At 40.0% G+C, this 108,602-nt stretch overlaps 1 protein-coding gene and 1 long non-coding RNA gene across 3 annotated transcripts; one reads left to right on the forward strand and one right to left on the reverse strand.

Annotated features, from left to right (window-relative positions):
- Positions 1-488: 488 nt before the first annotated feature.
- On the reverse strand, positions 489-84,073 carry dchs1b (dachsous cadherin-related 1b). 2 transcript variants are annotated; one of them, XM_072374487.1, is made up of 29 exons: positions 84,023-84,073; positions 69,048-69,887; positions 68,742-68,939; positions 67,541-68,314; positions 20,400-20,588; positions 19,061-19,292; positions 18,440-18,676; positions 17,019-18,074; positions 16,618-16,805; positions 15,860-15,956; positions 15,567-15,724; positions 13,229-13,669; positions 12,819-13,114; positions 12,573-12,688; positions 10,564-10,803; positions 9,748-9,873; positions 9,434-9,643; positions 8,745-8,998; positions 8,458-8,664; positions 7,905-8,301; positions 7,690-7,803; positions 7,361-7,572; positions 7,113-7,264; positions 6,496-6,626; positions 6,116-6,402; positions 5,298-5,439; positions 5,024-5,195; positions 4,532-4,941; positions 489-4,434 (listed from the first exon to the last, which is right to left on the reverse strand). In XM_072374487.1, exons 2-29 carry the CDS (start codon positions 69,867-69,869, stop codon positions 2,390-2,392), a joined length of 9,903 nt encoding a protein of 3,300 aa, XP_072230588.1. In that variant the 5' UTR covers positions 69,870-69,887; positions 84,023-84,073; the 3' UTR covers positions 489-2,389. The 2 variants fall into 2 exon arrangements, with proteins under 2 accessions (XP_072230588.1, XP_072230587.1); XM_072374486.1 differs by having other exon boundaries at positions 8,745-9,001.
- LOC140279376 (uncharacterized) lies at positions 54,626-58,917 on the forward strand. Its single transcript, XR_011909332.1, has 3 exons — positions 54,626-54,804; positions 58,604-58,710; positions 58,842-58,917. It is a non-coding gene; the product is annotated as an uncharacterized lncRNA (long non-coding RNA).
- Positions 84,074-108,602: the final 24,529 nt, after the last annotated feature.

Genomic DNA, 108,602 nt, shown 5'->3' on the forward strand with positions numbered 1-108,602 from the left:
CATATGTGCAATGATTCAACAGGGCACAACTCTAAACATTTTGTAATTATTAAGTAATATCAATATTATGTGAGGTTGAAAAACCAATAGGAACTTGGCTATAGTTTAAGTTTGTCCATTACTACCAAAAGGTTAGGTTGTTGTATAACCGATATCATAACTCATGATTGAAAATTACATGGATACATGGTCTTCTTACTTTCAAATGTTCACATTGCTTTAAAACTTATTTTCTAGAATGAACCTAATAAAAATGGATGTATTGGATTAATCTACAAATTAACATAAAATGCATGTAAATCAACCGTTCATTCAGGTTGTTTTAAGGTCTGATCTGTCCCTCTTGTAACAACCATCTCACAAATGACAGCATATAACTGTGGTTATTCCAAGTTCCTATTTACAACCCAAATATTGTAACTTAAAGTACTTCTCAGTCCTTCTATTAAGGTCTCATTTGAATTCTGGAAAAAATAGTCTGACTCCAGTTTGTCAAAAGAGATCAGTAGGAATTTATTATTTGCTTTGAATACATGTACAGCTCCCTTTTTGGGCCATAACTTCATTGATCAGTCACTGATATCGAACTTAAAATCGAGGCTTTTCTTCACATAACTGTTTTGTGAAGCATTAGGACAACAGCCCAAGAAGATTTTGTGCTAGAGTTTAGCTCATGGCATGAGTAGCTTTTAGCTAAACCAGCGCCATCTTTGCGCAAAGTGACTTGCTGGGGTAAGGTGAACAAAGAACATTTCATTTCTTGAAAACAAGAGGACATTCTATCACTGCACCTACTCTGAATGATTAAAAACAGGCCAGTATGATAAATGCATATGAAAGAATGACAAGGATGCTCGCAGATCCCTTTGGCTGACAAAATCGGAGTGAGAGAAAAGGTGCAGATGAGTGAAAAAAGGTGGAACCTGAAAATACCTCATGTGGCTAACAATACTTATTTATGAAATAAACACACAGAAATAAATTGTACAAAACTGAGACCTAACAAGTGATATAAATACTGCACTGGTTGCTAAATCATTGTACATTCATGCACTGAGGGTTTTGCGTCCCACTTGCTTGGCTCATATGTTAAATTTTTCCAACCTATGCCACTTTCATGAGAGAATCTCAGCCTCGTCATTGCATGTTGTTTCCATTAAGCTGAGATGAACCACTTCACAGTAAAAACACATTTAAGTTAATGACTGGTGTAACTGAGTTTAGGAAGCACAATCTTTGAAAGACACAGAGGTGATCAACAACTGAGTTGTCCCTGAATAACAAAGGGAATGTGCATTTATTATGCATAAGTGCACACCACAACAGAATGCTGAACCGCTGGAGCAGCAGCCTTTTATATGTTGGTGACAGATTTTTATCCAGCTGCTGTTTTGAATTCGGGATGATCAACAATTTGACAAAAAAAAAAAAAAAAATCTTAAGGTAACAACACTGCAGGTGTTCTGTTTCCTATTGTCAAATTGTGGCAGAAAGTCATATTTTCATATAAATAATGATAAAAACAAACATCTCCACTCACACACATCAGAACTGTCACAAGAGATACTTACAGTACATAGCATAGCCTGCATACATACACATATACATATATGCAAATACACAAAAACAAAAACCTCCCATGGTGGAATAATGGATCTTAAATCATAAATTCATATAAAAATATAAAAATAAAAGTAAAACCAAAAGAAGAAGAATTTGTATTGGTGAGAAAAACAATAATCTCAATCACTCTCCCACTGGGTGATGACTTGGCAATTCATTTAGTCAGAGTTTTTGTGAAAACACAGTTTGTCTGCCCGTGTACAGGCCATTTCAAAAGTAGCCACCACTGGTCTTTAATACTGAAGTGTAAAAAATGTCCACAGACACAAAGAGAGGGACAACGTCCTTAGCTCTCTGGCCAGCCAGTGAGGTAACAAGAATACTACACAATTATTTATCTACACACTAAGGGATCTCTGACTGCAGGGCATGGTGAGCGCACACTCCCATGGAGAGGTCGGTTTACCTCCTGACCCGGATCAGTTCATGGAGACCTGCGTCTCGGTGAAAACGGAAGTGTGGGCTGGTCTTGTCAGACCAAGCGGATTTCCACCTTTGTGTGTTCCTGCAACGCTGCCAACCACTGAAACAAGTAATCAAAAATATTCAAACAGGAGAAGTTTAAGTTTGTCTTTGTGGGTGTTTTTTTTTTTTGTTACAAATCATTGGTCACATGCCTGAGACAAATGTCTCTCTCTGGGCATTTATGAAACCGTCATTCTTGATGATGAAAACATTGATTTCTGAGAAAGACAGTACAACTGACGTTCAAAACAACATCAGTCTGTCTTAAAAATCCTTCCTAAAAGTTTCTGTGATATTTCAATCAAATTCTCATCTCATGATCGGGACTCTGGTCTAGTGAGGGCTCCCTGGTGCTGATCATAGACGCTGAGGGCCCTTGGTTGACTCCAAATGGGGAAACAGCTGGAGATCTTGCAGCCAATGGAGACAAAGATGGGGAGAAGCTTGGTGACATTGCTGCAGATGAAATGGATCCCTCATGACTGATAGGGGACCTGCGGAGTGAGGCCAAGTGGGGAAATGTCCTCCCAATCACAGGAACTTTTGGAGGAACTGACATGGCCCCTGGGTGGGCCACTGATGTGATGAGTGGTGGAGGGTCAATTCTAGGTTTGGGATCCATTTTGGGTTTGGGTTGGAAGGGCTGGCGAGGGTTCTGACTCTGCTGAGCAGTTTCGTCTTTCAGCCTGGCAATCTCAGTGAAGACATTAGCGAGAGGTTGGAACTGAGGGCACCAGTTCAGCAGATAATCCCAGTTATAGCTCCCACGAAGCTCCTCATCACTGGCAACAATAGCAGTGAGGGAACCATCCACTGAAGGTTTACCATCCTCAGGGAATGCGTAGTCCTTGGGAAGGGAAATGTTCAGACCACGCCCTGCTCCCAGGTAACCTCCTCCCTCATCCCTGTAGACTGGGAGCTGTCCAGAGAGCAAGGTCCCGCTAAGACTGCCTCCCAGTTTCTTTCCTTTGAACCAGGTGCTGCCCTCCAAAGCGGCAGGCTCACAAGAGATATCAGAGAGCTGGTCAGCATCCTGTTGGATTCCAGAGTCTGGTCCTCTGGCTGAGATGTGTTCCTGCATGGATGAAGTGATAGAGGCTACACGGGGGTACTCGTTAATCATCCTGATCTCATCATCTTCTGCTGCCTCAGCTGATCCTCTTCCACTGGAGTGAGAAGGATCCAAAGAGCCCCCTCTAGTGTAGGGCCCACCACCAGCCGTACCCTGTTCTCCAGCATAACCTGGCAAGGTCTGGTGGTAGATATTATCTCCTCCTGGTCCTGGGTTGCAATCATCCATTTTTTTCATGGCAGTTCCTGAGGCAACAGCTCTGTTTCCTGTATCCTGGCCCTTCTTCCTCCTGCGTGACTTGACCAGGAAAACTACGACAGCCATGACAACAAGTAATATGATAAAACCAAGAGACACAGCTATGATGCTAATAAGCAGGATGTTGACATCTGAAGCCAGGCCAAAGTTGGTGTTGGTAACATCAATGGAGATCTGGGCCATTGTAGTGCGAGATGTATCTAACGGACTGTGAGCTTTTACATCAAGGGTCATTATCCTGGTTTCCTGTTTAGCCCCGCCTGACCCACTGCTACTGCTGCCTGAACTGTCCAGTTTGAGGAAAACCACCCCGGTAGTTTTGTTTACGTCAAAATATGGGGAAGTGGAAGTAAGAGAGTAGAGAACAATACCATCCACTCCTCCATCCTCATCTTGTGCTTGGACCTGGCCAATGCTCTGGCCTTTCTTGGCTCCCTCTGGGACTTCAAATGAAAAATCAGTGGATGTGAAAAGTGGGTCATATTCATCCTCACCTGTGACAAACACCTGTACAGTCACAGTGGCTGAGTGGTTGCCGGAATCTACCGCCACTGCCACAAAATTAAAGGAGTTGATCTTCTCAAAGTCAAAGGAAATTTTGCTTCTGATTTCTCCGGAATTCTGTTCCACGGCAAAGCTTTCTTTTCCGGGCCCAGATCTCTCCACCATGTAGTATTTCAGTTGGCCAAAAACACCTGTGTCATAGTCGATGGCATGAAGGACAGTCACAGCTGAGTTTGCTGGTTGGTTTTCTCGGATACTCGCTGTCAGAGCCTCCAGAGGGAAAAATGGGTGGTTGTCGTTTACATCTTTGACCTCAACAATGACTGGAACAAGAGCGAAGTGACCCTGTCTATCTGTGGCTTGAATAATGACAGTATGTGTTGATTGGTGCTCACGATCAAGAACTCTTTGAAGCCGCAAGGCACCGGTCCACTGGTCGATGGAAAATAAATTAACCTCATCACCAGAGCTGATGGTATAATGGACTTCAGCATTGGGAGTTGAGTCTGGGTCTACCAAAAAGAAAACAAAGCAGCACAATTAATTAACTAAATGATAAAATGAGAGAGAAGAGTAAGAAACTGGGGTAAATAGAAGATATTTGCCCACCTGTAGCTGTCAGTCGTATAATCTCAGTCCCAGAGGGAGCTCCCTCACTGAGAGACACAGTATATTCTGCTCTGCTGAACAGTGGAGGGTTGTCATTCACATCAGCAATGGTTATTAATGCAGCAACATTGGAGCTCCTCTGGGGCACACCGCGGTCCGAAACCACCACTGTGAGATTGTAAAATGGCTTGGTCTCAAAATCAAGCAGTTCAGCCAACAGTAGAGTTCCGACTGTCTGAAAGCCACGCCCCTCCAGGAACCGCACGCTGCTTTCAATCTGAAATACATTTCCCTCATTCCCGTTGGCGATGGCGAAGTCGAAGCCACAGTTTTCCCGCGAGAGGTCACTGTCAAAGGCCTCAAAAGTCAGAACTGTCGACCCTGGAATGGTGTCCTCAGAAACTGTGGCCCTGCATACAGAAAATTACACGTCAAAGTGTTGTTCAGGTTAGACCCCAATACATAATAGTTCTATTTAAAACATGGACTGACCTGTACTCTGACTGATGAAAAACAGGAGCATTGTCATTGACGTCAGAGATTTGAATCTGGATTGTAGCAAGAGAGGAGAGAGATGGCGAGCCTCCATCACGAGCTTCAATGACAATGTTGACTGAAGGACGTTCAGGATCAAACTCAGCTCTGTGATTGATGAACAGGGTTCCTGGATACAGAAATAAATTCAGTCATTATACAAAAAAGTCCCTTAAACAAAGCTGGGATGCAGTTAACTTAAATATATCAGAAAGTAGCAAAGGTTATTTACCATTGTGGGGATCAACATAGAAACCCTCCTGGGTTGACGACATCACCCTGTAGGTGATCCTTCCGTTTTCTCCGGAATCCCTGTCAGTTGCTGTTACTGTGATAACTGCACTGCCAGGTGGTGTGTGCTCAGGCAGGGTAATCTGGCGTGCAAAAAAAGTATTTTAATAACATTTGAGCATCAGGGCTAAAGAAAAAAAAAAATGCCATCAACTGATCACATAAATACTGTGATATAACTCCCAAGTGCATGGTAAGAAGGTCAACAGGCAGTCCACTCACAGAGAGGAAAAACGCATTTTATAAAGCAGTTCATGTTTTTCCTTTGTGCGTGCTAATGCTGAGGTAATTTCCTGAGACGGCTTACATAGGCTCATCTCCACAACCTTTCCCCTGTTAATTTTAGGCAGTAAACTTTTATCGCCCACAAGTTGTGTGCAAGTTGGGAATATGCATGTGTGTTTTTACAGTGTGATTCAGGTGCATGAGTGCATCTGTGGAGTAAGAGTGCTGGAGCGAAACAGCTTCTGAATCAAAATTTATATTGCTATCAAACTTTTGGAGGTGTGAATATGTCAGAAATTCAAACACACATTGTGTATTTCCACAAGTGTATTCACTGGAAACTTCTATCTTAACTGGATTTATAGATTACATGACAAAACAAGGCAAGGACTACAGATGGTAATGATTGTCAGGCAACTGGTTTCTTTTTTTGGGTGGGTGGGTGGGGATTGCTATGTATGATTTATTGAGAGTACACACATGTGGTAGTATGGAAAATAACATTATATTGACTTCTTATATAGGCCAACCAACCTGATAGAGATCATGGGTGAATGCAGGTGCATTGTCATTAACATCCTCCACCACTATCGTAATGTTAGCCTCAGTATGGTGTTCGCTGTCTGTGGCTTGAACGGTCAGGGTGTACCAGGTCTTCTCCTCAAAGTCTAGAGGTCCGGTGAGTGACACGCCTCCACTGTAACGGTGAATCCCAAACTTGCCTAAGGATGTTGGGTCCAGATGCAAGGAGTAAGAGAGGGCAGGGCTGGAGTCAACGTCATTGCCTGTCACAAGGGTGATCTCTGTACCTATCAAAGTATCTGACGGAGAAGAACATTAAAAATAAACTGTCAGTTGCATTCAACATTGCATACTTTACAGCCCAACTAATTAATTTAAAACACAGTGCTTACTCTCTGGGATGCGGATCTCCTGGGGCAAGGGAATAGTGGGACTGTTGTCATTCTGGTCAACAATTATCACAGTCAGTGTGGCTGAACCGGCCAGTCGTGGACTTCCTCTATCAGTTGCAGTAACTACTAGCCTGTGGAGGGCAGATAAATTATGTCCAAACAGTCTTCCTCTGTCTTATTACATTTGAGGTTTAATCCTGATGTTGTTATCATAAGATATAAAATGATGTGCATTTCCAGAATTTCCTCACATTTGTTTCTCATTTTGTTACAAAGGCAAGATCCAAAAAGTTATGAAGATGTTTCATTATACAAGAGTCCTTCTTTTGAGTTATAGTCATGGTAGAGGAAAAGCTACATCTGGCATGCAGATTCGCATTTGCAGTAATACATATAACTTCAGCTGACTATGTCAATTTTCACTGCAGCTACACAAGCACAGTCCAGCTGAGTGAATATAAATCATGATGTATCAGGGTCAAAAATTTCCTTCCATGTATGTTTACCTTTGTGTGATTGTATTTTCATGCACACAGTTTTACAAAAAAAATCTCTAACAACTTAATTAGACAAATACACAGATGTTTTGGTTTATACAACTGTAGATTTTTCCGTACTTAGTCTGCGTAAAGATCTCACGGTCCATGATGGCTGCTGTGGTGATGCTTCCAGTCACAGGGTCAATCTTGAACAGGCCACTCATGCTTGATGACTGGATGGAGTATGTCACCTGGCCATTTTGGCCCTGATCCACATCCTCAGCCACCACCTGGGGAAAGGGGTGGCGAGTGTAAAAATGAATACAGAATCTATTTTCAAACAATTTCAGTGGATTGTATGCAATGTTATGCAAATTTGTAGGTACCTGTATGATTGGCATTTCATATCCTTGTGTTTCTTTCATGTAGGCCACATAATTCTGCAGCTGGAAGTGAGGAAGATTGTCATTGACATCCTGCAGGACCAAGTTGATAGCCATGAAAGATGTGGAGGACACAGTTTCAGCCTTCACAACTAGACGAAGTCTAGGAGCGTCTTCAAAGTCTAGTCCCTTGGAGCTCTGTACCCAGATTTCACCTGGAGGACAGACAGATGAAGGAAGATGTGATTGAAAAATGAGGCATCTCATTAACATTCTGAATTTATTTACATATTTTGAAACATGCTGCACTAAAAAGAAATTTTCAGTTTCACCTGTTGAGGAGCTGATGGTGAAAACTTGCTTTCGGTTTCCGCTAAAGAGACTATAGCTAATCCCTTTACGTGTGCCGTCTGGATATTGAGCCTGAGCCTGAGCTACAGCTGTGCCTGGAAGTTTTGAAGTAGAGAGAGTAATTTTCCTTAATGATGACAGCAGAGAAACAAATGATTCACAAAAGAAATTGTAATCACTAATAATACTGTCCAACCTTTTGCAGCGTTCTCCTGTATACTGACGTCTCTTGCATTTCTAGAGAATCGAATGCCACTGTACTCCACTTCCTTCACATAAATTACCACCACCCCCTGTGCAGACTGAGCTGGGCTACCTTGGTCCATGGCTTCCACTATCAGGGTTCTCTGAGCCTGGGTCAAATCTCCCAGTGGTTCAGTGGCCTGGATCTCCCCAGTAAGGGAGTTGATGCTAAAGCCCTTGACTGGGGTAGCAAAACGATAAAACACAGAACCGTTGGCTCCAAAATCCTTGTCCTCAGCCTTCATGGTGGCTAAAACCCGCTGGGAACGCCTGCTGGACACTTCAATGATCAATGGATCTTGGATGAAAAAGGGAGCGTTGTCATTGACATCGAGGATGGTGACTATCACCTGTAGTAAAGTGAAAGAGTTATGAAAGACATAAGGGATTACGAGCTAAAAAGACAGACATAAGAAATCAAAAAAAGCCCAACATGTAAGTCAGAAATTTAGAGCACGCCAACGTTTAGTCAGCAGTGCCCCTTCAACCCCTAAGCCTTTTTTTACCTGAGCAGAGGAGTTTCTAGGTGCAGCCGGTGAAAGATCAACAGCAAACACCTGGAAGTTGTAAGATGGCAGTTTTTCCCGGTCTAGAGGAGCCGATGTAGTGATACGACCAGTGTTCTCATCAACAGTGAATGCTCCATGAGCCTCCTGGCTGAGGATGTATAGAACTTTCCCATTAAAGCCATCATCAACGTCCTTTGCTGACACCTGGTAAAGCAAAGCATATGTCAATAAAGTGTTTGCAAAAAGTGTTTTTAATTTTTAGAATCTCTTCCATTTTTACTTGCCTCAAGAACTTGAGAGCCTTCTGCAGTGTTCTCTGACACCTCTACTGTGTAGCTACTTTTGCTAAAGACAGGGCTGTTATCGTTAACATCCAGAACTTTGACTTGCACTGTGACAGTGGCACTAAGAGACGGGCTCCCTCGGTCCACAGCCACCACCTCTAGGGTATATTCTGCCTTTGTCTCCCTGTCAAGCCTGCGTGAGGTGGACAGGGCTCCTGTGGTGGTTTGGAGTTGGAAATCTCCATCAGGGTCACCTGCTAGAAGGAGGAAGATGGTGGGAGAAAAATATTTTTTAAAAATCAGAGCAGTTCATGTGACTTAAGTTTTTAACAAAGACATTTGTGCAAACCTTGAACTGAAGTCAAAATTTTAATGTGCTCCAGAGGTAGAGAGTATACTGTGCTACTTTTAATAATACAATATCCAAAGCAAGCCTGGGGTCATAGTTTGAAGATCTAATCTGTTGTGTAAAAGGAACAGTCTGGTCAAAAGCTTGTGTCTAGGTTATATTAGTCACACTGCTGGACCTCTGCTATGTAACACAAAATCCTGGAAAACTGCAGATAAAAACACAATTGATTATAGGTGTTAACTGATGGGAAAAGCAACAAAAATAACAAATATTTAACATTTCTCAGACAACACACCAGCTATGGGGACCTACATTACCATTTAAATCCATTTCTCACCAGTAATTCTGTACTCCAGCTCTCCACCGGGACCTGAGTCAGGGTCTGTGGCCTTGAGAAAGCAAAGCTCTATAGGCACTTGGTTTTCTGGCACCTCGAGTCCATACCACAGTTTTGCAAAGACTGGAGCATTGTCATTCACATCCTGCACCTCAACTCGGACCACAGCCGTGGCAAAGTTAGGAGGCATCCCTCCATCTCTGGCATACACTAGAAAGAGACAGGAAACATTAAGCTGGCAAGGTATTGAATCCCATACAATCATTTGAACAGATGCTAGCCAGATGCTTTCCAAACAATGCATATTTTAGTACCAGTTAGTGTGTAGTGATCTTGTACTTCTGCGTCGAGTTCCTTTGTGGTAGTGATGACTCCTGTCATAGGATGAATGATGAAGCCATCCTCTGTCACACCTCCATATGTTATCTGGCCATTAGAACCTGCATTGCAGGCAAAACACACCATGAAACCGTTAATAACACCAAATATACATTGTGTAGGTAGCAAATCAAATAAAAGCTTCAGAAATATATGAAGCTGGATGACCTCTGTAACCACACACTTTCATTTGCAAGTGGTTGTGGTTTAGTTTTAAAAGATTTGGTTTCACAGAACTATAAATGTTTCTCCATTGTTCAGTTGTGTGGTCATCTGACAGCTCAGCTCTACAGCTCTCTCTTCACATACTGAAACTTATGTTTAGGGTTTTATAAATAGATATTCATCTTTTTTGTATTTCAGATATCATTCTTACATTTTGAAGAATTCTTGAGCCGATTGATTATGGCAAAAATGTGAAGATTTTCTTTCTATCTTAACAGAATAAAGAAAGTTTTTTTCTATATTTGTATCTCTGCACATTCTTCAGGGTTCTGAGATAAAAGAAATTTCAAATCCTTCTCTGGGTCCTGACTTAACCCCTAAAAACTAATCTTTTCTTTGTTTATTTAAAGTATATATTTAGATGTTATATTCTAGCTTAAATGTAACTCAACACCTTTGCCTTATTTAGTATTTTTGGATTTATGAATATGCAAATTAGTCCATCCATTTACCTCTTGACTGTACCATGTTTACCAGGTCTAAAGGCTAAAAACTGTATTTTCATCAGAGATGGTCTTTGAACCAACCTTGGTCCCGGTCAGTGGCAGATACTGTCAACACTGTGGTTCCTGGTCCTTGGTTTTCCATCACCTGGGTATCGAACTCAGCTTGCCGGAACACTGGAGCTTCATCGTTCACATCAATCACCTGCACACACAGCACCTGAGAAGTGGAAAGCTGAGGTATTCCATGATCCTCTGCCACAATTGTTAGATTGAAGATGTCTTGTTCCTCACGATCCAGGGCTTTAAGGATAGAAAGAGAGCCTGCAACAGAGACAATGAATTTAGAGTGAATGATATCTTTAAAAAAATGTCAGATTTTCTCTCAAAACTTAATTTACTATTTAGTCTTAAACTCTATGTCTAGCTATTTTTGTGACTAAGCGTGTGTTTAGATAACTTTTGAATACGTGTAATTTTCTCTTCCTCAGAGCAGCAGCATTTGTATGCCTTGAGGTCTAGTAAAAACAAGAACTTCTGCAGCTTTGTTTTATTAGATTTTCCATAGCAAGAGGAGAAATCCACTTCCTAGCAGTTTTTCAACTCTGGCACTTTTAACATTTAAATCAGTTTGCCTTTAAATCTATGAAGTACAAGCTGGTATGTGTATGTGTATTATGCAAATCATGCTAGCTCACATGGAGTCTGTGAATTAGACCTCCGCAATACAGACTCTGGCTTTAGTTACCTTTTATGTCTTTATCCCACTGTCCTGTCATCATACTACAAGGAAGGTCAGTCAAAGTGAGGGGAAACATGAAATATTTGTGTGTGTGTACCTTCCCAGTTGCGTACAAGTTTAGCTGATGTACCTAGGAGACATGTAATTTATAAATGCCACAGTACTGACTGAAGATAAGGCTTTAATAAGTCTGCAAGGTCTCACTACCTTGCCTGTTTATGCCAAAGGCAGACACACTGTAAAACATGTACTATACTATTTCATGGTCCTGCCAGCTGATTTTTACTTATACAGTATCAATAACTGGATAAAGATGATGTTACCTTTTTGCCACAGTTGAATTGTAAAACAAAAAGAGAGACAGAATTTGAATTTGCTGTGCTGCAGCTGGAAGAATTGTATGTAGGAGTCATGTAAAAGTCTGATATATTTTATCATTTTGCCTCAAGCATATATAGAATGTAGCTGTAAAAGTATGTGTATCTATTTCTTTAGTTGCTTGAGAATAGAAGAAACTTAGAAGAAACATAATCTTTCAAATCACACATAAAACCAGCAGTGAACCGAAAGTAATGTGGAGTAACAGAAAGTTGGCAGAGTAGGCATGCCATTTATAAGCAGCAATCAGTCTAATGATACCCCCCACATTAGCCAGAGATTTTGGCAACCTTCTTCACAATATACGCTAATCTGCCATTACGGCTCTTATTAACCACAAGCTTAACACCACACAGCTGAGAACCAAACCAGAAGTGAAATCAACCCATCACACACTTGACAGTAATGACGTAAAGACTTTCTTCCATCTGGAAGCTGCATTAAGTGTCTGTTTTATGAATCTTAATCCCGTCCCAGCAAGAGCCGAGCACGCCTACACTACCCAGCTCAGGCAATGAAGAGACTACAAATGAACATATATATAAAATATCAAGGGCTGTCTACATCCCTATAGCCCACATAAAGACCAGTTCCCATGAAAAAATCCGTCGAGAAAGACACACCAAAGCCTTACTGAAGTGAAATATTGCTTTATAAGGCACTGAATAATCTTTGACTAAAGATGGTTATGAGGGTTTAAGCTGTTAAGACCCTATAGATGCAACACTTAAGCGTGTATTTACGATCTTCTGGAAATCTTTGTTCATCTATGCGGCTTCTATGGGTGTGACGCAAATGATCTGTCATTCATGAAATCTCCAAATGCTTTGTTAAATCATTCAAGGCAAAAGTGCAAAAACAGAAACTGGGTGATAAATTTGACTTGATATGATGATGTGTAAAGTGGATATTTATGGTTAAATTTCGCCATTATGCTATTTTTAAGTTTGCCTTGCACTAAAGATAAACTTACCAGTGTTGGGATTCAGACTGAAGCGGCCAGCACTGTTGCCTGCCTGGATTCTGTATGCAACTCTTCCATTTTCTCCTTCATCTGCATCTCGAGCCATCACGTACAAAATTACAAACCTGCCAGTGAAGATATAATCGAAATGTGACATTACAACAAAACAACCGCTGTGTAATTAAGGTAGCCTTTAGAGGCTTCTGTGTTCCGTGGTGTGATGACTCACAGTCAAACTACTGAAATGTAACTCACCCCACAGGTTGATCCTCCATGACGCTGACTGCAGATGGAGAGCTGAAGACTGGAGCATTGTCGTTTTCGTCTGTCACAAACAGTCGAGCGGTTACTGAACCCCACCGCCTCTGCAAAGGATCCACTGCCTGGTCTGTGGCCCGCACCACAAGGTAGAGGGAGGGCGTGGACTCCCGATCTAACTTCTGTCCGAGGCTCAGGACTCCACTGGAAGGGTCGAGGGTGAGGAGGTCAGGTGTGTCAGGCCAGTAATGCTCAATGGAGTAGTGTAGTTCACTGTTGGGTCTGCTGCCATCCTATTTAAAAAGAAGCATAGAAACAAATACTAACACAAACATAGGGTGTTTTGTTGTAAACATACAGATGTTATACAATGGCACAAAGTTAGAGTGAATATTTCACTTTCCCACCTGATCCACAGCCTGGAATGTATATATGGAAGCCCCTGACTCTAAGTTCTCTGCAATAACAATGGTAACAGGGTCTTCTGAGAACTGAGGGGCATGGTCATTGCTATCCTGCACGTTGATATCCAGCTCCACCAGGTGACTGCTAGGAAACGCCTGGGAGAAGTCAGACACCTCGATGTGCAGTGTATATCTCGATCCCTTCTCATAATCCAGCTCACGCACCAGGTACACGTCGCCCTTTAGACGGTCTACCATGAAAGTCCCATCCCGGTCTGTCTCTCCCACTACCAGGTAGGTAACCTGGTCTTCCAGAATAGCTGATTCATGGTGGTCATGTGAGCGAACTGAACCGATGATCGTGCCTGGAGGAGCCCCTTCAACTGTGTTCAGGGTCATAGACAGGACACTGGGCTTAGGTATGGACCTGGAGGAGCTGAGAACCTAAGGGAAAGCAAACTAGAGTAAAAAACACATATTTTCTGAGTACTGAGTGAATTTCATCACCTAATAGTGGTGATTTAGATTGCAATCACATTGAATTTTTTACATTAAACAACCATGGATCACAGGTAAAATACACTGAAACAAACTAGAAAACCTTTCAGCGTATCATTTCAACGAAGCAAAGGAGCAAATCGTAAAGGCAAGTGCTGTTGTATGTGACTGGATCAGATTCCTTTTTGACATTCTGCAGACAGTGAAGCTATGTGTCTTTTATCCAACCCATCTCTAAACATGGCCTTGGGCTGTAGTCTGTTTCTGTTTTGTTGTCATTACTATAATAACCCTCTCAGACATTTTCATTGTAGATGAAGGCATTATGTGCAATGCTTCCAGTAAATATCTTGACACTGCGGCATTCTGGCTTTAACATGAGTCAGGGTCTGTGACCTAAACAAAAGAATGATGGGTGTGGTAGCGGGGGAAACTGTAAATACTTCACTTCAAAAAATGCACAGCAATAACCAACCTCCACATGTTTCGGTCTGGGCTAAAGGGAAACAAATATGTGCCAGAGGGGCTTCGGCCCACTGAACAGCCTCAGGGTCTTTCCTGTTCTGGGACACATCAAAGAGCTCTTAAGATAGCAAACAAATGTAGATTTGAACCATCCATACACACCCTCGAGGTACAATCGGGTTGCAACGATCTATATTTTTGTCTGTTGTCATAATAAAGGATGAACCTAAAATAAGAGGGAAGTGATGTGGATGATGTGCATAATTTAGAATGACAGACTGGTCCGCCAAAGAAAAACTGTTTCTGTTTATTATGGAGTTGCAAAGGCATTAACCGAATGCAATGAACTGAAGTTTGTGGTTTATTTAAGCTGTTGACACATATTCACAGGATGGTAGGACTACACAAGCAGACAAAGCTATTTGCTCAAACGAATATTAGCTTATCAAATTACCTCGCAGTGCAAGCAACTTTATTGCAGTATTTGTGCTTTTTAACTACTTTTCCTATTCATGCTGTCTACTACATGTACTGTAGTACTTGTGGTATACAATATCTCTGTGCCAGATTCTATCCACAGCTATGTGAAATGTTATCTCAAAATCCTTATTTTGAAATGTTACTTAAAGTGTTTGAGTGTGTCTTTGTGCGTGCATGTATATTAGTGCCTGCTACTGTGCAGTGTTGTGTGTTCCCTTTCCCTCAGTGTGATTTGATGCAGCTGGCTCTCATCAGATCTCATCTGGGAGCGTTTGATTCCAAGGTGCCTGTTTCCCCTCCGTCTAATCACACTGTCACACAAGCAGTGCACAAGCGAAATCTAAGGCAAGCACTCCTGCTGCAATTAGCATCCCTTTCCTTTCTGAAATCACATCACACAAACACACAGAGCTCCCAAGCGTCAAAGCAAGCCACCACCCTTCTTTAGCACACATTTTTTCTCCTGCTGTTGAATTCCTAATATTGTACGTTGATATGCAGGGGAGACCTTCTAACAGAAAGTTCAGAAAATTAGCTCAGTCCAGCCCGGCAGAGTCCCACAGCTCGGGGTTTTGCACCGTGGGTTTTGGTTACCCTGCTGACCTTTGGATCAGGAAACACACTCAAGATTGGATACGCGCTTTTGTTTACATAGGCATTCGTTCAACTTCCCTCCTTCTCATTTCTACCTTCTTTTCCAGCTTCATTGACAGTTACACTGTTACACTGTTCACACAAATTTAGGAAATTGCTCAGAGAAAGTAATGCAAAAAGATTGAGATAGTGTGCAGATGAGACAGTTTTAAGTGTGCTCACCAGACTGGCCTTTGGTTCCAATCATATAATACCTTAGAGGTGATTAGGAAATACATGTGAAAAATGTACAGATCATATTAACCTGTATTCGTATCTGGCAGTCAGAGGTGAGGCCTGGTGTGCCGTGGTCAGCAGCAGTCACAGTAAAGGCATACTCGGCTCGCTCCGCCCATCTCAGAGGGGAAGCGGTTCTGAGTTCACCGCTAGTGGGGTTAAGGGAGAAACGCTCCGCTCTGGAGCCTTAAAACGATGCAAGGGAGAGCCAGTCAAGAAAAAAACAAAGAAACCAGTGACATCAGTGTATGGTTACATGAATGCTATGGTGACCAGATTAATCTGTAAACATGTAACAGTAAGACGATTTCCATGACTAACCTGATAAAGTGTAGTATATGGTGCCATTCTCTCCTTCATCTGGGTCTTTAGCTGTCACTGTCCCCACCACTGTCCCAGATGGAAGCCCCTCTGTAACCTGCATTTAAAATTGTTATCATATTATTGTTTTTCTCAAACATACTACACATACATCGCATTCATAACATCTGCCCTTATACTATAAAGTGAAATTAAACTGTTTCTTCAAATTTCTATTGGTAGTTGAATAGAAGTTGACCCATAAGAGCTGGGCCATAAGTTGAAAGTTAAAACTATTTTAGAATATCACAAAAATTGAAGGTGAACCAAGCAAAAGTTTGGGCAATCAAAGAGAATGGAGCTCTCTGTGAACTTTCACCAAGGTTTCACATTTTGCCTGATAGGGTGATAGCTAAGTAGCTGCCTAGCTGAGAGTTGACACAATCGATACTCAAAAAGCAATGTTATGTTGCATCACAATGAATATTTAAGTAACTTTATAAACACTTATGTTTAGGTCAAGAAGATCACAGAGATTTTTCAGAGGGAACAAGTAGAATTGCTAAAAGAATTGCAAAACTTCTGCTTGACTATAGAAGATCTTCAGGAAAATTTAGTAAGTACACTTAAGTACACTTGAGGAATGGTACTCTGTTTGATTATGCAGGAATACCTGCACAAATATGACCTCCATTAAGGAGTCATTTTCCAACATTGTATAAGAGATTACTCAAGGTGCTAGATCACTCCTTGACTAATTTATCCCCCTCCATTCCTACCTGAAGCAGCAGCTCTCTGTCAGGCCTGACATGAGTGAAAATTGGGGCATGGTCATTTTCATCCAGCACAGTGATATGAGCAGTACCAGTGGCGCTGCGTGGAGGCGTACCCCCATCTTGCACGACCACAACCAGCTGATAGCTGGACTGCTGCTCTCTGTCCAGGGCAAGGCGGGTGCTGATCTCGCCTAAAACAAAATAGAAATTCCCAGAAGGAGAAGTTCAATGGTTTTACTGAGAGAGAGCAAATCATAATTACCTTACGTGAAATTTGATCCCAATTACAGCTGCTTACAAGTAACAATTAATTTGGTCTAACACAATTCAAATAAACAGTATCAAGTGTATAATCAAATTAAAACATAATTAAGTTATGCTGTTGTTATCATGCTTATTGTCACCTGTTTGTGAGTTGATCTGAAAGTGCTTGTCTGAGTGGAGCAGCTTGTAGGTGAGTCGAGCATTTAGTCCTGCATCTCTGTCTGTAGCAGATACCCTGCCAAAGCCTGTCCCTGCCAGCAAGTTCTCTCTGACAGCCAGGAACACCCTCTCCTGGCTCAGTCGTGGGGAATTGTCATTCTCATCAGTTACAGTCACTCTGACAGCTGCACTGCCGGTTCTCCCTGCTCCTCCGGGGCCTGACGTGGCGAGGACAGTCAGCAGGTACATATCTTTGACTTCTCGATCAAGAGAGCTCCGAACAAATAGCCAACCACTGTCTGGCATGATGCCAAATCCAGCAGCATCACCATCAGGCCTGAGGCGATAGGAAATAGGGGAGGAGGAAGAGGATGAGCTTCCACCATTTCCAGAAGCCTCTCTATTGAGAGCTCGAACCTGGAGGAAACGAGTGTTGAGTTGTGTGCTTTCCCGTAGCTCTACTCGGTAGGTGAGTGTGTCAAACTTGGGGCCATGTGCATCTTGTGCTTGGATGTGGACCACAAGTGTGAAGGTGGAGCTGAGCTGAGGTGCTCCTCCATCCTTGGCAATCACCTGAAGATCATAGCGTGGAACACTCTCATACGAGAGACTTCCAATCAGACGTATTTCCCCACTGCCACGATCAACACCAAATGTTCTCTGGCCACTGCTGCCTGCAGCCCCAGCAGAGACTAAGTCAAAGCTAAGCAGCCCATTATGACCAGAGTCCTTGTCTGTGGCCTGAATACGGTAGATTACAGTCCCCATTTTGGTGATCTCAGGCAAAAGGAGTGACTCCGATGAGGAAGGTAGGAAGGTAGGGGCGTTGTCATTTACATCTGAAATAGTTATGTGCACCCGGCTGGTTCCATAGGCTGGAGGAGAGCCGTAGCGTGCCTGGATCTCCAGGTCAAGACTGGAGCAGGTTTCGTGGTCGAGAGGAAGGGCTGTGCGAATGGTACCGGAAGCACTGTCCACTGTGAAAAAGCCATCAGGGTCTCCAGATGAGATAGAGTAGAAGATACCTTTAGATATACCTAAATGTAAAACAGGGGGAACAAAAGAGAGTTGAGAAAAAAACCCACAAATAACCAAAAACTTTAAGAAATAGATGTAATTTTACTAGATAGAGGGTAGACTTCCTTTGACATGGTTGCTATCACCAACTTGGCCACTAGATGGCAATAATTTGTTAACCTTGTTACAAGCTCTTTTAAAGAGTGTGAATATTGCATCAAGGAGCAAAGAGATAAGTGAATCCGTATGTATCCGTATCCAAGTTAGAAACAGTTACACTGCATTATACTGGTTCCCATATGAGTATTGAAAGCAAACAAAATGGCCAAGGGCAGGACAGACATAAAGATAGGAGACATTTAGTTGTGATTACAAGTTTTCTCACCTGTCTTAGTAGCAGCGCGGACCATCCCCACTGCTGTTCCCCTGAGAACATCCTCAGACACAGTGAAAAAATACTGCGCCTGTTCAAACACTGGAGATGCCACGGAGCCTCCCACTATGCTGACATTCACACGGGCATTAACAGGTGCCATCAGACCACCGCCATCCTCAGCTGATATCACCATGGAAATGACAGTGTTGGCTTTGCCATGTAGCGAGCGAGAGAGAGAAATCACTCCTGCAAAGGAAGATGGACAGAGTATACTTTGGTTTAAAATGTTAAAAAGCATTCTCACTACACTGGCTTTGAAGTCAAGAGAGCATTTGACTCAGCCTAAAACAGTACTCTAAAACAGGGATAAAAGTGTCTTGAAGCTTACAGAATATAGAAAATAACATGTGATACAACAATCTATGTTTTAACTGCTAAAGCATACAAATCTCTCTTCATCTATTAATAAATAATTTGTGGATAAAGGGAAATACTAATAAAAAAATTAGCAGATGAAGAGATATGTTACTGAGTTTTAGCATCGTAAGGAAAAATAATACACATTTTTATTAATTATAGAAATAACACAGACTCTCACACCCACACACACAGACACACACACACACACACCTGTGTCCTTGTTAAGGGTGAAGAAAGTTGAGCCCCCTCCAGGTACTGTACGGTAGATCACCCTGCCGTTTTCCCCAGCATCAGGGTCATTGGCTGTTACCTTGACAACGGAAGTTCCCGGGGCACTGTGGGTACTGAGACTGACAGTATACAGGATTGGATAGAAGGTGGGCCTGTTGTCATTGATGTCCAACACTGTGACTCTAACACGGGCTACTGAGCTCAGACCACCCTGTTAGAGAAAAGAATAAAACAATTACTTTGGTTTTCCACATTCAGATAAAAGCTAGCAGAATGTGCAAACTCATATGAGCAGGCATCAACACTAATGATATAACATTCCTTCAACCATTAGTGAAGATAAATGGGCGTTGCATTATAAGAATTGTTGTGGTATCAAAACAATCTCCCTTTTTTGACTGCACAGTATATCTCCAACGACAGCAAAAAATTTGTTTTCATCCCTTTGGAGACAAGGGACAATCCAAGACTTTTGTTATTGAACTCAGACCATAAATCTGTGTTAAACTGTGAATATGAGCGGCACTAAAAAAAAAAAAAAAGCCAGACAGATGAGTTGTCTGTTGATGACCCATTAAATATGGAGCCAATCAGCCACTTTATGCATTTGTCAGCAAAGTAAAAAATTTGTACTCATTCATTTGCGGGCTTAGTTTTATGTGACCATAAACTGGGATAGCTGAGACAAAAGGGAACAGACACTATATGGATTGAGTTGGGCATGTGGGACTGTGTGAGGAACACTTATAAATCATAACAACGGTCATGAGTTTTTATTCTATTTCAAACGCATCCATTGTGATTAATTGATACATGTATATCTGACTAATGGGATGACCCTTGAACAAAGAGTGTTTAAATGTGATTTGATACATTCTTTAAATGGTTTGTTTTCTTGCTTTTTACCTCCCTGTATTCTGTTTTCCTCTGATTGCTTTACCATGCTGTTGTTCCTCTATTTTTGAAAGCAATGGAGTTTTAAGGATGCGTTCTTCTTCAAACGTTACGACTGTCACTTTGATCAGATTCATTTCAGAGGAGCTGTGCACATCATTAATTTGCTCTCAGCATAAACATTTGATCAGAAGTATTCCATTTGAAGCAGGCAATGTGTTTGGTCATGAAGAAAACACAGTTCTACAAATACATTGTCTTTCTTGCTAGTGATCTAGCACTTACTGCGGTTGAAATTTTTGGTCTCCTTCAGGGGTCAACTTCAGTCAAAACAATTACGCTTTGATTGCAAAAAAATGCTTATTTGCTTTATTGTCAGGAAAAACATGTAGAAAATATAGCATCAAAGAAAAAATGTTCTTACGCCATCTGTTGCGGTGACAGTCAAATCAAACTGGTCCAATGCCTCGTCCCTGTCAAGAGCTGTGCTTGTGCAAAGCTGGCCAGTCTCCTTGTCAATGGTAAAGGGTGCCTGCAATATACCTCCAGAGCTTGAAGTCAGGGTGTAGGATATGGTACCAAAGGAACCACGGTCCTCATCTGTGGCTGACACCTAAGGCAAAAAAAAAAAAGAGACACAAGTTAAGACTTAGACGCTCCATCAGTGTCAAATGGCCTTTGAGACGGGATTTCAAGAAGCACAACAGCATCACACCCAGCAGGTTAGAAAATCTGCATGAAAGAAATTCTCGAAGTGTCACAGTTTTTATATATGAGCTCAGGGACTTTCTGTTATCACAATAATGTCCCGTAATACGGTAACCCCATAGGTCTGTACATCTGCTCTTGTCCAAATATCACACGCCACAGCACTACTTGTTATGACTTCCAGAGTACTATAAAACTGAGCACATGTGAGAGCGATTCCCCCTTTATAGATCACGGATATACAATTTGAAAAAAAGAGAGAGAAATCTCTTCCGTGATGTGTTTTGACAAAATGGCAAAAAGACAGGTGGTGCTGTGTAACCAAGGAAACAGAGGCAGGGAACTGCAAGGTCCTGTACAGAAGAATAAGGAATAAAAAAGAGTTTTGACAGAGGTTGAGTGTTAGGTTAAACAATAAGAAAATCTCTCAAATGACCTGGCCTTATCCTGCTGAAAAAAGCAACTTCTTCACTGAAAAATGCGTTATTTGAATGGAAACACATGTTCCTCTTAAACCTGTATATATCACTCAGCATAAATGAGGTCTCTGATGATGGGCAAGTTACTCACGCCATGTGCAGAAACGTAAACCCATACAGTGATAATGGAAAGTGTTTCTTTTTTTTTTTTAAGTGGTCTAGTGGCCTTTATTTGACAGTGGTTGGACAGGACAGGGGGCAGAGAGAGTGGGGGAAGACATGCAGCAAAGGGCCTCAGACTAGTACTCGAACCTGGGCTAAGTTACAACATTTGTAGTATTGTATCATACCTCTTTCTAATCATTATAGTATTTAAATGATTTGCAAATCACTGGACTCTACTGTACTGTATATTTACATTTTACACAAAGTATAAAAAAAGGGGAAATTCAATGGACCAGCCATTAACACATTTGGTTTAACTTGCATATATATGCCACAACAAATCTACTGAAATACTTGGAAAACACATAATACAACAAAGATTTTTCTTGCCAAAAACAAAAAGAAAATGTCCCGTGTGCTCTTGGATCATACCTCATTCTTCTGATCAGATCAGATCAGGAAGCACTGAAGGCAAGCTACATGTGTACATGTGGCTTATAACATCACTTCCTCTTTCACACAGAGCCTCTGTGAAATCTGAATTGTTAGATTTGTAATTTCACTCGAACAAACATTTCGTTTTGGTGTAATACACACTCAGTCAGAGAGTCATTTATAATGAAGGGTCTAGGAATTTAAGGAATCAATCTCTAAAATTAAGTGAAAAAAACAGTCACTAATTCTCATATGATTAATTTTTGTCTAATAATTAAAGAAATAATAAAGAAAAGAAAGTTTTAAGTCAAACTTAAGATGAACATGAATACAGTGACTGTTCGGATGTGGAACCTTGAATTATTGTTGAAGCTCATTTTTCTTTTTCTTTTGCCATATTGGCTACAATATTCTTTAGTAGTATCATTATATAAGTAGCACAAAGGTCTTCTTTTCTATAGATGCTTAATGGTGTTGATATAGTGTTTTCGACCACATCCAAAATTATGTTAAAACATTAAAAAACAAAAAAACAGCTGTAAAAGTTAACGTTTTCATCACACATCTGAACGTGCCCTGGCCCTGAACCCCACAGAGGACAGGACCACCATAACAGACATCCGGTCTGCAGTGGCCCTCCTTACATCTAACCAACACATGTCTTCAGCATTACGCATACCAATTGGCTATATACAGATAAAAACACTACCACCTTGACTCATACTGTTGTTCTTATGGAACATTAAAACAGGAACATTAGACCAGTTCCTTAAGGGTTATTAGTAGCTGTATCACCAAAACTAGACAGTTGTGTTTTTTGAGGGATCACATTGTACCTCTTCTTTTGGTCAGTGTTTACACTGGGGAGTTCTAGATCATTGCTGGGACTTGCTATGGAGTGCAGTGTTGAGACTAGCACTATCTTTTGGGATCTACACATATGTCTCAGCGTTCGCTGTATCTTCCTGACAGTCTGTGATGGATTAGCCACCTGTGGGGATGAGAACTGGATGACTGCGTACAAACTCAAACACACCCGTTTGCATAGGGGGATGACCCCATCCTTTTTCACTAAATCTAATTAAATGGATTTTAACACCCATGGCTGCCCCTTGGTCATAGGATGACTTCATCGTCACCTTTACCTTTAATGTCAGTCCCCACTAAAGAAGACCGAGAGGGATTCCGGCCTGGATAAGGAAAGAGAGGAGACATTACAGTGTTTGTTGAAAGTCTGTGGTTACACTGTGTACATGAACACACTTGGAAGTCATTTTTTAAACTGAGACTCCGATGGGAAAGGATTTGCATCGAGGCTGGGAACAAGAAGAAGAGCAGGACATCGATTCTCCACACACTCTAAACTTTTAAAACCCTACGCAGTATGGTGCAGATTCTTCATGCTGCCAAAACATGCAAGACAAACACAAGGTTATACAAGAAATCTGTGCAAATGCTCTTTCATGGAAACCATGGGAGCTATTGAAATTAAAGATGTAATCATTTGGGTTTTTCTGTGGTTTCATACTATACACAGCGGTGATGTTGTTGAACTTCAGCTGCCAAACCAGTAAATTGAAAAGAGAAATAACTAAATGAGTGACACAACAGACACAACAAACACAGAACTTCAAGACTCTAATTCATAACAGCAATGACAAAACACAACATTTGGAAATGTCGAGCAGAAGAAAATTACATCAATCTTACCTAAAATGACAAAGCATATAAGATTCTGCTTTGTGAACCTTATGTTTTGACCTTGTCAATTCATCTGAGAGCATGACACCAAAGCTCAATTTAAACTACGTAGGCCAGTAGGTTGGTTCAGATTAGATACTAAAATCTCCTCCTCCACTTTGCTTCTGTTTTCTGCATCTAGAACACAGATCTCAACTTTTAAAAAATGACAAAGTTTTGGAACCAAAAAGTTATTCTCATAATCATCCATACTCAACATGTCTTCTTAAATTTGGAAGGCCAGACCGAAGGTGTTTGCCAGAGAGGAACCCCTCCCACACTGGAGCCTGCTTTCTGATCCAGGAGCAGCAACTCAGACTCATCTCTGCATGACTATTCCTTATTGTGCTCTCCAGAGTCATCCTGTTACAGGAAACATCCAAGTACATAGCAACACAAATAAAGACGACAGTCTATGCTTTTCACCATCTAAATCTCTTGCTGTTTAGGATAGTAGATCTTGTGCTTGTCTGAAATAGTATTAGTTATACACCCAGCTGTATAAGATCAACAGCTGGGTGGTCTGGTTGTTATGAGCATTGTTGATAACTGAAAGTTTGTTTGCCTTGTTGAGGTGGATGCTCTACAGCAAGAATCTGAACCTCTGCAGCATCTTTTTACTTGCTGTTAGCATTACTTGGATGATGCAACCTTTATAGATGCAATGTGCCGCTGGAATACAAATGCATCATATGGTGGCCATTATTCCATGAAAGGACGTTTTTCATGTTGATTTTTCCTTTTTTTTATTGAAACAAAGTGAAACTAGAGGCTGCCTGGAAAGTTGTATATGTCTCACCAGTGGTTGACATTTGGAAAGTGGTTTGCTGTAATTGTATGTATACACAATTTGCAGTTAACGGGCAAAATCTTGTAAAACCGTGTAAGGGATTTCTTTGGGAGCTCTGATGGAACACCTGATGTAAGAAAATCCAAGTTTTTAGAGAAAATGATTTATGAGAAGTGAAGGCTCTCTGATTACAGTAAGATTAGCAAAAATAAAAGTAGTTCTTTGAGGCTCAGCTTTTTTGTAGAAAAACCAAAACCAATTGAAAAAAATTGAAAGTAAAACCTAACTTGGAGGAGTTTAAAAATGTTTAGGGCTATCTTAGAAAAGTTAAACCAGTTTTGACTCTGGTCTTACCCCTTTCCTTATCAGGGGTCTTTTTACCAAAAGAATGCATTTATTTGACGAAGCAAAATCTTGAAGGCCACATCTAGCTGAAGACTTCAGACTTCATGGGGACGGGGGACTCACATCCATCAAAACAGATGCATCGTTAACCTGGCTGCCACAACATAAAAAATGAGCAGCTTTGCTCCACAGAAAAAAACAGAATTTACTTCAAAATGCACTGCTACAGTTAATCACCTCCCAATCTTTAGAACTAAACTGTAAGCACAGATTGACCTGTTATGAAGTTAATTGATTCACAACTATGCAGCTGTTAAAAGACAGCCAACGCCTCACGCAGCCAGCCTGGAAAGGACAATGCGAAAAACAGTTGGGAAGAGCGTGCCGAGAATCAGAGCCAGGACTCAGGCCTGGAGCTTTTAGTCTGTAGAGACACATTCATCCCTGGCTTAGTAAGAAGAGGAATGATCACTCACTGGAGCACAAGCATAGATCCAGAGCTAATCATTTACCTGCCTCACTATTCCTCACTACTACACTCTTTTTTCAGTCTTGTTGTCTTTATGCTCCTTCTGTCACTCTCATTACCCTTCAGATAAAGGCGATGTCTCTGCGTGGGTCTGCTTAGATCTCAGCCACACACCTCATACGTTCCTGTCAAACACTCGACATACATCACCCAGGTTCATCTGTAAGGGATGTTTGATGATGCAGGGAGGGTATGCTCCTCCGAGTGGAAAATGGAGCAGATTAACAGGTTGGTCTAATTACATCACGGGTCCAAAAATGTACACTTTGTACTGCACGCATATTTTTAAACTTCAAGAAAGAAGGCATTTACATCAGCTGATGTGTTTCAGCTCTAATTTACTTATACTTCTATATTGGATTATGTTTTGTTTTTTCTTTTTGCTCTTTTCACTCCTTTCTTATTCTGTCCTTCACTCTTTCATTACATTCATGGCTTTATTCTTCTTGCCATATTCTATCATTGCTCTTTTTTTCCACTACTCTGTTCTCATCTTCTCCAGATGTGGGCGCTGGTCCAGAATAGATCCTGCTGTTCCCTGCAGTTTGTCTCTGTAAAACATTGGTTAGTGTCAGAGAGAGTCGACGTGCAGCTTCTCGGACACAGCTGCAGCTCTACTGCGGCTCAGGACTTTTATGGCTTCTCATGAAAGCAAGGCAGAGAGAGTTTTTACAGGCTTTTATAGTAAAACCAGGAAAACACAGAGTCATCCCGATCTCATCTACCTCTTCCCTTTGGATGGTGTCAGGCCTGAATATCAATGCAAATGTTATCCAACTATAAGTAAAGTATTATTCCAGTTTTCCAGTACATATAAATGAAGTTTCTTACACACACACCAGTGTAAGTTATGGTGTTCCATGGGGTTCTGGACCTATTCTGTTCTCTCTGTAAATGCTTCATTTTGGCAATATAATCAAGAAATTAAACATACACTTGCATTCTATCTAACGACTGAACCTAAAAAAACTAATGATTAACAGAAAATACAGGCTTGTCATGGAGAGATATTGGCCCGGATGGCTTGTCATTTCCTACTTTTTTGTATGGGGTAGTAACAAGGTAAATATTTTTGGTCTTGGACATCTCACCATCTAGTTACTCTGGATGGCATTATCCTTTTTTTTCATCTGGGTAAAATATCTAAATAAAGAGCAACTTGTCCATGCATTTATCACATTAAAGCTAGACTATTGAAAAAAAAAAAAAAAAGTTCAAATAATTCCCTGAATTTCCTTTCAGTTGCACCCAGAGTACTGACTGGTACTGTCAAGAGAGATATCATTTATCTTGCATAATCCTCTTTACGGTGGCTCCCTAAATCCTTCTTATCCGATACAAAGCCAATGACCAAACTCCATCCCTCCTTAAAGAATGCTGCCGTGCTTGAGTTTCCAGGGATTGTTAGCTTTCAGGTTTTTCTATGAAACCAGCTCTCACTGTGGATATAGGAAGTTTTTACATTGGCGCTCAAAACTTTTGTATTTGACAGAGCTTATAATTAGTGAGTGTGAATCTTGCGTGAGTTTATTTTGTTTGCTGTTTTTCCCTGTATTCAATTAACTCATTACCAAATAAGATGTAATTTGTTGTAAATTGTTCTGATGAACTCCATATTTTTGGATACTTTTAATTTTATTTGCATTTTACTGCTCTTTTGCAAATTGCTTTCAGCTACTGTATAAGTCTCACTCGTGTTTTTCTACAACTGTGCTTTTTTAATCTTTACACCTGTGCTTCATGTTCTGTAAACAGTAAAAGTATAAATCCATCTGGGCTGAGTTGAGCTGACTCTACAGTACAATCACTATTAAGAAAATACATTTTAAAAAATAAATCATTTTTTTCCAGAAGCAGCACTGACCATGTATGAGCATGATGACTCTGGAGCTTGTGAATGGAATCCATCCATGTTGGATAATTGGACACAGTCTGAAGTTATTTACAACAAACTGCAATAATAGTCTGGGTTAAAAGTTATAACAAGTGATGCACTGTCAGATGGAACTAAAGAATTAATTTACCTTTGTTGCTCTTTTTCCACTGATACATTCTTTTGCTCCCAAGTGAGCAGCATTCCTCAAACTAGGCATTCTCAAGTCTCCGAATGAATTTCTACTTCTCTGTTGCCAATGAGTTAAGGCACTATGGGTACAATTAAGATATATGGCAGAGAAGGAGAGAGGGGAGGGGAAGGTGGGAGATGGAACGAACAGGGGGGAAATAGTTTGGCAAAAGAACAAAAGGCCAGGCTAATGATAACATGAGACCTTGAGATGGGAATGAGGAGGACTGAGGCCTCATCTCCCTACTCGTTCAATCTCCATTCCTCCCCTGACCTCCCCTCTTCTTTTATAGTCCCTTGCCTATTTTCTGTCCTTTCTCTCGCTCGTTCTTTCAGCACCCTATTATGGCAAGTGCTTGTTGTCTTTCATGTGGAGTTCATGGCTGGAAATGATTACGCACATCAAACCACGGAAGGGAAGAGAAGAAGGGGAGGGAGGTAAAAGAGATGGAGCGAGCGAGACTGATTTCTATATTTGGAAGAAAGAATGCTAAAATCATCAATGAGCATAATAAGGGATGATGTTTACCAAAAACTCCCTGTGCCTCTTTTCCTGTCGTCCACACATTTACATTCTTGTATTTACACGGTGGCAAACATATTTGTTGATGAGCCAAAGCTAAACAGTAAACTAAGATGCAGAGTTACTGCTTCAGCCTGTGGTGGTTAACATTAACATATGGGGTGTTTGTTAGGAAGTTTATCTTTGGGCTCAATCTCATGTTAAAGGACACAAGGCATGGTTTACCTATGTTGGTTTAACAACATGATGTCACTCACTACTTAAACTCCAAGCTTTGGTTTTGAATCATCAAGAAGGGCATTGACACAAGCATGCATGATGCTTTGTACAAATAAATCAAACACAACTTTTTTTTTTTAAATAAAAAACTCAAACAAACTACAGTTAATGCAATACAGCTTTTCCTATTCTGCCTCTACCGTGTTGAACTGAAGGCAACATCAAAACAGATCAAGTCTTTAAGAAGTCAAATTTGAGTCAAGGGAAATCAAGATCTAACATCATCAAAGATTTCTTTGGGCTGTTTTGCCAAGACGAAGCATGGACTATATGGATCCTCAGAAGCCTTTACTTTACACAGATGTAGAGACAGGGATTTCTGCCATTCAAGAAGCTGGAACCCATGACTACTTGGCCTAAACCCATCAATTATCTAAAATTATTGGCAGCTATGGTTTCACATGACTACTTATCTTTCTTTTTTTCCCCCATTCTTTTTTCTCCAGTTATAAGCTTACTATGGTTTGCCTTTCAGACACATTTAGCGCAACGCTTTAGATTCAAATTATCAGCGGTGCAGTCTAAAATCTCCAGCAGAACAAGCCAGCTATGAGTCCAAGCCTATCAGAAGTAGATCTAGCTACAGGTAACCGAGTCTTTTCCAAAATCAGGTAGAATGAGAGAAATTTGACTGAATCAAAAGTTAAAAGTGTAGTCGGAGGAGATAAAACGCCACTTACAGGGATGGACAGAAAGGTAGAGGGGCACAGTGAGGGATGACATCACTTAACTGCTCTCTGAGGAATGATAGGAGACAGAGGAGATTTAGATGGTAGTGATCCTATCTTGCGCAAAGCCCGACAGTATGTCTGCTCATGTGCTCCTCTCCTGTATGTGTCAGTGTCTGCCTCTCCTCCTCCTTTAAAGGTTGTTTTTAAAGTGAATCCGCCGGGCCCTGACTGACAGCTGGCCTAATCACAGGAGAAATCAGACATATTTTTTTTACTTATTGTTAAATATTTATAGCCGTTTAAACCTGGTCTCTCGGTCTGTGGCCGAGACCTCAGCGAAACGCACTCTGGCCGGTGCGGCAGCTGCTTGCAACAGATCTGCCTATGTGTGAAATACCAGAGATTTTATTGTTGCTATCTACTAACAGGGAAGCTAATAACAGTGGCTGGCAACAGGGGAAAAGTGTGCATGTTCACCACCTACAGAGCTGTGGTCAGTCAGTGGTCATGTTCATCATAGAAGCAACTCGGCCCTCAGTAATTGACTCTTTAAAAGGGACGTTAGCACCTTTGTAAATTATCCTTGATCAGCAATCACATTCAGGAATTTTAGTGTTGCTATTACAACTGTTCTTTTTTTTTTACTGCAAAAGCAAAGCTAAAACTTCAACAAGCGAGAAAACACAATCCATGAAAGTGAAGTTTTCTCGAGGCCATCATCTGTGATTTATACCATGAGGTCTGTAATATAAAGAGAGCAGTGACTATCACTTATTGTCTCCCAGTTGTAATTTTGCTTCACAGATGAAGAAAAACAGTAATTAAGGAGAAAGAGAACACAAACATGGCCTTGATTTGGACCTGAGACAGAGGGCTGCTGTCTGAGGCTGTCTGAGGCTGTCTGAGGCTGTTGGGTTTTTGGGTGAATGAGAGGAGGAATGATGAAGAGCGAGTGGCCCACAGTTGCCTCAGGGACACCCCTCTGTGTAATTTGAAATCCTCTAACTAGCAAAAACAGAATGAAGTGTTTAAAAGGATGCATCTGTGTTTCTGCTACAGAATTTCTCCCAGAATGGAATCAGACGTGTGTTTATATTTACATTTAAGGAATTTAGGTGGTTGTTGTAATAAAAAAAACATGACAATGTGACACAGAGAGTGGAATTTAGCTTAGTCTCTTTTTTAACTGGAACCACAGGATTTAATTTAGTTTTTGATGAGTGTGCGGGACTCTAAGACCGATGTCAAACAATATATCATTGGGAGTGGGTGCTGGGAATCTGAGGGTTTGCTTCCATTGTTGGTTATTGTTTTCAATTTGTATTTCATGTTTGAGGGTATGTGAAAGAGACATAAGGGATAAAAAAAAATCTGGGCTTGTATTTTTCATGCATCTGCATTCATGTTGTACAGCCAAAAGTAAAATGTGTTGCATTAATTTTGCAAAATTCTGAAATTATAAATCACAGCCACACTTTAATTTCAGGCTCTAAATTAGGAGGGTGAGAAAACCAAATGTATTACGGTTATTTTTTTCAGTGTGCTTGCAATCCAAATTGGTCAATGTTGTAGTTTAACACTCAATCTATGTTTACATGTGCAAGTGTTTTGTGGGCAGACACAGGGAGCAGTTCTGATTATGAGTATTGATTAGTCCATCTGTGAGAGTAAAAAGTGCTGTGAAGAGGAGATCAATAGGGGCGCTCTGAATTATCCATCATGACGACAGCCTCTGAGGGAGAAGTGAACTCCCTCAGAGATCAAAGGTCTTCAATATTAGATTCTCACATCAGGAACATTTATCAAAGTGGAGATAAATGTTTGAAAAAAGTTTGTGCTTAGCTATGAATTGGCAGAAAGTTGGGTACATGTTTTTAAGAAAAACCTTGCTCCACGTTCACACACCGTATGTTTCGACAAATTTTAAATCAAATGAGCAAATGGGAAAAGTTCTGCCTTCTCGATAATATGGTTGATGTTTACTCAGGAATAGATACAAGCACTGCATTCTAAATATGCTGTATAAAAGGTTCAGGGTTGTCCCAGCTGATTGCAAAAAACACACATCAGCCACAATATTGTGTAACCCAGTCTCATTACAGCTAGTCCACAGCTATAAATGGTTTACAATACAGGCACAAATATTGTACAGGAAACATACTGAATGTTTCCTTTACTCTGTTCCCTCTACAGATATAGCTTTTAATGCAAGTTTAGATGCTAGTTTCGATTCATGAGCCCATCTAAATACGTGTTCCCATGTGATGACATCCACTTACCACATTTCTTTAGTGTTCCCCTGGCCACAAATGGTGTTAAAAAAGGGAGAAATGGATGGTGAAGGTTGCCATCCATCGACCTCAATGAAAAAGATTGCTAGTTTGGAAGTGCCTGTGCAGCACTTCCAACAGCCATGACACATTTATACTTCTCTCCCACTCTTGATTCTTTCTTCTTAACTGCACTCTCACTAGAGTATGGTCAGGGTTAGGAGTTAAAAATACATGATTAGGTTTATAACTATTGTACATGTTATCAAATACATGGTTACGTAGTTACAAAGATACACATGGTTACATCTTGCATATGTGACCATTTATAGGTCATGATTCCCCCCATATTATGTGAACACTTCCCAACAGAAATCAAGAGATACGCAGCCATCTAAAGATTTTCAACCATAATTTGTGGCATGACTATATTTTGGATTTGTGACTAAACACAATAAATGTTTAGGTGGTTACACAACCACCAAGGCTACTTGCTTTTCTCATGGCAACCGGTAGCCGAAGCTCTTACTGTCTTGTCCATTTCTAAACAATTTCCTAAAAATTGTCTTGACTGTATTGATGCACAATTTTTTTGAGACTGAAAAGCCACAAAAAAATTCCCACTGCCGCCTACTATCCACTAAAGACTCAAATCGTGGCATATAAAAATGGCTGCACTCACATGAACATTGAGGTAAGAAAAGAAAAAAAAAAGAAATCCCCAAATCATTTGTCATTGCCACAAAGAATATCTGTATCTTGTTTTTACAGTCATGCACTGGTTAGGGGAGGGGATGCTGCTGTATGTTGCCAGATGGCAGTCATCTAACTCAAAGACTTACTACATCATTTATCAATTACCATCTCTGCCCAGGGATACAATAAATCTAGCAAACTTGACTTAAAGGATTTTATTCCGACATGTTTCCATTTCAAATTAAATAACGGGTGTATGAAGTACATCTGATTGAACCCAAGTCACCCTCAGTGCAGCAGCCTTCCAGGCGGGTTGATTTTCTTTATCTAAACATTTATGTCTCAGTGTCATTATATTTCTCAATCTGTAAACCAACATGCAGCTATGTGGGAGGTTTACACTAATAAGGCGGAGTGTGTTTATCATCATAGGTAAGCTGGGCTTTATTGGGGACAGACTAAACTACTAAACTCTATCCATCCTCCAGAAACGGTGGTACAAAGAGTCAATTCTGATTTGACAATATTAGCTTCAGGGATTAAGACCATTAAAAACTGTGTATCTGTCCACATGTGTGCAGCATGTGTGTCTGTGTATGATCAAATTAATGTGAGTCTAAAAGGTCAAAGGTGAGCCAAACTTCCAGCTGCGCCTTTCTTTTCTTGGGGCCTACAGATGAGCCTCTGTGTGTGTGTTTTTGTATGTGGGTGTAACAGGTCACCCATGATGGGGCCTGAATGTGTCAGTGGCAAAGAAGGCGAAAGTGACACCTGTTATCTTTGTACAAATGGAAATCTGCTGCATGGCTGTTTGTAGGAAATCAATTTCTTTTCTTTTCTTCTTTTTTTTTTGCAAAGAAAAGGAAATTGAAGGCATTTATGATCAAGAACTAATGTGAGTTAACCTCACATTTGTTTTCATTTTTTACGAATGACAGAGTGGATTCAACCAGCTGTTTGTTTTCTCTCCCTCAGTCCCTCATCTGTGTCTGTACTTTATCCATGTCGCTCCTTTTTTCCCTTGTTCTTTCTGAGGTCAGGCAAACTCCACCTCAGGGAGGTGATAATAGTAAAAGATAGCAGAAGTACCCCTGAACTTTGAGCTAACATCTGGTGTTAGGTTTCTCTGCTAGTTGTTGAGTGCAGAAAGGCACTCAATACCAGAGAGCCCATTGTGTGTGCGTGTCTATTTTGTGCAGTTCTATTCTAGAGTCTACACAGTTAAAAAAAAATACACTGTGCATCAATACAGTCACAGCTCCCAAAAGAATAAACAAAACTAAAGCAGTATAAAACAGTTTTAAAAGAGAGTAAAAGTCAGGTTAGATTAGAGGATATCCACTGAAGGCCAATTAATCCTTTTCATATGTGTTTGCATGACGTTAACTGCATGACGTTATCTACCTAAGTCCGTAAGGGTCAGTTCAGATCCCTCTGTGAACATTTGAAGATTGTTTTGTAAGTGCTGACTGCAAATGAGCCAGGAAAACAAAAATAGTAATAATCTTTAACCTGTGTACATGCACATTCTGTTTTGAGAAGTTAGTGCATAATGGTATTCAGTTTTCTACATTTCTTTAACTCTGTGGGGTCGGAGCCTGTTTTGGTAGTTTTTTTAATAATTTGATTTTGCATTTATATACCACAAAAAAAAAAAGTTTGCCATACCCATGCTCTGTATCTTTTCTTTCTAGTTTGTAATATCAAAATCAATTGTAGTTTGTTTTTCTACGGCGCCATAATGACATCATGCGAATCTGATCACGCCGGCATGATCATAGACTTCATACCTACAAAGTCAGGTGCTGTGTTTTCTTTTGTGTTGCTTTTTAACTGTTGTTATGGCATAAAGAGGACAACAGATGTTCTTCTCTGTGCTGTTGCAATGTCACCATTTACCTCTTTAATGAGTAAAATTTGCAGTCACGAGCAAGATTGTAGGCATTTTGGTTCTACTGGAGGTCTCTTCCTGTTAAAAGGGAGTTCTCCTCTCCCCTGTCGTCCACCATACCATGCATGCTCAGGACCACCGAGTGAATCAAAGCGAAGATTCAATTAAATCTGTTGTCAACCTTGGCAAGGCCTTTTTTCCCTCTTCTTTAATAATTAACTGTCATTAACAACTATATTGAATTCAAATTTGAGAAAAAGTGACTTTATTTTAGTGGGATGAAAATAGATTTTAATTGGATTTGAGAAGTCTGATCTGAATTGACCTTTTGGCTTATAATCTGCAACAGCAGGCATGGAAATCATGAACTGGCCTTAACACGCTTGTTTGCAACTGTTTGCAACAATACAAACACATAACACAAATGTATACAGTTTAAGCAAGTAAATGGACTTGTACTTGTATAGCGCTTTTCTAGTCAAACTGACCACCGACCTTCCGATTGGTGGGCGACTGCTCTTCCTCCTGAGCTACAGCCGCCCACAAAGTACAGGTCAATGTTGACCCAAATGTAACAATTTCAGTCAATTAAAAAATTCTGCCAAAAACAGATGAACTCCATCTAAATATTCTATAAAGTAGGTTGGAAAGTAACAGAACAACATTAAAGTACAAGAAGCAGGAGAATAATCTCAAATCTAATTTTGGTCATGTTGACATCAGAATTAAGGTCTGACTGCCATCTTTGACCTGAACAACATTAATAGCCATTTAAAGAACTGTTTTAAAACATTTGACTCTTTGAGGTGAAAAATAGCTAATTTTATACACTGAAATGTCTAAAAGACATTTTTGACCTATTTGGTCATTGTTTAGAATGCATGGCCTTTACTATACCTACTAGTCCTAATTGAATTTAACTGCTGTTCATCGTAGCTCCTTGGCCTTCATACTACACTGTTGATGCCTCGGGTATGGTTGTTTCAGTACAGATGTTTGTATTCTTGAAACATGCTGGCATCTGTTAGTTATTTTTTATTCACAGGAGGATAAATCTTCACTAGCAAATAATGAAATGACATGCATGTTACTATATATGACCTTATTCTTGTTTAGTGACTGCAGTCATGTGCACCATAAGGGTCGAACAACAAGCAGCAAAGACCAGCAGCTGATAATGCAGGACCTCAGATTGCCAATGGAACTAAGTTGATTGAGGAGCTGGGAGTGACGGCCCGCTATGATAACTGGATTAGCCTCTCAATGACCTGGGCCTGAACCACAGCAAGAGTCATACATGGGTCATAGGTGGTGATCGTGCAGAGATGTGTACAGAAGTTCATCTGCCCGTGTTAATGCTCATTAGTGTCTGAGTTTATGGCAAGTTGAAACTAAACACAGTTAGCAAATTTAATGAAGAGTTGTTTAAACAATTTTAGTTCACTACAATAACCCAAAGGTCCTGAACTCCACTATGACATGTGATGTGTGTTTGCGATTTAAAAGAATACCAACGTCATTATAACAAATAAAAAGCACATCATCCCTCTCACGCATAGACACATGCACACCGTGCACTCATACTCACAAACAAAGTGCTGAACAGTCAGCTTGTAGTCAATACTGTTACCTCTTAATTAATTTTATTGATTAGGTTCATTCAGCTGAACGCTCAGGAACTAAATCCTTGTCGGTCTCCTCACACGCGGTCGGTATAACTAAATTTTGTTCAATTTACCCAGAGACACAAGAAGCCTCCATGTGCATGTGAAGAGAGGATATCAGACACTCTACGATTACAGCTTCATACACAGCCTGAGGGGTGAAAACCCATCTTATCCTTGTTAAATTAATTTCCTGACTCTGCACATGTGAAGTGAACATAAGGATGTGGTAAGATGTCTGATTCCTAAAGCACCTGTTAAATCACAGTTCATACAGGCCCTAAGCCTGATCCCCTGAATTTTGACTATGCTTAGAAGAGACAGCCAAGTTATTTTCTGGATAAAGTGTTCCGTCTAACGGATCTTTAACTACTTAAATCATCTTTGTCTCTCTTTTTGGTCTTTCTTTTTATTCGCTACTATTCAACTGCTCTCATCAGTCTTTCCAGAGGGAATTAAACTAAATTGTTCCTTTGGGTGAGTACCTTACTCCCTCATTTGTTCATCTGTTGCTCTTATTTCTATGTCAAAGAATGACTGTCCTCGCTCGCAGTAATGGCCCAGCAGATTAAAGCAAACACCTCATAAAACCCAAAAATGCACTTGATAAACCCGGTGATGTAAGGTGCCTATTAAAGTCATATTCATGTGCACATATGAAGACATATTCAGGTTTACAAACACACGTGTGTACTCTTCCCTGCCACTATCATCCCATCCGCCTCCACCAGCTCAGTCAACTGGAATTTACAAGAAAAACAGGTTGGCTATGCATAATGCAGCCCTGGAGTCAGAGATCCAGCCAACTCCTGTGGGGAGTGAATCAGGCAGGGATAAAGAAAGAGCTGGGGGGAGAGGGAGTGTGATAGAAAAAAAAGAAGAGGGTAAAGGGGGTTAAATTTCACACCTTTACATTAAATATATGCATAAATGTATCTGTCTATCTGTCTATCTATCTGGCCGATCTATTTTATATATATATATATATATATATATATATATATGTGAAATAAAACAAAGCCTTAAATCAGCTGCACCTTCAAACATCATCAGTCACTTCACTGGGAAGGACTTTCAAATCCAGCGGTTGACATCAGGCAACTTCAGTAGTTACTTCAACACAAACATGATGAACATGAGGATAGGCATAGTATAAGTCAAATTACTCTACTGTCTGAAAAAAAAAGAAAGTGCTCCACGGGCTTTCAAAGGACTGTCAAATACTTAGACAGTTACTTTATCTGAACTCTGCGAGAGTGAAAATCTTAATTGCTTGAACAGAGGGAGAGATAAACTGGAATGAAGATTAATTCTAAGCCGAGTTGTCTCCATATAGAGAGACTTTGGCTTCAAACAAAGAAATAACGAGACTGAACTGACTAATTATGGGGCTTTTTCTGTCTCAATCACTTCATCTTCTCTGTCTCTTGTATCTCTGCTGCTTTCATTCACTGTGCTGAATCATTTCTGCATTCTCTCTGACATCATTATGGCAAAGGAAAAAAAAGGAGTTAAAAAAAATGTACTGATCACTTCATCTCTCAGCCTCACAGGAAAAACCATTTCTTCACATTCCACAGTAAATGTAGAAAATCTCAGATGGGCTTCCTGTTTTTTTTTTCACTCTGGCAGGGGAGAAAACAGGAAAAGGGAGAAGCAGCAGATGCAGATGTCAACATTTACAGAGGACTCTGACCCCAGATGTTAGACATGATGAGCTGCACTTTGCTGTGTAAATCATAATGCACCCATCGTTGCTGTCCTGGATAGGGAAAAAGTAGTAGGTGTAAACAGAAGTCAGGAGTTAAAGGGATGAAAGAAAGATTACACTAATGCGCATGATACTGAGAGATGAGGTGATGATGTGCAGTGAAAGTGTGAGTATGAGTATGCATGAGGAGAGGTGCACAGGAAGGGCAGGAGGGAGCTGAATTAATGTGGTGTTGAAGAGAAATGAAACATGGGGCTAAGAAAGTCAAAAGGAACACAGGAGAACACTTTACATACTGAAAAAGGACAAGAACAGTATTTTACAGCGGCTTACATTTCTGTTTGAAATATACATAGAATAAGAGAGCCTATTCTCTGTCTCTTTAGATTTCTCTTGTCGATTTTGGCATCGTGTTCACATATACAGAAGGAGAAGATGGGTTACGAAGGCTAGAAGGTTTAGTTGAGAGTTAGAGGGGAGATTAGCTTAAAGTCACGGGGTAAACAGACCTCCAACACAGTAAGCCAAGGGGTTCAAGGTAGGAGGCACTGACTTAGATGCACTAAGCCACACAGTAATGGGAAATGATGGGGTCCCAGCTATCACATGGCTGGTCACACCAAGGCTGCCTGGGAGTGAGATGAGAGGGGGGTGGTAACATGAGGTTGGTGCAGATTATTACACAGATCAAAGCTATGTTGGACTAGATTTGGTTTTCAGAGATGAGATGTAAGATGAAGGAAGAGGTGGAGATGTAACAACATTACTCAGTATTTTAAAAAATTTAAAGCAGTCTTATTAAATCATAACCTAACTCTTTTTTATTCCCATTTTCCTACACCCGTTAACATGCAGCATTCATAATTTCTTTCAGCATGCACCTGCTATGACAGATTTGCATCCCACTGCCACCCCCTCTCCTACACCCCCCCCCCCCCCCCCCCTTAACTAAACTCCTGCCAAAAACAGCTCCTGCCAATGCTCTCCTGTCTGTTTGCTTGCCCTTTAACGTATTTACTTGACCTCCAAAAGGCATACACATGATGGTTTCCTTCTCACCCTGAACTCCCCCCACAGCTCAGATAGCACAATAGTACCTTAGCCAGCAAAGCTTTTCCTCACTGGGGGTCACATTTAGCTCTTCTCAGCACTTACAAAATAGAATGACTGGGGGATAACTGATACAACTGCAGAAGATAGAAAGTGATGGCAGTGGGATGAGATACAACAACAGACAGAATAAGACAGAGGTGGCGGGTTGAAGCAAGAGGTCCCTGTTGTCTGTATTGTCGTATTGGTTTTCTCTTTTATTACACTGTGGTGACTCTGCACAACTGCTGCCCCCCTTTTGAAGCAACTACAACACCACTGTTTACATGGACAAGGAAGCGTCCCACATGTGCACTGAAACATGCACAACAGTTTGTGTGCATCATCTGTGCATATGTGCATATATTTTGGCATCTATGTGACATGTTATCGCCGTTAAAAAGACAGGGACATCAATGTGGGTATGATGTTCCACTCAGCTGCAGGGAAATGATTCCATGTGACAAAAGGTTCCTTCTTACAGTATGAGTGAAGCATGAAAGGAGACCAGTTTCTGAGACGGAAACTTAGCAGCTGCGCTTCAACAATATAAAAACAACATGTGCCTATAAATTTCACATGTCAAACACACTGCTCCCTGAGGGGCCTGTCAAAACAAGCCTGTCAAACCCAGTTAGCAACCATCTGAAGGCACACAATGGTGCCTTACACGCAGGGGCCAACCAAAACTTCTTCCCCTTGTTGGACCATTTTTGGTCTAACAAGATGTCTCTCTTTAAACCTGCCACCCTTTCATACATCCATTTCTCTCACCTGTTTGAGCTGCCTCTTTCGATCCCTGCCACCTCAGCCTCTTCCTCATGGTCTCTCTCTGTCTACTTCTGTTGTCCTCCTCTGCTGTCTTATTGACAATTTGTCCCCAATGGCTTGAGCTTTAATGGCAATGTGTGCAATATTCTTTGCCGAGAGAGTAAAACCCAGAAAGCCTGGGTAATTGCCTTTTTAACTACTGTGATTTGTTTTCCTTTTTTCCACTAATCTTTTTCATCTATTATTTTTCATTTGACTGCAATCCATCTTCACAAGAGGATTTTAATCCTTCTGTCCAACTCAATGTTCCCACATGCTTCTGCATCTCAGGAATGTTCATTCTTTTAATGCGATTTCTTGTTTTTCAGTTTTGGTTGCAGTTTACTGTCCGTTATTTCACAGACAGGGTGTGTCTGCTTCGTCGCTGGTCACTTTTTGCTCTGTCCACACTCATTTTGGTTTTGACTGGGGAGAAGAATCCAAAAATGTTTCTATTCAAGGGTGCACTGTGTTTCCTCTGCTGCACATTTATTTGTCCATGATGGCACCACATGGCAAAAAACAGAAGTCAGGCTTTATACAAATCTGGCAAACAGGATGCGAATCAGTAACTTCATCGTATTCATCAACCTCACAGGGACACACACACAAGAGCATGTTGGTCATGTTGTGAACTCATGTGTGTAATTTAATCTAGATAAACTTTTTATGTCTCTGAACTGCAACAAGATCTAAAACTGTAAATCAGATTTTCATGTGGCGTGCAAACTGACCACAAGCGAAAACTGACTCAAACTTACCATTCCAAAATGGGAAAATATGCCACACACACACATTGTAAATAACAGATGTTAGTGACCGACATATAAAATGGCATCTGTGTTTTTTTTATACATACATGATGTTAATAAAGCTTTAAAACGTCTTAACTTTACCTTTATGAGACACAAAGCTGAACACTGGTGAGCTTGATGCCAACACTATTGCAAATAATTGCATTTAAACAAGATCTGATGCTAAAGGACAAAATAACTGCCAGAAAAAGAAAAAAAAAGCAGTCCCTATTTCTAAGGCTGTCGTTTTTTTCTATTTTATTCTATTTATTTTTCTTTATTTATCCACAGTGTTTTTAATCTTTGTTTGTCCTTTTTTGTCCTTGTGACTCTCTTCCTCCTTTTCATTGTTTCGATTCTCCAGTCAGTGCCAGCCTCCGGTCTCTTTGTTCTCCACTAGGTGTGGCCGATGACAGAAGGCTTGGGGGTGGTAACTCAGCCGTAGCTCTGACACTGCTTCACTGATTCACTGCTTTGATTCTCTTGCTAATCTCCAGCTCTCAGTGTGGTACATACTGGCACAGATCTACAAAGGCTGTGACACGCATGCACCCAGACCTGCAAACACACAAGTGTTGCAGGCAAAATATACAAAGTAATTTAGGCTCTTGCATGTACAGTAATAATAAACATAATCACAAAAACAGTGGAAATCTAGAAATCTACATAAGTGCATTTTATGTGCTAAAGAATTAAGCAAAATCTATTTCCATCAGCATAATGTATAATGAGAAGTCACGTTTGGGTTTACAACAGAACACCAGCTGCATTGCATTTTCCATCAAAGAACTGGCTCCATCATAAGATACTGTGTTAACTAACAGAGTAGTGTCAGGTTTGGAAAATAAAGAATGAGGAAAAGCTGAGTTGGGTCACACACACACCCAGACAAAGCTGATTACTTTCTTTTTTAGGCACTCATCATTGTCACTGTATCTGACTTGGCCATTTTATAACAAAGCACGGTAAAGAAACAAAAGGAGTGAACAGAAGAGCTGACTTTTCTCATTTTACATATCAAAAATACCCCTTTTTGGTGAAAATCTGAATAATGCTGTGGATGTCTGAAAAATGTGCAGCTTTTTAAAAAAAATATGAGCACAATTTGCCACAAGTGAAATTAACAAAGAAAAACATCTCTATGAAACAAAAAACCCCAAGCAAGCTATGAATCTGCCAGTAAACATAAAAAAATGTCACCTCGTGACATCCTCATTTGAAGCATTGATACTCTCATTTGCTGTTAGGCATACAGCTTCTGAACATTAAACCTACAATCACTGCAACAGCATAAGTTAAAACCTGCTTTTGCGAGGTTGAACATTCCAGTTGAAGCCCATTGTTGTAGCACTTAAATTCCAGAGAGCCTTCGTATGTTAAACTGTCCTGATCCACACCTCCACTGAAACAGCCAAATTAAACACATTTAAATTAAAAAAATTTGAGACACAATATGAGCCATTTTGGAGCAAGTTCACAGTAAACCCAAATGTCCTAACTTAAGTAAGTACCTCTGCACTAACATTATCCCAGACTATGATTACATCTGATGGGAGCTAAAATAAGCTAGATAGACATTGCTACATGGCACAACAAAATGCTTCCATCAGATAAATTCCTCAGCCTAATTAAAATGTAAGACAAAAGAAAAGCTAAGCACAGAAATAAACTATTCCAGTTTATCATGAAAGTCCCTGGGTGTAGTTCCCTTCACATCCCTTGCATAGGAGTAACTGTTGGCCGAGGTTTTGTGCGGGGTGTGTTAGTCCTGTCCTATTCAGATTTGCCAGGCATATGAGATGATTTCCCATGATTCAGCCTTACTGGCATAACTTAATTTAGCAATGATGAAGCACAGTCAAGAGGAGCATAATGGTTTTGTCATTGTTGGAATATTCCTGAATGCCAACCTTGCATGGGCTTTGAAATAAAACCGCAAGAGAGAAGCAAATTGTTAAGAGCCAGAAGATTGTTGAAGTCTTTGAGACAAAATAGATCACCAAAAACACAAACACATAGACACATAAACACTGTATATTAGTGAGCACACCACAGTTGAGCGACATGAAATTAATACGTGCAGAATGTGGTTTGGCATTGTCTGGCTGTGGTGCTTAATGTGCTGAACATAATGAGTACAAGTACATTAGTTCATGTTTTCCTAGACCTTATTATGGAATGAGAGCAAATGATTAGATTTTTTTTTTTTTTTAAATCATTTAAAGAATCAAGTTAGATTTCAACTTTTACCCTGGTCCTTGATGGTGTGTTGTGTTAGGGCTGTATTTCCAGTGTCTTGGACCGGACACTGCGATGTAAGACTGTATTAGAACTGAGACAGGAAATGATGTGATAGATCAGGAAGTTGCCTCTATTGTTAGGACTAGAAACGGAAGCTCTGCTCAAGATGATATGCTCAAGAGCTGGATGTCTACACAGAAATTGCACAAGAAAGAGCATGGCAAGATCATACGAAAGTTACATACACACGCCATCAGGTTTTCAGAACATTAAGCCAAGCTATTTTCTTCAAAGAGAAAAAAAAAACTTTCCCAAGAACTTCAATTTTTTATATACAATCTGTGTATTTGACTGATGGTACATATGAACATATCTGCTGCCAAAAATCAGAGATACTATCTGACATCCATCCAAGGTAGCTGTGGCCATTTCTGGCATGCTAGTGAAGCCATTGTAATAACTAAGGAACGGGTCTGCCGGCAAACTGGATTCCTCACTCTCTCACACGATGGGATAATCCTCAGAGGTGCACCCAGACACACAAGGTATTGTTAGGTTTTTATTCTTTTTAAAAACCTCCCGATTTAACATGATAACACTGGCAGTTTTTCTGGTCTGACTCAACAATTCCTGACATGCATTTCACACCTCTACTCTGCAGATTCAATTAAACCTTTTTGCAGCATTGCCTCAGGAGAAACACGCACATCTCTCAACCCTGGTACACACACCCCTCCTTCTCCCATCCCTCCTGCTACACATAAACCGATTGGTGACAGAGACATCTTCTGCATTGGTTTAAACGTCTAAGATCTTCTTAAACTCCTTATTAACCTCTCAAATTCTCTCACAAAGACAGAGAGACAGAAAATAGAACTGGCACATACAGCACATAGTCCTCGTGGTTTCAAGCAAGGCAGTGTTTTGCTCACTCCTTGTGTGTCTCACTGGCTCGCCTTTGCTTTAAGAGATGTAAACCTCATTATGAGCAACAACAAAAAGATTCTAGTAAAACAGAATGATTTTTACATACTGCCCAAAGCAACAGCTGTATGTGGGGGGTGCATGTGTGGGTGTGTGCCTATATCTATACTTGTGTGTGCGAATGGACAGTATATATGCATGTAGATAACTGAGCACCCAACAGTGACAGCCAGACTGTATGAGGCGTCGGGGATTAAGTATGAAAACCAATCTCGTCCAGCCATGACCAAAGCTCTGTAAGATAATAAAGAAGAAAAGCTTTGCAGACAGGGCCTGGGATGAAATGGTTCTTTCATTGGTTCATTACAGGAGCAGGCTCACTGGAAGACACATCTGGATTACTCATACAGCTGTAATCAAACTGCCAGCCATAAGTGCGAATCGTGCAGAAGGAGAACAGCAGGTTGGACGCCATTGAGAGCATTTCCATGTGCACTTTTAGTTCCTTTACATACTTTGTTCAAAAGGCATGACGTGATGTAAAACTTGTAAGGCAACAAAATGTTGATTTCAATATTTTTTGGAATAAAGGTGAGGCTCTAAGCTCTATTCCCTATATTGTTATCCAAAGAAAGTAAACCTGATGCTTGCACCCCTACTTTCCTATGAGCACCATTTTCCTATTTAACAGTAAGTTGTTGCTCTGTTAATAAGACACAGCTTCTGACTGTATGTGATACTGGTTCTGAGTTATTCATTCAACCCAAGAACATTAACGTCTGGTGATTTTCACCCATCCAATTGTGATTATATCATTGTCACTGCTGCTGCTGAGTTGTACTTTTTTAAAGTATTTTGGGGGTGGTATTTTATATTGGGTAAAATAAACGCAACATTGGTGATGGTGTTACAAAAATGTGTGTTTGTGTTTTAGGGTTAAAGAAACAAGTTTGTCTGAGATCCAGTTTAAAAACTTCCAAATCAAAATGCTTAGATTAGTTTGGGGTTTACGAATGAGCGACCGAGACACAAAACAGCTATGTTGCACGACTTTGATTTCATCAGATGATTGCCTATCCTGGTAGGACACTTGTATGTTATCAATGTATCATCAATCTCTTGAATTTGAATAAGGATCTTTAACTTTCTCGACAGGAAACATCTAAAGTATTCTTCCTAGAGTCAGCTTAGGCAACAGAACGCCTGAAAGAACTGGTTGGCATGTCTTAAGAGTTTAGGACGGAGGAAACTCTTTGAAGGCAAGGCAATTCCAGGTAATGATTTCCAGAGTCGTTAAGTTCAGAGAAATGCGCAATAATCCTGGTTCTTGGCTTGCCAGGGTTATGCACACTGTGATGGACATGAACTCTGAATAACACAGACAGAACACACAGCTCCAGAGTACAAGCATACAGGGCTGATGCTTTGATGCGTTTCTGTCTCGTTTTGGGAGGGTGGTCTTCTAACGAGCCTCTTCGATCCAGCCCATGATCAATAGGCCTGTAAATGTTTTAGCACTGGCACTACAAGCGACATGAAATATTAAAGTGTAAGAGTAAAAGAGTAAAACATGACCTTGTGGAATAAAGGAAGGTTTGTACAGAGGAGTTCGAGAGCCAGGAAACATTTTAAACTACCCTATCCGTCACTTGACTCTCGTGCTGGTGCGACAAGTGAAAATGAGACACAGCAGAGAGCCTTAAAGTCAGGCTTTTACATTGATCTTTAAGGCCAGCTTTAGAAAGTGGCATGTGTCACTGAACTGCGGCATCGCAGCTGCATGTGTGTATCCACACAACCGACCTCTCTGCTGCGGCACAATAACTGCCTTCAAAATTGTGTTTAAACACAGGGAAGCCTCTGGAAATGACCACAAATGTAGTTTTGTGTAAACCATTGTTGATATGGATGGAAAAGTGAAGAGATTCAAGTTTCCCAGCTGTCACTTCAGAGCAGAAACGCGCAACTGCAAAAAACAAACTGAAAACGATTTGTTAACATCAGCCAGCATCACAAAAGGTAAGCTTTATCTTTAATGTCTGTGACAAGGACCCTGCTCACTGAAATTACAGTTAAAGATATATTGTTGTTTTTATAAAGTCAATATGATGACCAACAAATAATTCAGCAAGAGATTTGCTCCCTGATGAAAGGATTTAAGCCATTTCTTTATCAACATCGCATCATTAAAACTCGTCTCGGTCGTTGCAGAAGTTACCTTTCCTCACAACAGAAACACACAAATCAGACTCAAGGAGATTACATATCATTTGTTTACATATAAACCATTACACACCTCAAACTCTGGCTTCCTTTTCAACAACTGTTGACATGAGATATTACCTCCAAACACTCATGTTCCACTCTCCAGCACTTACAAACACTCCACTACCCATGGGCTCCACATGATTTACTTAAATGTATATAGACCTAACGAAGTCCAACCCAAACACACTTGCTGAAAGCACAGGACATTTACTGTAACAAACGCAACCAATTGTGCAGAAGCAGAGCTGAGCTCAGGTTACCATGTGTATTAAATGACTAGTGGCATAAGTGAGTGGAGGTTGGGCCTGAATAGTCATTTTTATGACATGAGTAACAAGTTTGGCTATATTCTGTTTAGTCAGAAGTTGTTTAAAGGGAGTTGGCATCTTGCAGCTTGTTCTTGTGGCTGTAGCCATCATTTTTGTTATGAAATATCAGGTGAGCATGCTAACATCAAAACAAGGTATAAATAAAAAATTTTAAAAAAGCTTTGCAGTCAGACAAGTTATAAACAATTCCAGAGATTAATCACAAATTTGGTCAAATGTGAGTGAATGAGGACTGAGCAACCCTTTTTACTTCTGATATCCAAGCCAACATTCCACATGTTCCAATATATGGGCTTTGCAACAACCCTCTTAACCTGCATGACCCTGTGACGGCTCCCAGCAGGGGCACAGAAACTCAAGCACATGTTCGTCCTCTCAAAGAATGTGAGACCCGTTACCCAAAATGACAAAAAGGCCTGCTTTAGTTGTGAATAAACTCTAACTCTCTAGACTCTTTTCTCACCGGTGCAGCCTTTTAGTGGGTTGCACATGCAGCTTATAATTTGTCACAACCCTTGCAAACAGATAGCTCTGCAGCAAATACTGACAACTAATGAAACTACTCAAATTAGCAAGAAATAGCGCAGACAACCATGGAGATGTTTCTGGGAACACAAATAAAATGACATAGCAGACAGGGACACACTTGTTTCCTTATATTTTTTGAGTAAAGTAATTAGAATAAAAATAAAATAAAAATAAAATAATCATCATCAGTGATATGGGAAAATTATGGGAAAATTAGCAGAAAATTAGATCTTAGCATTTATGAGTCACATTATTAAAATATTAGAGTAATCACCTATTAACATTTTACCAAACCCAAAGGGAACTTGCATTGCTGCTGAATAAGTTGTATAGTATATTATTGTTATTGATAAAGTGTACGAAGTGTAGCAGAGAGAAGTGTGTTTGAAATCTTTAGAGAGTACCATGAATGAATCAGGGTGTTGTTTTTGCAGCTTGGCAACAACTTAGTTGCTGATGTCACACACACGGTACCAAGAAGGTAACATGTGAAATCCTTTGGTCAACTGTGCAGAAATGTTCCTTCTCAGTAACATATCCTGTATTTCACAATCTGTTGCTAACAAGCACTGCAATCTTTTTTTGTTATTTCCCCATCTAATGTCTTTGTCTGCCTGCACAGTTTAAAAAATGGGTAGGTGTTAGAGTTGCTCCTGAAGCCATGCCTCTGTGAAACAGATAATATTGCCTTGCCAATATTCCCATTGCATCCTTGTTGAGGCTCCAAGTTTGTCAATTGCATTTGCCATAGAACTCACATTTTCCATGAAGTTCAAGGGAAGAAATTATTTTAACTTCCACCCCCTTTCTCAACATTTCGTTCCTGCTCTGCATCCTAGGCATCTCCTCTTTTGCTTATCTGGATTTGAGTCGTATTCTAAGCATTACTTGGGCTTTGAAAAACTCAATCAACTGCTCCCACATGCAAACAACTTTTATCTTTTCTTTGTCATGATTAGGTATCATAAGAGATGTGGAAGCAGAAACCATTCCTGCTGTTCAGGAACCAAACCAGCGTAAAAAAAAAAAAAACTTTGAAAAGAAAAAAGCTTATCAGAAAATTTCAAGAGGATACAAAGAGAAACACAAACTATCCAGTTAGAAGCAGTATCCAGAACTACTGCTACTAACTATAGCAGCAAGCTCAGTGTAACGCGGCACCATTCTAGAACAATTCAAACTATTAGTAAAAATTGTCCATGATTAAACAACAATACAATCTGCAGTTGAAAGTGTTCTGTAACCAAATAATGCTGCTATCCATATGCGGCTGGCAGTGCCACAGACAGATACAGCCACAAAGACATAAAACGGCTCTTAGTAGGAAATTGGTCTGTGATTTATAGTCTGTTTCTGTATTTGCATTAGTTGTGAGTTTTTACAGCAAAATCACCTCTTTTGCAAATATTTGAAGCACAAATGCTATCAAACTGGTGGATAGGATTTGTTAATTCGCTGTGCACTGAGCTCTATTGGCCACCATGGCGGATAGTTGAAACAAAAGGGCTTTATGGTCCCATTGCATGTCATTAAATGCATAATGAGTTTACATGGCCAATATGTTCATGAAAATTATCAAGTTCATAAATCAGCGTGCAGCAAGTTTCAATCCAAGAAATGGATTGGTTTAAAAATAATAACTTTTTTCAGTAAATTGGAAAATGGTGTGACAGAGGTTTTGTCTCAAGGCTCGGGTTCTCTTTCCCTCTGCATCTTTGTGTGTACATTATGTGAGTGAGACAGGGCTGACAGATGGCTTAAGGTCCCAACTCACCACCTCGCGTGAGTAGCGGGCCTCAGACCTACCTCCTACTCCAGCCTCTGCCCGGGGCCCAGGCCTTAACCCAATCAGAGAGATGGATAAACCAGACGCACACATGTGGCTATTTACATACATCTGTTAAATCTTTCCCTTAAGGAAGAGAAGATTGAGAAAATGGGACAGGATAGACAAACAGATTGACATGAAGGGGGTAACAAAAACTATCCACTTCTGAATGTCCACTTCTTTCTTGTCCTCCTCCCTGTTCCTTCTTCTGTCCTCCAGGTCACTGCAGCATTTGATTGCAGCACATTTGAACCAGCCATTAAATTAATTTCCTCACAGCTGAGTCACCCTGGAGGCAGCCAGTATTAAACTGTATGCCAGATGGAGAATACGGCACTGCAGTGCTGAGATCACTGTTGATAATTCACTTTTTCCCACCATTCAATAAGCGAGCACTAACGCAGGGTGATAGAACATGTGGGACTGTTAGTATGGTTGCGTGTGATTCCTTCCAAGTGTGCAAGTGAAAAAGGGAAAAAAAACTAATGAAGAAATTGTAAAACTCATTAATTAGTTATTCCCTAAAAAGAGAAAAGTTTGATGTAAAAAAATTAGCCAAATTCAAATTGTGACATCAAATAATGGATGATGTGTTGAAATAAACAACAAAATAGTGAAACATTAGCCTTACGGGATCAATGCCACTGAAATAAACAGCACACTATTGATATTCAGTCAATAATCATCATCACTCCTGTTCAAGTCCTTCATCACTGAGAGATTAGGTGAGAAACTAAGCTACTGCCAACTTTACCATGAACATACAGTTTAGGAGATAAAGTGAGAAGGGGAACATGAAGGGACTGAGAAAGTGAGGTGCCTCAACATTTTAGCTGTTACTGATCAGCACACTCGAAAGTTAAAAACATTGAGATGTGAGCTCCATGATATTCTGACCTCAGGCACCCTAAGGGGAATGCTACAGAGGCTAGTATATGCAGACTCTGAGCTTCACTCCATGTATAAACACCACATTCTGAGCTGAATACTATGGTTTCAGTAATAAACTGTGTCTGGCTCACTGACCTGGTAGAAAATGACAGATTGAAGAAGAGCAAAAATAGGAAAAAGAACAGACCCCAATATGCAGTCAGAGAGTGTGCAGTATTTGGAAGTTCTCCACAGTAAATCATAGTAATAGTTCTCTTTGAAAATTCCCATAAGAGCCAACCAGCAAGGGGACACTGCTGGCCAACTTAATAGCACAGATTAAATCTCTATAGCTGGACTATAAATGGACGTCTCTCTTTCCATAGGTTTTCTATAGCCTGCATCTCACATTACCTCTGTCCTTACTTTGTGGTCTGCTAGCAAACCCACCCTGATTTTTAACTCCTAAACCCTTTATGTGCCAGTGAGCCTGAAACATTTGTTCCCAAACTGAAGACCAGACCCCTTAAGGGCCACTAAGGGTACCAAAATTATTCTAGTTTTATCACTTATACAGCTGCTAAATATGAGCAATTACAGAAACCTGAACAATGACTGATTTTACTGTGGTTGTCTTCTCTTCATCTCACTACAAAATCCAAATTTTTATTTTGATTTGTAAATAATCAAACACTTTTATTGGTGTTGTGATTCCTCTTCTTTAATGCTCATACGAATTGTAACATTAAAGACAAAATGCTTGTGAAACATTTGATTAAATATTTTAAAATACATTAAATTACTGTATTTACTTGGTTGCTGGAAAGCTCTTGCACACTGCAAGTAACAGTGGTCTCCATTGTCTGATAATATTTCAGGCAAACTACTCTACTCTCTATCTGATATAAGCATGATATCTTATAGCCTTCACCGTGCCGTCATAATGAATACAGGACAGGTTTTGGGCTCATTTGACTTGACCTGGCAGCTCCTGTATGTCAGTCAAACTTTGCTCTGCGTTCTTTCACACATTTTTTGTCGCATATTGTGGAATACGTTCAGGTTTTTCCAACATGAATATGAATTTGGATGGAAGTTGACGCTAATCCCTGAGGATTGAACTGTCAGCCATAATTCTGTCACAGGTGTTGAGATGTAAATGTACCTTTTGTCTCTCACACCTGAGAAACCCCAGTACATCTGACACAGTCATCCTGTTTTGCCCAGCCGAGCACAACCCCTGGCTTAGTGTAGGGAGGGAGAACAGGGAGAACCCTCGCTCCTCCTTAGCCATGGGTTTCCAAAAGAAAGAAAGACTGATGGATAAACCAGGCACTATGTTTGCAACTCTTGTGCATGTTTTGGATACCTGGTCCTCCATTGTTCAGAGGAGTCTATCTTGAGCTGGGGACAAACCAGACAGTCTGACTTGTGGATTTTGGGTGTCATAGTTAAGGCACTTCATAAACCAGCTGTCAGGCATTAAATGAGTGTGCATGTGTTTGTTTTAAGTGTGCACACTCCAGCCAAGGTGACCTCTGAATGAGAGCAGTTACCCAAGCTTCTGCATTAGGCTGAATGGAAATGTTATATAAAAAACAAAGTGTATAAAAGTTAGCATAAAAGGGGGTACCAAGTTAAAGCATACACGCAAAATGAGTGAATGACGAATTTATAAGGTACACAATTGCCACAGTCCTCCTCTATCTTGGCTGTTGATCTCTGGTGGATGGCCAGTCCGTACTGTGTGTGCGTGTGTGTGTGTTGGAGCGGACAATGTGCAACAGACCAGGATTAAAGGAACACTCAGCGCACTCGCTTCATGCAGATCACCAGCATTGCATTAACCTTGTATACCAAGATATTTAGGCTATGAAATCAAATGTATAGCTGAAGCTGAGCCCATTTGCCAGGCCACCTGTATGCCTGTCCATCTCGTTTTAATATATTGGTCTTCTTCTCTCTCTGTTTTATATGCAAGTGTCGGCTTTGAAAAAAAGTCAAATTTTCAACTTGAAACAGATGCGGACTCATTCACTCTATTCTTATTTTCTTCTTCACGCACTTCTCCTGGGGAAATTTTGGCATACTTGTAACCATTACCCTGGCAACTCAATGTATCTTATTTAGGATTTCAGCCAAAAGCTTTCTGGTGTATCTCATGTCTGTGCCGAAGAGTGAGAAGAAAAGCTTACACCCAAATGTGAAATCTCATTCACCCAGAAAGCTGTGCCAAAAGACGGCTTGTTCATCAAACCTGACCTTATAGAAAAAAGGGAAGACGTGAGTATAGCCCTCTAAATTACAAGGATGAAATAGCAAGGAGCTGGGGAAGGCAGATCACTTTATTACATATTAAGTCTTATTCAAGGTAGGACTGAAACTAAAAAGAGATTATGTAGAAAAAAAGGGAAAGTTAAGAAAAAAGCTTTTCTCAAAACATGAGAATTTTAGCTTTGTTTATAGAAAAAATATAACATGTGCATAAGGGACATAGATTTTTCAGAAACATTCCCATTGCCAGATTATTTTATTTGTCTGAAATTCCTTTTCAAAACACATTCTTTTAAGAACCTACATTTGAGTAGATTTTAAACTGAAGTCCTTGTTCTGTTAAATCTCTAACCAATAAAAAAAAAGCTCTGACTTCTGAGTCTTAATCATGTGTCACTGGGGCTGGGCAGCAGGGGGACATTAATTAAGCTAAATGATCCTTCCTTTACAGAACACTTTGCAGCATTTATCAAGGAACAAATAGTACTAACAGCTCCTGCTGAGTTGACATATAAGCGTGCTTTGTATGGACGTGCATGCAGCCTAGACAACCTTAAAGGCTTTGCATCCATTCCTCTATGTAAGAGAGACAGCTGGAGAACAGGCCAGACTAATGTGTAAAGTGGTGGATATGTGATTGGAGAACATGAGGTCTGCTGTGCAAATAAATATAAAAGAATAATCGCCCACAGAAAGAAAGAAAAAAGCAGAGACAGCATCCACTCTATGTTGTAGCTTTCCATTTAGGAGGGAGTATCTCCCTCCTCCTCCTCCTTTACATTTCACAGACACAGACTGGGAGGGATGTGGCTTTCTAGTGGCACTCTGGGATTAGAAACACATAAACACATACACACATGCATACAAAGGCTTGTCCTTGCATCGACATGTTCACAAATATTATACGTACTTAAATGCGCACATGAGCAAGATACTGAGGCAAGCTGTGATCGTTACCAGATGAGGGTGGTTATCAATCCAACATCACTCTGTGACACACAAAAGATTGCAGCAATTTCTCCTCATCCTCTCTTCATTCTGTGTGTGTGTGTGGATGCGCATATGTTTGAGAAAACGATTTTTTTAAGCATGTTCAAGTAGATCTGGGGGGAAGGGGGCTTGTGTCTTTAACGAATGAGGGCTAACACCACCCCACCACTTGTTTGGAACAGCTGGCAGCTGGCATATTATGTCCCATTCAAATTGGGAGACATGTTTAATTTGACAATTATGAAAACAAAAAGATCCATTTAGAGCCACTGTTAGAGGCTGTGCGCACGCTTATCAAGATCCTTTATGGAATTGAAAGAGACAGAAGGGAAGTATTGTGGATGAAGCCTAAAAAGCAGGAGTAAACCTGAACTGTCACTTTAGATAAGCACAAAGAGAAAAGAAGTTCCGAGTAAAAGTGAGAGTGAACTGAAAAAAAGCACTTTACTTTTCTACTAATTCAAACCACTAGGTTTAGGCTACTGCTGTGCCAGCCGATCTGGCTCATGCATGGAGTATTTACAGTTGTGGAAAGCAGGCGTTACCTCAGTTCACCTCTAAGCTACAACAGACCACAGGGATTTAAAGGTGATGCAAATAAACCCTGTGCACTGTGTTCCTTTACAGCTGGCCGTGTGGCATTAACTTCACATTATGCCCCACTTCAGGTGTTGGAAAAGCTAAGAGCTGACACATGCAACAAATATTATCTGTCTTGAGAATGTGCATGAACACATGCCACAAAAGGTTGTACACGTCCTAATAAAGCACAAAATAATTTGTGCACAAAGAAAACCACATAAGGTCAAAGCCTGTTTCCTAAGAGGTATATAAAAAAAAAAATTGGCATGCAGCAGTGTTGCCAGATTACAGCAAATTGTTGCGTCTCAGACAGCTGCATGTAATTCTTTGTTTCTGAATGTTAAAGTCCAAAAAGAACTGCAAATAAATCTAGAGTGACATCATTTTTCTTTTTTTTTTCTTTATGTGTGTTATATATGACCCAAAACAGCATCAATTAAACTGTGTCATTTTCATTTCTCATCCTTTAATTTGTCTTTTTTGACATGACATGAAAATGTGTCCACAAAAACCAAACTAATTGAATTTTTCTAGTATGTTTTGTTGAGGCCAACATTTCCATCACTGCTTATCAGAGGATACAGACACTAACTCCACACCCCATAATTCTTTCGATCCCCCCCTCTTTCCCTGCCTCCTCCTCTCTCTTTCTTCCCTGTGGTCCTGAGAGTCCTGTTACTATGGTTACTGCTTAATGATGGCTGCAACCCTTTGAAAACCATCATGCATCCCCCACCGCGCACATATACAACACATACAAATACAATCTGTATAAAGTAATAGCAGTCATCCTTCACACGGATGAGTGTTCATGAGATGAATGTCTGTCTGATCCTCTTTCTACCCAGTTACAATAACATGACCCCACTCTCCCCCTGACAGCAATAAAAAATACTTTTAGGTGTTAATATTAATCCACACACACACATGCAGACACACACACAGGACCCAATCTGCACTCATTCTTTTCTAGTTGCTGTGCTTTGAAAGGAAAGATGGAGACTCCTCCTAACAGGTATTATCATTGAACTAACAGCATGTAGTAGAAGATCATTTCTTGCAATCAGCAGAGAAATACTGACAGGTTGCTTAAAGGCTGAGAAGGAAATGTTTGTTTTCTCATTCCCTGTAAGTGTTAGATTACATGCATGGCAGCAGTGGCCAATACCAGTCTGCTCCACATGCAATTCCCCTCCGTACTGCTCTACTTTGTTCTTTTTTCTTTTTAATAAACATGTGCTTAATTATGTGTGCGAGGAAGGTGTGCAAGAGGGGAAAAGCCTGTTTCAAGGACACACTCAGACAGATAGAGGTGAAGCCATGCACTCAAACACTCAGACACAGTTACACACATGTGTAATGTGATGAATTGGCTTGGCTCCACCTCCCCCTTTTCTCCCTCTACATCTCTCATTGTCATGGTAACCATCAGCACCCCGGCACCTCTGCCGTCTCGTGTATTCATGCTTTTCACACTGGCTGTCCTTTTCATCACTGTTTCCAGCACCCTAGTATGTGGATAAAATCAAATTCCCTTTCAGCTTTTTATTACTAATTATTTAAGTACTTTCAGAAAAGCCTTAAATTCCTCATGTCAAACTGTGGCTCCACTGTGGTTTTTGAATATAATTATGTGTATTTGGACAAACTGGGTCTGTGTTTTGTATGCATCCCCAGAGGAAACATGTGTTAACAGGTTCTTTTTATCTTAATGGTCTGCAGTACAGTAGCCCTGATTGGCTTACTGACATAATTGTGTTTGTCTGCTGTAGCATCAGTCCATATTCAGTGGGAATGAACTGGGACTGACATATATTTTATGCCCTCTTTAACCCCATCACAATGTTATGCACAGTAAACGTGCTTTGTACTTGTGCTTAGTATATAGTGTAACCTGTAGCCTAAAGCCACGAGGCCAACATTACATATATATAGTGTCACTTTTTACAACTACTGTATTGTTCAAACAAATCTGCTCTATTTGCACACACCACAAAAAATGTCTGGGCTTTTAAGCCCCAGAAAACACAGAAACACGGAATGCATATTTCCGTCTGGTCTGTACCGTTATTAACCGTAACGTAACCGTTAGCAAACGTACATCTAGAGGTTTTAACATTTTGCATCCACTTGCGGGTGGTCTCAGAAATATGTGGAATATGAGGTGCAGGCTGCTCTATGTTGTATTGGGGTTAATGTCGCATGTAGTTAGTGGTGTTCTTACCAAATATGCCAGCTAATGCAAGTTGATTGCCTTTGCTGTCATGAATTCATCCTGGTAATACCAACAGGACTTGGATTTCACTAACAAAGCAGTAATTTTCAATTTTTGAAAATTGAAAATTAAGGATCACCCTTAAGATCCTTCAGACAAACAGTCACTGAGACTTCTCAGCATTATGTGAGCACATTTTTAGTCATTCAACTGCTAAAGGCTGTCATGATGTTGTTTTAACTTGGTAGAAATAAATAGTTTCTACAGTACATACAATCACTCACAACAAGGGCTGTTGAATCTTGAGTAACCAAGTCATAATTTGAGTTTTCAAATGTGGTTTTAGAGGCTTTGAGTATTACAAGCCAAGTGCATTCCAGCTCCATTACAATAGAGAGAGAGAGCAGATATTTCTACAGCCGATATAAACAATACTCAATACTACAACTTACAAAACAGTCTTGATGGATAAATAGAACAATAGATGAGAGGATAATTAGGGAGTGAACTCTTCCTTTAAGATTTTCCAATCAATAATCTGCAGTTAATTACTCTCACATATGCACAGGGACCATCTTAACATTATATACAATTAATCTAATTTACTTTATATGCCAAACAACAATGATTTGGATCAGCTTAGATCAGACTCATGCAATTTATGCATTGTCCACTGCATTACAGAGCAAAGTATATATAGCAATACATGTTACGCACAGATTAAGCAGTATCATCTGTTCTGCACTTCCTGTGATCTTGGTTTCTCCATCTGCGTGACTTGAAAGAACCATTCTTTAGATAAGAAACAAAGGCTTGGGAGGAGAAAATACCCTTCGATGGATTCACATTAGTCCTCGTGTCCGGTATTAGAGCGGCAGTTCTGGCACTACAAGATCCCTGCAATCAAGCAACTCCTCTGTAATTGTCCCCTGAAGCGAGGTACAAAACTGTGTATACGGTCTGCCAGCAGTGTGTGTGTGTGTGTGTGTGTGTGTGTGTGTGCGTTTACAAGCATGCATGTGTCTGTGTATTTGTGGGGAAGCATGTAGATAAATGTTTGTTTGCGTGTACACCACTTGACAGCATCAGAAATCACTTCCATGTTTCTAAATTGATAATTCCCTGGAATGAGTGTGATGCTAGCCAAAAGAGAGGCTGGGTGAGACTGGATCACTCGGTCACTCAATCAGCAGTCCACCTCTGAGATCAATTGTTTCTACAATCATGCACAAAGGCAACAACAGATTGTTAGTGTTTGCAGCACTCGAATCACCTGTGGATAGCAAGTGAAAACTTCTTAACTTCCTGATTTTGTTTTAGAAGTTTATTTGGAAGTATTCACTGAATGTGTTTTCTTAAAGGCATACTACGTTTGACATGGATCTTCTATAGCTAAGAACCAAAACAACTTTTCTCTGCATGAAAATGAACGAACAAGACATCAGACTCAATAAAAAATGCATCCCTTACCATCTTTCAACCACCCATCTGCCACCACTTTCCAAAACAGTGCTGCTCTACTGAGCCATGATGTAAGACCATTTAACTGTGGTGAGTGACAGCAGCTAGGGCATCAGATGTTGACATTTAACGATGACTGATGCAGTTCCCTGCTACTTTTCCTGCTGTAAATTCCTATTATATTTTCATAGGGAGAGAGAAACATCTTCTAGCAATGACAGCCTGTTTCTCTTTTCATTGCAGAAACCCCTCAAATCTGTGTGAGCAGAGTGCTTTTCAAACGCATCACTTCTGCTTTTATCTTTTCTGATCATTTTGGCTTCACAGCATCATCTAATTTCACTTTTAGTGCTAAATGCCGCATGATGGATATGTTATTTCAAAGCCGAGAGATTTATTCCAACTATTAGAAAGAGCTTCCCAAGCTGCACACTGCACACCGGGGTGTGTTTGGCGACAGTTAACCAATTCCAAAACCACAGAGTTGAATTTAAGCCACGTGCACGAGAAATGTTGGTTCTCCTAAATTGACATTAAATCTGACACATCCTTTCTCATGCTGTAAGTTAAATCACTTACAGCAGCAAAAAAAGAACGGGCTAAATGAGAGGATTTACCTAACCTCAGCAACACCTATCAGCCAAGCCAAACACCTGTAAAAGTAATCAGTGTGAGGTCAAAATATTATATAGCAACTACTGTTTCATGTCAGAGAGATTCATCTTAAAGTTCATCCACAACCCCAGTAAAAACACCTTATGTGCGATCTGACTTCTGTCATAGACTTTGTAAAAGGTAGACTTTGTATAGATTGCAGAAAGGGAATACAGTAAGTTGACAGGAGAGATGAAGAATGCTCTCTTGTTAATGAAGAGTTACAGTTAGGCCGGTCAAAAAAAAGAACAGACCACCATGAAGCAGCTGAAATGTGGCTTAAAGCAAAATTTTCAATTACAACATGAAGAAAATGGCTAAATTTAAGCTTTTAGACAAATAATCAAAGCTTTTATCCGGGAAATTCAATTTGAGGTTTAAGGACTTCTACATTTTTATTCAAGGAACCATCCTGACTATTCTTTGCTAACATTATTGACCAAAGCCCAATAGGCAGTTTAGAGAAGTGATGTGCAGCACTCCAAAAAGTAATGGCTTCAAAGCTCTTTGTGATAGCTGCAAATCTAAAAGGGAAAGAAAATGCACTAAGCTTTATTCCTCATGTCAGGCTGCTTTTTGAATTAATATTTTCCTTATCCTACATTAATGAGGTTCACAGAGTGCACAGGACTGCCGTACAAAAGAATCTCAAGACTGAGTCCGACGAGGGAACTTCATATATTGATGGAATAAATGTCATAATCAAATACGTTAATAAAAATTTCGTGTGTTTATTTTATTTCTTGTTCCAACATTTTTATCCCCTTCTGATCATCTCTCAGAGAACCATTAGATGTCATCACTCTTTCATTCATTTCAGTGATTTTGCCCTAACGGCTGAAGAGTTTTACAGGTCATCGAAACAAATCACAGCAGTTGCCCATGCAAACAGTAGAGTTATTTCCACTCCTGTTGTATTTCCAGCCATGTCTGACAGACCGCAGCCAGCAACCACAAACGCAACACATGCACGGAGGCTGACAGTGGAAATAAGTTTCCAACTTACTGTGGTTTTTACCCTTAAGCTTATGCTCTGGTTTCATCATGTGCTTCATGTCTTCTCTGTACATGCGTATTTTCATATTTATCTGGTACAACCCAGATCAGGAAAAGTTGCCATTCTGTGGAAAATACTAATTTAATCAATTTTTACTTTGAATTATTACACTGCAGACAATTTGAACCAAATATATTTCATGTTTTGTCTCATCAAGGGCAGCACTGTGGTGTAGTGGTTAGCACCATCCCCTAAAAACAAGAGGATTCCTGGTTTGAATCCTTGCTGAGGCCTTTCTGTGTGGAGTTTGCATGTTCTCCCTGTGCCTGCATGGGATGAACATGGTGATGGAGCGGTGACCGGTCCAGGGTGTACCCTGCCTTTAGCTCAATGGCAACCTGGAGAGCTCCCAGATTATGGTTTTGTCTCATCAACTCAATTTAATTTCTTGTTGTACAATCATTCCTGCATTTCAGGCCAATCAAATATTCCCAAAAAAAAGTTGGCTTTTTTTCCACTTTATAATGTTGCCACTTTATATTGCAAGAGTTACATGTTCTGGAAGAGTGGATATCAAGAGATTAAGCCATCAAGATGTAATTTTGTCCCATTTACAAAGTTGTAGATTGTATTCTTTACACATTGTCTTTTGGGGAAAGGTTCCCACATCAGGCAAGCTAATCCAGCACCTGTACCCTAATCGTTTGCATTGCCGTGTTAAAAACAATTCAAGGACGGGAAATATCTTGTCTTAAAGGCAGCATAATTGCATGTGTGTAAGTGTAAGTTTGTGCACTAAGGAAACCTAATTCTATCATAAATGCTTGGATTTGTTGCTGAAACAATGAGGCTTGTTGCTTTGCTCTGCTGTAGATGGTGTCCATTTCTTCAAAAAACATCTGGAATACTGATTGGTCTGACCACATGTGTTTCCACTGTTGTCTCCGAGCCCAGAGAAGTTGAGGGTGCCTCTAGACAAGGTTAGAGATGTCTTAAGAATAGTTATTTTTTGCACTGTAAAGTTTTAAGTGGCATTTATTCATCTAATTATCTATTTTTGTGCATGAAAACGTTTTCCCAAAGTAATCCCTTGCTCATGTGGTTATTTCAGCTATTGATGAATGATGGGTCTTGCTGCAATGCTGTCTGAGGGATCTGAGATCACGGGTGTTTGACTTAGGCTTAGGCCCTTGTCTTCGGAATCCTTGACTGGTTTAATAATAAGATGCACTGTAGAGGAAGAAATATTCAAATGTCTTCCATTTTTGTCTTTGATGAACATGAAACAGATCAATAGATTTCTCACACATAACTTGACAAACTGGAGATTCTCTCCCCATCTTTGCTCCTCAAAGACTCAGCCTTCTGCTAATTGTTCTTTTGTAACACATCATGATTACAATCAGCTGTTGGAATCATCTGTTTGAAAATGACATTATTATTTTTTCAACCTCTTCACTAGCTTGTGTTGTATTATATTATATTATGTAAATTAAATCAAGTTTGAAGTGACAAAACAGAAAATATGTTGGTTCCATACTGTCTGCAATGAAATACAATAAAATTAGTTAAATTCCAGCTTTTTTGTTTGCTTTATGTGCATTTTCCATACTGACCGAAGTTTCTGATTTGGAGATGTATTGTCTAATAGGATACATACGTATACATATATGTATACTATATATATATATATATATATAGTACACTGTATGTGAAGCACCACTTTTCAGCACAGCCCAGCATCACAAGAAAAGAATGAAGAAAGAGAAAGAAAAAGGCAGTAGTGGAGGTTAGCGAGGGCAGGTGAGAAGTGGTAAAAGATCTCTTGTAAAAGTTTCCACTATAGGGGAGTGGAAACTTTGTTTCACTCTTGCTGATGTTGCTCTTACTTTTAATAGACATCAACTGGTGAGAACTATCCTTATAAAAGCTTAAATCGAAAGAAAAGACAATATGAGGTGTACGCATGACAGACATGCGTCTGGGAGATGTAAAGAAAGTGAGAAAAGCGATGTGGATCACATTATATATACAATACATTTCATTGGTCACTACCACTTCTGTGACCTCATACAGGAAAGGCAAAATCAGTCAAGTTGTTTAATATCATATCTTTTGGCACCATTAATTCAACATAGATCTGGAATACTAACGTTTCCTTCTCTTTTTTTTCAACATCTCTCCACATTTGAGTTTCTAAGATGAGGAGGAAGTCAAAGAGGACAAGTCAGATGGATGATTCATTTGAGAAAACTAATATCCGTCTTTGACTCCTTAGAGGAAAATACATAAAGCAAACACAGCTGGGACGCAGACAATCACATAACAATACCAAGGCCGCTGCTAGAACACGCCCACATACAAATATTACCTTGAAGTCACGTGTGACTAGTGCAAAAAAAATCATTTCTTTACCCCACTGTAATACAAACACAGGCCTCATCCCCCACTGACTTCATATCTAAAATCTCTTTGTAAAACTGAATAAGAGAAACCGATACACTGGGAAGTAAGTACTCACTCCACCCTTCACCCTAAATCACTGACCACCTGCTGCCCCAAACTTAATAACCACTCCCAAAACGCATACAACACAGTGAGGCACAGGAAGTGTGCTAATTTACACCACCTTCCCTCAGAATGACACATAATTGAATTAGTTTGACCTAATGAGCCGCAGGGAGCCTTGGTATCACCTGTTGCTCGTGTGCAGTGCCCTTTGTGTATGTGACTTTTACTTTATATATGGTTGATTTGTGTATTCCACGCTAAAGCTTCACTGCAGAGAGGATACAAGCAGAGACAAGAGAGTGACGTATTGGATGGTCAGTCACAAAGAAGCAGGGCCTTAGGATAGCTGAATAGGACAAAGCATAAGCAGGCCAGGGAGGCTGGTATAAAGTGTTAAGAGGGAAATAAATGATGTCCATGTGTGCAGCTATTCATATATTTTTGTCTGTTTTCTGACTCATCTGCCAGCAGCTGTCTGATGTTGGTATGTTCCACTGATTATAGGAGCTATCTGGTCTGTTTACACCTCTCTTCTTCCATAGCCAGATATCTCCACAGCATGTGTCAGCAGTCCTTGGGCAGCATTAAACCCAGTATGTAGTGAAAGTGCCCCTGCAAAATCTTGTTGGAGGCAGACTTGTTTTTGCCAACATGCAAGACTGTATCACACTAAATGCAGTCAGCATTTACGTTGTAGATTTTTTTTTTTTATTATCCGCCAAAGCGCCACGTTTTAGCATGCAAGTTGATGCTCTGCGGTTATCATTTCCCATATACCAAAGTTTATAAAAATGGTAGCCAGCAAAAAAGGAAAGGTTTAGGGGCGCAATACATGAAAGCATAAGATATTATGCACATAGTTGGTGAGGATATTGAGGGCATACTTTATGATATGTATGTTTTACTTTGCTTTTGTTTTGGCTCTTCTTGTAATCTTGAATGAAACCCATGTTTTGGTGCTTATAGCTCTAGTGCCATGCTGAGCAACGGCAACAATTAGGGCAGCAAAAAGAAAGAAATATTTCCCTTAATTGATGAAACAGCCATAGGAATAAAAGCCAATGAAGCCTGAAGTAAAACCTAAGGGAACAAAAATGCAGAGCAAGATTCTCTGCAACAGATGAGATAAAGAAATGGAAGAGAAAAGAGTCAGATTGAGGGGAGTCGGAGAAAAATAGAGTACAAGAAGAAAGGCCTTCACTGCCATATGGTACAGAGTATTGGGCTTAATGAGGCATAAGGCCATCCCCTGAACAGAGGCACCAGCCAGTCAGATCACACATGAATGAACACTTTGATAGGTTTAAAAACCAGCATATGTCAACGAGCTGTGATATGGAACTAAATTACTGTTTTTGAAAAAAAATAAAAAATACCACCAAAGACCAAAAAAATGTTACAGCAAAACGAAAGCTGTCTGATAAGAGTTTGACATTAGAAGCTGATTACAACTGAAACTATTTTGACAGAGAAATATTTTCAAGATCTGTGGAAAATCTGGGCTCTGAACCGGTCACTCCATTAATGTTCCATGTTTGTACTATTAGGTTACACTGTATAGTTTCAGTCTTGGTAGATTTGGGAACACCTGTGGTTACTGAGACAACAGCAAATGTGTTTTACTTATTAGGTACTGAGAATTCAGTTTCAAAAATTACATTAACCACTTGGCGCATTGAGGTAACATTACAACATTTTGAAAAAACTGAAAATGAAAATTCAACGTGTACACTTTTGCTTGGAACGACTTTACAAAGGAAACAGTTCCTATGAAAACTGTCTGCACTACGGTTTACTTACTTCACTAAACAAGGGCTCGCCTTCCACAAAAATCCCTGTTTAACCACCACACATTAGTGTTTTTCCCTGTTGGACCCACCGCTACGTTCCCACTAGACTCTCCATTAGAACTGCATCAAAAAAATAGAACATTTCATACAGGTCTGGGATGGTTTTATAAAAATACACAGTAGAGTAAAGCAGTTGCAGTTGGAGGTGACCTATCAGCAGTTTAACCACTGAGACAAAATAACTGCCAGACTAAGCTGAATCACTGTATTCAGCAATCTAAGCACATTCACAGCCCCGCCATGCAAGAGGATCTGTTAGGCTATATTAAAGGAGTTTGTAATAAAATGTCTGAGAAAGCGGTGCTTGCTGCCTTTGTGGACCGATAATAAGCTTGGTAAATCTCAAAACGCACTGCATGCATGACAGAAGTCTTTTATACAAAAAATAAATATGTACATTGATGTAAAAATGATTTCCGTGCATGATTCCATTGCTGAAAAACCAATGAAATGTGCAACGCCTGCACGGACTCCTAATGGGTAAGACAAAACAGTCATTCAACATAAATACTAATGTTAGCATGCTGATGCTATGCAGGTGTTAACCATGGCCATTTAAGGTTAGCACGTTAAGAAACAACATCTAGTTCAAGATAAATTCAAAGATAAGGATGAAAGCAGTTCCAAATACCATTAGTTTTAAATGTGCAATGTTTAAATCTTAATAAACACATATTTACTGTGTGGAAGTTAGAACAGCAGACTAATGACCTTCTTATCAAAGAGTGAGTGATTTCTCATTTGTAATCTTAACTCGTGTGTTCTGTGTTGTGATACCTGGTTAGGAAGAGACAGTAAATCTCACTGTGACACTGACTGAACAGTCGAGGCCTCCAAAATCAGTAGGCACAATGACTGCATGACAAAAACATGTCGTGCAAATTTACCTGATACTGTATCGGTTATATCAAACTGGTGGACCAATACCACACACTGACAAGCTCAAGCGATCTCTAAAAATGGGACTAACCTCAAGGATTAAGCTAAACATTTAAAAAAATTATCCCCCCGAGTAAAATTAAAGAAAGACATTACCACTTGAGCCTTTAAAAACAAAGCCAACCGTGTCGTGTATACATTTTATAGACACAAGCCCAAAACCAGATGGATTTTCTTCATGGCATCTGAGCCTCCAGTAGCAAACAGGTGATGAATTCATAGTGAGTGATGATGGATGTTATGAAAATAGTTCGCATAGCAGACACACAATCCTGATCCCTTGTCACACACATCCTGTCAACATTGCTTGCAGCTGAAAGATGTGTGAGTTGGTGAGAAAGCTGGAGAAGGAGGCAGACAATACGTACTAAGAGAGAGTAATCTTGTCAGAACAGGACCAGCTGTTAGAAGCATGAAACAAATATTCTATCTCTCCATGTGGCTATATGTAACTGTGATGACAGCGATCACGGCAACCTAAAGGCTGCTTTCACAATTATTGATCCAAGCAAATTGAAATACACTAACAAATTAATCAAATAAAGTATAAATAAAGAAGGATAGCCTTTTTGTAGCACAGCTGCCACTCTCGAAGAACAGGCAGGGGTGGAGACATCAACTGCACAATAAATTTCATCTTCCGAGCACTTTTTTTTAAGCTTAATTTAATCTAGAGTGCACGAGTTGTGAGTCTGGGCTGGAAAAGATCATCTAAGCTCCAAGTGGAAGCTGTGGTTTGTTCTGGCTCTGGTTTCCATGGGGGTCAGATTCATCAGACACCAGCAGGAGGGTGGCTCAGTGTTAAAGAGAGCTTAAGCTGAATAACCTTCCTGCTTTCAGTGCGTCATCAGATGTCTACAGCTCTATCGATATTAGTTTAACAAATGTGATTAGTCTCACAGTCTGTATGTGTATATTTTAAGTGTGATAAGTATTTTCTTATAGAAGCTGAACAGACTGGGCAAGGGATCCCCAAATTTGGCCATCACACCCAAAGGGCTGATTACTCTGACAGACGGACGTGTTATGTTTGTCTAAGTAGTTTTGTAGGAAGTTCAGTGTGACTAACGCCACCTGTCAAAAGAGACCTGTCTCCTCCCTATGTGTTTTCGCTCCATTTCACCTTCACACCATGTGTGACTTTTTTTGAATTTCTACTAAACCAAACAACCTCCAAGATTTAATCACTGGGCAAAATGTAAGGAATAGAGTGCAGATAAAAAATATCTAACTAAATTGTTATCTGCACACTGTGTATAGGAGATAACCCCTCCGAGGCTTTCTTTCAGTGACAAATAGTTTTGTCCATAGTTCTTCCAATGATCTCAACATAAACATCATGTTTCTAATGCTGGCAAGTACTACGAGAGCTGGATCCTCTATGAGCAGCTGTGAGGCCTCATGGCAGTACTATTTTCAACTTATTCACCTCCCTTATTTCTTTTTTATTCTGAACATCACTCATTTTTCTTACACACCTATATTTCACCAACAGACATTGCAGAACTGACCTACTGTTCTATTGCAGTATCAACAAGAAATACTCCATCTCTTTGTACATCTCCCAGATGAGCACATCTGCGTGTCTGTCTGAATGATTGAGTGCCGTTTAACAGGCTTGATCAGGAAACCAAATGTTGAACATCACATGGGAGATGCATCACCTGCTGAAACTGATATCTTGGCTTCAACAGTGTATGCAAGTACACAAACACACATGAATTAAATACAGGCATGCACCTGCACATATGCACGCACAAGAGCTTTTTGCTTTGATGCCTTGTTCTTAACTACCGCAGTTAATTTCCCCTAATATTAGGATGCTTTGATTTTTTTTTTTAATTTATTGTATTTGGAATGAGTTTGCTGTATTTTTTTCATCAAAGTTTTCTCCTGCTTGTAACTCATGCATTAGTGTCTGTTTATGCAGCATTTGATCCCTGACCGGAGTGTGCATGTCTTTGCTTGTGAGATTTGCAGTGACTTCCCAGCAGCCAGGTTTTGCTCAAAGTCAGCATGTCATTGGATTTGGTAGAGACTCTGTAAATCACTGCATCTCACAGGAGATACTATGAAAAACACAGATTATCACAAAGAAAGAGAGCAGGTGATCTGAAAGAAATTATAAAACTCGATAAAAGAAACAGGCATTTATGTAGGACACACACACACACGAGAGGATTTTAACAAACTTCACATGCAAATGCAATGAACAAACACCGTTTTAAATATGGTTTCCCCTTTTCACCACCATCCACAATTCTCATCGTTCTCATGACCTTTATTTTCTCAGGTTAAGAAGCTGGTTCTGATGGATATGCATGCCATACACACACAGGCATTGCAACCTCTCATGCCTGGGAAATACTTTAAGGAAGCGGGGGAAGAGGAAAGCAGGGAAACCAAGAAATAAATAACTTCTTTGTGTCGGTGGCTACATAAACAGTACAGCACATTACAGATTACTACACTGGCCATACTGATAAGATGTTTCCTACACATAGCATATATGTGTGTATATGTAAGCAATGGCTGAGAGAGGGCAAAAGAGATGTATTGAAAAAGATGTAAAGAAAGAGAAATAAAATAAAGAATAAAAAATGCCTAAGAAAATGAGAAACATTTTTTTATTTATTTTTAAATGAAAGGAAGGAAAACCCTAACTTAGAAAACTTTGATCAATCCATGAGAAACAAACTGCATAAGTAGTGTATCCTTCATACACTTCTTTTGATACACATTTCCTTGCTTTGATATTAAACATTGGCTGATTTCCTCCATTTCTAATGTTCAACATCCAAACCAAGCCAACCAGACCAGTATGATAATACAAAATCCAAACATTGATTGCTATCTAGTATAAATATTGGTACAATTCTGAGAACAGCCTGCACTAGTCTAAACTCTCAGGAACATGACAAAAATTCAATTACATTGTCTGTTCTATATACTGCACCAACCTAACCCAGTTCTTTGATTTGTCTTTATTGAACATAAATATATCAAATGCTCCACAATTTAAAAATGAATACAGAAGAAATCTGGAAAAAGGATCCATTGGGCTATTATGTATGCTACAGTATTACTTGTGGACATGTGTGTCCTATCTGAGTAGGTAAGTCTACTACAACAATCGTGATACTGCTCTTTGTGGGGAGACTCTCCCTTCTAGAGTTTTGGTATGGCAATGACACATCCTGGAAAATGTGCCGAAATGAGAAAATAAAATTTGAGGAACACTTGATTAGAGCTGTTGCAACAGCTAGGAGGAAGGCCATAGAATTAACTTGATGGATATAAAAATTAAACTGAACAGGCTTACAATAAGAAAAATCGCTTTCTCCTTTGTATTCAATCTAAATTTCATGCCGCTACTATTAATTCCTTCGACCACAACATATATTGCTGAAAGAACGTGCCCATATTCCAGTTTCCACAAAATACAAACCACCCATCCTTAACAAATATGTGTCAAATGAACCTGCAAGAATGTGAAACACAACTGTTTATCTACCCCCATTTCAGATGACATGATATCAGTGGTCCAGATCCTTTCACTGAAGCTGCACTGGACTTTAGTTCAAGCAGCAGGGTTTCTTAAAACATGAATGAGAAATGCTTCTTTTCTTTGCATTCCTCCATTTCACGTCAGAGGGGTAAAACCAACCTGTAAAAATAGTTGGTCTAAATGGTTCATGATGCCAAGTTAAGACCTTGGTGGAAGACAAACAGCCATTCATCCTTTTTCATTTCTCAAGAGAGGTCCTCCTCATATATACGAGCTGCTGGAATTGTGATAAAAGAAAGACAGCCGAGCTAAAGTGAGATAATGCATAGATACCAAGGGCTCACTCTACTTTGCTGGATTGAATGCCATGGCAACCATATGAGGTGAGAGAAAGGACATACCAGAACAGAGTAAATCTCACAGTAGCTTCAGGAATTCAGGTAAAGTCTTAATCTTCTCTCTCTCTCTCTCTCTCTCTCGCTCTCCCTCTCTCTCTGTCTTGCTGGTTCACTTTTTATCTTACCTTTATAAATATTTTCTTTCAAAAACTGACAATGACTGACTTTAATTCTCCTCTTATAGCACAGACTTTTTGAATAACATCACAAAGTGCAAGGGTTTCCAAGTAGACTATCCTTTACTGAAACAGAACTTTGAGACTGTTTTCACTTAGGACACACCTCCAGACCGGTTTATATTGATGTATTAAACAGGCTTTTGCCAAGAAAGTAATCACAGAGGGCTTAAGTGGATGGTGCGATTGAAATGAGAGAATAAATAAAGAGATAAGACGACAAGTGAGACAGTGAATACTTGGTTTTGGCTGTATAAGTAAGACAATAGAGTTGTGGCCAACACACAGCGAGATTAAGCCTCATAAGAATTAGAAATGGCTGGTCCTCAACAAATTAAAAACAATAAGAGTGAAAAAATAGAAAATCAGAAACTAATCTGGTGGAAAGCATAGCTCTAGAGACATTTTTTTTTCTGTGTTTCTCTCACCTCTAAGAAGCAGGACCCGGCTGGTGTGTTTTCTTTGATTGAGGTATTGTAGAAGTTGTTGGAGAACACAGGTGTGTTATCATTAACATCCTGAAGCACGATGTCCACCTTCGCAGTGGATGACAAAGGCGGCCGTCCGCTATCCGTTGCAACAACAGTTACACTAGGGGCTGGCTCCGATTCAAAGTCCAGAGCAGTCGCAGTGGTAATGATCCCCGTAACTGGATCAATTGAAAACCAGTCAGAGTGAGAGTTTTTGCCCTTTAGAAGGCTATATCGCACATCCCCATTCGGGCCCTGGTCTTTGTCCCTGGCTGTTACCTGAAGAACAAATGATCCAGGATACACAACCTCTGGAATGGTTTGTCTGTAGGCCTGCTGGTCAAAATGAGGGGGGTTGTCATTGACATCAGTCACCTGAATAGTGAACGAGGACTCTGCCCTGAGGGGAGGTGTGCCAGAATCTGTGGCCATCACCCTGAGGTCGTATGAATCTCGCTCCTCTCTGTCCAAAACCTGGTCCACATATATCAGGTAAATTATGCTATCCTTGGTTGTAAGAGCAAACTTCCCATCACCTCCCTCCAATGACACATTGACATTGGCATACTCTCCATAGTCTGGATCAGTGACAGATATCCGAGCTACATACTGTCCTGGCTGGGCTCCTTCTGAGATTCTTGGAGAGCCATCCTCACTAAGAAAGATGATAGTCATGGTAGGCTGGTTGTCATTGAAGTCACGAACATGAATAGTAACAAAAGCATTCGTCACCTGGGAAAAGATGATGATACAATATTGAGTTTATTGGATACTCCATTCTATTTACGTGACATTACAAAACTGAAGTTTGAAATGTTAAAAAAAGATATTGTGGCAAGTCAGAGAACTCATTGATTAAAAACATAAAATAATCTAGCCTTTGTATTATCTTTATTATCTATTCAAAGCAGGAGAAAGCTGAAATCCTTACATAGCTAATACAACCCCCTATTACAGCTCCACCTTCTTGGCTACTTGATCACCAACATATTAACCTGAAGCATAATAGGAAGACTAGAAATACTTTGTTGAGTATTAACAGTCAATTGTAGTTTCTACCAAATAAAAGAAAAAAAACAATGTGCTAGGCTATGCTACAAGTCATTACAAAAAGCATCACACATTGGGCCTGAATGCATTGGAGCCATGATGTAATCACCTCAGGTTGGCTGGCATTATCCCTGGCCTGGACCACCAGTTCATGGACCCTCTTCAGCTCATAGTCCAGGGGTCTGTTCAGGGTGATGACCCCTGACTTTAGATCGATAACAAAGGAACGGTCAGGATCACTCTGGCGCCGGTTGATTTCATAAAGCACCAGACCATTATCACCCTCATCTTCATCTGTTGCAAACACCTGCAAAGGCAAAGCATGTCAAAAGCTAAAACAACATGGTGAAACTAAAGGTGGCAAAAATGTTTTACTTTGGGTCACCCTAAAAATATTCACTAGACATTAACTAACCTGTAGGATGCTACTTCCTTGTGGGAGACTTTCGGAGATGATAGCGTGGTATCTGCTCTGATTAAAGGCCGGTGCGTGATCATTGATGTCGGTCACTGTCACTTCCAAGGTCATGGATCCCATCCTTCTGGGTGAGCCCCCATCAAAGGCTTCTAGGACCAGAGTGTAGGATGACCGTTTTTCCCTGTCCAGCAGTCCATTGACCACCAGATCTAGATACAGCACCTTATTAGCACCCCTCTTCGTCTCAAGTCTGAATGTCTGGCCCACATTGCCCTCTCGAATAGTATAGCCTTGGGTTGTCAGCTGGTCCTTGTCTGCATCAGTCGCAGGGTCCAGGGAAAACCGTGTCCCCACTGCTGTGTGCTCAGGGATCTTAAGAGCAACTTTCTTTTTGGGGAACACTGGCTCATGATCGTTGATGTCATTGACAGTGATTGACACCTCAATAGTGGTGCCTGTCATGGTCACAGCAATGAAGCTATAGTGGTCTCTCTCCTCACGATCGAGGCGTCTTGCAGTGGTAATGATGCCAGTGGTCTCGTCAATGTGGAGGTCAGTGCCAACACCTGTGCCCTCATGGTCAGAGATGAAGTAAAGACTTGCAGTTTCACCAGGTGGCAACCCAGCACTAATGTCACCAACAATAGTCCCTGCTGGCTGCCCTTCATCCAGCTGAAGTTCCAGTGCTCCAAGAACAGCTGTTGAATGAACAAGGATGATGAAGAAATAAAAGAGCAGCTGCTGTTGGCAGAGACTTAAAAACACACAGGGGCTGCTGACCCAAGCCCTCCGTCTTGACCCTTTACTTGTTATCGACATGGCTGGGCTCTGCTATGCCTAGAAGAAAATATAAAACAGACAGAGAAAAATATTAGAGCATATTTTGAATTTCAGATATGTTGTGAGTGAATAAAGCTGTTGTGAAGTTTTTTTTAAAAACTCGTTTGAAAACATCAGAATTCATGTAGCTCTCTAAGGAAAAATTCAAAAAACAAAATGTTCTATTTTTCGTTGTTGAGCATATGTGGTTAATCCTTGCATGAACTAAAATCCAGAATTAAAATCAAAGTTGTTGCCTGATATATTTAAGCTTTTCACTTGTTACAAACATATACAAACATAAAAATAACATTTTGAAGAGAACTCTTCAGCTGGATTAGGAAGGTTTGAAAGAGCATGAAATGGAATTCAAAGTCTGTCCATGAGCCACACTGAGGACAGAACCGTAAAGTATATTATATCTCATTCACATGGTGAGAACATCTTGAAGTGTCCAAAGTATCACACACTGAAATCTGGAGAGAAAACATCAAAGACACTGAGATGGACACTTTGATGGGAATTACTTTCCCTGCGCATTTCCTTAAAAACAAATGAAGAGAGTATGTCCACAGCTGTTTCAGTAAGGGTCTTAATGGAGAAATGCAGTTGTTTAAAACTGTAAACTCAGCCTTTAGGCTATATTCTGGATATAATTGACCTAATCATGAACAGATACATATAATATGACAGTCAAAGTCCTGGATCAGACGTTCCATGTTATCAAATGTTTGGGGTGCTTGGTGGTCGAATGGTTAGACCACATACCACATTGACAATGCCCAATGATTGTTGGTTTGAATCCCAGCCATGTCGCTCTTTCCTGCATGTCATTCCCCATTCTCTCTCTTCCATTTCCCATGTCTCTCTCCTCATCCAGTCCATTTAAGGAAAAAATGCCTCCTCCCAAAAGATTTTAAGGCTTAAGTTTGCCAGGTGTGCCAGAAAACTGGAAATGCCTCATTGTATGGCACGCTGACTGAATAAAAGTTTATCACAGGAGTTTAAAGCTCACCTGACACTATGTGAGTTTCCTGGCAGCAAATTAAAGCCACCATCTGGTTCTTTGAGCAAGTTAAAACAAACACCAATAATTATTCACAAATGGCAGTTGACCCAAGTTTGACACACATACATTTTGCACACTATCGTAAAATTCTGAAAATGCAGCCATAACTGCTCTGGTAAGTTAAACTGTACAAGTCTATCTGAGCTCTCACGAGATAGATGCACAGTTTTAGCCCTTGATGAGGTCTACAAATATTTAGATTACAGTACTTTCAAAATTATGTTTACGTTTGTTCCACTCGTATTTTTAAGGCAAGATTTATGGAGCATGTAACTCTTCAAAACATCCTGCAATGAGGAAAGCCAACAAGCCCTCACATGAATCATTCATCATAGGTTCAGACCAAGAGATGCTGCTTTGAAAATGTTCTGCATTATCTGAAAATTCATATCTCAACTCTCAGAAATGCAAATTAGTCCTGCCTTATTTGGTGAAAGTTTTATCAGCATTGTAAGTATGCGATGCAGGCATTAAGCAATAGCAGACAGAGAAGAGTTGTAAGTGGTTGGTGTTGGCCCATGCTGGCCAGCCATATTCACCCTGGCAATCACTCCCATGGTGCATGTATAATCTGGACAGTTAACTTTAGGAATTTCTTCCACCTCAGGAGGAAAAGCCAGGATGCAGTCAGCTGCAGTTTTTGCACATACGTTAAACTGAAGCGTTCCCACTCATCCATATAAAAAAGACCATGAAACGGCCTTCTTTTACTGATTAACTATGAACAATAGCATTAAAGAAATTGCTAATAGATCATTTAAGTTAAGCTCAGTTGTAGGGGCATTGTCACAGTATCAATCATCATAATAGTGACACATGTAGACATGCTGAAATATTTTGTCTTTGAGCTGAATTCACTTTTTTCAGTGTTGCTTGTCAATGCTAAAACAAATGTCTTTAGTCCACAGCCAATGATTCTGTTGAGTATGAAAAGATATTACTGATGTTAGATTTACAAAGCTCCTTTGCATTTGTGCACAAAAAAAAGACTTTTTTTGTGCACAAATGACACAATTCAAAATCGAAATACAATTTCAAATCTCATGAATCCTCCAGATATCATCCGCTTCACCAGTCTTTCTACTGACCCTGACCTCCTGCGGTAGTTTATGAGGCCTCCGAGGAGGAAAGATTAATAAAGGCTATCGCTCCACTGGGACAGGGAGAGGGACACTGATACTGGCCCCCCTGATGCGGTCACTGACCTCTACATCTGGTCCAGACGGCTGCTCTGGACAGTTGCTGCACTCCTACACAAAGAGGGAAGGCAAATCTAAGACTGAGCACAAGTCTGCAAGGAACACACACATCCTTGGTTTGTTGAACTTTCTGTGTGTCAAAAGCACCCTTCGCTGTCTGAGTGCAAAGGGCTGTGTGTCTTGAACAAGAGTGGGAAGAAAAGAGAGACGCCAAAAGAAGATCTCTGAGAGACAGTTAAGGGTGTGATGTTGAAGACTCTCTAGTCCACTGCTGAAAGGGAAGCTCAAAGTCTGGGCTTGTGCCTTTTGAGACCCAACGCTGATGAAATGAACCCGTAGTACTGTACAATAATATATCCACTGAGAAATAGAAAGAGAGAAAAGAAAAGAAAGCACAGAAATGGAAAAAGTGTATGTAGGACACAATAGAAAAAGTCACATTCATACAGGAGTGATTTCAGTTTGCTTTGGCTTGACAGCCTTATTGTCTTTAGGGACCATTGAGCTTTGAAGGCAAAACGTTTATAAGAAAAATAAACTCTGAAAGGGTGTATTCCAAAGTGTGTGCGTACAGACACTTTGTGTGTTTTCACATGCTCTCTCCCCCTCAATGCATCAGATGAGTGTCAATGAAAGGTTATATTGATGAAATGATCGCATGGCTGCAATCTGTCATTGTCAATGAGCAGTTTGTCCATGACATCATCTCCCCTTTGACGTGTGCTGTAATACACTTGTGTTTACTCTGGAAAACATGAACTGATGAGGAATGAAAGGAGCAAGGTCTAAAATATAACTCATTCTGAAAGAATACTGGCTTAAAGAGATGGTAAGTGGAGTAAAAGATAACCACTTGATTCACTCCCTCTAGTGGCACTCTTTATAACCTTCTGCCAATTATGATAACTAATCTCTACAGTAGTTTGTATGAATTTAGGAATTTTCATTTCATCTAAGAAAATGTTTTAACCCAATGGTTATGTTATGTTATGGGTTTTGTGTGACCATGACATGCACATGCAAACTGTGACATCATCTCTGTGCGACCACACTGACTGACGGGGCCGACCCCAGAGGGCTCCATGCAGTCTCAGCCACATTATATCTGGCATGGCTCCCCCATAATCTGTCTCGGCTGTGTAGATCGCTCAAAGCCTCAAATACATTCTGCACTCTTAAGCTCTCTTGCTAAATAATAGAAAACCATGGTGTTTTCTATATGTAAACATTTAAAACAGTGCAGCATGCATATGAAGATGTGTGTGAGCGAGTTTATGCTGTCAAATCTCATCGGTGAGGAACAGTTTCATCTTCCTTTCCTTTGAATGCTTACTCCTCCTCCTTCTCCCTCCCTCTGTTGGTCCCCTCTAATGGATTCAGCAGATTTGGTTGGGCACGCCACAGCTACCCACAGCCAAACTAAACAGGACCCGAAGTCACAAAGTCCAAAGTAGAAGATGGCCACCTCGTACCACCTCTATCTTCCATCAAAGCCATGTGCTTTGAAGGAACAGCCCAGGTTTGCATTCAGTTAGTTCATCGGCGGTTGAGTGCTCAGAAACATTTGGCAGAAACTCACTTAGTCCTGAAACTGCTTCTGTGTCACCCAGAACAAACATTGGCCAGACCTCAATTGACAGCAAAGTCAGACAGCCGACAAATTAAAGGGAAAAAGTTTTTCATGTCAAAAGCCAAAATATGCCATCAACAGATTGATGTTGGAATATTCACATCTTGCAGCAGCTTCTTTGCAATCTTTACATGTGTGAGTCATGTACAGGGTTACGGTACGATTTTGCTGTTGTTTCAGAGCCATTTAATAGTAAGAAAATCTGAAAATCTGTTTCTAGTCAAGTATACAATTAAATTTGAAATGACTAAGAATTTGTGAGGTTGTGGTGAAAAAGGCAGCAGAGGTCCAGAGAGGTTAAAAAGAAGCTTTGTCAGAGGAGCGATGGAAAGATGAGACTGGTGGGGGACGGAGGAGGGCTTTATATCTCAGTTTTCATGCTGTTTGGGTTATGTGTGTACTTGTGATCCCCATCTACTCTTCAGTTGCCTTTCCCTTGATATCTGGATTTAGACATCCCCTTTTCTACCCCAGCTGTCACTGTTAGCCTGTGTGTGCGTGTGTGTGTGTGTGTGTGTGTGTGTGTGCGTGTGTGTGTGTGTGCGTGTGTGCTGTCTGTGTATATTTGACTCACCATCTATGTACATATACATGTGTTTCCTCTAATTAAGATTCTACTCTAAAGGTGGATATCAGTTTCAATTTATTTCCACAGCCGGCTTAATCAAAACAGAAAAAACCTCCAATAATTCCAAAGCAGCACCAGCCTCTCAGACAACCAGCCAACTGCTGTCTGAAAATATGCACACGCATTTAAATATACATGCATGTGCTGCACTAAACATAATTAATAATAACACTGGAGTGAGTTCATGACCGTGTCATACAACTGAGGTACTTCACCTGAGGGAAGCAGACAACCGGAAACACAACCTATTTGGTTCGTGGAGGCTGGTGGAATCTAAGAAAGTATGTTTGGATGAATTATGATAAAGAGAAAAAAGTTCCACCTTGTAGTTGAAACGGTGGATATGGCACTGAGTAACAACTCATTCAGCCACCAATTTACTTAGAGAATGAGAAAGCAAAAGAAGTTGCTTAACCTGATGAGAAGTTCATCTCTACTAGCTAATTATTATTTGTTTTTAACATCACTATATGTACCATTTATCGCTTTCTCAGAGTTTCTTGCTACGAAATTCCTACCATCTAACTCACAGGTATATCAGTGATTAACTCTGATGTCAAGGAAGCCATTGTTACATTTTCCAGTTTACCTCAACTTTGTGAAAGCTTTTGTTTTTGTTTTCCTTCTGTCTGTGAAATGATGTTCTGGTGTTTCGTTTTATTACTTGTTTCCTACATAAATGTCCATGTCAGTGACATCACTAAAGCTGCAGAATCTGCTTTGGTCAGAGTGAGTGCAACCCTCTCTGCCAGCAGCATACTGAAACCAAAAGCGCGCAGTATGTTTTTTTCTTTTGTCGGTTTTATTATATTTTGAACAACAGAATGGAATATGAGGTTAACACTGTGTGCTTGTGAACTAGTTTTTGGAATAAGTACTTGGAATTTGGTTCCATTTTGTGTAAAATCATGCGTTGAAAAGCTTGACGAAGAGGTGACTTGTTGTGTAAGTTTTATGTTATTCTTAGCCAGCCATTGATTGTACAATGTATCTACACTCATTTTGGGCTAAACATTCTTTAATTTTAGCAGATGTTAGCAGTAGATCTTTAAGTGGGGTGGGATCTTTGTGATTTGGGCCTGCTTCCCACTGATGCTATCAGATCCCATCTGGACAGTTAGGAGGCTGGGTGAGTACCTTAGACTCTTTGTAATGTTCTTTAAGCCCTTCGTAAACAGTTTTTAAAGGGCCTGCTCCTGTCCTGCTTGGCGAGGCTGCTACTTTGTGAGAGTGCTGGACTGAGACTGCTATACAAGGTGGATGTGACTGGTCTGAAAAAATGTTATGGTAGGTGGTGAACTGTCAAAGAACATTCACAAATGCCATGATGCAGGTTTTCGGAGCAAAACATCACATTTTAACAAGATGGGTAGCAACAAGTGTTACTCACTTTACCTGTCAATGATTTTAGAGTTGTGGTTATACATAACCATTTCCTAGTGCAGCACTATGTAAAATCGCGACTGACTGAGGTTATCAAGTCACTCGCAATTCACCACCCTGCTGCAAGATTGCGTCTCTCTGCAAAAACTTGACTTCATGGGGAGGAGAAAACGACAGCAGAAAAGTCTGAAGCTCTGTAGCAGCAGGTTGACAATTCAAAGCTGGCGTGATGACTCAGATTTGTTTATGTATTCTCAGAGAGGCTGCCACGCAGGAATCCAGACGCACACATTTACAAACTGCTCCAGGTCCCCTGCCACAAAACGTCCTAGATTTTACAAGCCGATAGGCCAGAGTGAGAGAGAGCTGTTGAAGAGAGATGGTGGAAGCAGACGAAGACTCAAAACTAGAATATAGAGCTTCACTTCATATCATATCACCATTGACACTCAGATGTGTGCAGTCATTGTAAAATTGCAAAACGTGTAATACCAACTGAGGCAAATTAACCTAAACCTGTGATTCTGCAACTTTTTTGCTGCGTGATACAGTGGACTCTTGATATTGTTCTCATTTCCATGACTAATCTACAAGATAATTCTGTCTGATACAACATAACTTACTCAGGTTTAAGGGTTTCTGGATACAAAGTAATCATTTTTAAAACTTTAAATACAAAGCTTCTTGCAGGAGACAATTACTGGGAGAGGAAAGACCCACATCTGGTCTTTGTTCATGCAGGCGGCTACGATCAATGATCAAAGAATATGTGACCTCTAGTGGCCGTGAGAGCAACTGCATGTGTAGGACCTGTGGTTGTGTTGTAAAAAGTATTTCCCCCTAACTATACTTTTTTTTTTTTTTTTTTTCAAATCGTGCTCAAGTTGTTTTTATTTCCAACCCTGAACACATGATCCTAGCTTTTAAATTTAACCATAAAGTGACAACATCTTGTAACGACATCTTGTAGCGACATCTTGTTACGACGTATAACCCAAGTGACCAGGAAAACAGCAGCCAAGAGGGTTATGGTCATGTTTAAACCATAACCATGATTGTCCTCTAACCTTTACCAATCAATGTTATTCCCTAAATACACGCAGAGGGTAACAACAGTGTTAGTGCATTATCAACGTAAGATGGTCTTGTTCTCACTTCACACAAAGGCCCATGGTTAAAAGCATTGTGCCTTGCTGCTCCATCTATCCCCACTCCTTCTTCCTTAAAAGGGCCGTTCGGCATATTACATGAAAAACTTAAAAATGATGTTGTCTCTAATGTGGAAACACTCACATGACACATATTTTCTTCTGTCCCTTGTATGGGCAGTACTTTATAGGACGCCATTATGGGTCATATTGGGGGTATGAACAAATTACTTATATGTACGTTTCAGTTGGAGGACTTGTTGAATTATCTGTAAATGGAGCTTTACATTCAGTTCCCACAGGCTGAAAGAAATTAAATCATAGCCAAACTCCTGAAGCGAGGAACAATAGTAGTGAATACTTAGACAGAGGCACAGGGGGATTCTTGTCAAACTGTAAAGCTTTTTTTTTTCTCTCTTAAAAAAATTCATTAATAAATAAATATTAGGTTTATTTCTGTGTAATTCCAAATAAACTTGTTGAAGTCTCTTTGTGTATGTATTTTACTTTGTGCTGCAACATAGTTACAGAAAAAAAAGAAAATGTCCCGTTTTTTTTTACAAAACCACACAGCCCTAGTGGAAATTGCAGAGGAAAATAGATTCTGAATAAGGTTTATTTTAAAAAAATTGCAACAGTGTAAGAATAAGAAACTCGAAGCGGTCAAACATAGTCAGCATGAGTGTACAAATGCATTCTGTCACGCACACACATAAATAACGCACCCTCTGAACCATCTGTGTTGCAACAGAGCAAGTGAAAACACAGCTGGATGTGCTTCACCTACCTCTTAACCTTCAAGGCCAGACTGTCAAGTGAAAGTACTGTGATGTACGGTGAGTGCTCCTCTGATAAATACATGTGTGGTCATCGTTTTTATTTTAAGCAAAATATTGATTCAATATCAATAATGAGACAATAAAGAATATATAAAAGGTAGGAGCTAAGCAGACTGAATAAAAAAAAAAAAAAACAGGTTGCTGTGGGGAGACATTCATGAAGGTGAAGCAGCAGCTGCCATCAAACATCACTCATCGCCCCTCCCCATCAGAGCACGCTTAATATCCCACAAGGGCAAAGCTATTGAGCCGAACCATGCCCATAGTGGATCAGGCAAATGGCTTCTCTATTCACGATTTTAAATTGAGTTATATCTGTGATGGAAACAACAGCCATGTCCTCTGCAGAGAAAAACAGAGCACTGACTGGAAGCAATTAAACATCAGGAAATATTCTTAGTGTTGAATGTGGAAGACATTAAAATGTACAATCAGCTACTTAATTACTTCACTTGGTTCCATTCTGTTCTAAAACGAGTACAGTTATGTTTGCATTTTGGAATTTGTTATAATCAATTTTTGTGCTTGAGCATATACAACTCACACACACACACAATTGTTAGAGGATCACATTTACTTATATTCACTCCCTGGAGGCTTATCCTAACCTTAAATGCCTAACCCAAACCTTTACCCCAACCTTCACCCAATCACGAGTCTTAGCTCAGAAATTACTATTAAAACTTCAGCCATCTAGTTTTCTGTTAGGGACACGAGTCACTGTATGTGTCAGTAGCAACACACTTTTGTCCTACCTCCCAACCCGAGCGATGAACACGTTGAAACACATGAACACAGTATTACTGTAGAGGAACAATAAGTTAATGAGCTAAAGGAAAAATTCAAAGACAAAACATCCAGCTGATAGCCATAACAGGGTTCGGGAGAAGGGAAACCATAGATCCATCTTGAAACTTCAACACACTAAGTCACAGACGTATCCAAGCAAACAAGTTAATCTCCTTCTGCATTCCATCTAATGAAATAATCAGTGACATGGCCCAACAGCAAGCCAGGCACCGAGTTGTATCGGGTCATGTTATTGTTTCAGAAAACACATAAATATTAATTAAAGTGATAAGTGTTGTTGAAGAGTTTGCCAGCTGGTTAATTGTTAGGGTGAAAAAAGGTCAGTAACATCATAAGAGAAATTCTATAGGCTTCATTTCACAGGGAGAAACCTTGGTTCTTCTTTTGGCTGACAGATCTAGGAATCTATCAAAAGTTGCAATTACTCATCTCCAACTCAGAAAACTGGACAGTGACTTGGCTTATTAGTTATCAAATTCTCCATCAACTCTTAAGCTAGTGGCGCGCCGACAGCTGTTCTCTAAGAAAATGCCTTTGTATCATGTTACTCCATTACATTTCTTGTGGTAAGTCTGAAAATCAAGCCTGCCGGTCTTTGTTTTACACATCAGCTAATGATGACTAAATGAAAACGTGATGCAAAAAAGGGATATAAAGGCTAAAAAGATCAATTTGTTGGGCACAATACTAAGAAAAAAACTAAATGAGAAAACTGTTTTTGATAGGCCCAAAGGTTGCTGCTGTCAAAATCAAAGTTAGCAAGAAACCAAACACTTCTCTAACTATTCTTTTCTGCTCCTCTCCGCCCCCACATTCAGTCCCTGAGCCCCTTAACTTGCACAACACGATGCTTTACCTGAGCAATGCAGCTCTCAGCTCTGTGCAAGCGTTTGAAGTTACCAGAAGCTCGGATCATCTCACTCACTTCATTAAAACACATGAGACGCTGCACAGACAGGCCCTTCTCCTCTTCCCTCTGCTCAGCCCACTTCCCTTAGTGCTTAGGAAATATTAATCCATCCAACACTCGGATGGGCCGAAGTTACCACATTTCAATAATCTTTGTTTAGACAGAGCCATTTCTGTATCTCTCTTTTCATGTGAAAATGTTAATATTTTAATTCAGATACACATAGAGGGAAGAAGCCACATATCTGTGCTGATTGTCTCCTAAATGAGAAAATAAAATAAAAGATCTGGGTCGAAACATCTCTGCTAGTATCGAAAGAAGCAAGCTCGCATACAGTGTGGAGATTACTGCCATAGATGGGCACAAGATTATTCAACATAAATTAAGGGAGAAATGACAGGATATAGACTTATTGTCTTTTTTTAAAGTTGTACATCAACCAAGTTTTAGTATTGGACTGCTGGTTGAAAAAAAGTCTATAGGAGAGACATTTTTCACTGTTATCAGTCTTCTGTGAGTCATGAAACTAACCAACCATAATTAATAATGGAAAGGCCATTAGCTGCAGCTCTAAAGAGATATCTCCATAAACTAAGGCCACACACAGAAACTCCAACTGTGACAACTAGAAACCCAGAAGTCAGATTACCCAGCTTTCCTTTGGCACTGAGAAGCCCTTGTCACAGTTCCAACTCATGGTGCAGGAGCACAGGATAGAGAAACTTGACACAACACCAAGATTTTAATCATGAGCAAGTCTGACGTTACAGTGACAAATCTGGATAAACGTTTGCTGTCAAATTTTAAAAAGTAGCAAGCTGAGGCATCTGATACCTGTGTTTTGGAAGGGCAGTGGAAAAACTGGGTACTCGCTGACAGCGCCTACAGCGCAGCCCTGTACAGATGTAGTCCCTTTAATTGGTCCACTGTCTGTAATCTGTCTTATTCAGCACATCATTAGACTAAAAGGATGTCTTCTGGCTAGACGAAGACCATAAATAAAGATGTTACGTCATAGTTTGGCCTCAGAACAAGCAAAAATGGAATAGCAGCATCTCAAAGTCCTAGCTAGTCAATCACTCTGTGTCCAATAGGAGAGCCCAGTGATTTCCTTCAATTCGTAGAGTCGGTCATACTGTAATATCTTCTAAAGGTCCACAGATGAATGGGCTTTCATACCATACAAAGGAGGGTATACAATCTTTATTTCCCAAAGCATTTTCAGAAGATTTGTTCCGGTCTAAGCTAAAAAATTAGGCATGACATTGGATGATTAAGTGCCAAGATTTAATAAAGTTTACTAGTTTCTATAAAACCTAATTATATAATGCAAAGTGTGATTTTTTTACTTCACGATTTAAACTTTATTTTTCAAAGTTGTACCAGCAAGAATATCTTTGTTTTTTGCTAAAGCTACAAAGAGCAAGACACTGAAACCTAAGTCATATCGTGGATCTCTAATTTCATTGTGATCTTGGCTGCCACTTTTCCTGTCACAGACGCAATAACAAGACTGAGGTTTTAGGATGTTGTAATTAATTGTCACGATTGCAATCACAGCAAGATGGCAGATGTCATGACTGTGGCTGCCATGGCAACCAACATCCCCCCCCAAGGGAGTAGAGTAAAATAATTGTGGTGCAATCTGCGAAGGGGTTTTCCTTATCAATGGGAATCTCATTTTCTAAGTCTACTAGTTAAGCCATCCTGTGGATGGATGATGCCAACAGAAAGTGATTTTCCAGGAGACTAAACATCATAGGATTGTTACTTCCTCACACAATGCTGCAGCTAAACACGGGTTATGGTTGACATGCTGTCAGATAAATTCAAATGGCAATGAATGCCCTCTTATTGAGTCTTTGGCTTATGTTATGTCTAAGATGGTGGCTGAGAGGTAAATAAAAACACCAACACAGACTTCGGGCATCAGCAACATGCATGAGTGAAAGATGGAGGGTAAATATTTCCACTAGCTACTTGGGGAGCCAGGGTGAAGGGAAACAATCTTTTTTTTGTTTATGTTTATGTTTTTTTTTTTCTAGCTGTCATCTGCCACCCATTTGGCATTCGCCATTGTGCCGAATGGCTGAAAGTCTGTGTTATACTTATATGATTGAGAGGAAATTATATCAGTCTTTTATTTCTAAAGATGACATTAGCATAAGTAGGGTTTGGTGTAAGGATTTGTGTTGGGAAAGCGTCAGTGTAAGGAAAATAATACAGAGGTAATGTTAGACATGTGGCGACTCTGTGTGTAGGCTTGTATGTGTGTGCGTAAGGGATGTAGAAAGAGAGAGGGGAAGTCTCTGAGTCACTTTCCGATATTTGTACTCAGACACTGATTTCCCATGCCCAAAACAAAACTCAGGGGGAAAAAACTGTTCTGGAATACAATTAGAAAGATTTTCGTGTGAGCTCCAACACTTGGATAAAAAGATGCTCCGTCTCTTTTTTTCAATCGTTGGCAACACTCTCAAGATGAGCTGAGACAGATATCACAGGAAAACCTTCATTTGTAACAGTTCCTTATGCAAAACTTTACATGTAAGTCGTGTTCTACATAAACAATCCTGACTTTGCGAGAAAGGGGCTTAAAGGATAAAACCTGAAATACTGAAAATGACAGATTTTTCTTTTATGTGGGTTTTGTGGCATCCATAACAGTACACAACATAAGAGTTATTTCAGTGTCAAAGTGGGTGGCAAATGTGTAATTTGATTACAGTGTGTATCTCTAGAGTTTAAAGTAAACTCTCAAGATTGCTGGAAAATTACAAAAGTATAAAACCTCAACTTGGACATCCCCTGAAGTAATGCCATTAGAATAAACATAAAAATATTCTTAAAGACTGTGGATGAATGTGTTACATTTCATTTTGTGACATGACAAAATTGAGGACAGTGATTCAAGTTTAAGATTTCATGATTCAAGTAATCTAATAAGTTGCAGAAATCAAGTCAAGACCGATACCATGCCGTTGCCATTATGCACCCAATGCACTCCCAAACTGCAACATTAAGTCATTCAGCATATGCTGCTGTCAAAAAAGTGTGTGTTTACAGCTTGGCCCTGGTGAGAATCAAGCCCCTGACCCTGTCTGACTCCATATCATACTCACTCATTCAGCTACACGGAACAACATGAAGTGCAAGGTAAACATCAGACTGTTTACTCTGTAGATAGTCTCTAAAAAGACGTGAGACAGAACCAAATGAGCTGCCCTCTCTACCTTGATAGTCTTGATACAAATAACTTTAAGGATAGAGGGAAGGACATTTACATCCAAAGCCCTTCTACAAAAAGACTGAATGTAAATTAATGAAACTATCTTTTGCATGAAAGTAAGCAGCCAAGGTGTACATCTTAGCTGCCAAACTAACAAGTAAATTGCAGCTGATGTGAGTAATCATAAGTTAATTGTGCAAACAGAGGTTCTACTCAGTGGTAGCGACACCAACTAAATGTCCATATGGTTCATGTTAGAAAAAGCACTGCCACACGCCTCATCACTCTACAAGAAACCAAACTCTGTCTGGTTTTATGTAGACCAGAGGCTGACGCTGAGGCCAGTGTACTGCAGAGCTGGAGCACATGGGGACATGTAAGAGAATAGTATAACAATGCAAAGATATGTATCCCTCCGAACTGCAGAAAACCAGGAGCTGTGGATGCAGACACCAGATATGCCTGACTATTGTGGTTAGGCACTTAAATGTGCCCCAGGGTTCCCATTTTTAGCTCTTGGCCATATACAGACAAAATTGGTTGCTATAAATACACTTTATGTTAGGGTTGTGTCAAAAATCTGTTTTCTAGATGGCAAAACCAGCTAAAATCCTCTTAGACCTTTTATTATTGTATGTTTAAGGTATTATACAGTCAACTGTCTACTGAGGTTTCATAACAGAGAAGTCCTAATCCAACATCAACAGAGCAGGCCCTGCTTGTGTCTAGCTCTAAGGCACACAACACTGCTTAATTCTCTACCACTGATGCTTTACAGTCAGTTCTACACTGACACATCAGTTGGTCTCTCCAGGAAATACTTCTACTTCTGCTGGCCCACTTTGTACACTTCATAGTGTTTCGACCTTTCTGGTTCTGTCTTTGCTCCAAAACAAAAAGAGCAGTCATTCTTAGTTGCCAACCTTGTGGAAGAAACCACTGACTTACTTTTATTAAATAGTTCCATGGCGCATAATAAGCTAATGTGGTAGTCTTGCAGAGTGATTTTTTTTCCTTTTCTCCTATTTTAAATGGAAAACCAACTCTTTGTTCTCAGGCTGTGAATGATGTCCATCCCCTATCATGCCCTAATCTTGAGTTACTACTGTAGTCCATTTTATTTAGGCCATTCCTCCTCGCAGCTACTAGACCGTGCATGCAAGGTGCAGAAGATGCAGGGTGCATCCCCTGATACGGAGAGCCAGAAGCCCCCACCCAACCAGAGCTCATTGCCATACCTTGATCCCATGAAATAACCACTGATCACGAACACAGGTTGTACATTAGAATAATATAGATGTCACTTACATTCATCGGACCCACTCCGTTGCTCTGGATGTGCGCTCTGGATATCCCCCCACCCCCCCTCCCCCCGAAACCTGATCAGTATGCAAACGGGTTTCCAGTCTCAAAGCCCTCCAAAGACGGCCAATCCGCCGGGACAAAATCTTGAATGGAATTGTGCTGTCCAGCTGGTGTGAGCTTTTTTGTTTGCTTGTTTTTACATATTATCCAGAAAACCGTAATTTTCCAATTCCATTGACTGTCTAATCCGGCTGAACACCAGGTTAGGTTACTCCACCGATGACGCGTCTTTTTGCGCTTCTGTCCCTCTGTCAGGTAAGCGAGTTTGGATCAGCTGGAAAGCTGCAAGGCTTCTTCGGGATTCGCAGTAGAAGAAAGCCGCCTGCGCTGCTGTACCCGGTGTCTCCCTGAACCCAAATGTTGCTTCTTCTCTCTTTCCTCTCTCAGCATCCAGTCACTCAGACACGGTGTGTGCGTGTGTGTCTGACTGTGTGTGTGTGGCTTCAGGGAGCCGTGCACCTCACTAACTGAAAGCCGACTCCTCCGCCACAAGGCCCAGCCCCCTTCTCCTCTCCATTCCCTCCTCCGCCTCTTTCCCCCTCCTTCACTGACTGCTAATTTATTCGGGTAGCCACACAAAAGGGGGGACAGAAAAGAGGGAGGCTGTTTAATACAGTAGAAAGAGAGATGGAGAGCAGACTTTGGTGCCCCCCAGCTCCCTTCAGTGGAAGTAGTATTTCTGGAGACAAAGGAGTGCACCATGCATTTTCAAAGGAGATGAAACCTTATTGATAAAATGAGAAATGATCAGAAGTTCGGCCTATCTCTTAATTATGTTTGAGAATACTTATTAAAACTATAATTATGATCATTTCAGATTTGTCAGTGTGGCTCACCAAACTGTTTTCTTTATATATAAATCTGCTATCACTGACGATTTAAATTCAAACTAAAATTGCTCATTTAAAAAAGCATGATAAAATACTCCTTGCAAATTTGTTATGTTCACACCTTAAAATGTCCTTAACCCCTTCTATTACAGTCAACTTAAAAAGCAGAGGCCGGCAAACCAGCTGTAACTTTAGTAGCCAAACAATGAAGTCTTATTCAATCTATGTGGTTTCTGTCAAAAAAAATTTGAATATCTGTAAAATGTTAAGAGCCAGTGAGAGGAAGCAGCTGATCAGCCTGGGTTGATATTCAGTCCCAGAGAAACACCATTTGGACTGCTAGCATCAGCAAGATAGGAGTCATTCATCACCCTAGTTTTAGGTCATGCCTCCACCTGCATCGCTGAGGCAGAACGACGGAGAACACGTGGAGGAGGGAGACACAGTGGTGAGCACAGGGAGGGGGTCTGTGGATGGGTGTTGGAGGTTTGGACAAGGACAGCAATCAATCCATCCCCTCTAGGAGTCCATATATCAGATGGCTGTACATGTTTCAGTCAGTGGGAGGAAATGGTACATTTACATTTTTACCACTGTGTGTTATATTTACCCACATTGACCCTGACATGGCAGCCAGACACCATGTATTATGGACCATTTAACAACACAGGAGACCAATTTTACTTCAAAAACTGTTCAGTAAAAGGCAAATGCTAGCAGCAATGATCTATGCAATGCAAACACTGTTTCTCCCCATTCTGAAAGCAGTCACTTTAGTTTTTAACAAGGCATGACAGTGGTGAAACATGAGGATAAAAAAGAATGAAATCCCGCACTTTGTCTAACATCCAGTAAACAGCTATTTACTGAAGACATGTCAGTACAAGACCTTCATTAGGCAAACTATTCATGTCAGTCAAAAGCCTTATTAAATAGACAGCAGTTGAACCTGTGTCCAAGCAATCACATGCATCAAACTTCACAGGAAGACAAAATTTCTATACATAACACAAAAGTACAGTCCGATTAAAACAATGATAGCATTTCAAATACAGAATAAAAATACAAACAAAATTAGAAATATGTATAGCTCTAATGACCACATATATAGACACATGAAACAGATCAAACAGTCAAAACAGGTAAAAGGACCTGATATGTTTATACAACAAATCCAACTTCTTCATTGTTTTTTGAGATATCAAACTTGTCACTCTACTACCTAGGGGTGACGACCGTGAGAATAAACTCAAAAAGCATGAGCCTTTCTGGATTTATTCTTCAAACGTTGGCTCCAAAAGCACTAAATGATTAATTGCTTCTCAGTACTTTTCATCGGATGTGTTTGAAACAAATATACTAATTTCTCGAAAGGCGTTTTTTGGATTTGGAAAACAAATTCCAGGTATCCTGGACATTTTCACATATACCCATGTTGGGGTAACACAAGAGCTCTGCCATGACCTAGTCACCAAATCAGTCACTCCTTTGCCTCTTGACTGTCTCAATAAATCTCATCCATTTGCACATATGTTTAGTTCCACTGCAGTTTCAAGCCAAAGACTTTTACAGCACGCCCTTACATGCCTCACTGGTTCTCACTGGGTATAGTCTTCAAGGAAAACAGCTTTCAAGTTCACTCATCTCATGGGATAAACAGAACGGAAATAACAAATCTGTGCTAGGATGTCAATTTGAATGTATAGTTTCTTTAGGAGACAAAAAAAACTTTTGCATACCTCCAATCAGTGTAACAAAGTGCATTTCAGTAAGTCTTGAGTGAAGATTTTACAACATGATCAGTTTTCATTAAGTGACAACATATTTCCCTTCCTTTTGTTATCACCAGGTTTACATGTCATCCTTGGTTCTTTTCATCATTACAAGTTAGATGAGATCCCAAGTTGATACAATATGAAATCCCCTTTATCTTTGATTATTACCTTCTGACAGAATTGGAGGACTCTACTGGACATTCATCTCTAACATGTCTAAGGGTTAACATAAGAAGATCCACTTTGGATAGAAAATGATCCATCTGTTCACAACAGCTTCCTGTGTTGGCTATGAGTTATGAGCACAATACACAACATGGGGTTAGAAATATTTGTTGTAGCTGAAAAGAATTGCTTCATTTGGACAGAGTATGTGCATTTTAAAAGATATTAAGGAAGAAAGAGAGAAAGACACACACACACACGTCTTTTAAGATTTGGAAAACGTTAGATTTTCACATAATGAAAAGCCTCGTCTTTGCATAGTGGGCATTTGTGTCTTTGTGATTGTGTAATATACTGCATGTGTTTGTGAGTGAATTTATTCAGCATCGATCTTGTGTGAACATTTGCCACAAAGTTACTATGACACATCTTTAATTGAGAACAGATGGCTAAGGAGCTAGAGCTTTTGGTTGTTGGAATAGACCAGAGCACGATTTATATCAGTGCCACCAACACATCCATGAATGTAGAATCTCTCTGCTCTTCTGTCAAATGCTGACACAAATATATACACATACACAAACAGACATTTATCATTTCCATTAAGTATGATTTATTGGGCCCCTGTGTAAATCCTGTTCACGAGTTCCTCCCTCTAACCTCAAAAATCGACAGTCCAACCATGATAACTCCAGTTATCTCATTTAAACCCTAGAGATTTATAGTGTGTCAAATCTTAGATCATTCTTGTATTTATTCCAACTTTGTTCATTCATTCATTCACAATAAAACTAGAAGCCAGCAGTCAAATAGTAAACTCCCAGAGACCCTGTAGTGATGAATAAATCAGGCCTCCAGAATTTAATCATATATTTTGCATCAGTTTTAATAATCTAGGGTTTAACTCATCTTTTGATAATTTGAAAATCAACAGAGAGATAATCGTGCATAGTGGTTAACATACAACTAGTAGCTGTGTGAGGTCACTTGGACATGCATTGTTAATATCTAATGGAGGGTCCTGTCTATATTAGCTGTACAATTGGACTTGTTGGCTGGGTTCTTCACCTATACAAACACTACATCACTTCAACACTACTTCAGTTGACTACATCACTGAGATGCCTCTGATCTGACTCAAAGCAGGAATCTGCCCAAATTTGCATGTTCAGTGAACTAAAGCAAATGTTTATATTTCATCCCCACTGTAAGTATAAAAATATACTTTAAACACAATATCGTTGGCCCATGTATTCTGGAGACTCCACCACAATTAGGACTTAAAGGGGAACTCCGGTATTTTTAAACCTAGACCTTATTTCTGGCATGAAATACGTTTATCTACTCACCAAGAACAGTTTGGTGAAAGTCGGCGTCCTTCGGAAGATATTTAGGTTACTCGAGATCTATATAATGGAGTAAACGGGGGCATTGACAATACAGCCTCTAAATAAGGCATTATCTGTCTTTATTTCACCATTATATTAAGACGAATGAATGAATGAACACGTACTATTGCACTGTTAGCTCATAGCTGCTGTGCTGTTGTTATTGGCGGCCATCGGGGGGCTTATAGAGGGCTTTCAACACACTCGTCTACTGGGATGACGTCATCGACGCGCACTGCTGCAGCACAGCCTATTTACTCCGTACTCTGTGACTGTCGGCTAACTTCACACATAATTTGCTACTGATAGTTTTGTGCAACATGGCAGGATATTTATCAGATTTTTACAACGTGAACGACAACTTTGAGTATGTTGGACGTCCTTACTGGAGCACCTTTGGGAGTCATGGCAGCCTTATGTCTTCTTGGACATTATCCAGTTATTCACATTCTTTTCAGCAGATATGATCAACCTCTGCCAGGTTGTATAGGGATATCAGTGTATAGCCATTCCAACCAGAGAAGCTCAAAAAGCTTGAGGTGAAACTCAGAGCTCCTGCTTGTATGCTCCCCCAAAATCTGTGTATTTTAACCATCTTTTCTGGCCTGGCTTTTACTGTAACATTCAACATCAACTGTGAGACCTTGATAGTTGTTTATCTTTCACTGTCCACTGAATTCCATTAGGCATAAATTAATCCCAGTTGTGTTGAAGAAACATCTCAAGGACCACTTATAGAAGCAGGATACTGCACAGCTATGTTGAAATTTTCACCTTTTTTACCTTTAAATGCTCTAGAAACCTGTCTTTGCTTTGCCATTTAGAGAAATGTGTGCAGATGGATGAGAAAATATTAACTGAATCCATTTCAAAATAAAAATTAAACATAAAAAAATGACAAAACCTGAAAAAATGTGAGAACTTTTGCACATAATTAATTTGTCACTGAACAGTCTTTTTGCCTCTCTCAACCATACAGTTTGACTCTATGGCTATGACTGTGTTCATCCATGCTATCTGATCCACCTTTCCTGCACAGCAGGAAGAGATGAGGTCACAGCTTCACTCTGTGACTCCATTCCAAAATAGGAAAGAGGGGTGGTTTAGTCAGACCTTCCTTTCCCATGGTGAAACCCTTAGATGAAGGCTTCATTCAAAAATACTTACTCCTGTGGGCAAAAATAACTTATCTAACTGAGTATTTTCAAAGACAGTCCTTAGAAGTATTTTTTTATGTTAAAAATCATCACAAATCACAAAAAAATCCATTGGCTTCTTTTTTTACAACAGAGATCCACAGCTCTATGTTTCCATCTTTCCTAATGATGTAGGACCTGCTGATGTTCTTCTTTTGTATAGTATGGATATCAGTGCCAGGATGTCACAAAGCTTATAGCTCAGACAGGATAACAAGTAAATTCCTAACACTCATTTTAGTAACATTTGCAAAATCACATTCCTTTAGGTCTAGGCTTTTTTTCACAAGTGAAGCTATAATTGACTTTCAACAATTTGGATTAAACTAGACTCAGTGCGATGATAGGGAAAGGACCTAATATCTGTTGGGTTACAGACTAGAACGTTCCTTCTTTGGTCTTGTGCTGGTATTTGTTAAAAAATACCTTCTACCTTCTAATACCTTAAAAAAACCTTCTGTTGTCACCTGTAAGAACTGAATCTGAATTTGTCCTCATCAGAGCCTGCAGGATATTTTTAGAGAGATTTTCACAGCTTATTTTGAGGCCAGTTTCTATGCTGTGCAAACCACAGAGCAGTGCAGTGATTTTTGCCTGTACCTTCAAAGCTACTATATTGTGTATTTCTGCAGATATCACTAAAAGTGGACGAAGAGTCAAGAGGTGAATTAAATCAATGAGAGATGTGATTTGTTCTGCCAACGGAAAAAAAAAGGAAAAAAAGTTTCCTTTTTGCACCACATTTCCTGTTGGTCATGTGTGGTTTCCTCTGGACATTTTTAGCTGTTCAGTGATTTTACAATGTGAGTTTTCAGTATGAACACACTCCTTTTAGACTATTTTAGGGATAGAGCGTGATGATAAACACTAGCAAAGCAGGAAGAGGGTATTGTTATTTGGAGGTCAGAGTTATAGTGCTTTTCTCGTGCATCCAAAATGAAAAATTATGTCTGAAACAAAATGTTTCAGGTTTTGATCTTATTGTGGCAGCTGCTCACTTCCCAAAAATGCTTTCCAAAATCCATCACTAAATCTTCTTTTCATACAGAAAAGATTTCTGCTAATTGAAGGCTTCATAATTTAGTCTTAACTTGAATGACATCATCTTCTTCATGTGCTCAGAGTTAAGCGAAATATTCAAACTTGTCTTTCTCTGACAGAACTGTTCTAACTTCAGAGGTACTACTTCAACGCCTGGCCTGTTTCCACTTGGCAAGCTTCACCCGATGCAGGCCTCCCAGCTTTAGCTAAACATTTGCTGAGAAACTTATCTTATACATTCAAGCATGACGGTCATAACTTTTTCATATCAAGCAGCGATCTGAAGGTAAGGGGTGAACACAGGAAAGGAGCAGTTCACGTTTTATGGTGCAGTTATACTGTTCTTTGCACTTTCTGTATCTTTACAAGCAGGCTGATATCAGGGCAGTTCCTTAGACAGCTTCCAGGTTTTGTACAATGAAGACAAATTAGGGGTCATAGTCCATCAGATGGTTTTGTGTGCTTTTGGAGGATAATTTCAATCCCCCCCTCTTATCCACTTATCCTTTTCCCTCCATTATCTTAAGTTCCTATTATTAACCAGATCTCCATCTTTGCATGACATCACATCGGCTCAATACCTGCAGATTGCGTCTTCCACTTTTGCACCCTTGTCTCCTGCTGCTCACTAATCTATGCCTGCATGACACCTCCCATCCTCCTTCTTCCTCCCTCTATCAGAATGTTTTATTGTTACAAAGCAAATGCACGTAGCAGGGAGATACATTAAATCAGGATGGCCTCAATATGAAACCTGAAATTGTTCAGACTGAGAGGAAACTATTTAGCTGCTGGCTGACAGACATGCTATAAAACTTTGGCGACCGCTAAAAAATGGGCAAAGTATTGATAATAATGAAATTGGATTAATGTTTTCCAGACACATGTCCTCCTTGTCATGGAAAAACAGCTGTGCTGATTTTATTAATGTCACATTGCAATTTTATTGTGTGTGTGACAGCTACTTTGGCGTGTGGTCATTGTTAAGCATTTTGTCAGTGTTGATCAAGAAATAGAATAGGCTAAAATGTGAGTGTTATTAAAAATTAAAATACTTCACCTGTAAAGCTACAGCTGCTAGAATACTTGCTCCCAACACTCTCATTCAAGTTCATTACACAAAGTGAGTACTTGCTGAAAAGCTTCTATCCCCCACAATGTGCTCTCAAAGCAAGCGTCGAGCAAACAGGAAGTAGCCAAAGCTGAGAACTTCCTGTATGAGCCCATCTATGAGCCAGCTTCTTCGCTATGGGCACAGGAGGTTCCCGAATGTGAGTGCGCGCATGTGTTTGTAGGTGTGTAAGTGTGTGTACGCTTGCCATTCAGCATTCCATCCCCACAGCTTCCTTCCCCCAGCCCGAGCCCACCGATGCACTGCATCGTGGGAAAAAGAGAGTCGCACCTCTACACACCCCCTTCATTCACTCACCACAAACATAAAACAGCAGAGACGGGATCAGATTTAGGGGGTGTCGTTAGCCAGATGTGATGCAGCGTTGCACTCGAATGACATTTTGCTGTTAATACCTCGATTCAGAGTGAATGATGAGCAAGTCTGTGAGGTGGGGACTGAAAAAGAAAAATGAAAATTGTTGAGAAAGGGTACTACTTTGCCCACAGCTCATTTATTACATTGTAAATGTGTATATTTTAACTTAACTTGTCTTTTGTTGCATTTAGAGAAGGTTCGTGCTCTTGACTTAACTGTTCTGGGTTGAAACCAGCTAAACAAAAATGAAATACAATCATGCTTTCATCCACACATACACACACTCCCTTCCTTTTTCTTTTATTTTTGTTCTCCCCAACACAAAATTTACAACTTTATTGGACAACAGTTTCTGTTTTGTTTATGTGCGTACGTGTGTAGTGCATGTGTTATGGGACATCTGAACCTTGGCTGAGCCGAGTCAGAGACTCCTGAGGAAGAGGAAGATGAGAAGGTCAAGTGCGTCGATGAGATAAGTTGTTGTTCCCCCTTGGCCTTCTGGATCAGCTGCTTCCTGTTTATTGCTGCTCTGATGTGTTGTCCCATGCAGATAACAAGGCTTTCACCTCTGACTTTGTCAGAACAGAAGCACATCCTGCGATGGAAGTCATATTGTTCAGTGACTCACTATACCTCACTAGATTCCCATTGTGACCCACTGTCCACTCACATTTTGGCACTTTGTACGTCATAGTGGATCAAAGTGCAGCAGTGGGATTGAACAGTGTTAAATTTAAATAGATGATTTCCTTAGCATTATTGGTGTGTTTTGTGATGGTCCAGCAATGCTTTACAGTTGACAGTATTATACAGCAGCCATGTAATATAAGACATTTAATAGATTATGAATCTTCATCCCTTTAATTTATTTCTGGCTAGCATTTAGAAAGAAAAAAAAGACATTTAAGATAAATGACACTCATTTCCAGTTTAACTGAAAATTTATTTCATTTGGCGATCCAATGACAGTTTACCAAAATGAAAAAATACTCCATGGAAAAACTCCATACAGGAACTTTAGAGAGTGTGGTCTTGTGATGTTAGCCTTGTTGTGACATGGTTGTGAATTTGAGCCGCAGCATTGAAGCAACAGCTCAGTGATAAATGCCAGTTTAAGTGATTAGATTGCTCTCAAGCATCCATAAAAGATTCAGCTTGGTCAAAATTCAAGAAAAACTGACATCCAAGTGTGGGATGTTAGTTATTCATTGTCTTTTTGTCTTCATGCTCCCTCAAAGTTTGTCGAGACAATAAAAAGCAAATTATCAGTTTTGAGCCAGGCTAGAGTGAAGACACCCTACTGTAGATAAGAGAAGGATTGTAGTACTTAACATTGTCAAATGTCTGAAACTCTGTTTCCTTTAGAGCTGGTTATCTAGAGTTGGTTTTATGCCTTTGCATTGTTACAATGTTCCATTCGCTAATTGTTAGAATCAGGCTGAGACTGGAGGCCTGGTCCCCTGCTGCAGCAATCCCAGATTACCTAGTTTATCCAGCAGATCAACCCAGCAGGTTGGTTGTCTAACAGTTTATATATGACATGCATATATAACAGACATGCATTGCACACAACTATTCCTCAAGTAATTTGCTGAGGGTAGGCTTATACATTTACCTTAATACTGACGTGATGATGAATTACATTCATGGATTTGCCTGTCTTCTTGGAATCAAAGAGCAGGAACTTGGGCCCTCTTTGCGTCTGGAAAATGGTCAAGAAAAACTCCAAAATCTGCTCTGTAACTCTCACAGCTGTCTGCGGCTGGAGCCAGGGCAGAAGCTGGAGAATTTTTGGGGTCTTTCCTGGAGTGGGATTTATGCCCAGTTCTGTCTCCTTCCACAGCTCCAACCTTATTTAATTATTTGTTGTTTTTTCTTTTTGGAAGAGTTTGAATTTCTTTTACAAAAATAGATGATCAAGATAAGGTCATGCTAGTTTCACAATCAGTGCCACACACAGTACAGGCCACAATATATTTACATTGTGGTGTCGTCTGAGCTTTTAGATGGATTAGGGCCAAAGGGTGGAAAGGCTCCAACAAAGTTCATATTTGCTCTGAAGGATACTGGGACTTGTTTGGAAACTTTACAGAAACTGTACAGAAACTTGGAGAAAGATGGAGAGCAATGCTGAAGTTAGGAGTTTAAAAACAAGATCACAAAAATGTAGTATATCATTGGTAAACTCAGCAGAAGGCAACTTGTTGCAGGGACTGTCAGTGTCTATCATCTAAACTCCTAGATATTCAAGGCCCAATTTTCTGCAAATGAGCTGATATGAAAATAAATTCAGTAATTCATTTGTATTTATATGTATTGTATATATATTTAAAAAAAATAAAAAGTTTAATTGCAACCTTAATATTAAAGTTCATGAGAGAAAATTTAAACTAAAAGACAAAAGAATTGAACTAATATATTATGTGCAGGATTTTCTTTTTGACAATATACTACTAGATTAACTTAAGTAAAGGGATTTCAGAACTTGTACCATTACCATTATTCAGGTGGAGAATGGCTTAATATAAAGCCGGAGCGTCTGTCCACAGCTTTTGAATCATTAAATCCACCCTCTTGGGAGCTGATGGAATTGATGAAGACAAGCTATGACTTTGTATAGTTTAGTTTAAAGTACCTCATTCTCGTGGGACTGTTGATTGTTAAACTCGTGAAAAAAAAAGAAAAAGAAAACAGAACTTTCACACACACCTCCGCTCAGTGCTCCTTGAGAAGGTAAGCCTCCCAAAATTCATGAACGTGCAACGCTGGCAACAAGGCTGTCTCACCAAGAGAAACATTACATGGCGTGACTCAAGACTAACATATTAATAGCGAACACTCTCAGATTTGCCAGACAACACACAGCATGGGAGATTTGTTTTCTTTCAAATCTCAGCGAATAAGCAGAAAACAGTGACGAGCACAGTGATCTTTCAAGTAATCACCAGTCCTAATTCCACTATGATACAGAGTTTTGTTTTCAGCTGTTCATGACAGCAAAGCTCTACTAAAAATGCTGTACAAACAAATAGCATGATAAAGGCGGCCACCTCTCTGTCTTTTCTCACATCTCCAGTCACTACAGTCAGCTCACTCTCCACAATGTCCCTGCTGCTGCCCTCCTTGACTCTGATCAGGTCTAACTTGATTTCCTGAGAGCAATACATTTCTACGAATAGAGCCACCCTATGAATAAGGGCTGCCATTCTCTCGTCACAGCTAAAGCCTGCTCTAACTACCAGTATAGGACGCAGATTAGTATGAACTTTTGCCTTTAAGTTTGGAGTCTACCAGAATGGACTCTCTTGCTTCTGGCATATTGCATAGCTCAAAAGAATCCTGCAAGCTGAGATCAGGTCCACTAACACAGTAAGAGCCACCTCGATAATCAGAGCAGCAAAGTTCATCACCCAGTTGGTAGAACCACAGCATGAAGAGCAGCAGAGCCACTCTACAAACTCTAACCTCTGTTCCTTCTCAAAAACTATCCATGGGGAAACAAACAAAAAACAAAGCTGTGTTTGATAAATCCTTTGAATTCTTCCCATAGATTATGTGTTGGGGCTCAAAGAGTTGTGCTGTGCAAGTGGTCTATTCCTGTGCACAAGCGCTAAAACATACTCTGCTCCTACATCAACCTGGGCTGCTTTATTTTACCCTTTATAAAGACACATTAGTGCAAAGTAGACGTCCAACAGATTTTGAGAAACTGAAAAAAAATGCTACTAGCAAACATAACATTAAGCTCTCTTTTTCAGTATCACAAGTGGGTGTTTTCGTTCTGTGTACTGGGACATCACTGATCCTCGCCTCATCTGCAGGCTCCAACAGAAAGGTCACACAAAAACAGTTTGAATGATATACAGCCAACAAAATTGTTTAACTTCATCACTCAATCAGTTACAAATGCATTTGTAAAGCCTTGTTTTTAGCGTTTGAGCTACTGATTTACCTTTGTCTACGCCCCCACCCCAACAGGACTGCAGGACTCCTCTTTTAGATCTTCTTGGCTTGTCAGTTGCGACACAGGGGTTTCATTCATATTCCAACATAGCCTAGTAGTAATGATGTAGTGATATGACCTTTGTGAGTCCCTTGACATGTGACCTGAACCATGCAGTTTCCATCTCCCTCCGTCTCCTGTGACCAAATAGATCACGAAAGGCATGCACAGAGAGGAAGATACAAACATTATTTTGCAGACACATTTAGGTGGTGTGTAATAAAAACAGTAAACTAGGTTAAATACTGGCTCCACACTCATAAGAGCTGGAGATGGAAGAGAGATGATGTGTGGTGTGTGCCAGAGTTTCCAATGACTGCAGCTCTTCTTCCCAAAACTAACTCACAAAACTTAATTTGAAGGTAATTGGTCTTGTCTCCTTAGTTCCTAACTTTTTCTTTTAGACGGCATGTTGGATGTTACCCAGGAGAAAATGAAAGACGGTGTAGAGACACACTCTCCAATAATGCTCAGTTTACCTCAAGAATTTTCATTTAATTCCGTCATAGAGTTGCATGTATCACAATTTAGGAACTACAGAGCTCCAGTAAAAGGGGATATTGATCATTTTGGGATATCATGGCAAAAGACGAAAAGTATTTCAGAGCTTATGGAGTGTTATAATTTGTGAGTTCATCCTGAGAAATTTTAAGTCTATCTACCTGTAGCAGTTCAGCAGTCTCTTAGAACCGTATATTTACAGTTACTTGTCTGTCATCTAAACGCCCTTTCTACATGGCATATTTATACAATTATGCTTCATTTCAAAGAAACAAAAAGAGGACCACAGGTCCCAGCCAAGACTTGAGTATGTTCCACAAACAACTGAATAGTCCCTAAGGCTTTGATTCCAAACAGATGGAGAGAACTTTTGGATGCATGTACGACAGCTGTTAAATATGCTCTGTGAAACATTTTGACTGGCGAGGAAATCATAAATACAACTTTGCACGATTCAGGGTTCAGGTGCACCACTTGGAGTTAGCAGTGTGGTGAGGTGTTTTTTGGAAACAGAGCTTTGGCTTTACAAAGAACACTGTATGAGCTACCACTTAATAGCTACCACAAGGGAGGTATTCACCAATTTACTACAGCATTTCTTTTTTTTATTTAAAATGTTTCAGCATTCATATCCTTATGAGTTCTGGCCATGAAGTAGTATGGAGCTTTCCAAAAGGCAGAGTGTATATTTGAAAATTGCTCAGTATATTTCATTCCACATCCATTAGCAAACATGGACTAAAAAACAAATCAAGTTCTGCTTTGCTGAAATTCATATATTTGCAACAGTTATTGTACTTCTTTAAACCCCCATTTGTCAGTGATTGTACTTTATCTTGTGTAAAATTCGTGGAAGTAAACTTGCCTGAACCATATGTACCAATTGTTATGCCATTTTAATGCTTTCACCATAAAGAATCAACTCAGGAATGAGTCAGAACTTGTGTTTTATGATAACAACAGGAATTTTAGTTCCACATCTTTGTATTTGTTATCTGTATATGTCATTGTCATGCATGACAAATTAAACTTGAACACCCATTCAGTATGGGGTATGAGTAAACAAAAAGCCTGATTTCTGGGAGAGAAAAAGCATCAATGAAACATCAAAATGACCTTTTTAGCTAAATGAGATAAAAATGTCAACTGTAATTTTTTGGAATGTACAAAAAGTAAATATATCAACATGTTTGCATCTATGAGTTCAAGATTGCCATTACCATGACTTTCTTTTCCCTTTTCTCTTTGTTAGTAAAAGAGATCTATAAACCTGGATGCTCTGGGGCACTAACATTTGAAATACAACCCACGTTGCCTCATCTGGCACCCTTCTCCTTTTCTTTTATTCTATGAATGCTGTCAACCCCTCCTTTCTTAACCTAATTGCTGCTTTTCTTTCTGCATTTGCCTCACAGGCACAGCTTAATATTTTCCTCTGAAATACCGTGCTTTGCAGAGCCAGTCTTTTTCATGTTGGTGAAGTGTGTCGGGTGCTGGGTGCTGAGATTTGGGAATATTGAAGTTGTGGTAAGGGGGGTTTTCTTGACTCTCGTCCAGGCAACCACTGTTATTTAACAACTGCTGCTTTCATACATTCACTCTCAAACGCACTGTACACAATCTCACCATTGTGACCAACCCATAGAGACAGTCATGTGCAGGACTTAGACAGGGGCAGATTGGTCACTGCCTTTCCCATCATTCTCTGCACACACAGATAGCCCTAAATGGAAAAGCAAGGTGGTGTGCATGCAACCGCAACCAGAAAATCTGCTACACTGCTTAGGATACCCACCGGCTGTCCACATCATAGTGACCACAGATTTCTGAGCTCTGTAATCACAGCACACAGGCCTATTTTAGTGCAATCTGACTATGGATTAGACAGCAAATTGCCAGGGATAGTGAGGGTTTCCATGGAGAGGCTGGAAGTTGCTTGTAAGAAATAATAAACAGAGCTAGAGTCAGATTAGACACGATGGCCTGAGAGCGGTGGCAGCTGGAGGAGTATGCCGTTTGTGTGGCTCTGATGTCGAAGCTCAGTTCGAAGATTAAAAAGGAGAATGGTGTGGATTTGAATAAGACGCAATGTAACAAATCTTAGTAAAGACAGCTTTTTTGTTTGTTTCATCCTCACAGTTGATTGCATCCATTTGGGCCTGTCCAAAGTTTGACTTCTTCCTCATACACTATTAATCAGTCAGATGTAATGACAAGCTGACATAGCGGTAAATGTTTATACTCCGTCAAGCTCACACATATGTGTTGGGGGCCCACAAACTTGGTCCAAGTCTTTCCAAAGTTGAATTCCCAACAGAGCTTGTGGTTCCAACTGTCAGGAAAGTTTACTCAACCCAGCAATTATCTCCTTTAATAAATACAATTATGAAAACTCTGTCAGAAACTCTCCTGTCTGAATGACTCTATCATATGTCTAAAACATGGGACACCCAGCAGCTGGACAATGGCTCAGAGTGTGTCATCCATACATGCAAACACACAGCAAAACACAGCATGTGCGCCATCTTCAAAGCATGAAAACAATGAAAACATGCTTACACACATACCAACAAAAACCCAGGGATGACTTGAACTGGCAACCTCAATATTCTTTGACATTGTTTCATGCGCTGTGTGTTGCTTCCTATCAGGCATAGTAGCAAAATATAAGCGATCTCACGAATCAGAGCAAAACTATTTCAACAAGAACAATTGAGGAAGACACACATCTTTTTCTAGTTTTGCATGGAATGTTTTCTCAAGTCGTGATGAAATTCTAGTACATGATGGATACATTAAGCAAACTGCTTTCCTCTCACACTTATATAAGGATATGTCACTGCTCGTTTATAAGACCAAAAAAATCTGGTAAACATGCAAAGCCTGTATGCAGATGGTATGTAAATCATGCCAAAGAGAAAGAATCTGCCCTGGCTCGATCAGTGATAGTGGTGTAAATTATAGGAGGAATAACATCATTGAGCTATGAATTATCTCAACAGCAACTGGGTCAGCGCTGAAAGAGTCAATACATTAAGTTGCTCTCATGAGGTCATCCAGCGAGTTTGTTTTTGTTCATGGTCAGCTTCCAGAAAAAATCTAATAGCAGGATTTATAAAGAAACATTTTTTAATCAAATGAAATACAAAGTTCATTCCTCTTTTATTAAATTTGGGAAACAGGAGGGGAACTCTAACACTGAAAACAACATTCACTGAACACTAAAACTAACTGATTCAATTCAATCATCGAATGATACTCTCCGATTGGTCAAGAAATTCAAAGTTACATGTCGATTTTGCACACAGTCATAGGTTAATGATGAGGCTAACATTTCCCAGCCACTAGCATGACTTTTAATCACTTCTAAAGCTGAGCAGCACACACTCACCTGCACTCCAAATGGTCAATTTCCTCAACATCAGAGTGTTGGCAACAAAGACGGGGAAAAAAGTTTGTTAAATGGATGGCTTTGATAGTTGGGAGCTTATTGTACTATGCTCAGCACTTTTTCTGTGTGTGCATGAGTGTGTGTGAAGAGAAATATGGGTGCCATGTGGGGTTGAAGGTGTGAGAGGAAGCCTAGCAGGCCATCTCATTTGTAGGCCATTAGATCCATTGCTTATGGCACATGTTACTTTGATGACTATTCAGGCACCCCAAAGTGTGCTCCAGGTGTTCAGAGTGACCATAAAAAGACATCGAACACAGGAGTTCTTGTTCACACTTTTTGAATTGTGCAAGAGCATTTCTATTTTGCAACATGTCCGTCAGATCGCATGATATGAAACACGTTCCTGAGTGCCACAGGTTCTCTGTGAAGATTTACCAGGATTTGCTCAGTGACTCTGATAATTACAGTCTCATAAAGATGGCAAGGGAGGTGATTTTTACGAGACCCTTCATAGCTCGTAGCTCTGCTTCGCCTTTCTTTCATTTTGTCCATCTGTCACACTGCTGAACATGCCAACATTGTTTGGTTCTGGATAATACTAAAAGCTGTCCCTCTGATGTGGTACTAGTTCTCTGAGGGAGGTTTTAGCTGTGATGAGATGGGGGATTTGGAAGAGAGGAACATGCAACATTATTTCAGATTGCACTTGACAGGAGAATAGTAAAAAGTGAGAACAGAAAACCTTTAGGGATATTATCCTGACTGATCTCATGATTAATTGGGAAGTGGACATAAAACAGAAAGTTCATAAATGCAAATGGAGTGCGATTTGTCACACAGTAGGATAAAAACTTCAAATATCAAATTGGAGCAAAGTCATTGTGCTTTTTCACCCCATCCAAGATTTTTTAATGTCTAAACCAAACCAGAGGGTTTAGGTGCCTTAATCTTGCTAAATAATGAGAGACAGCTACAGCAAGAAGAAACAAAAGTGATACTGAGATGGTGTCAGACTTAGGTCAACTTCATGACAGTCGTGTATGACTCCACCATCTAAATTCCTACGTGAATCAATGGATAACTTTTTGTGACAGTTTCAGGAACTGATGTGAGACTGTTTTGTTTTATCAGAAATCAACCAAAAACAACGCAGCATACTTTTAGTTTTCTGTGCGTGCAGGGCTGCTTGTGTGCCTGCATTTTGCTTGTTTGCGTGTGAATGTTAATGTATATCAGTTTTATTTAGGGACAATTTCTGCAGTGCATATATCTGTTGTGTGAGAGAACCTAATTTGAAACTGACTCTGTAGAGCAAATATAACTCAGCCAGGGAGGCAGTGATCAGTCCCAGGCTACAGGGAAGATTCCGGGCTGCTTAGGGGGATTTTAGATTGCAGGTGGCTTTCATTTTAGCGACAGTATCATCTCTAGATTCTTGTCCTCTTCAGCTGTCTGGCCCCTACACTTGGACCCACCCTCCTTTTCTGTGTTACCAAACTCCTGTGTCCCCACTTACCCTCTCCTAAGTTCTGTTTTTTTTTCTTCTTCTCGCGCCCTGAGTATCTTAGTTTCACTACACTCTAAGAAGAATGCATTCTTTCACAACTCTGCTGCCATGAGTCAATTCAAATATAAACACACTGAAGGATTTTGTCACCTCACTGATACCAAATGTAGCTTATTAACATGAACATGAGATTCATTCAGAATATGTTTGTACTTACTGTACACAGTCCTACTGGTGAGGAGGATTGTATTGTACACCAATCTGCAGAATCTGAGTTTCCTTTAAGTCCAAGCCTATTATTAGGATTTTCTGAAGTGTGTGTTTCACAAAATGGGCTCAAAGAAGTGGGAGCAATTTATAACATTCTCTCCAGATTTTCTACAGTAATAATCTTTTGGTATTTTGGTACATTGTGTGATAAATGTAATAATTGCATGTAAGCAGATATACATGGCAGTGTTTCATTATACCCTTTCTCTTTTACCTTATTGCATCATTCCTTATTTTGCACTGGATCTGGAATTGCTCATCCCCGGCTCATCAGCTCTCTAATTCCAGGCCCAGACGCAATGCCCATATGGAAACTCATACATGCATGGTCACAGAGCTTGGTCAACAGTAAAAAATGATACGCAAGGTTTTGGTTTCTCTGTCTTCTCGGTCTCAACATAGGGCAGGAGATGGCGGGCGATAGTTTATGAAGCCAGCCAGTCAAGGTTTGTAAGTGGCTTAAGGACTTCCTATCTCATGCATGAAATCCAGTTTCAAAGTAAATGTAAAGGAATCTTATGTGAGATTAGCATCTGGTTTCCCACAAGTTTTACAACTGAACCGTTGGGAGACATTTTGGCAAGACTAGTAGAGAAATTGCAGAAATTGGTCAACTGATAGTCATGATCCTTTTCCTTCTAACTGAATATATACTATATGTCACTTTTGTTACATTTCACAATCAGTATCAAAGATGCCCTTAGTCCTGCCAGCTGTGTCTTCCCCTTTAAACATCATCATCATCCTTAAAGTGACATCAACAGGACATCCTCTACACTAATGAGCTCATCGGACCTCCGTCTATTGCTGTCCATTTCAGAGCATGTGAGTTAGAAAGTGTTCACTTTTTAAAGATCTCTAAATGCAGGCTGTAATTTACAAAATGTGTGTTTAGGATGTGTGTTTGGACCTGGTGCAGCACATGTGCAGGCTGCCTGTTTGGTACGCTGTGATTTTTTTTTTCTTCTCCTTAAATACAGAGGGCAGTAGCAGACCTCATCAAAGCTGCTTCACTGTTTAAAACTTTTGCTGCCTACTAAACTTGCTCCCTGGAGTATTTCAAAGGTCATGTGTACTCACGAAAACCTCCGTCATAAACACATACACACACATATTCATTGATTCATGCACAGAAAGTATGAATCAATGTACAGAGATAAACAGAGAAAATAGCAGACTGCTAATATGTTTGCAGTATTTTGGAGTAATTCTTACATGTAAGACAGTAAGGAAGATTTAGTATCCAGTATCTGATTTCTCTAAACTTTCTCACCTCATGATTAATAGCAAAGCACAAATATCATGACTACTAATCTTCACATTCAAGTTTTGACAAATTTGCCTATCTAACAGGGCAGTGATTATTTATCATACACTGACTGAAACACTTTATTACAACACATGTTCCTAATTGGTTAAGAAGTTTGTTGAGCTCGGTGGGAGAGGTCAGTCAGGCCCAAAGTGGAAGGAAATATTTCATCAAGACTGTTGACGTTTTGTTCATAAATCACAGAGAACAATAGCACACAGGACCCTGTAGATCTGGCTTGGAGACCAGAGGGCACTTAGTTGTGAAAATTTCATGGGTTTTACTTTGTAAAGATTTAGAACGCTGATTTTAGGAAATTGTAGCTATTGTGAAGAATAGGGAATGGAAACATTGATGGCAAAAAACTTTTTCTTCTCTTTGGTTGCAAAACTGACCTTCCCTTCCCTTAAGCAGAGTTTGGCACGATATCGAGATCAAATGATTTAATTGCTGCAGTGTTTCACATGGCATTTAATAGGGTTGTGCAGTTTTCCCCTGAATCATTCCACTCTGAAATGTGCCTTATGTTTTGCATTAATTTTGCTACCCTTTTAAGCATTACTAATCAGTTGATATGAGTTGGCCAGGCCAACAGAGAGATTATCAATAAGGTCAAAAAAAGGTTAACCACCCCTCCACGCCTCATTTATAAACAGTCAGTACCATGCAAGCCGTATCACTAAAACAGCATCTGATACCAGTAAGACCATGTAGTCCGCAGCCGGAGAATTGGGTCACGTAAGCTCAGTTTTTAAAATGGCAACACATGTTACGTTTTAAGCTGACAAGTAGCCAGCTTCTTATCAGGCAAATGTACTGTATTTCATGGTTGATGGAGGAAACCAAAACAGATTTTGTAAAACAAAGACATTTAGTCTCAAAAAGTTAGATCGTAGTTTAGAATTTGATCAATATGTCTTGGCTTTATCCCGTAGGGTAATTCCAATTTTATCAGTCAAAGTAGTTTGGTGAAAGGGATTAGTTATGCCCTGCTTAAAACATTTGGTTTGCTGCCCCTTAGTGTGTCAGATGGCATGTAAGAGGTATATAGACTTTTTGGGATATGGAAGTGAAAAATACTACCTCGATTAATTTTTCAGGTGAAAAAAGTATGGTTCTCAAGTACAACTAAAAACTGCAAGAATAAGTAGGGCAGACTTTGAGTAAGATTGTAAATTCGTTGCATGCAACGTTTTTCCAGCTTGTTTGAACGTGTTCATTTCTGTGTGGGTGTCTGTGGTTGTAGAATGTATTCTCAAAGCTTTTTCTGGCCATACGTAGAGCTGGAAGGCTGGCATACGTTTGTATTTGACCAGTGGTTTCCTCACAGTAAAATGCCAGCTGTCATATGTTTAGCTTGGCACGATGTAGACAAACTGAACTCTATATATACATCCAGCTGGAACACTGCACCACATTGAATGAACTGGTGTCATTGTTGAGGAAGGAACCATTGACTAGTTATTTTTGAATTGTCATGGCTGCGGCAAAAAGATGGATATCGCAACTTATATTTACACAATTCTTACATTACACTAAAAACTAACAGAAAACAGTGACTGGGTGGGAGCTAAACAGTCAGCCTAAAATTAAACAATTTCATTGAAAAGTACAGATACTATTTAAATCAGAAGGTTTTGTCATATTTCTGATTTTCCTGATGGAGCAACATCTTGGATCTAAATCTCAAGATTTACCATTATCCATTTGTATGTTTCCAGTTTCAAATATTAGATTTGACTCTGGATGTATAGCTCAGATCATGAATCAATCTAGACAGAGAATAGTAATGAAGAGTGTGAATTGTGGTGAAGGGTTACCTCTTTATTGCACCTTGGTAAGTAAAATAACTTGAAGACAGCTTTTGATTAGACAACTTAAACAACTCTGTTTGAGGTTACTGCTTTGTTTGGGCAAGTAAGATAGTAAAAATAATTTGAAAATTATTAGAATTTTGAGAATCTCTGCTTTTGTTTTGCAAGACAGGAGACAATCCAATCTAAAACTGCAAATATATACAGGGTGAGCTCAGAGCAGACATGTAGTGCCTTCACACTCGGAGGCGCCAGCTGAGGTGGTTCAGTGATTTCTCCTGGATGCCTTGGTTGAGAGTTTGACCGAGGACGACCATCTGGGTGGAGACACGGGTTCGTCCCGGGACTCGCAGGAGTGATCATATCGCACAGCTGGTCTGGGAATGGTTGGGGATCCCACAGGAGGGTCTGGAGGAAGTTGGAAGACAAGGAGAGCCTGGGCGTCTCTAATCCTTCTGATATAGTGGTTTGCAGAATGACTGGATGGATAGATTATATGATTACGCATCTCCGATAGTAAATAATTTACAAGTGTAGAATTTGATAAAAGTACATTTGTCCAGTCTTGTCATTAAACTATTATGTGCTAGTACAAATCCTACAAATAGAGAACTTGAACTGCTGATAGACAGCCAAAAAAAGTGGATCATGTATGGTTGTGTGCATAGGCAATATGTGTAGGCAGATGTGTTCTCTGTGCTATAAATTCATGTGTTCATATCGGTTTGGGATATGCTAATATCACTCACATGGCTGACATCAATTACTAGCAGACACTGGAAAGTTGTTATCACAGTTCCAGCAGACAGATAATTCTGAAATAACAGCTGGCTGTAGATAAGGGCAAAAACAACCCTTAGGATATTGTCTGTGTCCTGAAATTTTCCATGCAGATGCCTCTGCTACAAGGTTTCATATTCTCCAGGAGGTTTCTGTCTCAGACAGATGACAGTCAGAGCAAAGGCTCAAGCACATTTCAGAAGGATCCGGCTGCGAGTTATTGCTCTTTGTTGGAGAGGAAGAAGAGAGAGGACACCCTTGAGGTTGCACAGATAATAAATTCAATATTTCATCTTTTTATCACCTTCATCTCAACTCCAGCAAAAAAAAGTGATATTAAATAGTTTGGTCAACCCAGTCAAAACCTTTCCACTGTTAGTACCTAGTAACAACCTTTTCGAAAAGTGTCACTACATTTTTTGTAGCTAACTAAAAGTCTTTGAGCTTCTTCTATTCTTCCAGTGAAAAGAGATTCCTGAGACTTGTATGATGCACTGCTACGGTTTACGCGCTCCATGTGCTGTATTGTCTATAGATGTACCCATAGATTTTCTCTTTGGCCATGACAAAACCAAGTTGAACCTTTTGAGATCGTCCACTGTGGATTTTAAGGTGGGTTTAGTATCGTTGTCATGTTGTAAAAGTCAATGTGTCCTGAGTGTCTCCTCAATGTTTCCTGAGATGGCTCTTCCATGAAGTTCATGTTTGTGCAGGTGTCACCACCACTCCAGGGTCTGCTAAATCCTCTTTAAAGTTTTTTCCTTGTCAGGCTGAGGCTTTGCTTTGTCTTTCTTCCAATAGTCTTCTTGGTCCATCAGACCTCAGTTTGAACTCTACTGTTCCTGCCATTCATTATGTTGTGAACTAAAAGGGGAAAAAACAATTGCCTTCTTCAGCTTTCTTGTGATCATTCTTTTTAAATTTTGAGTTGTGGGCAGCTGCTTTGTGGAGGTCAGGGCTGCTGATTATTTGGAGTTACAATAAAGCTCTAAAATTTGCAAATCCTGGCCTTTCCTAATGGTGACTGTAAACAATACCCTAACAAGGTATTCAAAGTCTGAGTCTTTCGTGGAAGTCTTATATTTTAAACCTCTATATGAATATTGCACCTTCATTTCTCTTTAAATTTGGGAAAATTAAGTTTAAAATGGTGATTTGGAATGTTTCATTGCCCATTTTGTTGCATTTGGAGATATGGCCATCTCATGCACATGTAGCTGTGATAACAGAAATATTAAATAAGGGTGTCCAAACTTTTAAATACCTCCTCACTGTCATCTTAGACTGCATCGGATGCGAATGAGGACTCCCCTCAATTGGTTGCTTCATGGCAAAAGCCTGACAGACAAAATACAAGACATATCAAATAACTATCGTCATTAAAACTTGGTACACATGAATCATCTGGCTCCCTTGTTGAGCATTAAGGGATTTGCTAATTCAGACAAAAAAAACCAACAAATTAAACTGTAATATTTCATGGGACACTGACAGGGAAGTTTTGAGTCAAAGACTGTTGGTTTTGTGGCTACATCACTCAGGGAAATGTTATTAACATGCTTCTTTTGAGTTTGAGAAGTGTCTTGTGTTTCAAATAAAATAAAGTTTAAACAGCAGTAAATAAAGTATAATTATTGCAGTTTAAGTAACACTGGCTACAAAAACAACAATGTCCAACTATAGGAGATTATTGAGCCTCCCGCCTTCACTGGTTGGGTCAGGGGATGGGGTTGGTAGGATCGGGGAAGTCTTTTTTTTAAATTTTTCTAATAACAAATATTTTGAAAATATTTATTTTTAGTTGATATTTTCCATATTAACCGTATGTGCTGATATAAAATGTCTTAGAAGAATAACATTTTTTGATATCTATAGGTAAATAGCTTTATTCAGTAATTGCTGCATTCAAATCATTTCATATATATGTTTACCGCTACCCGATTAATGGATTGACGGTATAGAAAATGGATGGATGGATATATGTTTTAAACCAAAAATGAAAAATACTCCTCAGTTCACCAGTGAATAGCTGAAGGAGCCAACTGAAGGTTGTAAAACTGCATTCACTGTGAAGACAGGAAGCAGGGGTTGGGTCGGAAAAAATCAGATAAATACAGTTGTGACTGTGTCCTCACAGAACTCCACGTGCATGCTGGGTAACTGATTACCAGTGTGGTTAAACACAAGGTTTCCTAACCTTGTGGTTCCCAAAATGCTAGAGGAAAGCAGGAGAGCCTCTGATTTGGCCAGAGATACCTCTGACAGTAAAATTGTGTGCTCCTTCTGTATGTGTTTTAGAGCACGCCCTAACCAAATGTGATTAGTCTGAACCCACTTAAGGCGCTTGTTGCTGTTAATATACCCAAAGAGACAATAAATCTTCACAAGGAAAATTGAGACTGGCTGGATTCATCAACTGAGAATCAGACAATGACCAAGAACAGAACAAAAAAATAAGAAAAGAAAAGAAATCTTGACAAGGATAATCATAACTATAACTGGAAAATGTCAGAAGAATCAACAATGCCTACGGCGAATGTTCCTTTTGTGTGTTCCTCACTTTTGGACAAGCTTTCTTCTTTCCATAGCTCTCTGATTATCAGCCCCTGACATTTTTCCCCAGTCGGAAGCATCATCGGGCTGATTAATCCGGTGCACTGAAGCAGAACCCGTCAGTGTATTGATTGGTACAGTGACCTTTCTTTTGCCACAGATCCATGGATGTGGGGGGTTGCCAAAGACTTTGTCTCACCAGTAGCCGACATGCCAAAAGACAGGAATGCTGCTCTGCACAAATTACATTCATAGCTTTCAGACATCATGGTCTCAGCATGGTGACACCACTGTACACTAATCTTCAGACTGGTCCATGTAAGTAGGGCGGAGATGATAATCAATATCACTTAAAAGGAAGAATGTTGTACTGTATTAAGTTAACTTTTAGTCATATGTTTATTGTGTTATTTGGCTGTATTGAATTATGGAGATAAAACAAATAATGGAAGGATTCTAGAGCCAATCCAGTATAAAAAAACTGAGCAGGAATAAAGCAGGCTGGAAT

This window comes from Leuresthes tenuis, unplaced genomic scaffold (genome assembly GCF_036924035.1).
Source record: "Leuresthes tenuis unplaced genomic scaffold, fLeuTen1.0.hap1 SCAF_21, whole genome shotgun sequence".
NCBI classification, from domain to species: Eukaryota; Metazoa; Chordata; class Actinopteri; order Atheriniformes; family Atherinopsidae; genus Leuresthes; species Leuresthes tenuis.

What these genes read in the sequence shown, in the direction of transcription:
- dchs1b (XM_072374486.1), bottom strand. Translation starts at nt 69,869, where the DNA reads ATGTCGATAACAAGTAAAGGGTCAAGACGGAGGGCTTGGGTCAGCAGC. An exon ending in ACAGAGAGCTGCTGCTTCAG is followed by an intron (nt 15,957 to 16,617) that starts GTAGGAATGGAG and finishes TTTTAAATGCAG; the next exon opens with GTTACAGAGGGGCTTCCATC. An exon ending in CACCATCAGCTCCTCAACAG is followed by an intron (nt 7,573 to 7,689) that starts GTGAAACTGAAA and finishes TCTGTCCTCCAG; the next exon opens with GTGAAATCTGGGTACAGAGC.